This window comes from Brassica napus, chromosome C5 (genome assembly GCF_020379485.1).
Source record: "Brassica napus cultivar Da-Ae chromosome C5, Da-Ae, whole genome shotgun sequence".
In the NCBI taxonomy this organism is placed as follows: domain Eukaryota; kingdom Viridiplantae; phylum Streptophyta; class Magnoliopsida; order Brassicales; family Brassicaceae; genus Brassica; species Brassica napus.
In genome coordinates, this window is record NC_063448.1 from 25,743,964 (window position 1) to 25,888,142 (window position 144,179).

Genomic DNA, 144,179 nt, shown 5'->3' on the forward strand with positions numbered 1-144,179 from the left:
ACACGACTGAGTAGTGTAAACATAGCATAAATCAAACACAAAATACATGGGTGAGTTATGTTTTTTACATAGAATAGAAAACCAAAAATAGAGGTTTTCTGCACCATTCCGGTATTCGTCCATGTATCCAAGCTTCAATGAACTCCTCTGTGTCGTCTCTGCTGAATCTGTCACTTCTTTACATCTCCTTCATTTTCTTTTTGTTCAATTTTCTCTCACTCAGATCTGAAAAAAAATTAGATTATCCAAATATGGGTATGAAATCACAAACAAACTTAATTAAATACATCCCACAATTGTCGATCTGGGTGTTTTTTGGAATGTATTTGTCTTTTTTTCCTGAGAATGCACACTTCTTATAGCTAGGTTTTCGGAGATTGGCGGAAAGTAACTCAGCCACAACTGCATATATAAACGAAACTGCATATATAAACCAGCCGTAAAAGAAAAGTAACTCAGCCACAACATAAATTAAAATTCAGCCACAAACTCGAAAACGCAGCAGAGAAGATGATTTCGGGAGATTACAGCGAAAAATATTTCGTAAAAATGATCGGAGACGATGATTTCGGGGAAGACGATATTGGAGAAGACAAGACAGAGAGTTAGTTCGAGGAAGACAGAGTAAACACAATGTCGATGACGATTTCAGGGAAGAGGCGGTTAGGGTTCTTTTAGTTCTTCGACGAAGTTGTGCTGTGTTGTTGTGTTTTTTTTTTCAACGTTATGTAATTAAAGAGATGATTGATTGTTCTCTATTACTGATGTGGATACTTAATTAGTGATGTGGATTTAATGTTTAAAAATAATTTCAATTAAAAAAAACTAACCAAATACCTTTATTATCATTTACTAGGAGTATCCAAACATTATACTAATTTTTAAAAGATGTATAACACTCTAATAATAAATTAATTTTTCTTATACATTCTAGTAATTTTCTCTCAACATATTTTTGTCTGCTAACTGCGACTTGCTGCAAGAGGCGTAGGCGGCTTTTCGTTCCCAATAAAAATCATTAAAAAGAAACATAAAACTATAGAAAGAACAACAAGTCGTGTCTTAAACCAAGCTCGTCCATCAAACAAACTATATCCTCTTCCCCTCCCTCCATTCTCTGTTCCGTTCATTTCCTCCTTGGCTTCTAGCCTCTGGCGCACTAGAAACAACAGAGATTCAACGATATGGCCGGAGGAGGAGAAGAGCTCACGGTCGCTCTGTTGAATAAGACGGCTGAGAACGGTGGGGAAGATGATGAGTTGGGGTTGAAGGAGAAGGTTTGGATTGAATCAAAGAAGCTTTGGGTAGTAGCGGCGCCGGCTATCTTCACGAGGTTCTCTACGTTCGGAGTTTCGATGATAAGTCAAGCTTTCATCGGTCATCTTGGACCTATCGAGTTAGCCGCTTACTCAATCACCTTCACCGTTCTCCTCCGTTTCAGTAATGGTATTTTGGTAAGACTTTGATTACCAATTAATACAATTAGTTAATATAGATTAATACATAGATTTTTTTCTAAAACACTCCGTTTGAAGACTCTCATTTAGTGATTAGTCTTAATACTAATCACTAAAGATTAAACGCATCATCCACGATTTTAAATCATTTATATATGTTTTAAGAATTCTGATATTGAATCACTTTCTCCACTAGTCTAGGCAATGTGGTACTATTTTTGTTTTTGGTTATTGTCGTCCCGTGGTACTATTTTATTAAATTGAGATTCATTAAGAAAAATCCATCCACAGAAAAAAAAAATATTTATTGCTATTGAGGATAAAATGTTTTTATTATATTTTATCGGATCTTACTTGAAAACCATATCCACAAGAGGTGAGCGTGATGTCACGGACTGATTTCTTCACAGCAATCAGGCCGTGCAGCCTTAGCAACTTTCACCCTTGTGGTTTGCTAAGTCAGCTTTTCGGACAAATCGATCAGCATTTAGAGAGAGAGTATGGACGTTTTTAGAGAGAGGTCAGAGCTTATGGAAGTGTTTTCTTATTGAAACTTGGTGAATGAATTTTACAATGAGGCTTTACCCCCTTATATACAAAATCACCTCCTCAACGGACGGCTCAGATTAAACCGATCTAACGGCTCAGATTGTTTCCATCCTATGAAGTAACTTCACGATGAAGTACTTCCACCTTAAGATACTTCCTTCCAAAGTATTCTACATACTTCTTATATTATTTTATGCCTAGATATTTTACAAAGACTTAAAGCTTAAGAAAATACTAAGTAAAGCGGGCTTGGGTCTTGTTTCGGCCCGGTCCGATTCATGGCTGTTTTCATGGACGTTTTTGGGTTTCCAAAACGGGCCGTGACATCCTCCCCCACCTAAGCCGGTGACGCCCTCGTCGCCGTGTATGCCTTCAGTGCTTCCCGGAATTGCCATAAGTCCTCTTCCGGTTCCCATGTTGCTTCTGCCTCCGGCAGTCCCTTCCACTTGATGAGAAAATGGGTCTGTCTCAGGACTCCCCGCTTCCTCACTTCCTTGGACGCCAGCACCTCTTCGATCTCTTTGTCATAAGACTTAGTCACCACAGGTGGTGCTCGAGTCGAAACTCTTCGGGTTTGGTCGTCCTCATCAGCATGGTACGGTTTCAACATGCTCACATGAAAGACCGGATGGATCTTAAGTGTATCCGGTAGGAAACCTTTCCCACCTTCCCAACTATCTCGAATGGTCCTTCGTACCTCCGGATCAAGCCTTTGTGTAGGCTCCGGAATGCCTTGAACTGTTGTGGAAGTAATTTCACAAGTACAAGGTCGCCCACTGAGTACTCCGAAGGCCGTCTCTTCTCAACTACCCATTTCTTCATCCGTTTTCGGGATTTTTCCAAACATGCTGGGGCAAGGTCAGCATGTTCTTCCCACTGCTTAGCCATTATGAACGCCCCGGGACTCTTCCCTTCAGTCCTTGGTGTGGCCAAGGTGTGCGGGTCAATGGCTGCTGTCCCGTTGCAAGCTCGAACGGACTCCGTCCCGTCGCTTCACTGCGTTGAAGGTTGTATGAGAACGAGTTACAAAGTGACGGAGATAACTTTCAAGCAAGGCATTCACCCTCTCGGTCTGTCCATCAGATTGCGGGTGAAAGCTTGTTGAGAAACTCAGTTCTGTCCCAAGGATTTTGAACAACTCTGTCCATAAACACCCAGTGAACCGGGGATCCCGGTCACTTACAATGTTCCGAGGCAGTCCCCAAAGCTTTACCACGTTCTTGAAGAACGCCCTTGATGCCTCTTCCGCAGTGCAGTCTCGATCACAAGCCACAAACGTCCCATATTTAGAGAATCGATCCACAATCACCAGGATGGATCTAAACCCTTCGGACTTAGGTAACACACTAATGAAGTCAAGCGAGACCGAGGCCCATGGTCGCTCCGGGATTGGTAGTGGCTGTAACAATCCCGCGGACTGCTTGTTTTCCGACTTGTCTTGTTGGCATACTAGACAAGTTTTCACATAAAGCTCCACGGTATCCCTCATCCGTGGCCAATAGTATCCAGCTTCGACAAGTGCCATCGTTCTTTTCTGTCCCGGATGACCCGCTCATCGCGTGTCGTGGCACTCCCGAATGATATCTCGTCGAAGACTTTTCCACTTAGGCACATAAAGTCTTCGACCTTTGGTGTAGAGTAACCCGTCTTCTACCCAAAATCGATGCACCTTCCCCTCGTTGGACAGCTTCACCAGCTCCTTAGCGACATGATCACGTTCCAGACCCTCTCGGATTCGAGCCATGATAGTCCCCTCGACTTGGCTCATCGCTGCCAGCTCCGCCTTCCGACTTAGTGCATCGGCCACCACATTCACCTTTCCTGGCTTGTACTCCAAAGTGTAATCGAACTCAGCCAGGAAGTCTTGCCATCTTGCATGTTTCGGTGACAGCTTCTTCTGGGTCTGGAAGTAACTCGTCGCCACGTTGTCCGTCTTGACCGAGAAATGCGCCCCAAGAAGATAGTGTCTCCAAACTCGCAAGCAATGGACTATTGCGGTCATCTCCTTCTCTTGAACCGTGTACCGCCGTTCAGTCTCATTGAGCTTGCGGCTCTCAAAGGCAATTGAATGTCCATTTTGCATCAGCACTCCCCCGATGGCAAAGTCGGAGGCATCCGTGTGTAACTCGTAAGGGAGACTGAAGTCAGGTAAGGCAAGGACGGGTTCCTGGCTTACCGCAGTCTTCAGTTCCTCGAAGGCTTCTTGGTAATGTCCGGACCAGTCCCATGTCTTCCCTTTCTTGAGAAGGTCCGTCAGTGGCGCTGCCTTCCTTAAATATCCCTCGATGAACCGACGATAGTAGTTGACCAGACCAAGGAAAGATCGCAACTCCGTTACCTTGGTCGGGGCCTCCCACTCCATAATTGCTTTAACCTTCGGTTCATCCATCTTCAGCTTTCCATGGCCGATAACATGGCCAAGGAACTGAACTTCCTCGGTGGCAAAAGTACACTTCTCTCGCTTCACAAACAACTCATTCTCGCGGAGAACCCGGAATACGGTCCGCAAGTGCTCCACATGCTCCTCCATCGAGTTGCTGTAGATAACGATATCGTCCAGGTATGCCACCACGAACCGATCCAAGTAGGGCTGTAGGATCTGGTTCATCAGGGTGCAAAACGTGGCTGGGGCGTTCGTAAGACCGAATGGCATTACCAGCCACTCGAACGACCCATACCGTGTTATGCACGCAGTCTTCGGCTCATCCCCTTCCGCTATCCTGACTTGATAGTAACCCTTTTGCAAGTCCATTTTCGTATAGACTTTCGCCCCACCAAGTCTATCGAATAGGTCAGCAATCAGCGGAATGGGATAACGGTTCTTGATCGTTACCTTGTTAAGGGCCCGATAGTCCACGCACATTCTCAATGAGCCATCATGCTTCTTTTGGAACAGAACCGGGGCCCCGTAAGGTGCCTTCGACGGCCTTAGCTTCCCCGTCGATACCAACTCATCGAGTTGTTTCCGTAACTCCTCCAGCTCGGATGGAGCCATTCTATAAGGCGCCATAGATGGTGGTTTGGCTCCTGGCTCCAACTCGATCTGGTGGTCCACCGTCCTCCTCGGTGGTAGCTTCTCGGGCAACTTTGCCGGCATAACGTCCTTGTTCTCCTCAAGGACCGTTTCGATGATTTGAGGGATGTACTCCACGTTATTGGGCTCATCCTCCACCTTCATCATGGACAAAAACGTGGGTTCACCCTTCTTCACCCCCTTGGTGAGCTGCATCACCGATAGTTGCCTCGTCCCATCGGTTTTCTCTTCCAAGGCCGGAATCATGCACGGTGATCCCTTCTCGAGAATGCATACCGAGCCCAACGCAGGCATGTGTATGGCTGAGACTTGTCTCATGAAGTCCATACCCAAGACTACCTTGAAATCGTCCATGGGAATAACTGAGAAGTTCACCGGACCGCTCCAGCTTCCCAGCTTCATCCCGACCCCTCGAGCTATACCATTGACGGGTTGAGCCCTTGCGTTCACCGTGTTCATCCAACCGTCCTTCTTGGACCACTTGACACCAAGTCTCACAGCTTCATCTAACGTCATGAAGTTGTGAGTAGCGCCCGTGTCCACCATCACTCAGGTCGGCTTATCGTTGATTCGAGCTTCCACATACATGAGCCCTTTGCTCGTCGGCTTCACTACCGGGTTAGGCTTCAGGGCGTTGAGAATTTGCAACGACCCCATCTTTCCTGGTTCCTCTTCTGGAGTCTCGGTGTCCCGACTCTCCATGATAGCCGATAAAGACCCCATCTTCGGGCAGTCCTTCATTGCATGTGGCCCCTTGCACACAAAGCATCCTCCCTTCGGAACGAAGGACTTTTTCCTTGCCTCGAAGTCTTCCCGACGAGCACCCTTCTCAAAACTCCTTGAGTTGGATGGTCGGGCAGTATCCCGTCTCGCTCCCCTACCTTTGGCCATGCCCTGCTCCTTCTTCTTCGAGGACTCGGACAGACCAGAGGTACGGAAGTCAGTCAGTGACTCGGCCACCGCGATGGCTTCGTCCACCGTCTTGACTCCCCGACGCTGCAACTCTTGCTTGGCCCAATATTGCAGTCCATCGGTGAAGTAGAACACAAGGTCCTCCGCAGTCATGTTCGAAATCTGAAGCATAAGCGTTGTGAATTCCTTCACATAGTCTCGGATCGAGCCACGCTGTCGAAGTTCCCTCAACTTCTTGCGGGCCTCATATACGACGTTCTCCGGGTAGAACTGCCGCTTCAACTCTTTCTTGAAATCATCCCAAGTATCGATTCGGCATGTTCCTTGCTCGATCTCGGAATGTTTCCTTCGCCACCATAGCATGGCTGTGTCCGACAGGTAGGACGTCGCGGCCTTCACCTTCGAATTCTCAGCCACCAAGTTGAGATTGTCGAAGTATATCTCCATCTGCCAACGAAAATTCTCGACCTCCTTGGCATCCCGCACACCGTTGAACCGGTTTGGTTTCGGAAATTCAACCTTACCAATACTGGTTCCGCCAACGGCTTCAGCGTTCGCGCTTGCTCTCTTGACCAGCTTGATGTCTTCTTCCATCGCAGTAAAGAGTGTCTTCATCCCCTCGATGTCATCACGCAAAGCCTGCATGGATCCCGTCACCAGCTCCTCGAGACGAATGAACCGAGAGTCCAAGTCGGCAGCATTTTGCTTGACCTCCTCAAGCCCACCGAACACAACACTCTCCAGCTCGGTGACGGTATGCTCGACCCTTTCGAGCTTCTCACCAATCTCGCCCACAGCCACACCCAAAGCCTCCCGAGAAACACTCTTTTCCCGCTGGGTGCCAGCACGTGTGGACGTGGACTCCCTTCCACGCTCCTCCACGCCGGACTGCGAGCTCACTTCCTTTTGTTTATCTCCCTTGGCCATTTTCTTCACTCGGACAGAGTCTCCCCTTTTCTGGATCGTAACTCCGCTCTGATACCAACTGTCACGGACTGATTTCTTCACAGCAATCAGGACGTGCGGCCTTAGCAACTTTCACCTTTGTGGTTTGCTAAGTCAGCCTTTCGGACAAATCGATCAGCACTTAGAGAGAGAGTATGGACGTTTTTAGAGAGAGGTCAGAGCTTATGGAAGTGTTTTCTTATTGAAACTTGGTGAATGAATTTTACAATGAGGCTTTACCTCCTTATATACAAAATCACCTCCTCAACGGACGGCTCAGATTAAACTGATCTAACGGCTCAGATTGTTTCCATCCTATGAAGTAACTTCACCATGAAGTACTTCCACCTTAAGCTACTTTCTTCCAAAGTATTCTACATACTTCTTATATTATTTTATGCTTAGATATTTTACAAAGACTTAAAGCTTAAGAAAATACTAAGTAAAGCGGGCTTGGGTTTTGTTTCGGTCCGGTCCAATTCATGACTGTTTTCATGGACGTTTTTGGGTTTCCAAAACGGGTCGTGACAGTGAGAAGTGATGTCGGCATTTTTGTCTTTCTTCCACGTAAATAGATTATGATAAGAAGTTGCGTATATTTTTACTTTTGGTGAACGTATATTGTAGTAGTAGTTTTTATAAACTAATTATTATGGATTAACATATGAGAAGACTATTAGAAATAAAAGTCTCTGACCACTGCAAATTATCACCTACTGGTGGTAATGACTACTAATAGTTTTCACTTATAAAGTAAAATTTTTTAATAATAATTTTCTTGTAAACCATGATAATTATTTTTTCACTGACGGGAAAACTTAGATAACTACAAATCTATGTTTGCGTCACAATCTCATTTTGTAGTACAATTTTTGAAAAGATTAAAAAATTTCTTACCAAATTATAGTATGTTATACTATTTTCGAAAAAAAAATTCACTAGTTTTTTAAGAATGGAAAATTCATCGAATTCAAAACAGATTTAAACAAAATATTTTTATATAGTAGACCTTAAGGTCAATTTAAAATTTAAAATATTTATGTAGAAAATAATATGAATTTTAGAAAAGATATTTATATGTTATTAATCATTACAAATCTTTTATAGGATCAAATATATTACAATGAAAAAAAAAGATAAAGAGAAATTAGGCTCTGTACACACACAAAAACCATAATTAGCTGAATGTCCCTTCACTGTTTATATTTTCTAAATTCCAAAATTGACCCTTTTTTCTAACTCTCTTTTCTTTCCTTTCCTAGCTCGTTCTTTTCTTTTTCTTCACCTTTTGGTGACTTCTCTTCGTATTCAATGAAACACTAATTATAATTCGGAAACCTTAATTTGTTCATCGTGAATTCTCAACTATCCTCTTCATTGATTGTCAAAAATCATCGTCAATTTCACCATCTCAAAAATAATGAGCTCCTAAATTGGCAATGTATATCTCTTCCACCATTATTTGATGCCTTTGTTTTCTTATGAGACTATTGTGGACGCAATCGAAGAATCAATTGTCTCTGTCACTCATTTAAATTAATACTCATTGATGAAAATGGAAGATTGTATGATGATGGGAAGAAGAAAGAGAATGGGTGGTGTGAGAAAAAGGAAAGAATGGTTTAGGTGACACATGGGTAATTTAGGAAGTGAAAGACAAAATCTACAGCAATCTACCATTAAGTTACGTCATGAGTAGTTGTCTAATATTACCACCATTCTTGTATATTTGGCAAATTGACTCTAAATCCTTAACAGCTGAAAGACATAAAATCAGGACCGACACAAGTTTAATAAAGGTATCGGCACTGCCTCGCCTTTTTTGTTTTTCTTAAATAATTACTCCAAAATTTTCTTTTATGTCCCTGCACTAAGTATATGTTATACTAAGTGGCACATACTAAATAAAGCTCTTGATTGGTCCCTGCATAAAATAAAAATAATGTTTCTGACAAAATATAAAAAATTAGTATTTTGTATTATACTATTATATATATGGGTCTTTGGTTTTAATTATACATTCATTTGACTTAAAACACGTATACTAGACTTGGATCCGTATATTCACGAATGTGTAGATTTTGTATCAATCTTGTAAAAATTTAAATTTAAATGAAAATAAATAGTTGTGTTTCTGAAAAAAAAATTAATATTCAGATTTGAGTAACATAGAACTAAAAATTATTTTAGAGCATTTTGTTGTTTTTTATATTTGCATAAAGTTTTATAAATATTTTAATGTTTGGTGATATATAGTTACTAATTGATATTAAATATAGATATTTAGATTTAATTTTAATGGAATAAACATAGACATAAGAAGTTAGTAAGACCAAACAAATTTTTAAAGATATTTATACTTCACTTTTATACATTTTAGTTTAATAAAGTTTTAAAAATTGTAGTAATAGAATATGCATATGATCAAATCTTGTATATACTTATAACAAATAAACTATCAAATCTAACCAATATATTTGAGAATCAAATTAAATAACAATTAATGAAACACTACAAGAAAACATATTTTTTCGAGGGCAATATTCGTTGTAAATTCGTCGTAAACCGGGTTTTACGACGAATTAACCTCGAAATACGTTTCGTTGTAAAACGTCCGTCGTAACGGAGATTTCGTCGTAAACGACTTGTTACGTTTACGACGACATAAATTTCTCGTAAAGCGCAGGGCAAAGTTTCGTCGTAAACGAGACGTAAGTTTTCGTGGTAAACTCCACGTAACTGTTTCGATGTAAAGCAGACGTAAATACTTTCGTTGTAAAGAACACGTAAACATTTCGATGTAAAACCCTCGTAAATCTTTCGACGTTAATCACTCGTAAACATTTACGTGAAGTTTACATCGATTCTTATTATTAATATATATAATAAATTTGAATTTATTTAATATTCGGAATTTAAAATAATTTAAATTTTAAAACGAAATATGAAAATAGAAAACATATTTTTTAAAAAGCATTTAAAAGTCATACAATAATATTTAAATTCATAATACAAACATAAATATAAAAAAAACTACATATCCTCGAAGTAGTCGGTGGGGTTGCTCGGTTGTTGACGGGTTGGATCAGACTCTTGGGGATCTCGTACTGGCAACCCAAGAGCGGCTCGTCTCTCACTCAACATTCTCTGCATAACCGGGTTTCCCACGGCCATCACGTCTAGCAAATCCTCAAGAGAGTCTAAACGAACATGCTGGCTATCCATTCGAGCTTTCATCTGAGAAGTCTCTTCATCCCGTCTCGAAGTGTATGACGAAGTTGCAAGTTAACAGAGCCTATACTGACTATCTGTCCCTTCTTTTTAGGAGCCACCTATAAAATTAAAACATATATTAATATAGTTAATTATGTTAAAATATTAAAAATAATGTAAACAAAAATTTTAAGTTGTACCTCTTCGAAGATTCTGTCGGCGTCTTCGGTGGACAATGTGACGGGTAATCCATCGGGAGACTCCTGGGTTAGTTGCGTCTCCCGTTCTTCAATCCGAGCAGCCACTGCTTGAAAGAGTTTCTCAGATGCAGGATCCACAAAAACTCTGTCGGATGTGGCGTGAGTCATCTTGAATAGCTCAGACAGAGATGGTAAGACTCCCGTCTTCTCGAACTACAAAAAAAAATTAAATTAAATATTAAAAATTATATTAATTGAATATTTTAAAATATATATTTAAAACAAAACTTACAGGTTCTAGACGGATTCCTGCATGAGGTTTTTGTTCGGTTCTGTGAAGCATGGGCAAATGACCATCTTTATCCTTCGTCCTTCGAGAAGCCGAGCACGAATTGGCCTTTTTGATCGAAGAGGGGTGCTCCCAATAGGCGATGAGGTCATCCCACACATCCTTCGTGAGCTCAGTGGGCTTTCCCTCATACCCGTAGATCTCCTACTTGTCCTTCCAATCTGAGACTGTGTTGCAGAGGCGGATCTTTGCCTTTGCAACGAATTCCGCCTTCACCCTCTCGGTGATTCCCAAAGACCAATGCCACTTTTGCTAAAACACAAAAATTTTGAAAAAATTACAATTAATAATAAATATTAAAACATATATATATATATATATATATATATATATTTAAAAGTGAAAAGTTAATTAAATTTAAAAATCTTACTCCAAAAAATTTAAACCAAGTGATCTTAACGTGATTTGGTGTCTTGCTCCAGTTCGGATATGCCCCGTCGTAGTAACCCTTAATCGTCGCCGAAACGCTCCGGCTAACACGGTTGTTAGCCCCAAACCTGAAAAAGAACAATTTAACCGTTATAAAATAAAATAATTTAAATTTTAATGTAATAAAAATTAATAACTTACCAATAAGTTCCTCGGGGTCTAGAACGTCCAAACTCTCTCGTCCAGGCTGGGCAAGCAAATCCTCCACCGTATATCTCGCGAATGGAGAATATGAAAGCACACGCAAATCCGGATGAACTGCACCTTCTGAGACAGGCTGAGGTGTAGCCGCTGGAGGAGGAGGTGGAGGCATCTGTGGTGGAAGAGGAGGACTCGAAGAAACTCTCTGAGAAGTCTGAGAGTCTGGAACTGCATCAGAAGACGATGGACCGGAAGAAGATGTACCGGAACCATCTCTAAGAAGTCTGAGAGTCTGGAACTGCATCAGAAGACGATGGACCGGAAGAAGATGTACCGGAACCATCGCCAGACAACTGGGCATAAGTAGGTGCTGCTGGTTTCCTCCTAGGAGCCATCTAAAAAAAATTAAAATAAATTTAATCAATTACGACATAATTAAACAATTATTCTGTTACCTAACTAATCACCTAAACTATAGTATTCCGTCACCTAACTAATCACCTAAACTAATTACCTAACTAATCACCTAAACTAATTACCTAACTAATCACCTAAACTAATTACCTAACTAATTAATCACCTAAACTAACTTAAAAAAAAATAGAAGAGGAAAGGGAGTGTACCTTAGAGGGAGAGCAAGGAGTTTGGGAGGAATGAACGAGGCAGCCTCGCTCTCGGCGTCTCAATATATAGAAAACGTTTCGTCGTAAACGTGATGTAATATTACGACGAAGTTACCAGGCCCGCGTTTTTCCATTTATGACGAAGTTACCAGGCCCGCGTTTCTCTATTTACGACGAAATTACGTCGAATCGATTTACCAGGCCTGTCTTTTTCCATTTACGACGAAATTACGTCGAATCGATTTACCAGTCTTTTCCGTTTACGACGAAGTTACAAGGCCCGTCTTTTTCCCTTTACGACGAAATTACGTGGAATCGATTTAACCATTTACGACGAAGTTACCATGCCCGTATTATTTTTACAACGAATTTAGAACGCTTAACCCTAAACACCGAGAATGAAATCCCTAAACCCCAAAGTCACATATCATCTAACATCATATCTTCTTCTCTACTACTTCTTGCTCTTTCTCCAACTTAAACTCTAAAACCCTAAAACTCCAAATAAATTTTTAAAAACTAAAGAAATGCATATTATATAAAACAACATCACTATCGTTACAATCATCATCGTCGCTTCTCTCGAACTCGTCTTCACGTGCTTCATCTGTCGCATCTTCGGGAATATCTTCATATTGAAAGTTTTGCGGGTCGATCAAAAGGATTTCATCAGTTGGTTGTTCTGGTACCTCAACTTCATTGATAGCGTCTTCTTCTTGCAAGGACGGTTCTTCTCCAGCGACAATGCATCCACGAGGTGTAATTTTGATAGCAGCTAACCAGTTTATCCCTGAAGTTCGAAGCCGAGGATAAGGAATGAAGCTAACTTGCTCGGCTTGTGAAGCTAAAATGAAATGCTCAAATTTGTTGTATCTTCTCCCAAAATTGACATCCGCAACACCAAATTTGTTATACCGAATACCTCAGTTCACAACAGGATCAAACAATTCACATTTGAAGAGGACGCATTTTAGCTTCAATAACCCCGGAAATTCCACTTCAATAATCTCTTGCAAGATCTCGTAAAAGTTTTTTTCACCTTTCACACATATTCCGTAGTTACTCGTTGCCCGATGTCTCCCATACTCGTATGTGTGAAAGGTAAATCCTCGTGTGAAATACATAGGTGATGTGGTGACCTTTGCAACTGGACCTTGAACCAATTCGTGAAACTATACGGGATAATAAGGATTGTCATAATCAACCTGCAAAAAGCAGATATTCTTAATTAATATTGAAGTATCAAAACACTTACTTAATTAATCAATGTATGAGATATATTACATACCTGTGATTTTAATCACTTGACAAAGTGCTTATCTTTACGTGTGTCCACATCAGTTGCAGATATTCCTGGTATTGCTTCTTCAACTTGAGATACAAACATGCTGCAAATTAAACAAATAATCAAGTCATACATAATTAACTTCAATTCATATAATTAACATTCACAAAAGTATTTACCTTTCAAAGTAACGGGTCACTGCATCCTCGCAGTTGAGCAAAATATAAGTGTGGGCACTATGTTTATCCTCTTCACATGACCACAATACTTCTTTCGTTTTACCACCAAACCGTTCAATTTCGCAGAAAATGTCAGGAACACCATCAATTGGATATGATGTCGGTACTCCACCATCATCATATCTTCTAGGAACTCTTTTTCTCGTACGAACAGTTGGAGCAAAGTAGTATGATGTGAAGTTAGATGTTTCGGCTGTCAAACCCCCCGCAACTATTGAACCTTCCACCTTTGCAAGATTTCTTGCTTTCCCTTTCAAATGTTTCATCTGTCGCGCATACGGATACATCCATCCGTTGTGAACAGGTCCACGAAGCAATGCTTCATATGGTAGGTGGACAACTAGGTGCTCCATGACGTCAAAAAATGAAGGAGGAAATATCTTCTCCAGGTTGCACAATATGATCAGAATGTTCTGATGAAGTTGTTCGATGACTTCTTCCTTGAACGTACGTGTGATAAGATCTATGAAAAATGCTCTGATGGCTGTATATTGCAAAAGTAATCAAATTAATAACATTTCATAACATATGTATATATATTATAAAATTATAATTACCTGCAAGTGCTTCATGGACATTTGCTGGAAGGAGCTCGACAAAAGCAAATGGAAGTAGTCGTTGCATAAACACATGCCAATCATGACTCTTCATTCCGGAGAACTTTTGACCTCGTTCAACACATCTTGACAGATTTTAAACATAACCATCATGAAACTTAACTTCTGATGCAACCCAGTCAAACAAGGTTGTTTTGGCTTCTGATGACAACCGGAAGATGGAAACAGGAACGTTTCCATTGCTCTTGATATGTAACTCACTTCTTGAGCAAATATCAGGTAAGTCCATCCTTGACTTTTTGTTATCTTTTGTCTTCCCAGAGAAGTTAAGTAATGTATTCATGATGTTCTCAAAAAAGTTCTTCTCAATATGCATAACATCCAGATTGTGGCGTAAGAGAAGATCCTTCCAATAGGGTAGCTCCCAAAATATACTCTCCTTATGCCAATTGTGAGAGACACCATACCCATCAGGCATATTTTCAGGAACATGCCAATTTCCTCCAATCTTAATTGTTTCCTGAGCTCTGTAATAATTAATGTCTGCTTCGATCTGATGGCCGGTGAGATATAGAGGAGAACTGTCTCTGACAATTTTTTTGTGCCGAAACAATGTCTTATTTCTTCTGTACGGATGGACAAGTGGAAGAAAGCGACGATGACAATCAAACCAACAACTCTTCCTACCATTCTTCAGTTGAAAAGCATCTGTCGATCCAAGACAATATGGACAAGATAATCTTCTATGTGTTGTCCAGCCAGACAACATCCCATAAGCAGGGAAATCACTTATCGTCCACAGCAGAACTGCTCGCATCGTAAATTTTTTTTTCAAGGAACAATCGTACGTCCTCACCCCTTCTGACCACAATTGCTTTAGCTCTTCTATCAACGGTTGAAGAAAAACATCAAGAGACCGTTTTGGATGCTTCGGCCCAGGGATTAATATGGTCAAAAATAGAAATTCTTGTTCCATGCACATATCCGGCGGTAAATTGTACGGCGTAAGAATGACTGGCCACAAAGAATATTGTCTACCAGACATTCCAAATGGACTAAATCCATCGGTGCATAACCCAAGATAGACATTCTGAATATTTGTAGCAAAATCTGCGTGTACCTTGTTGAAATGTTTCCACGCTCTTGCGTCTGATGGATGTGCAACCTCACCATCGCTCTGGACATGTTCCGCATGCCACCTCATCGACGCAGCAGTCCTCTCAGATTGATATAATCTTTTCAATCTGTCTGTAATTGGTAGGTACCACATCTTTTGGTACGGTACCCTATTCCTCCCACGGCCTTGCGGTTTGAATCGTGGTTTTTTGCAGAATCGACACTCTTCTAACTTGTCATCTTCTTTCCAGTAGATCATGCAGTTGTCGATGCAAACATCAATCATCTCCGAAGGCAACCCAAGACTATAAACCAATTTCTGAATCTCATAATAAGATTCAACAGACACGTTGTCTTCTGGAAAATACTCTTTAAACAACTCCGCCCATGCATCCATGCAATTCTCAGGTAAATTATGATCCGTTTTAATATTCATCATCCTAGCTGCTAGAGACAATTTAGAGAGACCTTCTCTACAACCAGTGTAGATTGGTTGATTTGCAGCATCTAGCATTTCATAAAACTTTTTTGCATCCAAATTAGGTTCTTCTACATTTCCAGTTCCATCAACTATTGTTGTAGTTGTTTCTAAAAATGCATCACTAATCATATCTTGAACCCTATCATGATCTACCATCTGCTCCTCTTGATGATAATTATATTCATTATGCAAATGATTCGGTTCTTCACTATGATGATCATCCTCAAAATTATTATTATTACTACTAGCTTCATTTCCCCCATAACCCTCTCCATGTTGATACCAAATGTAGTACTGTGGTGTAAATCCTCGTTTACTAAATGCTTCCATACAGTTTCACTACGTGCAAATTTTGAATTCTTGCATTTCCGACGAGGGCAGAACATCTTACCGCTTTCCTGCGTGATCGGTGTACAGCCCGCCTGGTGCATGAATGTCTCTAGCCCGCTTAGAAATGCGTTCGTCACCCTCCCGTCGGAATCTTTGTGCAAATACATCCAACTCCGTAACTCGTAAATACTACCGCCACCGGCCATTTTTTTCTTAGATTTTTTTTTGAAATTTTTTTTTTCCGTTTGTGTGTTGTGAGGAAGAGAGTTGTGGGAAATGACATATATATAGAGAAATTTTCGAGTTGGGTAGTTGAAATATAACAACGATTTTACAAGGAATGTTTTACATGGATTTTACATGGTTTTAACATAATATTTACAACGACTTTACGACGAAATTAGGTAAGTTAAAGCACATTGAATACACGTTTTCACCTAAATATAACGGTAACATGTTTCGTTGTAATGTCGATGTAACGATTACGACGTATTTCTCATTCCACGTACTTTCGTCGTAAACTTACATGGACTTTACGACGAAAATATTTCCTCGTAAATTTACATGGAGTTTACGACGAAATTTGGTCTCCTCGTAACTGCGTTATAAACACCATATAAATTTACGAGGAAAAATTTTCGTCTTAAATCTTCGTTGTTATGGAAACGTTTTCCTGTAGTGAAATATTTCCATTAAATATGGTTAGTAGCGGAAGTTGTTATAGTTTAATTGCTTTAGATAAAGTTTGAACGATATTTTGAAGTGCATAATTATCTTCCACGCATTTGTTTATAGGAAGGATGTTAAGATTTAATTTGTTATATGCCTAATTAAATGGTAGACTAGATTTTGAATATGAAATTTGAATAATATAATTTTTTTAATGATATATACATGATTTGTTAAATATTATTGGTAATGATAAAATGTTGTAGATTAAATTTTATAAAATATTCTTAAGAGGATATTTAAGTTCTGTTGGTGATACTTATAAAAAAATAGTGACGATAACAGGTTGAAGTGTTAAAATGGGTAAACCCGTCCCATTTAAATACACCCTACTTAAATCTTGCTCCATTTAATATTCGAACCTGTTTATTCTTATTTAGTTTGAAAGTCTATTAGGATTTTTCATTTACATCCATAAATATAACATTGACTCATTTAAACCCATAAGAAATGAATTTTTTGAAAATAAATATTTTGGTTACCATAATATAAAAAGATAAAAAAGGGTAAATTATCATATATTTTGGTTACTCATATGAAAACTTAATCCTGTTATAATATAGACAAATTGTTAAATGATTACTTATGATCAAAGGTTAACATATCTTGGTTAAGGATAGTTTGTTCACAAATAATAGAATATCAATTTTTTAAAAATGTATAGCTATATCTAATCTATTAATTTATTGTCTTATTTTTTATATACCATTAACAAGTCACTCTCGAATCACTTAAAGAATTAGTTAATATGAGATATTTGATTATTTACACTAATAGTAAACAAACTATAAATTTGATTTTTTTTAATTATAACAAAATCTTTTGAGAAAGAATCTAACAAAATTTTGCTTAAAAAATGTAAATAAAATAACATATTAATTAATTCGTAATTAGTAATATAACATTGTAATAAATCAATTTTAACTAAAATTTTATTATAAAACAAGAAAATAAAAATTATATATTATTTTCAAAAAACATTCTATGAAAATATTCTGTATTCTATAAAAATAGAAGTGCTATATGAATTAAATATAACAATATTATATTAAATAACTAAATTAAATTTTTTTTTTAAATTGTTTCATTTAAATAAATTATCACTTATCATTAAAATAGGTTAAAATTCATATTATACAAAAATAAATTTATTAACATTCCTTAAACTTTTGTATCTACAAAAATATAATAGTATAAACCTTTAGTTCATATACTATTTAAAAATATGTTATTAGAAAACTATGAAATTTTAGTAATTCATTTAAAATACTAATGACAAATCAAATATTAATTCTTTTTTTTTAATTTTAGTTATAAGAAAATCTGTTGAGAAAAATTTAGAAAATATTACCAAAAATTCAAGTATATTTTATAAAATAATGTATTAATGTAGTAACAAGAACAAATTTAAAATTCATGTAATCTTCCAAACTGAAAAATAGTAGTGTAATTTTTCAAAATTTTCTTGACAAAATTACAATTTTGAAAATAAATATTCAAACTCAAAATGGTAATATTCCAAATTTTACAAAAGATAAAATCGTAGATAATAAAGAATAACTTTTTGTAATGCACCACAAAAAAACAAAGAGAAATTTGCCATTTAGATATTTATCCACGTATGGTTGATTAATCTTGACTTAGGTTTTAGAGTTGAGGGGTGGAGTAGAGTTTTTCGAATGTGAAATTTAGGATTCTAATTAATATATAAATAAATACTTCAAAATTTTTTAAAAAAATTTAAAAATAGTTTCAAATATAATTTTCGATTTTCAAAAAGAAATTTTGAAAAAACAAATTCAAAAAAAAATTATAAAAAGTTCGAATTTGAAAAAGTATAATTCGCAAACATTGAAATTTTTTTATTATTATTTATTTAAATAAATATTTATTATATATATAGAGAGAACAAGTGTATAAGAGTTTTTTTTTGCAAATTAATGAAGAATGTATTTTTGAAAATGTTCTTTTAGTGGTCGTAAAGACGAATAATGTTACTATGAAAGTGATAAAAATGAAATTTCTCCAAAAACAAACTATATATGTTGTAAAAATTAAAGCAATCTAATATTTTGATATCTTAATTAAAAATAAAAAGAAAACTTAATATCATAACATCCAAAAAAATATCATATATTAATAAAACTTACTAAAATAATATGATAGATGCTATTATGTAAAAAATTAACTAAAATAATAGGGAAATTGCCACAAATACCATATTCATATTACCACTTTTCATGTTTAAACTAACCACTTTCACCATCATTTTTAATGAAGGGTAAAAAATACGTATACCCCTAGGGTTGTTAACTAATCTAGACTTAGGGTTTAGAGTTGAGGGGTGGGGTAGAGTTTTTGGATGTGAAATTTAGGATTCTAATAAATATATAAATAAATACTTTAAAAAATATATTTTCTTAAAACAATAGTTTCAAACATAATTTTCGATTTTCAAAAAAAAAAATTCAAAAAAAAACTTTATAAAAAGTTCGAATTTGGAAAAGTATAATTCGAAAACATAATTTTTTATTTAAATAATTATTTATTATATATATAGAGAACAAATATATAATAGTTTTTTGCCACTTAATGAAGAAGATATTTTTGATAATTTCTCTTTATTGGTGGTAAAAATGAATAATGCTATTATGAAAGTGGTAAACATAAAATTCTTCCAAAATAATAGGGCTATATTATTTAAACAAAACAGTGTTTTTACTTATAAATTCCGTAAAATACTAGAATAATATATGTTAAAGTATATTTTTTTCAACACATGTAAATAAATTATCTTAAACATATTTATTTTCTATAAAATAAATAAATAAATTTTAAAACTGTATTATAGGAAAATGTATAAATTGAAGAAAAACATATTTTGAAGGACGATTATTTCATATTGCTATTCTATTGTATCTAACTCAAAAATATATTAGTAAGTAATAAAAATTAATAACAAAGTAAAATGTATTAAAAACACTATATATTAATAATGTCGAATAAGAAATATACAAAATAATATTATAGAAATACACAATATATAATACTAAAATAGAAATTATATAATTTAAACATTTGTAATAATATCAAATACAGGTTAAAATCCAGTTATATTTATAATATTGGTGGGTTGAATATTTTGAACCAAGTAAACTATCCTAACTTAACATTAGTTTTGTAAGCAAATTTTGATATAGTATGTTTGAACTACGAAATCTGTGTTATATTTTCGTATTATTTAGTTTCAAAGTATTATTTAAATATAGTGATATATAGCATATTAATAATATTGTAAACGCTATTATATTTCAAAAATAAATGCATACATGTCCGACTAATCTATAAAATTTTGGAGATATGCCTTGCTTCATATTACAGATGCCACACATATATTTCGTCTGAGTAATATCACTTAGTTTGTCCAATATTATGGTATTAAGTGTTTTTACTTTTATTGTATTTAATAACTCATTAAAAATCGCAAGGAACAAAAATCTGTTAATATATATTTTGTATTAGTTTGAATAGATATCTTTGTTGTTGCATTTTATGTGTTCCAATTATATCCTTAATGGAATGTGTAAAAATTAACTAAATTCTAATAGCACAAAGGTAATATTCTAAAGGAAAGATAGGGGGAAAATTAAAAAAAAAAGATTCTATTTTAATTGTATTGATTGTTTTTTTCTCTAAATTTTCATTGATAACCGGGAATTCAAGCGAAAATATACAAACTTAGAGATTGCAGTACACAGCAGCTGCAACTCAGTAAGCAACCGAGGTTACATCCAAAAAATTAGCAAAGGCACGATAAAACAACATCCATAACCAAGCCCAAAAAATAGGACAACAATCAGAGGTTGCGGCTTTCATTGATGAAGAATCAAATAGCTAAGGAGGGTGGCCATTCTGGACATAAGATCTCATCAAACCCTGTTTAGTCACACTTTAAGCAGTGAAAGTTGCCCCTCTGTTTGTTTCGCTCTCCACCATCAATAACTGATAGTCATCTATTCGGTCCTTTCCACGCTCGATCTCTTCAATTTAATGCAGGAAGGAGGGCCAAACTTGAGGCCTTTCCACAGCTTCAAACAATTCCGCAAACTCACCCGCCACCACAACGTTAGAGATCCTCTGACTTCCCATACTCTCAAGAGTCCAAAGTATCACCACAAACCTAGCATCATCAATAGAACATACATTGCTACAAGCTCTTCTACAGTGACATATGACTACTCCCCTTTCATTGCGTAACACCCATCCTCCACCTGCTAATCTGGTGGATTTGTTCCAAGTCACTCCCACTTTACACATCGTCCAACCTGTCAATGGAGGCGCTTCCATTTAGCTCTGCCCTTCTTTGGCTTAACCTGCATCTCAAGCTGAAGATTTTTCTCAACAATTTGGGCCTCAAACCATTCTTTTGTTTCGTGTTTCGGTCGTAGCAAGATGTTTGAGGGGTTCAGAAGAATGCTCTTGAACAATAAGTCATTCCTATCTTTCCAAATAATCCATAAGACCCAAGGCCAAGTTCTAAGTGACCTATTGTCCTCCATTCGATCTTGCTTCATACCTAATACGTAAATGATATTTTCAAAGATCTAGCTTTGATTAAACCCAACCCGGGGATTAGGGATACCAGAAATTGCTCATACTTGTCTTGCTGTCGTACACGCAAACAGAATGTGATTAATTGATTCTCCTTGCTCTCCACAAATTTGACATCTATTATCCATCTTCATACCTCTTGATTCCATCAAAGCCGTAACAGACAGATCCCCATTAAGAACTTTCCATAAGAAGACTCTGCTCTTTGGCAAGGTGGGGACTTTCCAAACCTTCTCCTTTAGTATGTTCACCGACGGCTGATTGAAAGCCTCAGGCTGAGCCAATTTAGTTTTCTCCGAGAAGGCAAGTTGATACGCAGATTTCACAGTAAATTGACCACTCCGAGTCAGATTCTATACCTTGAAATCCTCCTTAGATAATATTGGTTGATTCCTTAGCATATACTCAGTGTCAGAGGGGACAAACGCTTCATTAAGAGCCTCTTCATTCCATTTGCGAGTCGATGGATCTATTAGCGAGAAAGCCATCAAGTTGACATCAAAACTAACATTTTTAATCCACGGAGATCCCAAGCCTTCAACCGGATCAGCAATACATTTATCAATCCAGACTCTGGTATGAAGCCCATTGCCTACCTTATGTCTGAGACCTTTCAGCAAGAGCTCTCTCCCATACAACAAGCTTCGCCACGCATAAGAGGACATGGCCCCTAAGGAAGCAGATAAGAATTCACCATCTGGAAAGTACCTGCTCTTCAGGAAGTTAGCCAGTAGACAATCAGCACGAGAGATCACCTTCCACGCTTGTTTAGCAAGCATCGCCTGATTAAAGGCTTCAAGGTCTCTAAAGCCCAGTCCACCTTGATCTTTAGGTAAGCAAAGCCTTTCCCAGAGACCCAGTGAATTTTCCTATGGTGATCCTCAGCTCCCCACCAGAAGGCCACTAACATGCTAGATAACTTGGCAATGATCGTTTTGGGCAGCCTGAAACACGACATAGCAAAGGTCGAGAGAGACGATCTTGTTGATTTGATCAATACTTCCTTGCCTCCTTGTGACAGGTGCTGATAGTACCACACATCTAGTCTCCCTTGGGTATGGTCCTTGAGATAAGAGAAGAGATCCACTTTACTACCCGAGAAACACTAAGGCAAACCCAGATACTTGCTTGCACCTCCCTGATTCATGATTCCTAGGATATCTTGAATGGCTCCCTTTGAATCACTTTCTACATTATCACCAAAGGATATCGATGATTTTTCCAGGTTAATGTTTTGATCGGTAGCTTCGCCATAAAACTTCAGTATTCCCTGTAGGGCTGAGGCTTGCCTCTCAAAAGCGTGGCAGGGGAATAAGTTGTCATTAGCAAACAAGAGATGTGTGATCGCCGGCCCCACTTCTGAGAACCTCATTCCATTGATTAGATCATTTCTCTCCGCAACATTGAGTTAATGAGTCAGTCCCTCCGTGCATAAGACAAACAAGAAGGGCGATAGAGGATCACCCAGATGAATGCCTCTTTGTGGTTTAATCAATCCAAACGGTTGGTCGTTGATTAGAATTACGAAACTCACAGAGGTTACACACATCATTACCAGCTTGACCTACCTCAAACTGAATCCAAAAGCAATCATCAAATTCCTGAGATAGCTTCACTCAACTCGATCATACGCCTTTTAACAGCCATGAACTCCTCCGCGATTGATTGATGCGTGTTCAAGCCGTGTACTGATTCGTGAGCAATGACAATGCTATCAGAGATGAGCCTGTCTTTAACAAACACTGATTGATTGAACGAGACAATGTCATGCAGAAACGGTTGGAGCCTTCTAAACATAATCTTTGAGACTGCTTTGTACATAACAGAACAAAGACTGATAGGCCTCAATCCTTCATAAGCTCTGGATCAACGACTTTAGGCAGTAGACAGAGATAGGTGAAATTCAATTCAGACATGAGCAACCCTGTAACAAACACATCCTGAATCTCCTTGGTCACTTGGTCTCCAATAACATCCCAAAACCTTTGGAAGAAGAGCCCCGTCATGCCATACGGACCTGGTGCACTATCTGCTTTGATAGAGAAGATTGCATCTCTGACTTCCTCTTTAGAAACAACTCTTGTAAGTGACACATTCATCGCATAGTAAACCTTCGGTACCATACTTTCCGAGACCGAAGAGTAGGACCTAGGGTCGGATGATTTGAACAATTCATAGAAGTAGTCAATGGCAACCTCCGCTTTAGCACCTTCCGACCACTGCAACTTCCCCGAGGAGTCTTTCAACTTTGTGATCTGATTCCTAGCTCTGTTTGTTTTGACAGCAAAATGGAAAAATTTTGAACTGCGATCACCATGGATCAGCCATTGATCTCTGCATTTTTGTTGCCAAAACAGATCTTCCTCCTTGTACGCTTTTACCAGATCTTTCTTTATGATATTGATCATAAAAAAGCATGGGTAGTCTCTAGATTGCATCCATTCCAACCTCTCTTGGAGCAAGGAAATCTTCTCTTGAGCATTAAATACCGACTGTTTCTTCCATCTGCTCAGCGCATTCCTACAGGTTTGTATCCTCTGCGTGATAGATTGATTTTGTCCATTTATGTTCAGCGCCCAAGCAATGCTCACTTCTTACTTGACATTTGGTTGCATCAGGAATTTTTTTATCAAACCTGAACTGGCCTTTGAAGGTTTGGTGAGTAGCATAGAAATTCATCCAAACCGGCCTATGTTCCGAGCCACGCTTGTCCAAAAAAGTTTGGTTTGATGCAGGGAAAAGCTTGTGCCATTCTTTGTTTCCAAAACTTATGTCCAGGGCACATTGGATCCATTTTTTCCATATTTTTCCTCCCCAAGTTAGGTTGTTACCTCTGCTTGAGAGTTCAACCATACCACATCACTTCAACATGTTAGCAAAAGGTAAGAACAAGGCTTCCGACCTTCTTGGACCTCCTGTTTTTTTGGCGTTACTGAGAATCTCATTAAAGTCACCAATAAGACACCACGGTTCAGTTTTCTTTGCTCCAATCCGACTGAGCCTTTCCCACACTCTACTACGCCCATCATTTGCTGGTTCACCATATATACAAGATAAGAAGAAGGTATTCTCACCAAACTGAACCAAACAATCCAAAAGGTTTTTATCCGCAAATTTTATATCCATTTTTATGTTTTCTTACAAAAAAAGAGCAAGACCCCCACACAGTATATACACGATCATAACCCAGCCAGACCTGAATATCTACAAAAACATCGCGACAGTTTTTCATTTCCATCAAGAACAATATCTCCGGAAAGTGTTTTTTACGCATCTCTCGAAGATGTTGAATTGTCAGGTCTTGAGGCCGCCCCAAGCCCTGACAATTCCAGCTCATTATGCTCATTGGGGATGGGACAATCCTTCATGCGGGATCACCGTAAGGCATTGCGCCTTAGTGTTTAACTTGCCTTCATCGTCTGCCGTCACTTTCTTCCTCTTCTTACTGCCAGCTTCCTGCTTCCCGTCTCACCCTCTTGATCACGAACATCTAGTATCAAAGAAGAAGCCCTCCTAACAGCTTTTGAGGGGCGTCTGCGAACTTGAGGTTTTCTACTGATAGTCCCGGAAGTTCCGGGCTCCAAAGAACATATGGAAAACTGTTGGAATACCAGAGAAGGATCTTTGATCACTAGCCAAACTACTTTCATCGGACGTTTCTATGCCTACTACAGGTCCTCTCAGTGTCAATTGTGAGTTTGAACGCTTTGAAAACACCGCCATGAGCTTGGTTGGATTAACATTCAGGTCGAAATCCACTTTCTTTTGAACTTTTTCTCCATAGTCAAACACAAGGCCTTTCCCCTTGTTGACATCTTTGATCACAATAGGAGCAGGCTCCAACCTTAGAACAGAACGTTGAGCTCTGGGGTCTACTTCAGCTTTCTTGACCGTGCTTCTTAGTCTGTCTATCTTGACTGCTCTGTCTTCACCTGTATCAGCCAGCAAATACCTCCACATTTCATCAAGAACTTCCTTTGTAATTTTTGGTCTTCTTGAGATTGGATCCAAACCCACTTGTGACTCTTCCAACACATCAAAGAGGGGGTCACCCTTGCTAAGAACCAAGGGAGCAATCAGAACTTGCTCTTTAGCTCTTTCCCTCCTGCCTTGAGCTTTCTCATGTCGCTTCCTAACTTCAATCGGACAAATCATCTTCTCATGATTCAGACGCTTACAGGTGAAACATCTCTTTTGCACATTCTCATAGTTGAAATGAATGGTTGCAGTTTTTCCCCTTTGATGTTTAACACCTTACAGGTTCGTAGAGGGTTAGCAACATTGAACAGAACCTGAACCCTAATGTAGTCTTGGGTTACCGGTTTCATTGGATCGAAAGCTACAAAGGTAACTTTTCCAATCATATCTCCCAAGATAGTCAACGCCTCCGAAGTGTAGTAATCTACTGGGATGTTGATAATCCGGACCCAAAGAGGAGTAAACTGCAAATAGTCTTCAGGAGGGTTTTCAACCCATCTTTCGAGTACCATGGCCCATTCATTGTAAGTCTAAACCCTTTTTTCCAGCACTTCTAATAAATCGTGTTCGTTGTTGAAGATAAACTGAAATCTTTCTTGAGACAGAGCAATACCTCTGACTTTTTCTTCTTTGCCCCATTTGCGAGGCATGGTGACAATTAGCTCTGACATACGCTAACATTCTGGGTTTAAAGCTCTCCCCATAAGACTGAGGCGATTTTTGTCGTTTGAGGTGAAACCCGGTCGATCTGGCATAGTGAAGGGTTCATCATCTTCTTCAAGAGTTAAGGCCATGAGAACCCTATACACTGCTACAGACATTCTTAAAGACCGTTTGAGAGTAGATCTACGAGACTTGAATTTTTCAATTATCCAGAATTGAATGACTGATGAACAACGCTCGTAAATTCTCAAAATATCTTAATTTTAAGAAAAAGCACTTAAAATTAATATAAAAGGATAAGATTTTGCTAAAGTAAACGTGTTTCAACTAACTCCACTCACAAAAGTGTAATACTAACCTTTTCCAACGACGGAAACCACTAAGAGCATGTCTAATGGTTAGAGCCCATTAAGGGTTCTAATGATAAGTTTAATAATTAACTGTGTAATTTGTGAAGTTTAGAACCTCTAGTAATGTAATTTAATTTAGCATGGTCCAATGGGAGAACCTCTTTGAGGTTTTTAATTTTTTTTTTATAAGTTGAATGATTGGTTTTTATAAAATTTAAACAAATATGACATAATATGAAATCTTAGTGAAATAGGTGAAGAGAAACAATATGAAAAAGAAGGGAAGAGAAATGGTAGCATAAGCAGAAGCATTAACTAGGTGTTGAGGTGGAAGTGTTCCTTTCATTACAGGTTATCAAGCATAAGCAGAAGCATTAACATCGAACCTGACAAAGCACATCATTAACATCGAACCTGACAAAGCACTTCTACTCAACTAACAACTAGATGACACTAAATTCCATTTAGTTCCCAACCTAAACAATTTCTAACAAACATTAAAAGAAAAGTATACTAACCACTTGCCAATTGAAATGAAATAGAGATGCTTTGATGATGTTCTTCCTCTGTCCATGGAGTTCCTACAAAACCCAAAAGCTTAATAAAGTATACATACCACACAAAAGAGCTACAAAGTCTCCTTCTACAATGTGATAACACTATTATTCTCATATGTGGCAGATCACATACTGACATACCCAGTGGCGGACCCAGCCCAAAATTTAAGGGGTGTTAACAATTGGGCTTTGGCCCAGAATAAAAATCATTTGAAGAAAAAACCAGTAGAACATGGAATCGAACCCTAGTTAGGTGGGTCAGGAGAAAAGAGTGTTAACCAAATGACCTACAGAATCACATATTCATTTTAGCAAAACAGCTGAAACTTAAATTTAACCAGTGTCAGCTGGCCCACTATTACTCAACGTGGGTCCACCCCTGGACATACCTATGACACCTATGACCTGAGGTCTCCTACCAATTTATATGAATCTGACAGGAACTAGGCCTAGACTACCAGCCGTAAAACCATGGCTGGAAAACACAAGTAACAAATATTCATATCTTATAAATATTTAACACATAATTCGTTAGAGTTGAAAGAAACTCCACCACGCTTAGACATTGTAGGAAACAAATAAAAAACGATGAACTTTAGTACTGATTAATAGCAACTAACCCTTGAGATAGCTTCGGGTGAAGGAGTACCAAGCAAATCAGTCATATTATCCAATTGGTGCACCACATTCTTCCCAGGAAATAACGGCTTCCCCGTGAGCATTTCTGCAAATATACATCCTATGCTCCATATATCAATGGCGGGAGTATACTACAGGAGAGAAAGAACAGAATATACAATTTAATCCTCAGCTTGTAATGTCATAATAAACATGTAAATGTTACCCAAAGAAAATAAAGAATCGGATTTACTTTGGAGAAGAAAGAGCCACAAAGTTCTGGCGCACGGTCCAATCACCAAAACAGACACCGCGATCGCCGCAGCTCCGGCGACTATATACGGTCTCCGCCGACCGTACTTGCTCGCGCACCTTAGGATACTGATAAGAAACAATAAGAAACAATCAAATAGATCTCTTTTAAAACCAAACGCAGACACTGATAAACAAACAATGTATCAAATACTCATGCTATGATCTTATAAAGTTCAAAGAGTTAGCATGAGAGCAGAGATTATACCATTATTTTTCTATCAAGAAGCAATGATACCATTTCTTTTAAAACCAAAGATTGCTCTCTGCTCTCTCCATCTCTGCTCTCTGCAACCAAATCCCAATTTCAGTTCACGATTGAAACGCAAATGATGCCTTAGTTAATCTCTGCTCTCTGCTCTCGCCTCATCAATATGACGATCCTCTGTGGATTTGTGACCATCCTCGTCCTACGCGGCACGATCAGCATCGGGAACCTCGGGAGCTCGAGCGCCGACGCGGTTAACCAGAACATCATGTGTGAGTTTGCGTTGGTCTCCGCCAGCCGTACTTGCTCGCCACAGCTCCGGCGACTATAATCAGAACTCATCTTCTTCTTTTCAGTTTGAATCCAATCGTCTCTTCTCTCTCTCTCTCTCTCTCCAAAGGACGATTCGATTTGTCTTGCAAAACCCCTTCGGATACAAATCAGAACTCATCTTTTTCTTTTTCTTTTCACTTTGATCCAATCATCTCTTCTTTCTCTCCACAGACGATGATTCAAAAGAACTTTGGAAACATCGATGCAGAGAGACCAATTTTTTTTTCCTTTTCGCCTAAAAAGCATTACCCAATACGAAATAGACACGTCAGGGGTGTTTACCATTTCTTAAAGCCCTTTGTTTAGCAGCAGTTCTGTTCTTTTATGTATTTTTTGATTTATTTTTTTAATTTTTTTTTAAGAAACCCTTGTTATAGCCTCCCGCCGAAGGTGGTCTAACCCGCGTGGGGTTCCTAGAGAGCAACTTTCTCACTCTACTTTTATAAATTTGTTTTAATTGTAGTGATATCACGATATTTTATATTTTTATAAAGAAAATAAAAGGTGTTGTCGACAAGTTTCTTGACAGCATTCGGAGGCCACCGATAAGGTCGAAATCTAATGTCTTGTCACTGATAGGCCTAAAAATTTAACATGACTTTCCTACTTTTCAGTTTGCATTTTGGTCGATCTTGCTTTGCGCTATACCTTTTTTTGTTGGCATCCTTTTTTGTTTGGATTTTGTACTTGCTATCCTTGATGGTTTTTCCAATTCTATTTTGTGTAAAGAATACTTTTACTGATTTTCAAGTGAAATCCAACACCGAAGAAATTTGAACGTTACAATATAACTAACAAGAAACTAATGGTAAATCATGCACCAACTTCTTGAATAAAATTAAGTCCTGTTAATAGGTTTTGGAGTATTTTTCAGAATATATTATTTCGGGTAACACATATCATGTAACTATGCGGATGCCTCAACTTATCGTTTTAAGTGTTGTTTTATAACTCACCGTACAATTAATCATCGTGTAAACTACGAACTGTGATGCAGTTAGGCATGGCCAGTGCACTAGAAACACTATGTGGCCAAGCTTACGGAGCAAAAAAAAACCATATGCTCGGAATCTATCTCCAAAGGTCATGGATCGTCCTCACAGGTTGTACCATTTGCCTCACGCCCGTTTATATCTTCTCGGGCCCGATCCTCTTAGCCTTAGGTCAAGAGGAACGCATTGTCCGTGTGGCTCGGATCATATCCCTATGGGTCATAGGCATCAACTTCTCATTCATACCATCATTCACTTGCCAAATGTTTCTCCAAGCTCAGAGCAAGAACAAAATCATTGCTTATGTGGCTGCAGTCTCGTTAGCGGTCCATGTGTTCTTGTCGTGGCTCCTAATGGTTCATTTCGATTTTGGAATCACCGGTGCTATGACCTCGACGCTCGTTGCCTTCTGGTTGCCTAACATTGCGCAGCTCTGGTTCGTCACTTGCGGTGGGTGTAAGGACACGTGGAGAGGATTCTCTATGTTGGCTTTCAAAGATTTATGGCCCGTTTTTAAACTTTCCATGTCTTCCGGTGGAATGCTTTGGTAAGCTTTCATAATATTTATTAAGAATCTCTCATCAATTATTTGCATAAAAAGTCTTATTAGTGATACCACTTCGTATAAGTAGCGTTAGTTTTCCTATTTTGGTGGTTAAAACAATAGACAATTGGCTTCCACTTCCACTTGCATTTACTTTGTCAATGTATCAGTTTGGTGGCTGGAAGCTGGAACCATATGATTCTTAATTAGTCTAGCATTTAGTTTCAAAGATTTGGTCACAAAAAAAAGTTTATACTCTCTCCGTTTCATTATAAGTGTCACTTTGACATTTTTCACTGAGATTAAGAAAATTATATAATACACTAATATATCCATATTTAATGTATGATTAATTTAATGAAAACAATTTAAATAAAAATCTATTGGTTATTTAAAAGGGTAAAAAATAGATTTAATGTAAAACTTTACATTGAACGCCACTTATTTTGAAACAAATATAAAATATAAAATGATACTTATTATCAAACAGATGAAGTATAAAATAGTTTTATATATAAGTGAGAGAAAGGTTCCAAATATTAAAGAGTAAACTCAATTACTCAGGCTCTTTTACGAGGAATGACAATGTCAAAGATTAATTAGTTATAAATTTAAATCGATTCGTACATGTAGACCTACCTCTAATATTAGTTATTACTATGTGGTTATTTTGGACAGCTTGGAGTTATGGTATAACTCGATCTTGGTACTGCTCACTGGAAATTTGAAAAACGCAGAGGTCGCTCTAGATGCACTTGCTATCTGGTATGTTAACAAGAACTAAGCTTCATTCTCTCTTCTCTGGTCATATCCATAACTAATATATTTTCGTGCATCTGTACATTTCACCTACTTGATTATTAGATTAAACATGATCATGAGTAGTACAGTAATATATAAATATTTATAAATCGACTCTTCTTTACCAACTTTTGTAGCCTCAACATTAATGGAATGGAGATGATGATAGCACTTGGTTTTTTGGCACCAGCAAGGTGCGTATACATGATACCTGCAAACTTAACATCATCGTTGCTATATTAATATCGTCATTTTATTCTTTTTATTTGCAATTATGTATAAAAACAGTGTAAGAGTGTCGAATGAGCTCGGTAGGGGAAACTCAAAAGGAGCCAAGTTTGCAACGTTGACAGCGGTTTTCACGTCACTCTCTATAGGAATAGTTCTATTCTTCGTCTTCTTGTTTCTAAGAGGAAAAGTTTCCTACATTTTCACTACAAGTGAAGCTGTAGCAGCAGAAGTTGCCGATCTTTCTCCACTTTTAGCCTTTTCCATCCTCATGAACAGTGTTCAACCTGTTCTCTCAGGTATGTGTTTTTGCTATTTGACATGTGATGGTTAGTAACATGAAGCGGATCTTTGAACTTACATGTGTTTTAAACCGGAACAGGAGTTGCTGTGGGAGCAGGATGGCAAGGATATGTTACTTACGTTAATCTTGCTTGCTATTACCTTGTCGGAATTCCTACTGGTGTTATCCTTGGTTACGTTGTCGGTTTGCAAGTCAAAGTAAGTTTTGTTTTCTTTTGTTTTCTCATTTTTATTGATTCTCTTGGATATAACATATAATTTTTTTCTCTGAATTTTAGGGTGTCTGGATCGGAATGCTATTTGGAGTATTTGTTCAAACTTGTGTGCTTACCATCATGACTCTGAGAACAGATTGGGATCAACAGGTTAGAAATGGATTAGTATATAACTTTTTTAAGTTTTTTACACACAACATAACTATTTTCCTCAAGCTATAGCGAGTTCTGTTTTTGGAGCTTATATATAATGTTTGTTGCCAAAAAAAATTAGGTGTATACATCGCTGAGACGTTTAAACCGGTGGGTTGTACCAGAATCTAGTGCCGTAAGTAAAACTCCATCAGAGGAATAATTAATTTGGATTCTGCAAATTAACATAAGATGGCATATCATATTATACGATAAAAATCAATGCAACCTTTTAAGCCTGTAAAGATAAGAATATAACAATTATTATTCAATTTATGTCTCGTGGCAACTTGAAATGAGATCTTAACTTTTTTGATCAATATTAGTGTTACTGGTTTACATTAAAACATTTTGTAAAATTCTTTTTTTTTCTGATGCCCTGGTATCCTAGTTTTGTAAAGTTCTTGCCTACTATATCATTATGCATAGCCCTCCGTGCGTTGACTTTCTTTTCCTTTATATAATTTCCCTGTTGAAAAACGCGGGCGCCTAGCCGATTATTCGCCCGCCTAGGCGGTAGGCGCATGTGTTCCGTGGTGATTATGGCCAAAGCGGATCACTTAGTCAGGCCACCATTAATCGGCAGCGTAAACAAAAAAATCGGTACTATTCCTGACTTTTGCCCGACTTTTAACCGATTAATATGACAAATTTTATACTTTAGGCAAATTTTTGGGCCTTTAGAAAAAGCCCAATCCGCAAGCTGTAATGCTGAGAGAGTCTCTACATTTATAGAACACTCGAAGTATCATTTCTTTCGTCGTAGTCGATGTGAGCTGTTGGTTATATCAATTATGTTTGATTTCTTTCTCATTATTTATTATTTCTTTTTTTAAATTTAGAGCGACATGAGTCAGCTTTTACTGGTTTGTTACTGGCCAATTGAATTATTCAAAATTTGATATTGTATCTTTGTATTTGCCATCGCTATTGTAAACTTGATTGAAATATTTAAAATTATTTACAAGAAGAGCTAACTCTTAAAACACTTACTTGATCTTTGAAGATAAAAAGATGAAGACTTGCAATTCTCTTACTATTTTTTTTATGTCTCACGATGAAAACAATCTATTTTTGTTTATCCCATGAGTTGGAAGTTCTTTTGTGGTTTTTGAATCAGATATGTACTAAAAAACTGTTAAATGTTATATAAATATGTCTAAGAATTTTTATATTTTATGTTCATTTGTTAAACATATTATAAATACAATAAATTATACTAAAAACTAGGCTCCGCGTACTCCCCGAATACTCCCCGATTTTTTCATAACTCGTTACGCCTACACTCGCCGTCCGACTAGCGCCTAGCGTAGTTTCGAACAGGGATAATTATGTTGTATTGTTGCCGTGTTTTTACATGGTTTTTGATTTCCCAATATTTGTATTATAATGTGTTTGAGGTTGTTGTTTTGGTTTTGTGAATCATTTTCATTGTTATAGGAGAGGGGTATATCTGGTGGTGTTTATTTGATATTTGTTTGTTTGAAATAATGGTCATTCTTCCAAATTTTATAGTTATTTTTACTTCGTTAAATTTATGTTCCTAAATAAAATAATTTTTGTAAATTAAATTGGTGTGAATTTTGCAAACCCATACATGTTTTTATTAGCTTTAACGGGTAGACAAATAATAAAGATTTGGCTTGTAAAAATGTTGGGGCTGGTAGCCCAATGCATAAATAAACGATAGTGAAGGGTTCGTGGTCAACTTGCCGCTTTTGTGTAGCTCTCAATTGTTTATGATAATGATAGTTGACTGGAGGATCTAGCTTTTCGGTAAAATTCATAGTATAATATATATTATGGAACGTGTGGGTCTACCAGATTAGGTATCATAGTGATTAAAACGGGGAACGTTTGTGTATTCATTTTCAAATAAATGTGAGAGGGTTTTCATTTTCGTTAGTTATAAAATCATAAGGTCCCATATGATTCAGTCATCCATATTTGTTTACAAAATTTTAAAACGGTAGAGGATCCCAAATGAGTTTTCAAGTGAGAAATCTTGAATGTTCAAAACGCAGACAATAACAAAAAGATGCAAAGTTTTTCTTTACCATTTGATAAAGATTATGATATTTAGTTTAAGCACACACATTTACTTAGTGGCTGCATGTTTCCTTTGTCTCTTACTTTATAGATAAGTTTCTTATAATTAATAAATGATTATCTTTTTGGGAATGATCATGCGGCCAGAAGAGAAGAAACTGAACCAAAAGAGACTGATAGAAAGGAATATCAGAAGAGAGTGATATATCGTTTAAGCTCTGAGCCATTCAAAATTTTAAAACGGTAAAGGGTCCTAAATTAGTTTCCAAGTGAGAAATCTAGAATGATCAAAACGCAGATGATGATGCTGTGTTAACTTATCCTGTGCTTCTTTATTAACATGTTTTAAAGGATGGAGTAAACAACACGTTGAAATATATTATAATCTCGTCATTAACGCTTCAAGACAAAGACAAAATGATAAATAGTTGCAGAAAATTCAAAACAAAAACAAAGCTTCAAGGTAGCGAAACAAAGAGTCATTTTAAAAACGGTAGGAATGAAAGTGGAGTTGACGGGCTGATTGAGTTAACACGGCCATTTTACTAACGGCGGCTCTTGCACGTTTTCTCCACTTCCTCAATCCCTGGTGGGGTTGCTGTGTCACCACCCATGCCTAGCTTCAGCGCAACAACAGCCTCGCTGGATGATGCTCTTGACAATCCACCTTCCCCTTAACTGAGTGGAAGCAATTTGTTGGTGACTTTCAGCGATATAATTAGTCAATTACGCAGGTGTTAAATAAAATCAGGAATAAGTGAAGCTGATCATCACAAAGATTAACCCACCACAGCCTGATTGTCAATGATGAGATCTTCAGTGATAGTTGATCATACAGTGAAGGTATGGTGAAATTGAAAAGTGTGACACGAATTTGAAAAAAAAACTCCTTCCTAGCAAGCTCTCCAAGGCAGCTTGGTAGCTCCTCATCTCCACTGTTTGGTATCTGTAGTAGTTTAGTATTTTCAGTGTGTCGAGAGTAAACGTAGCCATTTAAAACATATTTTAAATGTATTCCTATAGACAAAAAACACCTCCTCAAGCGCAAGAACAAAAGCTTCTTGCTTGGTCAGCTTTGTCATCTCCTTATCGAAGACTACAAACATAGCCCTATCTTTTCCATCATCCATAGGAAGCTCAATCCAGAACCTTAAAAGAGAGTATTCCAAGGGTTATTGAGTATTAAAATGATGGTTTGGTTTTTAGTAAATTGTATAGGATAAACAACGCAAACCTGATAACACTGGTGACGTGGGGAGTTACACATTTGTTGCACAGGAGGGAAATCCAGATTTCTCCAACTTCCTGTTGCATCATGGAATTCTGCAGTGATGGACAGTAGTGACTGGCAAGACCGGCAAGGATGAAGCCGTGAATCATATCTTGTACATATTTGTGCATCTTGCAACTTCAAAATTTCTGCTGTCTGATGCAGGACATAACCATCAGTCTTCTAACCATACCCACACACTAAGGACAAGTGCCAGAGAGTGCATCAAGTAAAGCAAAGTTCTACACATCAAATAGCTGTTTTGAGAGAAGGAAAGAGAATACAATATCTCACGTCCCAACAACATTAGTGATTCTTTAGATTGCCCATTCTCGAATCTGTGAAGCTTCCAAGTACATATCAAGTTCTGTCTGAGTCCTGAAAAACAGTACACAAAAAGGCTGAGACTAATGCCATCAACTGGAAAAAATATTTTCAAGTTCAGTAACAGAAACAAAAACAATAAGAAAACAAAGTTACCAGTATAAAATCGAGTACGGTTCTCTCGGAAGAGCAGAGATATAGTCAAACCATCAAGAATCTTTCTGAAGACTCGCTTCACTTATAAGATAAGTAGCTATCAAAGGCCAATCCGGAACTTCATCACGTTTCATCATTTCACCAGCCTCACCATTGGTCCACACCTAAACCCATGAAAGGAATCTCAAGCGCATAACTTTATTGCAAGTTTAGATAAAAGTTCAACGCTTTTAAACTTACAGAATCGTCACTGATGAGGAGAGAAGCTCTCCTTTTCTTAGGTTCTGAGACGCGAGGAGTTCTCTCTCTCCGATGTCGACTCTGTGGATAGCCATTTTCTGCGAGGGAGGCCTGAATCGGAGAGCCATCTCTGAAGAGAAGTTGCGTTCTCGACTGAATATATCTCGCAGCCCCATGATATGTCCGGGACATCCTCCATGGATCGTTTTGTGGTCTAACTGGCCGAAACAGAACAGTGGATTCCGAGACGGCATCGGGACGCTGGAAGAGGTGGGAAAGAGAAGGTTGGAGGTTGGGTACGGAGACGGCGATGTCAACCTTTCCGTTTGCAAATCATTAGGTTTGCAGATTAAGATAAGCGTAGACGGCGAGCTTGAATGGGGAATAAAGATAAGAATGAAGTCCTAATTGATTCAAGCATAAAACGCAGGTTTCGACTTAATTATGGAACCAAATGTGGAGAACCCAAATCAGACCAAATGCCAAAACTTTACGACCAAGACAAACCGGACAGAACAATTGATTCAAGCATAGAACGCAGGTTTCGACTTAATTATGGAACCAAATGTGGAGAACCCAAATCAGACCAAATGCCAAAACTTTACGACCAAGACAAACCGGACAGAACAATTGATTCAAGCATAGAACGCAGGTTTCGACTTAATTATGGAACCAAATGTGGAGAACCCAAATCAGACCAAATGCCAAAATTTTACGACCAAGACAAACCGGACAGAACGTGGAGCCCACAAATAAAAAATAAGAAGCTGATGTTTCGCCTCAGAAAAAAGAGAACTGTCTCATTATATTATAGATTCTAATAAACATTGCGGTAGTTTCTAGTACATAATGCATAAGAGCACCATTAGTGTTTGGTATCTCCAGAAAGAGAACGTAACAATTAAAATATTAATATTTGAGTATAATTTAATTAATTACTAAATTTTAAATCAGAAAGATAAATCAAACCAGTAATTTAGTAACATGTGGAGGAAGCATAGTAACATGGGAAAGAATCGATTTTTTAGGAACGATCGTTTCTACTTCTTTCTCTCCCTTTTCCAATTATTTTTATTTTTTAAATCTGTAGAAACGGTACAACATACATGTGATGTGCATGCTCTAAGTTCCTTTGGTAAACACCTTAATATGATTAGTTTTAAAATCTCCTAAATTTACTTTATGGATGACTCATCAATCCCACCCTGACCAGGCACATTAACTCCTGGACGTTCCACTTGTTAGGCACTTGTTGTGAATGTGGGAATATTTTACTCTTTCATTTGAGATGATGAGATTTTTAATCTCGAATTGAATTTAACTTTATAATCGATAATATACCCAATTTAGGTCACTAAAATATGGACCTTCTTTATATCTCATCATGTTTCTTGGAAATTTAAGTAACCAGAAAAAGTTTCACAAGGATTCCAACCACGAGTGGAGACCAAGTAGTCTTGCTGAGAAAGCTCTCCAAGACCCATGTTTTGAGGCAAGGTGTTTGCTTGAGTCTAAAGGGTAAAACATGAAAGGGACTACCCTCGCTTTTTTCTAGTAAGGAAAGTTTCCACTGGTTCCTTCCCATTAACCTCTTGGAAACCCTATTATATGCCCCAAAAAGCATCTTCTAGCTAATTTAGTAACATGTGGAAGAAGCAGAGTAACATGGGAAAGAATTGATTTTTTTGGAACGATCGTTTCTGCTTCTCTCTCTCCCTTTTCCAATTATTATTATTATTATTTTTTTTTTTACAGCAAACAACATTCACAGACTCATATAGACTCTGTAAACCAAGATGGTAACTCTGAATCCATGTGTACGACGAAAGACGGTTGTTGCCGAGCACTACGTGCCAAACTATCCGCCCTAGTGTTCTCTGTCCTAGGTACATGAACAATATCTGAGTTGACGAAACTTCTTCTCAAAAGCTTAATATCTTCCAGGTAGCTTTCAAATGCTGGTCATTCCTCTGGTTCCGAAACCATCTTCACCAATTGAGAACAATCCGTTGCAAACGTAACCTGAAACTGTCTTAAATTTCTCATGCATTCCATTGCCCAAATCAATGCCTCCATCTCCGAATGGAGCGGTGAAAGACATGCTCTTACATTCCTTGCCCCTAGTAAACCATCACCCCCTGGTAATGTACTGATCCAACCTTACCCTGAAAATAGATCATTATCTTTCCATGAACCATCTGTGAAGCACCATCTTCCTGTGGTTCCTAAGTTAGGCCTGACTTGTACTTCCTGAGCACACCTGTTGTTACTAACCTGTGCCTCAGCCCAAAGTGTGGATTCTACTTCTGCTAGTCGAAGTGTTTACCTGGGATCAATATCAAGATTACTGAATATTTTATTATTCCGACCCTTCCAAATGTACCATAATATCCATGCAAACTGATGATCCTCCATCTTTGGATTAACTCTCCAAAATAGATGGTCCATATTAGCAAAAAGAGAGCCAGTAGGGAAAAAGTTCGGGTTTGATGGGATTTTAGACAGTGCCCAGACTTGACGAGCTGGGGGACATTCAAAAAACACATGGTTTATTGATTCCTCTGTATCGCCACACCGTGCACAACAAGTATATCCTTGTATTCTTCTTGCCCTTAGATTTTTCGTTACCGCTATACAACCTGATATCAATTGCCATAAAAAATGCTTTAATTTTGGAGGACACTTCACTTTCCAACAAAAAGTTTTGAGTATATCAACATTGGGCCCATAGAATTCTGGTGGTTGTTCCTTGTCAGGATAAATCCTTTCCACTTGATACCCTGATTGTACCGTGTATTTCCCCATTCTTGGTGAAATGCCATCACGTCCTATCCTCCATCCGATTTCTACTCAATGGTATACTTTCAATTATTTTTGCATCGTGTGATCCACCAAGTTCCTAATTGCCTGTAAATTCCATGTTCGGGATTCCGGATTAATGAGAGAATCCACTGTGAGTTCCGGGTAACTATTATGAAGATTTTTGTTAGCTGGTCTCGGGCGAGTGGATGGGAGCCAGAGATCATTCCATACTGAAATAGATGATCTTGTTCCAACCCTTTTAATTAGTCCTTTACAAACCAGAGATCTAGCAGAAGTAATACTCCTCCAGCCATATGACGGGGAATATGAGTGAATCGGATCCAGGGGTGAAGCATTCCTGTAATACCGTTCTTTAAAAACTCGAGAAAAAAGAGAATTTGGCTTCTCGATCAGCCGCCACAATTGCTTCCCAAGCATTGCCGTATTAAAATCAGTCAAATCCTTTAAACCTAACCCACCATTATCCTTATGGACACACAGTTTATCCCATGATTTCCAATGCACACCTCTTGTACTGCCTCTAGGACTCCACCAAAACTGCGCAACAACACCCGTTAGCTTCTTCACAGTCGTTTTCGGTAACCGATACATAGACATCACATGGTTTGGCAGAGCCGTAACCACCGATTTAATAATCACCTCCTTGCCACCCTTAGTAAAAAATCTAAAAGTCCATCCATTAACCCTATTATTTAACCGATCTTGTACGAAGCCAAACACTTGTACCTTAGAACCTCTTAGGCTTTCTGTAAGATATCATTCCACCTAAATTCTGAATTCCCAAAAGATCCCTCAATTCTTGACGACTATCTTCATCGATCTTGTGTTCAAATAGAATTGAGGATTTCTGGAAATTAATTTGTTGTCCAGAGACGGTCTCATATTCCTTTAGAATCCTAAGTTTAGTTTGACACGCTTCCTTGTTTTCCTTACAGAAGAACAAGCTATCATCTGCGAATAGCAAATGAGAGATTGCAGGGCAAGCTCTTGCCACTTTCATACCAGTTAATTGTTTCATCTGCTCTGCCTTTTTGATATTTGAAATTAACGCCTCCGTACACATGATAAATAAATAAGGGGACAAAGGATCCCCTTGACGTAATCCCCGCTGGGGAATAATAAGACCTCGTGGCTGCCGATTGAGAAGCACTCTATATTGAACCGAAGAGACACACTCTCGCATTAGTTTGATCCTATGAGGATCAAAACCCATTTTGTGAAGGAGAGCCTCGATAAAATTCCACTCTATCCGATCATATGCCTTACTCGTATATGTTTTTATTGCCATAAACTTATTTTGACAAAACTTATTAGCTCTCAAACCATCAAACATTTCCTGCGCGATAAGAATATTATCTGAAATTAACCTTCCTGCCACAAAAGCCGATTGTGTCTCTGAAATTAGTCTGGGAAGACAACCTTTCAGCCTTTGACACAAAACCTTCGAAATTATTTTATAGCCCACATTACAAAGACTTATTGGTCTCAGTTCCGTCATCCTTGTCGGTCTCTCTACTTTTGGTATCATAAAAATATTAGTTATATTCAGCCTTGGATCCAATTCGCCTGTTACCAAAAAATTATTCACCAGCTCAACCACATCCTTTTTAATGACATGCCAGGAATGCTGAAAAAAGAGAGCTGTCATTCCGTCCGGTCCTGGCGCTTTCTCTGGATGCATCATAAATAATGCTTGTCTCACCTCTTCCTCCGTAGCTACCCTCAATAGCCTTTGATTCATCTGAGGAGAAATTGATGATCCTATCTCCTCCAGGAAACTATCAAATTCCGTAGGATTAGTAGAATTAAACGAACCATCAAAATAATCTACCGCCACCTTCTCAACACCGTTTTCATCTGTGATCCAATTACCCGCTTCATCATGGAGGCGCACTATTTAATTTCTAATCCGCCTTTGCTTTGTCAGAGCATGATAAAACTTGGTATTCAGATTCCCGAATGAGTACCACATATTTCGGCTCTTCTGATGCCAATACTCCTCCTCATCCTTATAGGCCTCCTGTAATTTCCTGGAAATCTCAAGAATATCCTCTTGGGTTCTATTGTTATCTGTTTGTACATCTTCCAAAGCTTGTTGAAGATTATGTATATTTTCCTTCCCATAAGGTTGATTGTCTTTCCGCCATGAAGATATTTCATGTCGACAATTATTAATTTTGGTAATGAAATCCCTTGATTGGCCCTCCTGATTTTCTGTCCACCCTGACACAATTGATTCCATAAGCCCCTCCTGACCTATCCATCGCTTATCAAACCTGAACTGTCCTCTTTTTTTCCTCAATAATTTATCTTCCAGAAAAGCAATCACCGGTCGATGATCCGATCCCAGCATCCTCAAATACTATGTATAAGAAAATGGGAAGAGTGTATGTCATTCTTCATTAGCCAAGGCTCTATCCAGTCTACATCTGACCGTTAAAGCTCCTTTCCCTTTACCTCTACGTCCTTGCCAGGACATTTTATTACCACAAGCCGGAAATTCAAATAGTCCACTATTCCTTATCATATTGTTGAAAGGAATAAAGGAAGTCGCACATCTTAGAGATCCCCCATCCTTTTCATGATTCCCAGTAATCTCATTTAGATCTCCTATAACAAACCAGGCCTCCGATCTAGCTAAACCATATCGGGTTAACCCTTCCCATGCATGGTCTCTTAAGCTTTGATCTGGCTCTCCATATACAAAAGTAAGGAATACTTGTTTCCCATTGGCCACCGCCTCGACATCTATCATTCTATTGCTAGAATATAAAATTTTAACTTGGTACTCATTATTATAAAAAAGGTCTAAACCACCACTTCTCCCAATTGAATCCACCGTAACCAGACTATCGTAACCAAAATGTGATTGAAACCCTTGTACAAATCCAAAATCATGTTTCGTTTCTGATAAAAACAAAAATTCTGGTTTATGTTTATGCCATGTTTCCCGAAGATAACTTATTGTCCAATGACTTCCAAGACCTCTGCAATTCCAACTTAATATTTTTATATATAAATCTGCTTGTATTGCTCTTCCGAGCCGGAAGATTGGGGTTTAATGATACCCGGCAATCTTAGAGTCTCAAGGTTCCGAAAACCAGTAAAATCACAACCAATCTTGTGAAATACACGATCCATCCCATTAGGAGCATCATTACACCAATGATATCCATTATACCTTATTTCAATCGTCAGAATACGTACATATAAAAAGCCTATTAAACTATAATACGTACAATTTTTAACCCCAAGCTTGCGGTACACATATAGCTCCTTTGCAGACCCATTATCTTGAGAATATGATTCATTAAGCCCATTTAATCCAGAACCAAAAACTTGCCAATTGTTTCCCTATCACCATATCGAATAATCAAAAGGATAAAGTAAAATTATAAAACACTTGTGCTTTAGAAAAATTTGTGCCACCAATAAGCATAACTCACCATTCGTATCAAATGCTATATAGTATTCTTTATATTGATCTGATAAACCATATGTAATCCCCAAAGCAAAGAGACCAAATGCATTTACTATATTCCGGACTATACCTTTCAATTCCCATCTCCTTAATCGCATAGGCCATACATGCATCATCTTTCCACACTAATGCAGAGTCAGTACAGGGAAGAAAACGCCAGTAATAGGCCACCACACACAACCATGATTCCAAACCAAAAAAGCCAAGCCCTCTCCGCAATGTAAAACGGTTACATATACACCAAGAGACCACCATAAACTCAAGAAACCAGTATTATTCCAAGTCTTATTAAGAACCAAAAGAAACATAACAACTCCAACTTCCCTCACTCTCTTAAAACCAACTAAGTCACCAATAGTAAAGAAAAGTATTAAAAGAAATAAAAGACCACCCCCGTAAACCAATTCCGTCTCGCGTAGACTCTCTGTAAATAAACATTGATTCACATTCTTAGAACTTAAGATGCACCGGTTTTGGGTTTGAAGGACCCTTGCTCCGGTGGTTTGCCACTATCACCATGACGAGTTCCCACCTTGGCTGCTACTCTTTTGCGTGGGGAGACCAGCGCACTTGTCATACATGTGATGTGCATGCTCTAAGTTCCTTTGGTAAACACCTTAATATGATTAGTTTTAAAATCTCCTAAATTTACTTTATGGATGACTCATCAATCCCACCCTGACCAGGCACATTAAACTCATGGACGTTCCACTTGTTAGGCACTTGTTGTGAATGTGGGAATATTTTACTCTTTCATTTGGGATGATGAGATTTTTAATCTCGAATTGAATTTAACTTTATAATCGATAATATACCCAATTTAGGTCACTAAAATATGGACCTTCTTTATATCTCATCAGGTTTCTTGTAAATTTAAGTAACCAGAAAAAGTTCCACAAGGATTCCAACCACGAGTGGAGACCAAATAGTCTTGCTGAGAAAACTCTCCTAGACCCATGTTTTGAGGCAAGGTGTTTGCTTGAGTCTAAAGGGTAAAACATGAAAGGGACTACCCTCGCTTTTTCCTAGTAAGGAAAGTATCCACTGGTTCCTTCCCATTAACCTCTTGGAAACCCTATTATATGCCCCAAAAAGCATCCTCTAGCTGCCTCTTCAACATAGTTTGAATTTCAAATCTCAAATCTGACGCTGTTTCACTTTCTAGCAACATGAATCCGCAACAACACCCTCTTTGTTGATCGACATTTGTTCACCAGGCTTCCCTCTCGCAAGATTGCAAGCCACATCTTCGTTTTTCTTTGCTTTCCACTTCGTTTCAGTGACATCAGCAAGCAAATCTGCAAGGAGTCGACTAGTAACTCCTCCAGCAAGGTTTTTTCTTGCCACTACTTGCAGACCGGTTGGAAACGTACTTCATTTTTGGTTTCAATGGCTCCTAGGCTCACAAAAACAGAAAAAGGAAAAGGCAAATGAGTGAAGGCCACGACAATAACTTTGTGAGAATCAAGGCACCAGCTCTGAATAACTCAACATTCATAAGAGACAACGCACTTACCCTTATAGGAAGGCTCACTAACCCACATGAACAGAAGATGTGAGCTCTCATTCCACCTCTTCCGTGCAAATGGAATTTTTAAGGTAGAGCTGTCGGTTCAGATCTGGAAAACATTTATTTCCAGTTTAGATTTGACAAAGAAATCTGAGAAAAGTGTTAGATAATAGACCGTACCATTTCTCCTACTGGATGGTCATCCTCCAGTGGTGGGAACCGATCATCTCCCCCTCTTTTCCCTCCATGAATCCTTTCTGGATCAAAATCAAAGTTTTACCCCTCCTCTATTGGCACGAAGACATGATTTGCAGAGTAGGCCAAGAGTTGGGTACCTTGGACAACCATGAGCTGACAACATCAAGGATTAGAGTACTAGTGAATGGCTTAAAGTCTCTAGTGAAAGAATCGACTGTGGAGTTTGACTCGGGTGAAGAAAGTGTTATTACCCTGGAGTAAGAGAGACTTGAATTACACTGCTCATTTTGTTTCTCACTTCTTTATCTGAGGAAAAACTGTCCGAAAAAAAAAGATGAGGAAACATCCAAAACACTGTTGGTAAGGTCAAGAGAAGAGGAAGAGCTCAACAAACCTTTACCTCCAAAATCTCCCCATGAGATTAGCATAAGACCCCCAACAACTACATTTCAAACTCCCTAAGATCTTCTTCGGAGGATTACCAACTTCGTAAAGTTTTGGTGGTGTAAACTCTGCCAACATCTCGTTCCAGAAAATATTTGATAGACACGGAAACTCTTTCGGGGAAAGAGTAAGCACCAAGCAAACTCGTAATCCACCACCAGAGAAATCTGCAAACCAAGGAGAAACCTCAAAACCGATATGAAAAAGCAAATCAGTCTCAAAAAGAACTCAGACTTACGCTTCACATCTCTACTCTAAGAAGAGAGAGGGTATCAGCAGACCATCACAGAGAGGTATATACCTCTTTCCTCAATGGAGCTCAGGCCAATGGAGGCCAAAACAGGTCTCGGAAACGGAGGACATCCCTGTCAAACCGTCGATCCAAAAGAATCCTGCAATAGAGGAAACAAATCAGATGGATCCTTTGCGGGAGAGAACTAGTGTACCTCAAGTGCTCTCAAAAGAGGCAGTTATGGAAAAACTACACGAAGTTACGAGGCAGTACCCAAGTTTCCCTGACCCTGTTAGAGCAGCAGTTCGGAGGCAGAGAGTTCTACGGAGATGCAAATATTTTAATGGAAGAAACAACAACTTCAATAATGGGTGCAGCAGCAAAGCAGCCGACTTTGCCATTGCAACTAAGAGCTTCTGATAGTAAACCTATCACTCCTCCTCCAATCAATGAATATCCTCTACATGCCTGGCTTTTCCTTGTCCCCTTGGTCATTTACAGCCCTCTAGCTAGGAGAGAAGAGGATTATGGATTGGAATCAAAGTTTAGTGACGATCCTCCTTATGTGGACCAAGCGACCCTTAATGAAGAAAGAGAAAGATCAAAGTTACAATCGGTCATTGTGGGAACCGAAATTCGCACTGTCGATTTACGTTTAAATTAGGAAACTAGGAAAACCCTAATTTCCCAGAGGTCCCGGATCTCTGCGAGAGCCAACGGCAAGTGACCAAATATATGCGGAAATCATGAAAAGATAATAAACGAGTTTAGAGAAAACAGTAGATCTTATTTCGAGTCCGCGTGAGAGCGTTGCGATCATTACAAGAGATCATAAAAGCTTTGGCCATAAAGGCTGTCAGCGAGTTACCTAGTTCTAGCGGCCTAAAAGCTCAAAACTAGTTGACTCGCAGCTCGATAACAAAAGACGAAGAAAATACATAAAAGGTTTTTGATTGAATTCGGACTGAACCTTATGAAAGGTTGCCTACGTACCCCTTTCGAGGATCAAGCCAAACGTAGTTCAAGAGTGAACCAAGAGATTGAACTGCTTGTGCACGTTCGTCTGGTAATCGGGTGCCAGTCATGGAAACAGAGCATGTCGAGAATAATGCCTCGGAGTTTCTAAGTGCCGAGAGTTCTGAGTCTAAAACGTTGCCTCCCGTGCCTCTCGCCTAGGACTCCTTATATACTCGCTCCTAGGTCGGTTTACGCTTTTTCCTCTTCTGCCCTTAAGCCATCATAACTTAAAAGTGGAGATATTCCATTTTTCCCGATCTTTCTAATTATCTTCGAATACTTCGTATTTATTCGCGGAAACTTGACATTTATCTTTCGTTGCGGACCAAGCATATGGTTTATGGGCTTTTGGTTAAGAAATCGTAAGTGGGTTTCGAGTCACGTCTTAGGTCTCTTTGGGTCGTTGTTTGACTCGAAATGTTTATTACGGCTTCTTTCGATAAAAATGAAATATCCGCGGTTTTTATCGTAAAGTTCGATTGATGACTTCAAATTACGAGAAACATGAAATGGGTCGGCTACGGTCTTCGGGAGATAGCATTAAAGAGTAGACGAGAATGCATGGATTCGTGTCGTATCGATTTTTAAGAAAGCTCGGTCGCTACGTAGCGACCGAGTCGTGTGCGTGCCCGGTCGCTACGTAGCGACCGAGCTTCGGGGAGAGCTCGGTCGCTACGTAGCGACCGAACCGTGTACGTGCTCGGTTGCCATGTAGCGACCGAGCTTCGGTGTGCTCGGTCGCTGCGTAGCGACCGAGCTTTGGTGAGCGATTGGTCACTACGTAGCGACCAGCTTTTGCGCTCGTTGCTACGCAAGAACCTTGTTCGCGTCTTTCTCCGATTTTTCGTGAATGTGTTTTCTCCCCAAGATTCTTCGTAAAAATAAATCTTTTTCTAAGATTTATTTTGCGTAAAAACGTTCATGCCGATTTTTACCGAATTTCAGACATTGATTCCATCGTGACCGATTTTGACCCCAACAGTTAGCCCCCCAGCTCGTTAGAACCATGAGCTTCTAGCGTGAGGTTTTAGCGAGTGGCTTGGCAAGTTAGGTGAGTTAGGCGGAATTAATGGTCGAAAAGGTCCATGGTAAGTGGTCTTCTCGCTCTTCTAAAAGTAGAACGCGATAAGATTGGGGTGTAGAAGGAAGACTACGAGTTGTCATCTCGTAATCTAACTCTGTGTGAACTGCTATATCCGTGATCTGTTTCGAGAGTTTTCCGCAGTGTGTACACTTGCGAGATTTCTGAAGACGCTCGAATATTGGCAAAGAGACAAATTTTGGGATCTCGTATCAAGGTTTTTGATACTATGCCTAGAGATGTTAGAGACCAGTGCGCTGGGTTTAGGGCAAGACCTAGGTTTACTCCTGGTTTTAGAGGGTGCGATGACTAATTCGACTTACGTATCCCATTTCAGTTTCATCCTGATTCCATACCCATTTAACGTCCGCAATAGGTTCTCGGCTTATACGACTTGTATGGTTAGAACCGAGCATCTCTCCGAGGACAATTTTTAAGCCTCCTGGGTTTCTTTTATAGCGCTATTATCCTTGTGTCGGATGTACGAGAGTCATCTCTACGAGATGGCTAAGTCTGTTTAGGACGTTAAGAGTTTGTTGTGATCAGCAACAAAGTTAATGGTTAAAATTACCGTTTCGAGTCTTTGCGAAGGATATGTTTTGAGAAGATGTTAGTGCGTATGACTGTCTGGTCTTCCAAGAAAGTGTTTTTATCGAGGAAGGAAATTTTGTCGAAGAACGAATCTTCAGGCGTCTGCGACGTCTCGTGATGCTGAAGATTTGTTATTCTTTCGTATGCTGCGTTTCGTGCTTGAAATGTTTGCGGGCTTGAAGATGTTTCGCGATGTTGCAAGGGATTAGTCTTAGCCCTGTGTTTGGAAAACATTCAGGTTTGACTACGGATGTTCGCAGCCAGAATTGTTGTTCCTGTTTGGATTTGATTTGCGATCGAGGAGTTAGGACCAAGGGGTCGCGTAAATTTGTCCCCGGAAAGAGGCATCCTCCTATACCGTGCTTTGTGTGGTGTTGGCCTTCCGAGATTTCTTTCGTGTCTATTTGAGGATGTTCTGTATAGCTATAGGAGCTCTCTTACGAGTTTTCCTTACATGCCGCATTTTACGAGTAAAACACAGCGGGCTTAAAGTGAATCGTAGTATATGGAACTTGGTCGATTTTTCACAAGTGGAACCTTTCATTAACTGTTTGGTTGTTAGGACTGAATTTTGTTATGATGAATTTACCGTATGATTCCCATTTTTGGGTGATACGATAATTGTTTGTGTAATCGTTACTTGGCGTTTATCGAGATTGATAGGCCGAGTATGCCCATGGTGGTAGAAAACGTTTTTCCACTTTAGGGTTAATTTATACGATGAAAGTTTCGTATAATGTTTCCTTTATTCGTATGGAAGTTGTTTCCTTTGTTTCCGAGGGAGATAAAGCCTAAGAAGCTCGATACAGAGCCCGTGCAGAGTCAGTTACGGGGTGATTTCCTGCTCGGACGTGACCAAGTGGAATGAGAGCAGATGCTAGTGAGTCGCGGGGCTAAAGAATGAGACCTTTCAGATCGTGGTGCGAGGAAGTAAAGTTTATATTGGTCGTCCAATGTCGGATCATACATCTGGGTTTTTTGCTATAAGGAAAGTACTTTTTCGTAAAACATATTACATTTACTTTCGAAAGTTACTTCGTATGACATGATCTGATTATACGAAGGATTTTTTTGCGTAAGTAACGGGCGACCGGTTTTTACAAATTTATTAAATTGACGCGACATGTGGAGATGTCAAAATAACGATGTTTCCGTAGATTTTTGAGAAACGTTTTCGCTTTTGTTTTTATTCTTTGGTGAAAGTTTCTCTGAGTCACTCATGGAGTTTTACCAAAGGTTATTTCACCGAGATCTAGTCGCGAAACGTTTTTGCAGGTTTCTTGAATGAATCAGTTAAACAGCGATAGACTTAGTCGACGAGCAGGGAGGACGTGTTCTCTTTGTCGTATATTCTGTTACGTTTGCTCTTGATTTTGCTTTGTCGCAAATGTTTTTGATGTTTTCCGTGAGTCGGTTGGTTCAACGGAACCGACTCACGGAAAATGAGAGTGATGCTTTGATGCCTGAAGATTTCTCGTATAATGATTCTTATACGAAACACGTTTTATCAAATCGGAAAAGATCTTTATGACTTCAGCAAATCATCGAATTTCGTTCTGAAGTTTGGCAGAGGTTTTCTAAATGAATGATTGCGATGATAGATGCTGTATAGTCTTTGAGAATTTTTCCAACATGGTTTGGATCAGTTCCCAGCGTTTGGACGAATCTCAGATTGTCGTTTGCTTTTAGGATGATCTTGACGAGACATCGCATTGTATGAATATTTCTCCGCATATTTCTACGAGAGTTTGCTTTGTCGAAAGTGTTTTCTTGTCGAAAGCGTTTTCTTGATCTTGACGAGACATCGCATTGTTTGAATATGTTTTTGAAGTATGGGAGTATACGAGTATAGTATAAGCACCAACTCCGTCCTTTTTTTTCTCGAGGAATAGAATGATCGACAGTCCGAGTCGGTTTGAAGACGACACTTGGAATATGTCGGTTCCGAGATAATTGCCAGAAACGAATCGGTTTTAAGACGACGTTCATGTCTCTAGTTTTTTCTCTTCTTAGGAAGCGAGCTTGATATGCGTGGCGATCGTTTCTCGATTTTTGGAGAGTTTAGATCGGTTTGTAAGATCTGGACGAACAATTATGGGACAATATATCGAGACAGGAAAAATCACCTAAGACTTAGTTCACTAGACTATCCACCTAGGTTTTACGTTCCCTAAAGTTTTTTTGGCAGTCTCAAAGGCGTTTTTATTTCTTAGTAATTTCCTACGAAAACTCCAAGTCTGATTTCAAAAATTTCAAGTCGCAAATACCTTAGTTCTCTCGAAGATGCAGTTTTGTCTCTTCTCAGTTTTGCTTGCTCATTTCCCCTTCCTCTTCTTGTGTATGTTCGCCTTTTTTGATATTGGTGTTTATCCTTTGAAACTTGACATTTATCTTCCGAACTCGATTGTTTTTCGTCTTAAAATCTCAACGGAAACTCCGATTGAGACGAAATGAAAAGCGTTTTGATCGGGATTCAAAAGAAAACACAAAGGAGGAGCTTTTTGAGGCCTGGCAGGTCGCAATGTAGCGAGCTGGAGGTCTGACAGTCGCTATGTAGCGAGTAGAAGAAAGCCAAGAAGAGTTCTACTTGTTTTCGACGTAAAATCTCAACGGAAACTCCGATTGAGACGAAATGAAAAGCGTTTCGATGAGGATTCAAAAGAGAACGCAAAGGAGGACTTTTCTGAGGCCTGACAGGTCGTTATGTAGCGAGTGGAGGTCTGACAGGTCACTACGTAGCGAGTGGAGGTCTGACAGGTAGCTACGTAGCGAGTGGAAGCAAGCCAAGAAGAGTCCTACTTGTTTTCGTCGTAAAATCTCAACGGAAACTCCGATTGAGTCGAAACAAAAAGCGTTACGATGAGGATTCAAAAGAAAACGCAAAGGAGGACCTTTTTTAGGCCTGACAGGTCGCTACGTAGCGAGTGGAGAGTTGGCTTGAGCTCGGTCGCTACGTAGCGATCAAGCTGTGTGCGTGCTCGGTCGCTACGTAGCAACCGAGCTGTGTGCGTGCTCGGTCGCTACGTAGCGACCGAGCTGCGTGCGTGTTCGGTCGCTACGTAGCGACCGAGCTGTGTGCGTGCTCGGTCGCTACGTAGCGACCGAGCTGTGTGCGTGCTCGGTCGCTACGTAGCGACCGAGCTTGGCTGGAGCTCGATCGCTACGTCACGACCGAGCTGTGTGCGTGCTTGGTCGCTACGTAGCGACCGAGCTTTGCTTGAGCTTGGTCGCTACGTAGCGACCGAGCTTGGCTTGAGCTTGGTCGCTACGTAGCAACCGAGCCGTGTGCTTGCTCGGTCGCTACACAGCGATCGAGCTGTGTAATCGATTTGTTGCGCTTCCTTTTTCCGCGATTAACCTAGAGTTTTCTGCGGTTTTTGGGAGAACAAGTTTTACCCTTCCGAAATGTTTTCGGAAACGTGTTTTGGTAAAACCCTTAAGCATTGAGATTTCTTTTGTTCGGTAATGAGCCAAACTTATGGGGTTTGATTAGATTTATCATTTCCCTTTATGTTTAAAAAGAGAAATCGCGAGCTCGTTTCATTGCACTTCCTGTGGCGAAAAGTCGCAGCAAGGTTTTCGAATTTCTCAAGAACTGTGGTGTTTGCATAGGCGTTGGCCATAGGCGCAGTGGCGGCTGGAGTTTTCTTACCAGCGTTGTTGCGAACTGCAATTTTCTCTTTCGTATTTCGAGACATTGTTTTGATCAAGCGTTTTGCGTCTATGTGTTAGAGTAATCCGTACCCCCCCCCCTCCTTCTAGCGCCAAACTGTGGGAACCGAAATTCGCACTGTCGATTTACGTTTAAATTAGGAAACTAGGAAAACCCTAATTTCCCAGAGGTCCCGGATCTCTGCGAGAGCCAACGGCAAGTGACCAAATATATGCGAAAATCATGAAAAGATAATAAACGAGTTTAGAGAAAACAGTAGATCTTATTTCGAGTCCGCGTGAGAGCGTGGCGATCATTACAAGAGATCATAAAAGCTTTGGCCGCAAAGGCTGTCAGCAAGTTACCTAGTTCTAGCGGCCTAAAAGCTCAAAACTAGTTGACTCGCAGCTCGATAACAAAAGACGAAGAAAATACATAAAAGATTTTTGATTGAATTCGGACTGAACCTTATGAAAGGCTGCCTACATACCCCATTCGAGGATCAAGCCGAACGTATTTCAAGAGTGAACCAAGAGATTGAACTGCTTGTGCACGTTCGTCTGGTAATCGGGTGCCAGTCATGGAAACAGAGCATGTCGAGAATAATGCCTCAGAGTTTCTAAGTGCCGAGAGTTCTGAGTCTAAAACGTTGTGTCCCGTGCCTCTCGCCTAGGACTCCTTATATACTCGCTCCTAGGTCGGTTTACGCTTTTTCCTCTTCTGCCCTTATGCCGTCATAACTTAAAAATAGAGATATTCCGTTTTTCCCGATCTTTCTAATTATCTTCGAATACTTCGTATTTATCCGCGGAAACTTGACATTTATCTTTCCTTGCGGACCAAGCATACGGTTTATGGGATTTTTGTTAAGAAATCGTAAGTGGATTTTGAGTCACGTCTTAGGTCTCTTTGGGCAGTTGTTTGACACGAAACGTTTATTACGGCTTCTTTCGATAAAAACAAACTTTCCGCGGTTTTTATCGTAAAGTTCGATTGATGACTTCAAATGACGAGCAACATGAAATGGGTCGGCTACGGTCTTCGGGAGATAGCATTAAAGAGTAGACGAGAATGCATGGATTCGTGTCGTATCGATTTTTAAGAAAGCACGGCCGCTACGTAGGACAGAGTCGTGTGCGTGCTCGGTCGCTACGTAGCGACTGAGCCATGTACGTGCTCGGTCGCTACGTAGCGACCGAGCTTCGATGAGAGCTCGGTCGCTACGTAGCGACCGAGCTTTGGTGAGAGCTCGGTCGCTACGTAGCGAACGAGCCGTGTACGTGCTTGGTCGCTACATAGCGACCGAGCTTCGGTGAGAGCTCGGTCGCTACGTAGCGACCGAGCCGTGTACGTGCTCGGTCGCTATGTAGCGACCAGATTTTGCGCTGGTTGCTACACGGCAACCTTGTTCGCGTCTTTCTCCGATTTTTCGTGAATGTGTTTTCTCCGCAAGATTCTTCGTAAAAATAAATCTTTTTCTAAGATTTATTTTTCGTAAAAATGTTCATGCCGAGTTTTACGAACTTTCAGACATTGATTCCATCGTGACCGATTTTGACCCTAACAGTCATTATCAGCCCTAAGACGGAATGGGAAGAAGCGTTGGAAACACTGCAAGCCCCATTAGCAGTACCTGAGGAAGATGAAACATTGATGGCTTTTCAGAACAAAGCTAGGAGAAGAATTAGGATTCCTGCAAAATTGAGATCACCAAGATTTAGTCCTAACATTCTTCGTGGGATAAGCTCAAAGAAAAAAAAAATCTCGTAGATTCATAACTCACAAGGAATAGGTGTAGATCCATTAGAGAGAGAATCATATAGAAAGAAGGAAATGGTGAAAAAGACTCCAAATGATGTAGCAGAAAACTTCTCAATCAGGGAGGAACCCGCCGATCCATGTAATACCAGCTATAACAATGAAGAAGTCGGATTTTCGGCTTCTTTACCCCAGACTACTTAGTGATTTTTAGCTGGAACTTCTATGGGCTGGGGAACCCCGTAACAGTCCAGCGACTCAAAGGGATCCAGAGGAAGAATGATCATGACATTGTTTTCCTCATGGAGACCAAAAACCCCACGGGGATGTTGCTAAAGGAACTTCATTGGCTTCAGTCAAATAATTATTTTGCAGTTCCACCGCACACGCCAGGAGGTGGAGGTCTTTTTCTTTCCTGGAAAAAAGATATGGATCTCCAAATTAATTCATCTTCAAGCAATTTTATCGATGCTACAGTCTCCTATAAAGATAAATCGTTTCATGCAACGTTTGTCTACGGTAAACCAGATTAGCCAAAAAGGCTATAAGTTTGGAATTCACTATCAGCTCTACAATCAGACTCAGGGGGTCCATGGTTCCTAACAGGAGACTTCAACGAAATAGTGGACAACATTGAAAAAAGCGAAGGACCAGAAAGAGTCGAAGGAACTTTCTGTGCCTTCAGGTCTTTCCTGTCTTAGAATGAGCTCTTTGATCTAAAATTTTCTGGAAAATACTTATCTTGGAGAGGGAAGAGACACTCATCTGGTGCTTTGCAGACTGGAAAGATCTGTAAGTAAAACCGAATGAACGGAGCTGTTCCCATCTTGCACAAACCAGTACCTCAAGTTTGAGGGCTCAGATCACAGACCTCTGCTTACTTTCCTAGATACTTCAAGAAAAAAGGGGCAAAAAATTTCAGATACGATAAACGCCTCAAAGATAATCTGGAAATAAAAAATATCATTAAGGATATTTGGGAAAACTCCCTGCAGCTTAATGTGGAAGAGATGCTCTCTCATGCAGAAAGGCCATTTGTGCCTGGAGTAAGAAGTTTCATGAAAACAGCCAAAAGTCGTTGGAGGATACAAAACATAAACTGGAGGCCGCAATGTCCAATTCAAAATCCGATGAAGCCCTGATTCACGAACTTAATCTGAGATTGTTGCACTTGTAAAAAAGCTGAAAAATAATTCTGGAAACAACGCAGCAGACAATTATAGTTAGCCCTTGGGGACTCCAACACTGAATTTTCGATGCAATAGCAAAAGGTCGATCATCAAAAAATAGACTATTAGTGATTGCAGACAAGAATGGCGTACCAGTCTATGAAGAAGAAGAGATTTCCAGAGTCATCTCAGGATACTACTCGGACCTCTTTGAATCGGGTTGTGTTGATGGACAACCAAAAATCGTGGAAGCTCTCCAACCATGCATTTCAGATGCACAAAATGAAAGACTCATAGTGATGCCGCATGCAAATGAGATAAAGGAAGCTGCCTTTGCGATCAATGCAGATAAGGCGCTAGGCCCCGACGGGGTTTCAGCCATTTTCTTTCAGTCCAACTGGAGGTCATCGGGCCAGCGGTGGTGAAGAAGATCCAGCTGTTCTTCTCAACGGGTATCCTCACACCAACACCAACGGTCAACAAAAATATGTGAGGTTAATTCCAAAAATCACAGGAGTGCAAAAAGTGAAAGACTATAGACCTATTTCCCTTTGCAATATTTTTTACAAGATAATTTCAAAGCTGATGTCCCTAAGATTAAAAACATTTTTGGGATCTATAATCTACGAGTATCAATAAGCATTCATTCCGAGAAGGGCTATAACAGACAACGTTTTGATCACTTATGAGGTGCTACACTTCCTAAAGAGATCAAAGGTAGAAAAGAACTGTAATATGGCTGTAAAGACAGATATGTCGAAAGCGTAAGACATAATTGAGTGGAATTTTGTCTCATATGTTCTACAAAGACTAGGCTTTCATGCAACATGGATAAACTGGATAATGCAATGCATCACTACAGTTTCTTACTCCTATCTACTCAATGATTCAGTCTATGGAGAAGTAAAGCCTTACCAAGGTATTAGGCAGGGAGATCCCCTATCTCCTTATATCTTAAATACTCTGTAGTGAAGTCCTATTTGGTTTGTGCAAGAGTGCAGAAAGGAAATTTTAATTTGCTTCAGGGAGTCAGAGTAGCACGTGGAAGCCAGAGGGTCAGTCATCTGCTCTTTGCAGATGACACCTTGTTCTTTTGCCTTGCATCCGCTTCAAATTGCAAAACTCTGCTGAGGATCCTAAAAGATTATGAGTGAGCTTCCGGTCAAATGATTAACAAAGCCAAGTCATCCATCACATTCTCAAGTAAGTCTCCACCTGAAGTCAAAGAAAAAACGAAGTTATTGCTGGGAATTACACAAGAAGGACGTTTAGGCAAGTATCTAGGACTTCTTGAACACTTTGGCAGAAGAAAAAGAGATTTATTTACCTCGATGGTAGATAGAATTCGACAGAAGGCTATCAGCTCGTCCCCAAAGAGACTCTCTTGAGCTGGGAAGCTCACAATGCTCAAATCAGTACTCAATGCCATCCCAACCTACACCATGTCATGTTTCCAACTCCTGATCAGCCTGTGTAAAAGAACACTATCTGTGTTAACAAGATTCTGGTGGGATGGAGTAGATGAAAAAATATATTTGCTGGGTGGCTTGGGATAAATTATCTAAACCTAAATCTTTGGGAGGTTTGGGTCTAAGGGATATCAAGAAATTCAATCAGGCCCTTCTAGCAAAACTGGCATGGCGTCTAATCACGGTCTCGAGAAGCTTACTAGCATGGGTTCTATTGGGGAAATATTGCCATGGAAAGCACTTCCTTGATGTGGAGCCACCTTAGACATGCTCTCATGGCTGGAGAGGGATCCTCTACGGCAGAGATCTTCTAACTAAGAACCTGGGGAAAGCTGTGGGGAATGAACAAACGATACGACTTTGGAAGGACTCTTGGATTTCACTCGATAAGATTCAAAAGCCTATAGGTCCTATTCGAGAATATGAACTTGACCTCACAGTGTCAGACCTCCTAACGGATGACCTAAAGTGGAATAAAAGCATGATTCAAAAAATTTTACCTGAGTATTTCTCTCAGATTCTGTGCCTACAACCAAGCCTGAAAGGAGCATAAGATTCTTATATCTGACACTCTACATCTTCGGGTATTTATTCCACAAAAATCAGGATATCACGCGGCTTCTATCTCCTGCACAGAGTCGTCATTGTTGCATCAAGCTGAGGATTTCCAGTGGATAAAGGACATTTGGTCAGGAAAGTTCTCACCCAAAATGAAAGCTTTCCTCTGGTCAGTAGTGAAGAATGCCCTTCCTCTAAGAGTCAACCTACAAAAGAGGGGTTTAATATCAGCAACTCCTTGCCTGAGATGTCAAAACCTTGAATCAGACATATATATGTTCTTTACCTGCCCCTTTGCGGTAAAGGTATGGAAATGTGACCCTTTACGCCAAGAAGTTCACATAGCTGCAGATTCATCTTTCAAAGAGGCCATCATCAAGTTCCGAACAGCCGTTTGCCTTCCCCCTTCAGGATTTGCGCTCAATACACTTCCATGGATTTGCTGGGCAATCTGGACAGCACGAAACTCATTGATTTTTGAAGGTAAAACCTTCAGTCCTGAGGAAATAGCATTAAAAGGTCTGAGATTAGCAAAAGAATGGCCAGAAGCACAAGGAAAAACATCAGAAATTAAATTGTTACCTTCTGCTCTACGCTCTTCCTCAAATCGATCATCCAGATCCACAGATACCTCGAGATTGATCACTTGTAAAACAGACGCGGCTTAGGTTGGATATTCTCGGGACCATCTCTGGCAGTTTCATCCCAGGGATCGTCGATCCAGACTTTCGTGAACTCCCCATGAATTGCAGAGACCCTTGCGGTGTGATCGGCTCTTTGCATGGCGCTAACTTTGGAATTCTCAAATCTCAAAGTTCTCTCTGACAACTCAACGCTCTTCAGAGCTATAACCGGCAAAATTCAGTCTAAAGAAATCATCGGAATCGTGGAAGATATTCAAGTGATCTCCTCTGGGTTTGTGACTATCTCTTTCTCTCATCTCCCTCGATCAGAAAACTCGTTAGCGGATGGGGTAGCCAAAAAGGCTCTTCACTCCTATCTGCTTGTGTAATGAACCTCTCGGAATGGGCCACGTTTTAGGTCCATTTGTTTTTCTTAAGTTTAATGAAATCATTCAGTAACAAAACAAAGTCACTAACATATGGTGCGAGACTCCTAATACCATCTCTCAAAATGAAGTTTCTTCTTATTCATTAAATTGGAACAATTTTCACTTTTTGATTGACTATACTTTAGACGTGGTTGGAGAAATTAAAACATCATAATTAGTGATATACATCATCAATATGTATCAGTCTTTTTAGCTTTTAAAAAGTTTTATACAATCTGATAGTGTACTCACACTTGATTTATTTTATCTTCAGAAGATATGATTAAATATCATTTGTTCATTGCCATCTTTATTGTTTCACTTCCGGTACAAGTCTTAAAGAAAATGCTCTGTTTCGATTTTGATATTATACATACATATCCATGATCATAACGTTTTTAACCACTTTTGTAGCAGTTTTTCCGACCATTGCTATTGGTGTGATCATTTTCTTTCTAGTATATAATGTCGTATACGCTTCAGGATATGAATCATAACCAACAAGACGCGATTTATGAATTTAATTTATACCTCAGTGTTTTGCTTAGTTTATAGAAGATAATATATGATTTGCAAAATTTCTTAAATCTCTTTATATAGTATTGTATCGTAAGACAACCTTGTTTACATGACAAATATGTATTTTCCAATATTTCTGCTTTAATCATATTCTTTTTACATAATTATAAGTTAAAAGTTATTCAACATAGCTGATATTTGTATACAAACTTCAAATCTTATAATCATTAAATACAAAGCTTCAAAAAAGCTTTATATAATTATATTCTATTGACTATATCTTTATTTAGATTGTTCTAAAGTTGAAGTGAGAGAACAGAGAGAAGAGTGAGAGAAGGTCAATTAGAATTTACAAGTGACAAAAAAAAAATTTCTAAAAATATTTGTGAATCTTTTACGGTAAAGTATTTGATCTTAATAATGACTAGCTAGATTTTGATCTGATTTTGATCTGCGCTTTCAAAGCGCTGAATTATTTTCCAAAAAAAAACTAAATATATATGATATAAATTTGTATTTTTGATTGTATATCTACATTTAAATGTTACACATAAAGTGTTATATTCAGTGTTCTGAAACCCGACCCAGATCCGCGGTTAAACCGATAGAACCGGTGACCCTATATGTAATCCGGTTTCGTTTTAAAAAAACTCTATATTTAAAAATTCTATAAAGTCCGCAAAAAACCGTTAAAACCTAGGACTCGGCTACCGGTTGAACCGATGGGTGACCCATTATGTAATACAATTTGACTTAAATTCTCATATTTAAACTATTATAATTCATGAATGTTTACATGAATGGTGGATATATTATGAATGTGATGCTCTAACTTTACAAAAGTTAGCCATAAAATTTTTAGTCAAACTAATTTATCATTTTGTTATAAGCGTAATGTATCAATATTTAAGAGGATACATACTATAAAGAATGAAATATCAATAGTAATTATTTTATAAAGAAAAATACAATTGATGAGATCAAAGATACGTGACATGGAGACTGTGTTGGACCGTTCATATTTCTCAACTGGTTAATTTTTTTTTGTTTGTAAATTATTGTCTTTTGTAAAGAAAACATAATTCTTAATATTATAAAAATTGCTCATAAAACATACTTTCACATAATTAAGCCCTTTAGATTATAAAATTATAATATTGAGTATTTAGCTTACTTTAATATAGCTAATAGCGTTTAGATATATAATTATATTTTTGGGTACCTATTTCAATTACTGATTTGATTTAGACATCATTTTTTCTTCTAAAAAGAGTATGTTTAAGCAGGGGCGGATTCACGTGCAATGCAATGGTGTCAGTTTACACCACAATAATATTATAAACCGAATTTGCAAGCAACAATTAGTAATGAACTCTGGTTTATTTGGTTAAGGAGTTGGACATTGAACCCATAGAACCAGGATACAATTCTATTTAATGTCATCTTTACTTAAAATTTTTGGTATTTATCTTCATTATGACCTCACATAAAATAAATTTTGGGTTCGCCCCTTGTGTTTAAGTATATTTATTGTAACTTTCTTAGTATAATGATTTAACTAAATGTTCATTAAAACTTTTACAATAGGAAGTCTGAATTTTGAATCCTAGAAAAGAAAACTAATTATGCATATTGATGAAAAAAAAAATTACATAATAACTTTAAAATGGTGTAAACAATACTTTCAAGCATGGATCTTATAAGACAGTTTAGAATGGTACAATTACATATAATTTTTTTTTTATAATTCTCAGCGGTAGAATCAGAGCCGGGCCTGAAAAAATTCGGCCCACAAACAAAAAAATTCTTTTGACCCTTTATATTAAAAAACTCAGAGAAAGTGGTTACAGTTGCAGTTTAAAAAATCAAACTCAGCACCTCGATTACGCATCCTGAAGACCTTACCAAAAGAGCTATATAAAGTTTTTCTCCTAATTGGCCACCTAAATATATAAATCTTGTTTGCCCCCAAATCACATGCTTTATCTGCCTCCATTCAGGCTGCACGTTCTTCGACAGAGCTATTGACATTCTAAAGAATATTCGAACAAAACACTATTTATATAGATTTAAGGGGTAAGGGGTGTCAATGACACCCTATCTTCCTATATAGATCCGCCTCTGTGCTCATTGCCTTTGGCATGTGCTTTGCACAAGTTCTGTAATTGTTGCTATGACCCCCACACAAGCTCTGCTGTTGCAATCATTTTGAGCGTACAATATAACAATCATTTTCAGATTATAAGTTTATCTTTTTCCTGTTCCATGCTTCTCTGTATCGTGATTCTCAAATCGTTTAGTTTTACTTGCTGCAGAATTAGCTTATCTCAGATGAGTTCCATCAACACTTTCTTCTTGACTTCAGGGACTTGTCGCTAGTTGTTTATCAGTTTCGGCTATTACCGCTTTTTCAGCTGTGCCTTGATCGACTAGGTAGACTAATTATGCATGTTGCACTCTCTCATGATGTTCTATTTTTTTCTGACGGCTCTCATGATAATATATAGACTACTTGTTGCTTAAAGATCGCACATATCGAGACAGCTGTTCTCTGTTCTCCTAGAAACCGGCTTAATCATGCCTTATATTACTATGTACAACTTTTTTTTTTTTCTATAAAAGATTTTCTATTACTATGTACAACTTAATCACGACAACCTGTTAGCCTGCAATCAACTTTTACGGCTAAATGACAAACTTGCATTTTGTTGTAGGTTGAGTTGGTCCTGTTGTTCACGCATCTAACCATATCACAACTCAGGTGATCTTTCATGATCTTCTGGATATCAACTAGTCAACTACCATATATTATTTCAACATTTTAATAGATTTTCCCCTACCATTATTATTATATGATTTGAGTATTAATAACAGGATGGGTCCAAAGGACAAGCTCACCTATTCATCTTAAAATCTTATTAGAGCAACCTCATCCGTCATGTATCTCAACTCAGTTTCTATACAAAACAAAATAATTATTTGATAATATTTTACTTATTTATTTAAATCAAAATGATTTTTTAAACTTTGAACCATTTATAAAATGCCATGTGTAATAGATGGTATTTCAGAGTATCTGAAGGGCTTTTTGCAAAATTGACCTACAACTTAAAGTCAAACACAAAACTAACCTCTTTTTTTTTTTTAAATTGGTTTTGCCCTATTCACCCCACAAGTTCATATAATTTACGAAAATGCCATCAATTTTTTTTTCTTTTTTTTTTCGAAAATGACATCTTTACTCTCTCACCCTCATCATCTTCAAGTAATTACAAGATTGCCATTGTCATTAATACCACAACCACCATGAACAACCAATTTGAAGCTCTTAAAGCTCCCAAAATCGATTTACCCTTCTTCTTTTTCCATTCTTGTGAACTAAACACAACATATCTCTCACTTTCTCTCCACAATGAGCTAAAAAACCCAAGATTTTGATTCTAAAATTTTTATGGTTCATAGAGTCATATAAGCTAACGATTCTGGGTGGGTGACTTTCGTTTGTGATTCTGTGTGCTTGGAGAAGCCTTATGTATGCTAAGGAACTTATCTCACCAATTTAAGGTATGACATCGAGTTTTTTTTCCAGATTTGTTCGTCAGACGACTTACTTGGGAAGTCGTCTGGCTGTAGACGACTTAACTGGAAGTCGTCTGGCTGTAGACGACTTACCTGGAAGTCGTCTGGTCAACGCAAAGGTTACTTTTGCAATTGACTTTGAAATCTGTAACCTGAGACGACTGAAAGTTAAGTCGTCTACTATTGTTTGGTTTCAAAAAAAATTTCCAAAGAACCTAGACGACTTACATTTCAGTCGTCATAGGTTAGTTTTTCATTTGACTGGATAATTACAGAAGTTTGACTTCCCCAGACGACTTACATTTCAGTCGTCTGTCGAAAATTAAAATAATAATATTTTTTTAAAAGTAAACGACTTACAACTAAGTAGTCATAGGTTAGTTTTGCAATTGAAAAAAAAAACTTCAAGATTTAATTATACACAGACGACTTATAATTTAGTCATCCACCAGACGACTTACTTGTAAGTCGTCGAGGATTTTTTTCCGAGATTCTGGTCAAACCTCGTAAATCCTGGACGACTTACATTTCAGTCGTCTCGTGGACGACTGAATTATAAGTCGTCTGTATATAATTAAATCTTGAAGTTTTTTTTTTCAATTGCAAAACTAACCTATGACGACTTAACTGTAAGTCGTCTACTTTAAAAAAAATATTATTATTTTAATTTTCACTAGACGACTGAAATGTAAGTCGTCCAGAAAAGTCAAACTTCTGAAATAATCCAGTCAAATGCAAAACTAACCTATGACGACTGAAATGTAAGTAGTCTAGCTTTTTTGGAGTTTTTTTTTAACCAAACAATAGTAGACGACTTATTTTTCAGTCGTCCGAAATAACAGATTTCAAAGTCAATTGCAAAAATAACATCTGCGTTGACCAGACGACGTATAGTTTAGTCGTCTGGACAACTTAGATTGAAGTCGTCCGCGTCTTCTCCGCTAGTTTTTAAGTCTTCTACGTTAGTTTTTGAATAACTTGTATTTTTAAGAGTGATAATTAACTTCAAGATATGTAAAACTCATATTTACAAAATATGTTCTCTCCCTTAGTTTTACTAAATTTGACTAAGTTTTTCAACGTAAACTTATAAAAAAATATGATATGCTTTGACTAGTTACTATTATTTGTTTCTATCTCTTAACTATTATTGTTATAGACAATAATGATGACTATTGTTATGAGTTGGAAGAAGGGTTAAATGCTTCTCAAAATGTTGTATCAATATGAAGCTACCAACATTCTTGTTTATTAAGATGAAAAAAGGCCATTGGAGTTTATTATTGCATATGAGAGATCCAAAGATAAGAAAAAGGCTACTGAAGTCTATTATTTCATTGATTTGTAAATGTGTAAACACATTGTTAGCACATTTAATACATCTTGGAAAACATTATTACTGATTTTACAAAAAATTCATAACTAAAAGAGTAGACATGCAATTCACAAAACATACCACAAACAAAACTATTATAGATCATTCCTCTACAAAGACAAGCTTGGATTCCACTTGAGTAGACAAGACCAGACGACTTTTAAGAAGTCCAGACGACTTCTAAGAAGTCCAGACGACTTCCAGGAAGTTCAGACGACTTTGTCAGAAGACTTTTAGGAAGTTCAGACGACTTCCAGACGACTTTACAGGAAGTCCAGACGACTTTTAGGAAGTCCATACGACTTTCAGACGACTTCCGGACGACTTCCAGACGACTTCCAGACGACTTCCAGACGACTAACAAGTAAGTCGTCCCAGAAGTCTTCCAGATCAGAAAAACCTGCATATTAAATCCAGATCTGAAAAACCTGCATATTCAAAAACGTTCAAATGGCTTAAAAACAGAAAAATGAGTGGAAGATTAGATAAATCTACCTTTACAGAACACACAAAAATACATATCTAAAAATAATATATCTACCTTTAAATTAGTGGAAGATGAGTACCATCTAATTAAAAACCTGCAAAAAAGATAGATTAGTAAGAAAGACATGAGACAAAACTGAAAAATTCATATAAAGTTTGGTGTTTTCAAGTCAAAGAGATTAGAGTGGGTTTGGAGAGTTTTAGTTTGGGAAAAAAGTAAGAACTTTATACAACAAGAAGTTACCAAATGAAGAAAAATCAGACATAAGAACTTACCAAAACGCTCAGAAAAATCCAGACGACTTCCTGGAAGTCCAGACGACTTTGTCAGAAGACTTCCAAGAAGTCCAGCCGACTTCCAGACGACTTCCAGACGACTAACAAGTAAGTCGTCTCAAAAGTCTTCCAGATCTGAAAAACCTACATATCAAATCCAGATCTGAAAAACCTGCATATCCAAAAACGTTCAAATGACTTAAAAATAGAGAAAATGAGTGGAAAATTAGATAAATCTACATTTATAGAACACACAAAAATACATATCTAAAATTAATAGATCTACCTTTAAATTAGTGGAAGATGAGTACCATTTGATTAAAAACCTGCAAAAGAGATAGATTAGTAAGAAATACATGAGACAAAACTGAAAAATTCATATAAAGTTTGGTGTTTTCAATTCAAAGAGATTAGAGAGAGGTTGGAGAGTTTTAGAATGATGAACATTACATTTTTGTTGCAGCCATTTGAGGGAGGAGAGAGAATGTGTAAATTTTTCTTTATATAGGGAGACAAAAAATCCAATTAGGTTAAATATTTTTGACTCATACGACTTCCTAGACGACTTACATTTCAGTCGTCTGTTGAAGAAATTAAAACAGACGACTTACATGTAAGTCGTCTAGAAGAGTTTAATATTTTTAGTGGGAAATTAAATATTTTTAGCGGGAAACTAAAATAGAAGATTTTCCAGACGACTTACAAGTAAGTCGTCTGGTTTAAATTATTTCAGCGGGAAAATAATTTTTAAAAAAAATTTTAGGCGGGAATATTTGGACGACTTACATGTAAGTCGTCTGTTTTAATTTCTTCACCAGACGACTGAAATGTAAGTCGTCCGAGTAAAATGATTCGGTTAGGTTAAAACGTACATTGGTAAAATTAAAGGTTCGGTACGATGTGGACGACTGAAATATACGTCGTCCGGGTAAATTATTCAATAGACGACTGAAATATAAGTCGTCCACACCCTAAACATAACCCCTAAACTTATTTATCTAATTAAGCACTTCATAAAACCAAATCAAACTTGAAAAATGTTTACTATACACTGAAATAAACACAAATAGGTGAAAACTAATTTTTGAAAAAAACATTTTAGTTTTCCAAAATCTAACCCTAACAATACATACAATACTACAACATATGTTTGCCAAACTCCTAAACCAAAGTATTTCATGATTCACTACTTCCACTCATCTATCTTCAAAACAAATCAATTTTATCATATCTTAATTTATATCACTTAAAACCCATGTTCTAAAACTCGGCCGCCTAGCCGCCTAGGCGTTACGCGTCACTTTTCCGCCCCGATTTATGCCAAACCGGTTTAAAAAATCGGATATCCGATTTTTTTCCGCCTAGACCGCCTAAATGACCGCCTAGTCGCCTAGCCGCCTAGGCGGCCGCCTAATCTATTTTTTTATTTATTTATTTATTTTTTTTTTTTAATAATATTTTTATTTATTTATTTGATCTAAAATTTTATAAATATCATTTATATTCATAATTTTGATGAAAATTACACTATATTAAGTTTATATATTCTATTTGTGTGTTTTATACAATCTTAAACATGAAAATGTATTAATGTTATACACAATTAAAGATTAACATGTTTATAACATAGTAAACCATCTAAAAATTCCGCCCCGCATAATTTCCGATTAATCCCCGATTTTCTCTTTAGGCGCTAGGCCCAACCCGACCGCCCGACTAGCGCCTAGCGCGTTCCCGAACAGGGCTTAAAACTGTTTATAATTACTTGATTTTTATTTTTCACGCATCAAAATATTTTTTTACAAGATTTATAAATTATTTTTAAAATAAACTGGTACCAGACGACTTACACTTCAGTCGTCCAGACGACTTCCAACATCTCAGACGACTCAGACGATTTACTGGGGCTATATTCGTAAAAATGACTTCTGTTTTTTTGTTTGGTCACAAGGGGTTGAGCTGTAATTTCACTAGGCTTTTAGGTTAGTTTTGCATTTGATTCAAGTTTGGGTATAGGTTTGGGATTAAAATCAAGTTGTGGGTTAGTTTTGGCAAAAACCCCGTATCTGAAATGATATATTCTCCTGTGTTTCTATCATATTTTATTTTTTGAAAAAAATTGCTGAAATACCCTATGGATATTAGCAATGACCAATGGGCATGCTCTTAGATACCCGATAAAATGTTTTTGAAAAACTCAAAGATTGCATTTAAAATATACTATATGTATCTATTTGATATTTATGAAGATTTACTAAAGATATGTCAATCTTGCTAATTTTTAAGGATTAGTCTGATCGATTAGCTGATAAATCCTCTTTACAAGTTACTGTTTTAAGTTAGGGATGAGTTCAATTATTCAGTTTAGTCTTAATTATTTGGGTTTTTTAATCTTCAAAAATATAGGTCATTATCTTTTCGATTTAAATAATTCGGTTCTTTGGTTATATATAAAATTACTGTAAACATATAAAGACAATTAAAATATTCAATTTTAAAATTATTTTAATAAAAAATATTTAATCTAAAATAGTTATTAGTTTAATTAATTTGTTTATTAAATTATTTTTGGTTTCATAAAACCTGAGTTTGGAGAATATTATTAAAAAAATTAATTAATTATAATTATTTAAAGTCAAGATGAAAAAATTAGTTAGAATTATTTAGTTAGGTTGATGATTTTTTTTCTCACATTATTTATTGGTAACTTTGAATATTTATGGGTAAAGTAACCTCTAAATATCATTAAAGAAACTGAATGAATAATTAATTGCCAGGAGCCGTTATCCTCACTTGTAAAGTCCCGAGGTAGAATGTTTTTTTTCAAAAAAAGAAAAAAAAATCCTGAGGTATAAATGGAATTATGGATTTTGATACCTTTAAATTAATTTAGAAAACCCTAGTTTACATTTATTCTTATTTTTTTATGTAGAAGTGCTGTAGCCTACTTGCACTCCAAATATGTGATTTTTTAGATGAATAATATATATAGTCGATGAGAAATATACTTATCAGCAAAAATTGAGAAAATAACCGGCGGTGGTAGTCCAGTGATGCTTGAGGGAATAAACCCAATACGACAAACCTTGGTTCGAAACCCGCTGGCCATACGGATAAGAGCTATTGCTTTTGGTTCATTTGATTGCCCAGGAGAGGGTCTATCTGTGGGTTGTACCTCCACCAGGAGTTTAGGTCTGTGTTTTTAATAGAGCCGGATTTAACCCTTTTTCTTTTCAAAAAAAAAAAAATATTGGGAAAAAAAATTCTTTAGGTGGTGATGATTTAGTTGATTTTAACCAAAAAAAAAAAAAAAACTGGAAACTAATAAATTTGATGTCTATAATTTAGGATTGATCAAGGATGATACTCTTATTTAGGGAAGTAAGGATAACAGTTTTCTACGTTTGTCAAAAAAAAAAGAGGAACACATTGTGTCACCACAAAATTTCAAAACACTTAAATAATTATTGATTTAAATCTGAATGAATACTTTAATAGCAATGACGAAATATTGATATATTGGACTAAATGATGAGTCAAAATTTGAATATTTTGATAACATTTTTCCATGTTTGGTGGAGGTCGATCTAACATATAAAAATTAATTAAAAAAAGTTTAAGATAAAATTTAAAAAACGTTGCACTTTCATATTAGTTGTCTCCTAAATGATAGATTCACTAGATTAACCATGTCTGATTATCTAATCTACTAATTTAAGGTCCTACTTTTTATCTACTTAAAGAGTTGTCATTTAAGTTTTAGACCTATTCATTTTTCATTAGAAATAAATATAACATTCCTTATAATTTTTTTATACAATACAATATATAACATGTTTAAGTATTATTCTTTTCTAATACACTAACCATAATTAACCTATACGATATACTCATCAATTATCTAAACAATTTGCATGACTAAATACTCATCAATTACTCCTCCTTACAAAATATGCGACCATATAGTTTCGTTATTGTTTAAAAACTAATACCCGATCTTACTCAGTTCTAACCTTGGTGACTATGACAAGAAACTCTTCACTTCTTACAAAATATATAACCATATGACAACAAACTCTTCACGTCTAACCTTAAGGGACCTATGCACTTTCAAATATTCTCTTCCGTTATTATTTTGTTCTTTAATTCATTCCTCTTTAGTGGTCCAATAAATTCATTTTATAAAATGTTAATAATATAGCAAAAATTTTTTATATATGCTCTTTCATTTTACCAATGCTAAATAATATATACATTTCATTTGCAATGTTAGTAAGACTGGGTGTTTGTTTTAGTCAAAAAAAAAAGATTGGGTGTTTGTATACATGATAGGATGTCACAAGGCAATCACGTGGCTTCTCCAGTTCTTTGGTTTTACTTATTCAAATAATAGAACTATTCTTTAGGGAATAGTTCCCCACTTTATTTCACGTTATCTTTTGTTGGGAGTTGTGACTCCATGTTTCCATTATTCGTGTTTTGTAGGAGTTAATGACTCCGATATCTTTTCTATTTAAATCAATGAAAACCCTAAAAAGATGTAGTCTTAACTATCCAAAGAAAAGTGTGTTCTTAGTTTGTTTTTGGCAAATTCTCTTTGATTTGAAGAGGGACCTTAATTGGTATCAAATCACATGTTTCTAGATCAACAATAGATAATCCTATAACTGAGACCTATCAATTGGTATAAGAGCATGTTATGTTTTTGATCCGGACCACTTTGTGGTATCAAATTTTTTATATTTTTTCATCTTCTTTGTTATCGGTATTCTTCGTGAATCAACTGTTATCAAGAATCCTTGACGAGCGGTCATTCTTCGGAATCAACGATCATCGAGATCTATCCAGCGATTTTTCTTTTCACCATTTTCTTCTTTTCGGGTTTGTTGATCAAGTTCAGCATCCTTTCTTTTGTATGAATTAAAATCTGTAATCTTCCATTGTTTTTCAATTTTCAAAAAAAAAAAAAAATCTCATATTTCTTTGTTATTCAAAAAAAAAAAAAAATTGTCTCCAGTAATGAACCATGGAATCAGTTGGTAGGTCGTGGAGATTATAGTTCGTGAACAAAAGCTACGACTAGAGGAATCAACATGGGAGGAAGAGAAGAAATTAAAGTCAAGTTCTCCCCTATTCGCCTTCACCACGAACCTTGAGGACAAGGTTCTTTCGACGGTCGGAGTATTGATAGGATGTCACAAGGCAATAACGTGGCTTCTCCGGTTCTTTGGTTTTACTTATTCAAATAATAGAACTATTCTTTAGGAAATAGTTCTCCACTTTGTTTCACGTTATCTTTTGTTAGGAGTTGTGACTCCATGTTTCCATTATTCCTGTTTTGTAAGAGTTAATGACTCCAATATCTTTTCTATTTAAATCAATGAAAACCCTAAAAAGAGGTAGTCTTAACTACCAAAAGAAAAGTGTGTTCTTAGTTTGTTTTTGGTAAATTCTCTTTAATTTGAAGAAGGACCTTAATTGGTATCAAATCACATGTTTCTAGATCAACAATAGATAATCCTATAATTGAGACCTATCGATACATCTCGCATGGCTGCTTGTGTTCGGGTCAAAGTGACAATGTCAGCGAAAATTTATATAATCTTATATTATAATTAAAAGAAATATAAAAATGGATATTTCCATGTTTGTTTGAACTTCCTATATTACTGCAATGTTTGAGTAAAAACTGCAACAACAAATGCCAAATATTTGAAAATTTGTTATGTTAAAATTTTTGTAAAGAAACCATTACGATTTGTAAATAAAATGTTTAGATTCTTCCTATTTAAAGTATATTCCAATATCTTTTAATTATAGTCTATTGTTTCTTTTTAATAAAAATAATCAAACTAATATAATATTATAATATACGAAGAAGACTTGAGGATTTAACTAATACAAATATGAATAAGAGTACGATAGACAGGAGATGGCTCGCATTTTGGTTATGCTATGTCGTGTTCGCCGCCATCCCCCTCGCCACAGACCTCACATGAGCGAAGTTATAATTTACTTCATCCTTTCTCTTCTCTTAGGAGTCCGCCATTAATTTTTTTTTTTCACGTTGCAAAATATATATAGTCTTAAGTATATATGTTAATAATTTTTTGTGAGAAAAACAAGCAGATTCTGCATGCTTTAGAAGGAAACGTTTCACTATCAGAACTTCACTAATGGATGAGACCGGGTCAAAGCAATGTATACATCTCATATGGAGGAAGCATTGACTTAGACTCGAGCCAATACAATGATGAAATCAAGAAGTTTAGGAAAATGGCACTTGGAACTCAAGAGTACAACCTGTGAGTATGGACTGTACCCGTCGAGTTCTAGCAACGAGGTCCAAACCACAAGTCAAATAGAGATGGGGAATTTTAAAACCAGTTAAGGTTATAGTTAACCGTCTCTTTAAATCAAGGAGTTTGCAGGTTTTTTGGATTCTTATTTTTTAATTAACTGTAAAGATTTGAGAAAATTGTCTAACTCTAACTGAAACCACTGCTGTACAAGCATGATGTGTTTTAAATTGTTTTTCTTTTGTTTCTTTCTTTAGAAGTTGTGTGATATTATTTTGAGTGTTATTTTTTCATTTATTCTATTAAACAGTATCATGACTTATTGATAAATATTATGTCCAACTATGTATTTCATTTATTTAAAGAATTATTTTATAAAATTAAATTAATATTAAACACAAATATGATTACAAAAATTTTAATATGAAAATAAATTTTTCAAAAAAAGTATAAACAAAAGATTTACCCGCCCTTTGGAAGGGCAGATCATAATCTAGTACTTATTTTATTTTTGTGTCAATAATATATGTTCGTTAGAACGTGATTAATGACTATGACAATATTAACAAAAACTACTAAATAATTTTTTTTTTTGATAAGCCTTATCGGCTGATTCGGTCGGCTCCGGAAGAAGCACACTTAATGCTACAGAGCGAAATAGCCCGAAAGCGTACCACACTGCTTGATCCGAGTTTGAAATGCTTATACTAAATAGTTAAGTTTGTATAAGGATTGTATATTGATGAATTAGATTCATAATTTTTAAGATAGATTAACACATGCTAATTTACTATTTCTATTTATTGATGCTTGATAAAGAAATTTTGGCCATATAGAGAATTTACTTATTAGATGTAATAACTTTTTGTTTAATGACTATATATACAAAAATGGTCAAAAAAGAATTTTATATAAAGGAAAAAATAAAAAGATTTTGAACACGAATCCTTTTATATGTATGTCTTCCTAACAGTCCTCTTATCTTATAATTGTATTTTGGGGTTTTCTTACATGTTCATTTATTTTTTTTACATATTATATATTTTTGTTTATTTATTTCTGTCTTCACCATCTTTAAACGGCTGTTTCTCTTCGCCCCTTGCCTCTTGATAAGGATTAAGTCTAGATTTTCTTATAGTCTAATTGCAAGTTCAATAGTTGTTGTAATATAAGAGAGGTGTCGATCCAACCAAAGATGAATCTAATCACTAAGAATGAAAAACCATCACTTGATCGAAGCAAATAAGAGTCATTGTGATTAATTTACTAATCAATAACTCAAACAAGATCCAATTCAAATGAAATCAGCTCGGACTACTCAAGAATAAGCAAGTTTTCAATCAAGTATAAGTATGAACCTATGGGTATAAGGAAATTGATATAAAGCAATAATATTCCAAGTCAGAGTGTAAAGCAAACAATCAATAAGCTTCCATAGATCTAGAACACTTAGATTGATTCATTTACATGATAGAAACTTCTATTTAATGAAGTATTAAACATTAAATCACACTTTGGTTTAATACAATCAAACATGCTATACCCAGATTATTATTATTGGGAACTTTCAAACCTTTTGGCTTTTTGTGTAAAGTAACTAGAAAAGGAAACGGAATAAATAATTAATTGAATTGGGCCTTTTGGGCTAGGAAAGGGAAAGGAATAACTTTAAAAAGAAACACGTGGCAAAGAGAAAGAGAATCTTTCGCGAGAGAAGTCTTTTGATTCCTCTCTCTCTCTTATAGAATCATCATCACAAACAAACTACTCATCAGTTCTCTGTTTTGTCTTCCGTCTCCAGATTTCTCTCAGATTTCGACCCAAAGTCAACTCGTCGCTGCTTTTGTCTTTGGTGTTTGTAGGAATGATAACGCGGATCCTCTCCGATCTCATGGATATGCCAACGGCGGTTGCTGCCGGTGAATCGGTACTGGGTACAATCAAGATCGCTGTGATGCCAATAGCTAAAGTGTTCACCATGTGCTTCTTGGGTCTTCTCATGGCCTCCAAATACGTCAACATCTTGCCTCCCTCCGGAAGAAAACTCTTGAACGGGGTAAACCTTTCTTTCTTTGATTTCATCTCCAGTGTTTGCTTCTCTGTCTCAACAAGTGTGTGTCATGTTCCGTAATATTACAGTTGGTCTTCACGCTTCTGCTTCCATGCTTGATCTTTTCCCAGCTCGGGCAAGCCGTCACTCTCCACAAGATGCTTCAATGGTTTTGTTGCTTTTCCTCAAGTCTCTTTCTATAGGGTCCATTAAAGGCATATTCTTATGATTTTTATTCTTTTGATTTGTTTCAGGTGGTTCATTCCGGTTAACGTTGTTCTTGGTACAATCTCAGGATCGTTAATAGGCTTCCTTGTTGCTACCATTATTCGGCCTCCTTACCCTTATTTCAAGTTTACAATCATACAAATCGGAGTTGGTTAGAACCCTTTTCTTGTCTGTGTCTGCTCTGTCCTCTGTGGCTTGTAATCTCAGTTTTATCTGTCTTTTGTTTTCAGGTAACATTGGCAATGTCCCTCTTGTGTTACTAGCGGCTCTATGTAGGGACAAATCCAACCCTTTTGGTGACTCTGAAAAATGTAGCATTGATGGCACTGCCTATATCTCTTTTGGTCAATGGGTACGCTTTTCAACATGTAGCATTCATGTCACTTTCCATGATCATTCAGAGACTTTTTAATAAACTATTAATTTTAGGTTGGTGCCATCATCCTCTACACATATGTGTACCAGATGTTCACTCCTCCCCCCGAAGGTTTCGATGGTGAAGAAGAAAATCTACCTTTGAAAAACGTACAAGCAGATGCTGCTTCTCCAGAGCAAGTCCCCTTGCTTACTCAAAACCATCCCAAGGACACTCCACCCGCTCAAGCTCGCCTCCCTGTAGGAAGAGTGGATTCAAAGATTACACAGATCTTTGTTTACCTCTATGAGAAGTTGAAACTAAAGCAAATCATCCAACCTGCAATAATTTCTTCTGTAAGTATCTCTCGCCTGTACTATTCTGACAATCTGATGAAACAAGAGACCTTGCAATTACATTTACTAACTAAAAAAGACAAGTTTTATTTGTTTTCTTCCAGATTCTTGCCATGATACTTGGTGCAATACCTTTCACAAAGAAGTTGATATTCACAAACAATTCACCTCTTTTCTTCTTCACAGACAGTTGCATGATTCTTGGGTAAGTACAGTACTCTTTATTTGTCTTCTTCGAATCAATACGTTAATATAACATTTAAAAACTTTAGGGACGCCATGATACCGTGCATCTTGCTGGCACTTGGTGGGAATCTCATCAACGGTAAGGATGGCTCCTCTCTCATTTCCATATAGATCTTTTTTTAGCCCATCTTACTGGAACTTCCTTGTACAAAACATTTTACAGGACCAGGAAGTTCTAAACTTGGTTTCAAGACAACAGCGGCGATTATAGTTGGACGGTTGGTGTTGGTGCCACCAGCAGGGCTAGGGATAGTGACATTAGCAGACAAACTTGGGTTCCTTCCAACTGATGACAAGATGTTTAGGTTTGTATTACTTCTACAACACACAATGCCTACCTCTGTGCTCTCAGGTGCTGTTGCCAACCTTAGAGGATGTGGAAGGGAGTCAGCTGCTGTGCTCTTCTGGGTTCACATCTTTGCCATCTTCTCAATGGCTGGATGGATGGTATTGTATATCAACATACTCTTCTAGATTCTTCCCTTTTTTTTTTTTTTAATTTCTTGTGTAATGCCACATGAGCTGAGCGACCTTCCTCTTGTTTGCTCTTAATAAATCAAAGTATATTATAGTTTCTGACTTGTGCTTTAAAAAGGTTTAAACCTCAATTAAACTAACTTGTGCAAACAACACAAAGTCAATATCCATGTAGCATCATCAGCGGTCAGAAAAAAAAGGCATCCATCTTCTGGTCCTCTTCTCCCTTTGGCTGTGAGAGATTACTATATCCCTCCTCTGCGGGTTGCTTAGCCACATTGCCAGCACAACACCCACTAGACTCGCAACTTGTGCAGCAGCCGGAAATAGCCATCTTCTTCTCCTAACTCTGCTCACATCATCAGCCTCACTCTCACCTCTCTACATCATGATCCTCTTCCCCAAACCTCTGTGCGAACATCATCATCAGAGGAGGATCTATCCTCGCTCACATCCACCACATTCTGCTTATGCTCCTCGTAGTCTTTATCATCTGTTGGTAGCTCGAACCGGCAGAGAGGGCAGGAGTTACGGGCACTTAGCCAAGGTACAATACACTGACCATGGTATAGATGGAGACGTGGAAGCTGTGTGGTTTCATTGCCGAGGGCGAAAAGCTCCTTGCAGACTTAGCACAGACGAGGCTGTTGTTGGGAAAATTGGCGGATAATATTTTCTTCAAAAGTTAAGATGTAAAGTGGACGGTTAGTGTTTAAGATAGCCTTCGTAGTTGGAATGGGGATTTTTCACTAAAGCTTTGTGTTTGGAGATTTCTTGGAGAGTCTTAGAACTCTTTCTAAAATGTTTTCTTTCTATTGTTTTGCTTGATTCTTGGATGATTACAAGTGAACTAGACATCCCTATTTATACTAGTGAGTGGAGACTACAAGTTAATTCTAGAACACTCCATCTTCTACACATTTCATCTTCTACACTATTCTTCCTCTTCCTCTAGATATTTCTTCTTATTGGGCTTTTTGATTATAGCTTGATTAAAGATTAAACTTGGGCTAATGAGGGAAAACCCAACAAATCTCCCCCTTCCCGATTTAGCCCGAAACCGCCGCTATACCCGTGCCTTTGCAGCAATCTTCTTGATCGGCAATACCTTGGTCATAAAGTCAGACCAGTTTTTATCAGTATGTACCCTGTCAAGACGTATGAGCTTCTCTTCAAGAACTTCCCGGATCCAATGATGTCGGATATCGATGTGCTTTGAGTGAGAGTGAAACGTTGGATTCTTTGCTAAGTGAATAACACTTTAGTTGTCACATAGCATGTTGTACTTGTCTTGCTTTACTCCCAACTGAAGCAAGAAGTTCTTCATCCATAGCATCTCCTTGCACGCTTCCGTTGCTGCGATATACTCCGCTTCCACGGTGGATAAGGCAACACACTTTTGTAGCTTTGACTGCCATGAAACAGCTCCCCCTGCAAAGGTAGTCACAAATCCTGATGTCGATTTCCTTGAATCTTTATCACCAGCCCAATCTGCATCGGTGTAACCGTTCAAATCCAATTTTCCGTTGCCAAAACATAGACACTTCTTCATTGTGCCTCGTAGATAGCGTATGATCCACTTAACTGCTTTCCAATGCTCCTTTCCTGGATTCGCTAGAAAGCGACTCACAACTCCTACAACATAGGCAATGTCGGGTATGGTGCACACCATAACATACATGAGACTACCCACTGCTGATGCATATGGGGTAGTCTTCATTTCCCCTTTTTCCTTCTCACTTGTTGGACTTTGCTTCAAACTTAGCTTGAAATGTCCACTAAGTGGAGTGCTCACCGGCGTTGCTTTGTGCATGTTGAATCTCTCCAGCACCCTTTCAACATATCGTTCTTGGGACAACCATAAAATCTTCTTTGGTCTATCCCGAGTGATCTTCATTCCGAGAATCTTTCTCGCTTGCTCCAGATCTTTCATCGCAAAACACCATCCCAAATCCTTCTTCAATGCGGCTATCTTGTTGCGATCTTGGCCCACAATTAACATATCGTCAACATAGAGCAAAAATATGAGAAAGTCGCCGCTTTCGTACCTCTTTATGAAAACGCAATGATCATTCTTGGTTTTCTTGAAGTTATGATCCACCATGAAGGAGTCAAACTTATTGTACCATTGTCTCGGGGCTTGCTTGAGGCCATAAAGACTCTTCTTTAATCGGCCCACCAAGTCTTCTTTTCCTGGAACCTTGAATCCTTCAGGTTGTTCCATATAGATCTCCTCCTCGAGTTCACCATGTAGAAAAGCCTTGACATCGAGTTGTTCAATCTCTAAGTCTAGAACCGCTGCTAGACCAAGAACAACTCGGATATAGGACATTTTTACTACTGGAAAGAATATTTCTTCAAAATCTATGTCTTTCTTCTGGTTGAATCCCTTCACAACCATTCGAGCTTTGTATCTTGGATTTGAGCTTCTCTCCTCATACTTCAACCTGTACACCCACTTGTTCTTCAAGGCTCTCTTTCCTTTTGGTAGCTTCGTCAGCTCATAAGTGTGATTATCATGCAAGGATTGCATTTCATCTTGCATAGCTTCAACCTTTCATCTCTATGAGTGTCTCCTATGGCCTCTTCATAGCTTTGAGGCTCCCCCTCATCTGTAAGATTAACATACTCATCTCGATAATATCTTACATATGGTCTTGTCTCTCTTCCAGACCTTCTTGGCTCATGTTCTTCCTCTGGCTCCACTTGATCTTCTTCTTCACTTTCATCACCATTTGGATCCATGATGGGATCCCCTTCGCCATCATCTCCAATCACTTGTTCATGATCTTGAGGTTTATGAGAATCTTCATTCCATACAACCCTTAGCTTTGGTTTCTTTGATTTGTTGATGTCTTCGAATGTTTGATCTTCGAAGAAAACAACATTTCTGCTCCGGATAACTTTTTTGTTAACCAGATCCTAAATCCGATAACCGAAATCATCTCTTGGTGACCCAAGATAGATGCACTCTTTAGTCTTGGAGTCTAGATTGGCTCGTTTATCCTTAGGTATATGTACAAACGCTCTGCAACCGAACACCTTCAAATGGTTGTAAGAGACCTTCTTACCCGACCAAACTTCCTTCGGGACATCGCCTTCCAAAGGAACTGATGGTGTAAGATTTATGACATTCACTGCAGTCTTTATGGCTTCTCCCCAAAATGGTTTGGGTAGTTTAACGTGAGAGAGCATGCACCGAACCTCTTTCTGTGATAGTTTGATTCATTCTTTCAGGTAGCCCGTTCAGTTGTGGCGTCTTTGGTGTTGTCTTCTCCATTCTGATTCCATGAGCTTTGCAAAACGCTTCAAAGGGACCCCGATACTCTCCGCCTTGTCAGATCAAACACACTTGAGTTTTTGACCCGTACTTCGTTCTGCTTGGGCTACAAACTCCTTGAAATCATCAAGAACTTGATCTTTTGACTTCAAAAGGTATACCCATATCTTCCTTGAATGGTCATCAATAAAGGTGACGAAATATGATGCCCCTCCTTTGGATTTCTCGGACATGGAGCATAAGCCAGTATGCACAAGATCAAGAATATGCTTTCTTCTCATCGGCGTAGACGATCTTCGGAAAGCGACTCTATGTTTTTTTTCGGCTAAGCAATCTTGACATGGTGAGAAAGAGAGACCTTTCATATCAGAAAGAAGTTTCTTGCGAGAAAGTATGTTTAAACCTTTCTCACTCATATGCCCGAGTCTTCGGTGCCATATATCCATGTCATCACTTGCAACATTTACTTCGTTCTTGCAAAGCTTGGCTTGTGTTACATATAAAGAGTCTTCTTTTCTTCCTCGAGCCATGATTAAACTCCCCTTGGTTAGCTTCCATTTGCAACTTCCAAAGTGGCTATCAAAACCGGCATCATCAAGCTTCCCAGTTGATATGAGATTGAGTCGAATGTTGGGAACATGCCTCACATCTTTGAGAACTATCTTACATCATGTGTTTGATGTAAGAATAACATCCCCCTTTCCAACGATCTTGCTTCTTCCTTGATTTCCTATTTGAACATTACCAAAGTCACCACTTTGGTAGGTTGCGAAGAAGCTTCTATGAGGGGTGACGTGAAAAGAAGCACCAGAATCGACAATCCATGAGCTATCATCAGAGCTAGGATTACATTCTCCAACGAGATATAATTCTTCGCTCTGGTCTTCCACAATGGTGGTAGTCTTGTCTTCATGCTTCTTTGTAGGATTGAACCGGTCTGGTTTGATATTACCGGCTTGTTTGTCTTTCTTGAAAAACCGACATTCCAATTTCATGTGACCCAGCTTACCACAATAATAGCAGGTAATTCTTGGACGTGACTTGGATCTTCCTCGAAATTGATCTCGTCATCTGCTTCTGCTGTGACCACGAGTCTCTTCTCTACCCCGTCTATCAACAATGTTAGCTTCTGAATAAGAACTCGAACCTCGCTCCTTCCTACGAACTTCTTCATTTAGGTGGCTATCAGTGACGGTGTCCATGGTAAGCTTTCCCTCCGGTGCTGAATTGCTTAGAGTGACAACTAGTGTGTCCCAACTCTCCGGTAGTAAACTAAGTAGTAAAAGGGCTTGCATTTCGTCTTCAACCTTCATATCAACTTTGTTAAGCTGATTTACAATCCCCTTGAAATTGTTCAAGTGCTCCATCATGTTCTGGCCATCCTTGTACTCCAACTTTACCAACCGTCGAACAAGAAGAGCTTTGTTTCAAGGTGTTTTCTTTTGAATCATAGATTCAAGTTTTGTCCATAATTCAAAAGCATTTGTGTAGGTAGAGACATGTTCAAAGAGAGATAGGTCAACATACTTGCATATTACGGCAACTGCTTTTCTATTAAGAATCCCTCATGCTTTATCATCCTTTCCTTCCAGCTTATCCTTCATGATGAAGGGCTCATGCAATTCCTTGCAATAAAGGTGATCTTCCATCATCGGTTTCCAAAAAGAGAAGTTGTCCGTCGTGAGCTTGAACATGTCACCTTCAAAGGTAACAGTGGCCTCCATCTTCACTTCTTCAAAGATAACGGTAACCTAACTCTGATACCAGCTGTTGGGAAAAATTAGCGGATAATATTTTCTTGAAGAGGTTAAGATGGAAAGTGGACGGTTAGTGATTAAGATAGCCTTCGTATTTGGAAAGGGGATTTTGTACTAAAGCTTTGTGTTTGGAGATTTTTTGGAGAGTCTTAGAACTATTTCTAAAATAAAATTCTTTCTATTGCTTTGCTTGATTCTTGGATGATTACAAGTGAATTAGACATCTCTATTTATACTAGTGAGTGGAGACTACAAGTTAATTCTAGAACACTCCATCTTCTACACACTTCATCTTCTACACTATTCTTCTTCCTCTAGATATTTCTTCTTATTGGACTTCTTGGTTATACCTTGATTAAAGATTAAACTTGGGCTAATGAGGAAAAACCCAACAGCTCTTCTTCACTTCACATGCTTCTCTCCAATGATAACACTTGGAAGATTCCCGACACATGACAGAGATGCAGGTCATCTCTTCTTCAATTGTCAGACTCAGCTAGTTGCTCAAGCAGTTCTTCAAAGCCTCTCTACTAGAGAATCTACAGAGTATGGAGAGAACTCAAGATCTTCCAAACTAGTGAAGATGTTGCCAGACAACCCCCGCCTCATCTCCATGATTCTTTGAGGAAACCTTCTCACAAACTCAGGAGATTCAAACCCTAAGCCAAATCTGAGATATTGGAGACTTCAACCATTTCTTAAGAAAGTTAGTGAAAAAACCTTGTTTACATAATTTGGGAACTTATATAAGAAATTTATAATAAAAAATTTAATACAAAAACCAATATTTCATTGGACTGTGCCCATAAGATCCCATCTTGTTCAAACCGAGTCACGAAGCTGTAGCTCTCACTTGGACCCGCTAAATAGTTTCTACTATAGTGTTGCCACAACCACAGTTGGACCCGCACCTTCCTCCTCTCCCATACATCTCTTCGTATAGTTGTAGAGATTTAAAATATCATTATACATATTCTTTTAATTTATTTATTTTTAATATTTTATTTAAAATATAAATATTATTTATAAGAATATGTGTTTTAATTTTTGATAACCTTATATAAGGCTTGGGAATAATATATGTATTCGAAAAATTGATCTGCAACTTATCTAAAAATTACGATACCAAACCCCTTTGGACCCGACATAAATATTCGAACGGGCCATTCTTAAAATTTATGTATATTATATATTTAAATATATGTATATGATTTATTTTTTGTAAACTAAATTTTGGCGGAGTTCAGTTTCGTGCAATAATCGTGTTATTATAAACTACGATATTGATTTTAATTAAAAAATCCACTTTAAATTTTATTTCTATTATGTTGATTAATTACTGACCTATGTTACATTGTTTAAAATGTTTTAAAACTAAAATGAATTCAACTTTATTTTTAACCCGTCTTCTATAGATTAACTTAATTTTAATAACTTTTTAACAGTAGTGAAAACTTTTTCTAAAATGAAAAACACTGCTTGAGTTAGGTAAAATTATAAATTCTACAAGATATTAAAAGTTTAATAGGGACAAATACATATTTGTGCCCCAAATTTTTCATTATGCAATTTGATATCAGGGGAATTTGAAAAATATGACTCAAAATTTGATTTTAACCTCCAAAAGTATCTCAAACTTGAATCAAATGCAAAAGTAACTCAAAAGGCTAGTGAAATTACAACAAGCCTCTTATGACCAAACAAAAAACAATATTTCATTTTTACGAATATAACCCCGTAAAGTCTTCTGAGATTTTGTAAGTCCTCTAAGGTTTTGTCTTCTCATATAGTAGATATTAAAAATAATTTTTTAATTTTCTTAAAAAATATTTTGATAGGGAAAAAATTGATATCATGTAATTATAAATAGTTGTAAGTGATATAAATTAAAATATAATAAAATTGAATTATTTTCAACATAGATGAGTGAAAGTAGTGAGTCATAATATTCGTTGGTTTAGGGTTTGCCAACATATGTGATAGTATTGTATGTATTCTTAGGGTTAGATTTTGGAAGCGTAACATTTTTTGAGAAATTAAAATTTGACATATACACACACACATATATATATATATGTTTAGTTTTGTGTATATTAAACACTTTTTAAGTTTAATGAAGTGTTTGTTTCTATTTAATCAGTTATTTGAGTTTATGATTTATATTTAGGGTCTAGACGACTTCCAGGAAGTCTTCTGGTGATTAGTATTTTATCAGTTAGAAGATTTCCCTGAAAGTCTTCTAACTCCCGTTAAATATTTTAGTTTTCTGCTAAAAATATTTTAGTTTCTAGAAGACTTTCAATAAGGTTAAATTTTTTCGATTGAGAAGACTTTCAAGATTAGAAGACTTACTTGAAAGTCTTCTGAATCAAAAAAAAATTAGCCTTATTGAAATTTTTGTCTCCATTTATAAAGAAAATTTACACATTCTCTCTATTTCTCTCAAATGGCTGCAACATAAATGTAATATTTCTCATTCTAAAACTCTCCAACCTCTCTCTAATCTCTTTGAACTTAAAAACACTAAACTTTATACCAATTTATAGTTATTTCATGTCTTCTCACTGATTTATTTTGTTTTTGCAGGTTTTTCATTACATGGTTCTCATATTCCACTCTTTTAAAAGTAGATCTATAAATCATATTTTCTTATTTGGTAACCTATTGTTGCTTAAAGCTCTTACCTATTGAAAACTATTTTGGTTGTTTTAAGCTCGTATCTTATTTTTGAAGTTTTTCTTTGTTTTAAAGCCATTTGAATATTTTTGGGTATGCAGGTTTTTCAGATCTGAGACAGACATGGAGGGAAGTCTTCTAACATTTAATGCACTATAAGACTTCCTGGAAGACTTCTGGCGGAGTCTTCTCCCATATCTCCTATTCCATTTCAGATTTGAATGTTTTGGTAAGTTTATATGTCTGATTTTTCTTCATTTGGTAACCTCTAGATGCTTAAAGCTCTTATCTTTTTCACAATTTATCATTTTTTGTAAACACCAAACTTTATATCAATTTATCATTTTTTGTCTCATGTCATTCTCATTAATTCATCTTGTTTGTAGGTTTTTTATTACATGGTTCTCATCTTCCACTCTTTTAAAGCTAGATCTATAAATCATATTTTCTTATTTGGTAACCTCTTGTTGCTTAAAGCTCATAATTTTTGAAAATTCTTTCGATTGTTTTAAGCTCTTACCTTATTTTTGAAATTTTTCTATGTTTTGAAGTCATTTGAATGATTTTGGATATGCATGGTTTTCAAATTTGAGAAAGACTTGGAAGACTTCTAGGAAAGTCTTTTGGAAGTCTTCTGACAAAGTCCTCTCTCATGTCAAGTGGAGTCTAAGCTTGTCTTTGTGGAGGAATGGGCTATAATAGTTTTGTTTATAGTCTGTTTTGTAATTTGTATGTATACTCTTTTAGTTGTAAATTTTTTTGTAATTTTGAAAAGATATTAATAATTTTTTTTGTTAGATATGTTCATGTCTACAATATAATCTTGCCAAAAGTACTTGACAATATTGAAGTTATTATTACAACTTGAATAGCAAAACACAATAATACAAAAAAATTAGTCAAATTTACTAGAACTAATAGAGAAAACTTCTCAAGAAAACTTAGTCAAATTCACAAAAGGTCAAACATTACTTTAGTTCGAACCTAGGAGAACGGCCATTTCATACCCAACATATCGCGATATGTTCAATTCATACCCGACTTATATGGTCGTGCCAAAACATACCTAAACTTATATGGTCTTGCCAAAACATACCCGACTTATAATATTTTGGCAAAATCATACACCAGTTGCCACATCATCCACTTTTGTTCGCGTGGATGCTACGTCAGCTAATTTTGCTGACGAGGATGTCATGTGTACGAATCTTTTTTTGAAAACACTAAATAGTTTTTTTATAAAAATAAATTTATAGAAAATGAAAAATTTTATAAATTTTTATTATTTAGTAAAATTAACAAAAATTAATTAATTAATTAAAATTTAATCATATATAAGAGAGATGTTTGTAAATATTTTGATCATATCACATACCGTCCTTATAAGAGTTATATATTTGTTGTAGTTATTCAAATTAAATACTAGTGTTGGAGTTGTGTTACTCTTGATTAATCATGGTTGTGTTTACATTTAGAAAAAAATATGATAACATACCCATGATTAATAAAGACTAACAAGACTGCAACACTAGCATTGAATTTGAATCATTACAACACATATATAACTCTTATAAGGACGGTTTGTGATAGGATCTATCTCTTATATAATATTAAAATTTAATTAATTAATTAATTTTTGATAATTTTACTAAATAATAAAAAATTATAAAATTTTACATTTTCTATAAATTGTTTTTTATAAAAACACTATTTAGTGTTTTCAAAAAAAAATTTGTACACATGACATCCTCGTCAGCAAAATTAGCTGACGTAGCATCCACACGAACAAAAGTGGATGATGTGGCAGCTGATGTGGTGACTGGTATATGATTTCGCCAAAAAATTATAAGTCAGGTATGTTTTGGCACGACCATATAAGTTCAGGTATGTTTTGGCATTGCTATATAAGTCGGGTATGAATTGAATATATCGTAATATGTTGGGTATGAAATGACTGGTTTCCCGTTCAAACCTATAACAGTTTCATTAGGAGTTTTCTGGGAAGTCTTCCGGAAGACTTCTTCTCATAAGACTTTTTGGAAGACTTAAATTTCAAACGGGAAATTTAAATATAAAGGGGAAATTTAAGCGGGAAATTAAAATTTAAGCGGGCAACTTAAGTAAAGATTAAAATTTCAAATTTCATGAAAATTAAAAAGTATACCTTATGATCTAAGAAGAAACATTAAACCGTAAGACTTGATATTCTTGAAGTTACTTAACACTTTTAAAGTTAAAAAATATATATCTTAAAGTTGAAAATAAAAGTTTTACAAGAACTAACGTAGAAAATTTCTAGGGAAGTCTTCTCTCATTAGCTAGAAACATTAATAAGCATGAATGTTGTTAACCTCATAATTATCACCAATTAAGTTATGAATTTCATTCAGGAGCCCCAATATTGACTAACATACATAAATTAACAAGAAAACGTTAAAAAGTCTTTATAGTTTTAGAGAAAATAAAATTTTATTAAACGTTGACGTAGACGACTTCCACAGACGTCGTCCAGAAGACTTGCACGAAAGTCTTCTGGTCGATGCATAGGTTAGTTTTTCAACTGACTTTATATGTCAGAATTTTGACTTTTCCTAGACGACTTACATGGAAGTCGTATAGGATAAACATGTTAGTTTTGCATTTGACCGGATTGTGTCAGAAATTTGATTTTTCCTTGACGACCTACACAGAAATCGTCCAACAGAAAAATAAAATTTAAATATTTTTTTTTTCTAAATGACTTCCATGTAAGTCGTTTCAGGTTACTTTTTCAATTGAAAAATAAAACTAAAATATTTTATTTTATCCGACTTACAAAAAAGTCTTTTGTAATAACCAAAGTTTGACCAGAATCCCGGAATAAAATCCTGGAAGACTTCCGTGTAAGTCATCTACCAGAATACTTACATGGAAATCGTTCGTATAAAATTAAATATTTGAGTTTTATTTTTCAGTTGCGAAAGTAACCTGAAACGACTTACTTGGAAGTCGTATAGTAAAAATTAAATAATTAATTTTAATTTTTTTGTTGTCGAATTCCGTGTAAGTCATCTAGAAAAAGTCAAATTTTTGACACAATCCGATCAAATGCAAAACTAACATGTTTATCCTAGACGACTTACCGGGAAGTCTTCTTTAATTTTTTTGAAAACAAAGAAAACCGGAAGACTTCCAGAGAAGTCGTCTCTAAAAGACACACATAAAGTCAACTGCGAAACTAACCTATGCATTGACTAGAAGACTTTTGTGTAAAAAAATTGATTTCATAGCTTTAACCAGTGAGATAACTTGTTTAACTTCTCCAACCACACAATATTTCACCACCAAAGCAACCTACTTGTTAATGACCACGAATCATGAGCTTGAATGGTTCTATGAACCTTAAAAAATTTAGAATTAAAATCTTTGTTTTTTGGATGAATATAGAGAGAAAGTGAAAGAGATGTTGTTTTTAGTTAATGAGATAGAAAGAGTCAAAATCGATATTTAGGTCCATTAAGAGGTTTAAATTGGTTATTCATGGTGGTTGGTGTATTGATGTCAATGCCAATATTGTAAATATTTGAAGAATACGAGGATGCGAGAGTAAAAAACTTATTTTCAAAAAATATAATAATGGTGGCATTTTCGTAAATAATCTAAACTTTTGGAATGAATAGAGCAAATGAAAATTTCACAAAAATCATGAGTTGATTTTGTGTATTTTTTTTTTTTTTTTTGACATCGAATAGAAACTTTTAAAGACTACCTAGCAGCCCCTTGGCCAGCTTGAACTAGCCAATTCGGTGCAAAGTAGTTGACAAAAGGAGATCCAAATACGCGTGATCTTCCACCTTTAGCGAGGGTGTCGGCACGGACATTCATTGATCTTGGAATATGAGATATAGAGAATTCTGTAAAATCTGATGATAGGGCTTTTATTTCATCTAACTCCGGTGCCATTGCAGGCCAGTCCTCTTCCTCCTTTAGCAGCTTGATCAGTTGTTCGCAGTCAGACTCGAACCTCACCTCTCTGTTTCCTGTTTTCAGCAGTTCCTGCATAGCTCACATCAATCCTTCAGCTTCTGCATGAAGAGGAGAAGCTATGTCACGAATACCGGTAGCACCAAACAGAACCGGAGCTTCCTCATCGATCAGCACGAAGCCAAGCCCGGCTCTATCGTGGGCATTAGTCCAAGACGCATCTATTTGGCATTTCCATCGAGCTGTGTGTGTCGATTGTACTGATCCATTTACAGATCTTTGTTGCTCTTCCGTGTTCCTGGTGGTTTCCTCTGTTATCCTCTGTGCTAACGTCCAACTTTCCGCTTCCTTTACAGCGAGTTGCAGCGAATCCAATGGCGAAATATCCTTCTCTTTCAAAATCTTCTCATTACGGGCCTTCCAAATATACCAAGCGATCCATGGGAATGAAGCCAGCACTTTTGGGTTCACTCCTCCTTTTTTTGGCGCGAAATAGCAAGAAATCCAAATTTGAATATAAAGAATTACTCGGGAAAATCCCCGGAGGAGTTGGAATGGTAGAGAGAGCCCAGCATTGTAGAGCAGGTGGGCATTCAAACAGTGTGTGATTAATCGTTTCACTTTCAGCACCACACCGACCGCATATACTTTCTCTAGAGCAGTGCCTCTCTTTTAGTTGTGTCGCTGTTGCGAGATAACCCGGTGTGGCCTGCCAGAGGAAGTGTTTGAGCTTACGTGGAGCTTTAATTTTCCAGATTGCTTTCTTAAGTCCTGGTGTGCTAGGTTCTGTTACTGAAGTGTGAGAGGCCTCTGGGCGCAATTCGTGGGCTACTGTGTAGCCGGACTTCACTGTGTATAACCCTGACTTTGTAAAGTCCCAGCAATAGCTATCATGGCGACCTGTTCGGCTCAGACGGAGCGACGTAACCCTCGGTATATCAAGCTCATTTAATAGTTCCATGTTCCAGGATTGATTCTGCTGGTCTATAAGATGATGAACTCGTAACTCCTCGTCCCGGAAGTTTCCAACATTAAGCGGGGGTCGCGCTGGCGTTGAGGGAAGCCACGGCTCATCCCAGACTTTTGTATCATGGCCATTCCCTATCTTCTTCCTGAGACCTTTCCGGAGAACTTCTTTGGATGCAAGGATGCTTTGCCATCCGTAAGATGGGTTGCTAGCTCTTTCCACCTTTATTGGATTAGAATGCCTATAGTATCTTCCTTTAAGAACTCGAGCTAGGAGGGAATGTGGGTATTTAAGTATTCTCCATAGTTGTTTAGCTAGTAAGGCTAGATTGAACTCCTGAAAATCACGGAAGCCAAGTCCTCCTTCCTCCATCGGTACACAAATTGTATCCCAAGCTACCCAATATAGACCTCTGTTATTTATCTTGGTGCTCCACCAAAAGCGTGAGACTGCGCTCGTCAAGTTTTTTGTTATTCCCTTAGGCAGTAGATAGCAAGACATAGTGTAGGATGGGACTGATTGAGCAACAGCTTTGATCTGAACTTCTTTACCACCTTTAGATAAGAGCTTCGTCGACCATGAATTGGTGCGAACGTTTAAGCGTTCTTGTACGAAGCTAAACACCTGCTTCTTAGATCCACAAATCTTTTCTGGTAGTCTGAGGTATATCCCCATTCCACCTTCTTGATTAATGGCCAGCGACCTTTTCAGGTCAGTTTTTGAGGACGCTACTACCTTAGAACCGAACATAACTGAAGACTTTGACTTATTCAGTTGTTGTCCTGAGGCGTTACTGTAGACATCGATGATTTTCATATGTTCCCGGCACTCTTCTGGGTCAGCCCTGCAAAAGAATAAGCTGTCGTGCGCGAAGAGCAAGTGCGAGACTGGTGGGCTTGCTCTCGCGATTCTTAGACCAGTGAGCTTCTTCTCCTGTTCCGCATGCTTAATCTGGGATATAAGCATTTCAGTGCATAGTATAAAGAGAAATGGTGACAGCGGGTCACCCTGTCGCAATCCACGAGATGGTATGATGTTCCCTTTTGCGTCCCCATTAATGAGGACCTGATATGATACTGATGAGATGCAGCGCATGATCCTATTAATCAACCTCCCATCGAAACCCATTTTACTCATAACATCCTCCAGAAAGCTCCACTCTACACGATCGTATGCTTTGCTCATGTCTGTCTTTATAGCCACATACTTGCTCTGGCAACTTGGGTTTGTTCGTAAGGCGTGGAACATTTCTTGTGCAATCAAAATATTATCTGTGATGAGCCTACTAGCCACAAAGGCCGATTGTGTCTCCGAAATTAATTTTGGGAGCACTCTTTTTAGTCGAGTTGAGAGAACCTTAGAGATGATCTTGTAGCTTACGTTGCATAAGCTAATTGGCCGAAATTCTGTCATGGCTCTTTGTCTCTCCGTCTTTGGTATAAGACATATATTAGTCTGGTTTATTCGCTCGTCTAGTTCTCCCGAAGAGAAGAATTTCTGAACTGTATGGACTATATCTTTTCCAATAAAGTTCCAGAAGCATTGATAGAACAAGCTCGTCATGCCATCCGGTCCAGGGGCCTTGTCTGGGTTGATCGCAAAAACCGCTTCTTTTATCTCCTCCTCCGTTGGGTCTTTCATTTGTGCATTGTTCATTTCCGGAGTGACTGATGCGGTAGTAAACCGTAGAGCTTCTTCTCGATCACTCAGTTCGGAGGCTGTGAACAGTTCTGTAAAATATTCTGTAGCCAGAGTTTCTATGCCATCCTCTGTTTCTACCCAGTTACCCAATGAATCCAGAAGTTTCGTGATACGGTTGCGTGCTCTGCGTTGCTTTGTTCTGGCGTGGAAAAACTTTGTGTTGCGATCGCCTTCTCTTAGCCAAATAGCTCGGCTCTTTTTCTTCCAGAAGAGCTCTTCCTCCCTGTATGCCTCACACAACTTCCATTTCAGCTCGAGCTCCTCCTCCGTAGACATGCTGTCGTTATTTTGTGCTCTATCTACTTCTTGTTTAAGCTTCTCGATCAGTCTTTGATTGTGGAACGGGTTCCTCTTCTTCCATCGCGATATAGCTTTTCTACACCATCCAATCTTGTCATGTATACTCCTTTGTTCTGTAAAAAACTCATCTCTCCAGCCTTGTTCCACAGTTTCAGAGAAACCTTCCTTCCCAAGCCACCTCTTATCGAACCTGAACCCTTTACGTCCCTTTGTAGCTTTCAATTTTATTTTTACAAGGACAGGCCGGTGATCCGAACCCCATCGAAGTAAGTACTCCACATCAGTGTGGGAAAAAACTTGGTGCCAGTCTTCATTTCCAAGTGCTCGGTCTAGTCGACATTGAACTCTTCCTGATCTTCTTCGACCAGCCCAAGAGAAAAAATTACCCGAATGTGGAAATTCAATCATACCACATGCTGATATCATATTCTTGAAAGGCAAGAAAGATGATTCCGGACGTTTCCTACCACCTTTTTTCTCTAGGTTACTGGTGATTTCGTTAAAATCTCCCACCATCAGCCATGCTCCCGATCTTTGAAGGCTCATTCTCATAAGTCTCTCCCATACTGCTTCACGGTGTTCAACCACCGGATCTCCATACACAAAGGTAATAAACACTTTGTGTCCTTCTATCTTGGCTTCAATATCTATCATTCTTTCATTTGAGAATCCAACCTTCACATCAGCATCATTCATATAAAACAAAGCAAGTCCACCGCTTTAACCCCAATTAGGGCTGGGCAAATAAACCGAACCCGAAAACCGGAACCGAATCCGATCCGATAAAAATGAATCCGAACCGATCCGAACCCGACGTAAATACCGAATGGATCTTGTTTTGTGGTATTTCGGGTTATGGGTATTATCCGAACCAAACCCGAATCTAAATGGATATCCGATAGAACCCGAAACATTCAAAACTTCGAAAAGATCGTGTACCAAACATGATCTCAATTCCTAATATGTATCTAAAATACACTAAGAAATATTGAACATCTAAAATACTTATCTATTACATGAAGGTTGGTAGTTCTATTACACGAAGGTTGGTGGTTCTATTACATGAAGGTTGATGGTTGAAGATGGCCGATGAATCTTGAAGTATTTAGATTTAGATTTTGTTTTCGTTAAACAATGTTTCTCATTTCATTTGGTTTTCTTGTTATCAGTAAATATGTTTACTTTTCGTTTGATTTTGAATGATCACTGTTGATGTTATTTATTTTTGAATCGATTTTACTTAAGTTTTGGTTACAAAATAGGTACAAATCAGGTATTTTAAAACTGAAGAACCAATTTTACTCATGTTTTGGTTATAAAATAAGTAAAAATCAGGTACTTTTAAACCGAAAACCCGATTGGGACCCGAACCCGAAAGTATATTGGGTTGTACCGGTTCTTTGAAGATTTACTAACCCCGACCCGAACCGATAGAACCCGAACCGGTCCCGAACCGAACTTTCATATAATCCGAATGGGGCTGATTTTGATAAACCCGAAAAACTGAAACCCGATTGGATAAAACCGAAACCCGATTGGGACCCCGAATGCCCAGGCGTAACCCCAATGGCTCCACGGTGAACAAATTATCATAACCAAACTCAAAATTAAGGTCTTGCAAATAATGGAAATTGTTTTTTGTTTCAGAAAGAAAAAGAAAACGAGGATGAAAACAGCGGTGCAACTCTCGAAGATGTTGCTTAGTCAGGTATGCGCCAGCCCCCTGACAGTTCCAAGCGATTGCATTCATATCCGAGTACTGGATGGTTTCTGGGACACCATCGAACCTAGAGTTGACACTGGTTTTCTGCTTTTTATCGCAGATGGGTACACCTCATGGCGAGGGACTTTACGAGACTCGTCTGGCGCTTCTCGGATAGACTTCATTAACTTTGATTTTGGTGATAGCCTTCCTCGTCCTGCTAGCTTTCTTGACGCTGAAGCTCCTTTAAGGTCCGGGCTGCGAGCTCCCCTCTTTCGCCCTAAGGATGCATTCTGTTGAGATCTTTGTTTGTTCTTTTTTTCCATTGTGTTTCCTGGGCGTCCACCTTTCTCCACTCCTTGAATATTGAGCATGCCAGTCTTAACCTTCGACACAGAGGTTTTGTTCGTAGGGCGCTCCGGAGATAGTTGCGAGATAGCCTCTATCCGGCCATCCTCCATTTCCTTCTCCTTCGTTTGCTTCTCCATTTCTGCAATGTCGTCCAGAAGATCATCCTCATCAGTCATCTCGTCTGTCATGCCTAGAGCAGCATACTCCTCGATATCCTTATCCGTCTCTTTCTCTTCTCGCGCTTCTCTTTATCTGTTTCCCGGACTTCTTCATCGCCTTGTTCAACCCTCAAGCCCTGGTTTAGGTCATTTGTCTGAGGCAGTCTTTCTTTGGACCTGGCCGCTTCTTCCTCATGGCCTCTTTCATTTGAATCAATATCCATACAATGCGTTGTCTGATTGTCCTGTAAGCGTCCTTGAGTTTCAGTATTGCTCCTATTATTTGCAGATTCCTCAGGAACCTCTCCTCCCGAGGATCCTTTGGGATTTCCTACCAAGCTGTCGTTCTTCAGCAGGCCCCGTGGCATCTCAGATTCTCAGGCTCTGTTAACTGGTCTCCATTCCAATGTCCCTGATGGTGGGGATCGTGATTTCCATCTCCTAGCAGGTGCCCTGTAATCTTGTCGTCGGGGGTTTTCTGAGATAGTTCTCTGCGAGTCGATTGACATCCTACTCCTGGAATTTGTATATCCCTGATCCCAATGTTTCTTCGATTGATTCTCATACTGAGTCCCCTGTATTCTTTTTGGGTGCCATTCAGACGATGAACCAGTATCTCTGGTTCTCTCCCTTTGCAGTACTCCAGAGCTGTATTGATACGGATGGTATCTCGCCCGATTACGGGGAAGTTCAGAATAATTATTATTTTCAAGTCTGTTCCATACATTTTTTGAGTGAACCTCTCGTTTTTCCTTTAATTGCTTGCGTAGATCATGCTGCCTCTCATCTTCTCTTTGACTCCCTATGTGTGCTCCTGGAGACTCTGGGTACATGGGTCTCTTCTCTCTTCCCCTGTTTTCCAGATCATACCTATCATTGTAGGCACCCGGGCTCCTTCGTTGTGGCTGTGAGAACGCCTCTCTTGTTGCTCTTTCCTCTTTATCTTTTTGTTCGATTCTTGCGAGACGGTTTCTCTCTCTTTGGTTCTCGTTAAGCTCAGGGCAAGTCCCCTCCTCTTGAGATATCCGCTTACATGAGAAGCAGTGTCTATAGAGGTCCTCGTATTGAATTGTCACCTTTACTACATCTCGATTCTCGAAGCCAATCTTACAATCAAATTTCAGTGGCAAATCTCCATTAACAAAGACTCGCACTCTGCCTCCTTCCACATCCACCTTGTCATAAACTCCCAATGCTTTCCCCACACTTTCATAGGTTTCGAGCTTCTTGTAATGAATCGGCACACCCGACACCACCGCCCAAAAGGGCAGAGAGTTAGGGAAATCTTCCTTGATTGTAGGGGTCCATCTCTCTAAGGAGAAGCTCCACCTATTAAAGTGGCAAGGCCTTTTTTTCCAGCACCTTAATCAGATCCTCCTCCTTATCGAAATCAAAGTGGAACCTGTTATTCCCTAGGTTCGTTCCTCGTACTCTTCCCTCTACATCCCAGATCCGACGTTTTGGCATATGCTTCAACAGGGCTTCCACACTTCTTCCGCCAGAGTGAAACATCCTTCCAATTAGGGTTTGTTTAAACTTCGCAATCAGATCCGAGTTATCAAACGCAGGAACCCTAATGATCTCCTCTTCGTCATTCTCTTGGGTGCGACGTCTCACTATCTCGCTAGCCCCCCTTGCACGAGATCCTACTTGTCGGTTCATGGCTATACAGTCTAGCTTGATACCCACGCAAAACACACCACGGGGGTGGAACGTGATTATCCAAAAGAATAAAAACTCTGTATGCAATACAGGGCACCGTGTAGAGGAGAGGAGTGTCGGTAGTCTCCCTCTCGTCTTCCTCCTGCACTTTTCTCCTTCACAGAACCAAGATCGCCGTAGTCGTATTTGCAAAAAGCCCTCGATATTATGGAGATTCCCATTGTTCAGATTGATATTCAACATTGATGGAATTATCTCTTTAACTACTTTTATCTTACAATTTATCAGCAACTTATGAAATCTATCAATTTCAATTTCATGATTTATTTTCAATTAGATATGTTTCTTTTCTGTTATGGTTAATTTGGGTTCACGTACCTGTAGATTTATAACGAACTTCTCTTTTAAATAACGATGATACAATCCTCACATATATACTATCTCAGATATAATTCTTCATTCACCACTTTCGATTCAACATGAAAAAGATCAAAATATTTATGATTTATTGCTTTTCTTTTTGGGAAATATTCCCTTATTTTGACCGGTGTATATCTCCAAAGGATTTGTTTTAAATACCGCAAGATAAGTGGTTCCTTTTTACAAAGATATTAAGGGGGTGGGTAAAAAGAATACTTGGTGGTATAAAAAAGCTTTTTCTCTCCCAGACACACTAACCAAGAACGGTCCATAGCAAGTTGACCTTTGTAGCAATCTCGGTTTATCTAGCGGTTTCTTTCCGGGTTTAGCATCTTTTTCCTGCAAACCATAAATCTTTTTTCAAATTCTTTCTGCTTTTGGAAATATCCAGTGGATATTACAACTCTCCCTTTGAGCGTGCAGACCTTTCCGCCGGGTTCACTCCCCCGACATGGTCGGAGGGACCGCCTCCGTCCACCTCTCCGGCTACCCATGCCTGCTAGAAGGGCTTAACTGATGAAGAAGGAAAGACCCTAATCCTCAAGCTGTCTGCAGATTAGGAAAGCTCTCCCCAGTTACTATCTCCCTTACTGGTGGCTACTAGTTCTGATAGTAATACTCCCAGTATCCTACAAACCTGAAACCATGGCTCATAGACGCTTACCAGCTGTAGATAAGGGTAAGGGTTTACAATTGGAACCCTACCAGGCCCCGCGAACAGCCAGAGTTAAGATTTCGGCGTCGGATAACTCTGCCTTACTCAAGAAGCATACTCTTACCATCATAGGCAAAGTCACCAATCCCTCAGTCCAGAAAGTCTGGTCTCTCATCCCTTTTTTCACTGAACATTAGAAGACAGAGGTGAAACCAGTGGGCTCGGACCTTGGCCAAGGTCTTTTCCAATTTCAGTTCGCTCTGGAGTCAGATCTCTTAGCGGTTCTGGAGCAGCGACCTTTCCACTATGCTAAATGGATGATTATCCTTGAGAGATGGCAGCCAACTACATCACCAGACTTCCCATCTTTAATACCATTCTGGATTAAGGTCCAAGGAATCCCTGTCCATTTGTGGACAGAGGCGACGATACGTACCATTGGAGAAAACATTGGAATCTATGATACAGCGGAGATTACGTCCCTTGTATTCCGAATGAAAGTCCACATCAATGGTCGGCTCCCACTCATCAAACAAACCGTAGTGGAATTCTCGGAGGAAGAAGAGGTCACGGCCACTCTAGTTTATGAAAAACTAGAGAAACATTGCACTGTCTGCGGTCGTCTGGATCACGAACTCAGAGACTGTCTGGAACTCAAAGCTCAGAAGAGAGCGGAAGCAGCACGCCAACTTGCGGAAAAAGATCCACCACCAATTCAATCCTCAGTGAACCACCACACGGGGAGCGATAGGGAAACCTCTAACAACAGGGTCTCCTCTAGATCTCAAAATATCCCGCCATACTACGAGAGAAGAAGAGATGTCACCCATGACAATACTTCTCATCAGACGTACAAAAGATCTCGGGATTTCCTGAAAGATAGACTAAGTGGTGGTTACCACAGAGAACCTCCAGCCTACAAAAGATCCCGCTATGAAGCACCTAGGGACAGAGGAGAGACTCTCCTCTCTAGAGGTAAAGCAAATAAAAGGCAGATGGAGTATAGAGAAGTAATCAGGGGCAACTCCCCAAAATCCCCCCCCCCCCATTAAAGGAAATTTATACTCTAAGGAGCAGAGGGAGGCCAGTCCAAGAACAGAGAGGAAACAACAAACTATGGGAGAAACTCAAAGATGGGAAAGATCAAGCTCTTCAAGGAGTGTAAATGAGACTCCTGCTAGGGGGGTTCCCCTTCAGGAGGGATCACCTCAGTTACTGCAACAAATCCCTCACGAAGCCCTTGAGGGAGCTATGTAAGAAGTTAGAGATGTCATGACAAAGTACACCAATTGTGTTGATCCTACCGAAAGAGCGGCGCGTCAAGAGAGATTTAGACTAGCAGAAGAAGAAGGGGAGGTTGAGGAAGCAGCTACAAATATGCTCCTGGCGGAGTTAGCTAGCCATGAGATGACCCCTTTAGAGGAACCAACAACTGTAAGCCCCCGGGTTCCGGCTCTCCAACGGCTCTGGCCCTCGATAGAGACTGCTCCACCTGAGATGGCAGAACCGATCTTAAAACGCAAACCTGGTCGACCACCAGGGCCAAGAAGAATTCAGAGTAGTCCAAAAACGCTCCAGGGCTCCTGCTCAAAGAAGAGGAAGACCCAACAGACCAAACCGCCTTTGGCTAGAAGAAAGCTGAGTACAGCTCGTGGCAGCAGTGGTACTGGGGCAGTGGGTAAAGCTTCTCGCAGGGATGAACCGCAAAGATCAGGAACGCGAAGCTCAGATAACCAACCCCTCTGCAATCTCATTCCACCAGCCCGCAAGAGGAAGACGGATTTTCACAATCCGTCAACTCTCGGTCCTTAAAAATTGTAAGTTGGAACGTTCGAGGGTTAGGGAATCCCTCGACGGTCCAACATCTGAAGTATATCAAGCGTGATATTGATCCGGATATCCTCTTTCTCTCTGAAACAAAAAATCCCAACGAGTTTGTAATGAAGAAACTTGAGCAGCTAGGCTTTGTTTTTTTTGAGATCGTTTCCCCAATGGGGCATGGTGCGGGAGGTTTAGCTTTACTCTGGAAGGAAAGAGTTAAAGTGGAAGTCATTGAAGCAAATGCTAACCTGATCGATACGGTAGTGGAATATGAGGGCAAGAGCTTCTTCTCCTCGTTTGTGTATGCTGACACAGACTATATTAAGCGCCGCGAGTTGTGGACTTATTTGATATCAGTATCAGATGCTAGAGATGCCCCCTGGTTCATTACAGGAGATTTCAATGACATTTTAAATGAAACTGAGAAAGAGGGGGGACTACAAAGACCTGAAAGCTCCTACAATGATCTTCGAACCTTTTACTCAGAAGGAGACCTATATGATCTTCAGTACTCGGGGGATCCTCTCTCTTGGCGAGGGCAGCGAGGTGATTATTTGGTCCGATGTAGGCTTGATAGAGCTGCTGCCAACTCCAATTGGGCAGAGCGCTTCCCTACAGCCAGAAGCGTGTATCTTACATACGAAGGAAGTGATCATAAACCTATTGCCTCCATTTTCGAACCTGAGAAGAAACGGAGAAGGGGCGTCTTTCGTTTTGATCGACGACTGCGAGATAACCCTGAAGTTCAGGAACTGATCAAAACCACGTGGAGGGAAGCTCGTAATAAGTCAGTCACCCAGCGTATAGCCCTTACCCGAAGCGCAATCTCCTACTGGAGTAAGAAGCAACAACGTAACAGTAGACTTGCTATCGATAAGATGAAGGAGGCTCTGGAAGCAGCCGAAACGGACATGGCAAATGATACAAACCTCATCCAGAAAATTAACTCTGAACTGCAAGAAGCCTACAGGAAAGAAGAAGAGTATTGGAAACAGAGAAGTCGCTTACTGTGGCTCCGATTGGGAGATAGAAACTCAGGCTTCTTTCATGCTATTACCAGAAATCGTAAGCGGATCAATGCCTTCTCTGTTCTCGAGGATGCATCAGGAGAGTTGGTTTACACGGAGGACAAAATCAGCAAAGCTATAGTGAATTATTTCCAGACATTATTCACTACTGGCCACGGAGACATCAGAGAGATAGTCGAGGAAGCACTCCAGCCAATTATCTCTGATCCTGAGAATGAGCAACTGATTAGCCCCCCCCCCCCCCCCCCCCCCCCCCACGTCGCAAGAGATTAAGGATGCAGTCTTCTCGATTCACTCCGACAAAGCGCCCGGACCCGATGGGTTCTCAGCTAGTTTTTTCCATTCCAATTGGGATTCCATTGGAAAGGAAATTGTGGAGGAGATACAAGCTTTCTTTGCTACTGGTTCTCTCCCGAACAGAGTAAATGAGACCTTTATCCGATTGATACCGAAGATACAGTCTCCGAAATCAGTGGCTGACTATCGACCGATAGCCCTGTGCAATGTATACTACAAAATTGTCTCTAAGTTGCTATCCAAGAGACTGCAGCCTCTGCTTCCATCTATTGTCTCAGAAAACCAGTCCGCTTTTGTTGCCGGTAGAGCCATCTCAGATAATGTCTTAATCACGCATGAGGTTTTGCACTATCTGAAGACTTCTGACGCTGAGAAGAGATGCTCAATGGCGGTCAAGACCGACATGAGCAAAGCCTATGACAGATTAGAGTGGAACTTTATTGAGCATGTTCTGCTGAGATTGGGGTTTCATCGCCGATGGGTTACTTTGATCATGGCTTGCGTGACTTCAGTTACATACGCCTTCCTCATCAACGGCTCGCCTAGAGGAAGAGTTAAACCGAGTAGGGGAATCCGGCAAGGAGACCCACTCTCACCATACATCTTCATATTGTGTAGTGAAGTTCTCTCGGGACTATGTAACAAAGCCCAAGAAAATGGTCGTCTAAAAGGAATCCGGGTTGCGCGAGGGTGTCCTCAAGTAAACCATCTACTTTTTGCGGACGATACTATGTTTTTCGTTCGAGCAACTGAGACCAGCAGTTTAGCCCTCAAGGAGATTTGGCAAAAATATGAAGCAGCTTCCGGTCAGTCCATAAATGTAGCAAAATCTTCGGTAACCTACTCCAAGCTAACTCCGGATGCGCTGAAAGAAAGGGTTGCAGACATATTGCAAATTCATGGTGAGGGAGGAGTTGGCAAGTATCTCGGCCTCCCCGAGCACTTTGGGCGCAAAAAGAAAGATCTCTTCAACTCAATAGTTAGTAGAATTGTACAAAAGGCAAAGAGCTGGGCTAATCGGAAACTCTCTACCGCTGGAAAGTTAACGATGCTACAGAGTGTCCTCTCACCCATTCCTTCATACTCCATGACATGCTTTGAGCTTCCTGCATCACTGATTAGAAGAATCCAATCGGCCCTCACCCGCTTTTGGTGGGATGGACCGGATGGGAATAAGAAGATGGCATGGGTGTCGTGGGACAAAATGAAACAACCTAAATCTCTGGGTGGACTGGGGGTGAGAGACTTTGAATGTTTTAATGATGCTTTCCTGGCCAAGCTTAGCTGGCGGCTCATCAATAACCCCTCTTGCCTGCTCAGTAGAGTTTTGTTTGGAAAATATTGTCATGAGGAAAGCTTCCTTACAGTGCAACAAGCTTCATCGGTCTCCCACGGGTGGCATGGGATCCTGGTAGGGAGAAATTTGGCGCTTAAGCATGCGGGTTGGGTGATTGGTGACGGTGCTTCAGTTGGAGTTTGGGACGATGCATGGCTGAGTCTCACCCAACAGGAGCGACCAATGGGACCAGCAAATGAAGACAGCTTATCCCTTACAGTGTCAGACCTTTTCCTGCCAAACACGCGGGAATGGGACAGCGAAGCTATTCAACGATGGATCCCCTTTGAAGAGGAGAGAATCAAGCTCATTAAACCGAGTACTACCGGGGCTCCGGATAAGCTGGTTTGGCTGAAGACAAAATCTGGCGCTTTCACTACTAAGTCAGGTTACTACGCCGCCCTGGAAGAATGTGATGATGGCCAGTTTGCTAACTCAACTCTGAGTAACTGGCATAGAGATGTGTGGAGGCTACCAGTGGCGCCAAAGGTTAAGCTCTTCCTATGGAAGATCTTTCAAGGAGCTCTAGCAGTAGGAGAGAGACTGGTGGCACGCCATATAAACGTTGATCAACACTGCAAAAGATGCAATGAGATTGAATCTACGAATCATCTTCTTCTTCATTGCAGGTTTGCTAAGAAGGTTTGGGAGTTGGCTCCGCTTAGCACAGGCTTTGACCTTAGAGGATTGGTAGATTTGGCAGAGTTGTGGTCCGACCTTTGTAGAGTAGTCTCACTTCCCCCAGTCGGCCTACAAGCTGGGTCTTTGGTCCCATGGATTTTATGGGCGATCTGGATAGCCAGGAACAACCTGATTTTCAATAACAAGACATCAACCCCGGAAGAAACTATTACCAAGGCGGTGGTTATGGCCCGAGAATGGTTCCTGGCCCAGGAAAAGGTGACACCACATAAGAAGGAAATACCCCTTCCTCTGAGGCTACCGGAAGGAACTACAGTAGTTGCGGTCGATGCGGCGTGGAGGGGTGACTCGAATACAGCAGGATTCGGCTGGGTTATGAAGCATACAGGTAGTAAGGTTCAGTTTGAAACTGCATCGAGATCAGTCAGATCTCCGCTTAGTGCTGAGGGCTTGGCCCTTCGAGCTGCGATTATGAAGTGTAAAGAGTTGGGAATCCAGCAGGTTATCTTCGAGTCTGACTCTACTCAACTGGTAGCAGCGCTCAAGCCGCAGTCGGCACCTCCGGAACTGTATGGAATAGTTGCGGATATCCTACATTGTGCTGTTTCTTTCAAATTCTGTTCTTTTATTTGGATTCCTCGTAGCAAGAACAGTGAGGCCGATGTGTTGGCAAAACATGCTCTGTTTTCTGAAAACTCTGTTTTGTACCCTTTGGGGTTTTAAGTTCTAGCTAATGAAGTTTGTGTTACAAAAAAAAAAAGTGGTTCCTTTTTACTGTCAATATCAATTAATAATGTAATTTATAAATATGGCAATGCCGTGACATCTTATATATTAAAACAGAAGTCACAACTTTGATTCATGTGTGATTTTTTAAAAAATTGACCTAATGGACTTATTCATAGAAAGTCATGTTACATTTAATATATAATCTTATCATTTAAATTTTGGATCTACTAGAAATTTTTATTGGGCTATCAATAATTGAATTTAAACAATAGATGATCCATTAGATTTATAGATAGTATAAATTAAATAGATACTCCCTCCGTTTCTGAATAAGTGTCGTTGTAGAGAATTTTTTTCGTTACAAAATAAGTGTTGTTTTCGATTTTCAATGCAAAATTTATTAGTTTTATTCTGTAATTTATTTTTCTATTGGTTGAAATATGGTTAGGTATATTGATAATTATGTTTTTATATAGGAAATGTAAAAAATTAATTGTTTTCTTAATCCGTGTGCACAAACCCAAAACGACACTTAATATGAAACAGAGGGAGTATAATGTAATGTTGTAATACTATACATCTATATGCTAAATATTTAAAATTTGTCTATGTTAACTTTTAAAATTATAAAGATGTTTTTTTAAATAACAAAAATCATATTATCTAACAATGATTAATCTTTACTACCTTAAACCAATGAAAACAAAGTTTAAACTATATAGTTTATTTTAAAAATTAAACAAAAACTAAATGTTTAATTATTTACTTGAGAATATAAATCTATGAAGCGAAAAGTAAAATTTTTTAAAAACTTTCTAAATTTGTGAAATGTTACAATATCTTTGAATGTGACAATAAAACAATATTTTACTAATCTTATATATAGTTACCATTTTAATAATGAAATAATAATCCAAAAATATATATGTAGAGAAGATACAAATACATGTGAAAGTTTGAAACAATCTATTCAATGAAAAATATACAGTATACTTATTATGTATTAAAAATTAATAGACACATATATAATACAATATATACCAATTTAGAATTGAAAACAAAATATTTTTTATAAAAATAAATGAAAACAAAAACATGCGCGGTTGCGCGGGTCGAGATCTAGTTGTAATTATTTTAGAAAATTAAGGACATAATCCTAATAGGGATTTTGCTATAATAGTATATACTAGATTTTGATCTTTGCTTTCAAAACGCGGAATTATCTCTTTTTGAATTATTTTATCTTACAACATATTATAGTTTATAAATGTACTTTTTTAAATTATATAATGTGTTTTTTTGTATATGTGTAGTTGTTGTGTTATATGTTTAAGATGAAAAGTATTCAGATATAAATATAATCTATTATTATAAAGTTGGGTTTACTCTCTCCTGGTGATTCCACGTCATAAAGTAAGTCAAGGAGAGAGTGACACGTGTGCACATAACAAAAACTCTGATTTCATCTTGGTTTCTAATGGGCTTTTAAACGGGTTGAAATTTGGTTGGTTTGAATATAATTATTTGGGCTAAAAGTGTAAAATAAAGTTAACCCCATTTTACCTTTGTCTTCTCACCATTGCTTTCTTCAAGAATGATGACTCCAAATTTTTAGGGTTTTCATATTTTCTGGAGAGACGATTAATAACGGCCAATCTCCGATGGAATTCGGCTGGAGTTCTTCTCATCGGTAATGAGAAACCAGAACCATTACGGACTACATTCAATCGTAGTCATTAACATTCTTCTTCATTCATTCTCCCCATTAATTCTACCGTTTCTCATTCAATGAATCTCTTCTTCTTCAAGTCGGTGAATCTACGACTATAAATAGTTAAGTTCGTATCCGTGTAATTCATCATTTCATGCTTCACATACCGTTGTTTCTCGCCTTCTTTGATTTGGATTTGAGCTATCCGGCTTTGGAAACGAATCCATGGACCTGCTAAGCAGGTTGGAGTGAAAGCTCATGGGACAGCGAAGAGGATGGTTTTCTTCCCGGCAATTAGGGAGGAGACAGTGACTGTTTTGACACCACCGTAGTAGGATCGAGGTAGGAGAGAGTACGGTGGGATGGAAACGGCGGATGAGATAGTAGTTGATAAGGTTCTGGTGGTTGTGTTGGAGCTGCGGCGGCTGCTGAATTGAGTGAGAGATTGAGAGAGAGCGTGTGAAGAAGAGAGAGGCCATGAAGGTGGAGGTTGGGAAGAGGAATGGTTTGGTGACTTATATGGAGGTGGATGAGGATGAGCAGATGAGTCTGAGTTCTCGAGATTCTGGACCGTTCATAGGCCTGGGCATTCGGGGGTCCCAATCGGGTTTCGGTTTAGTCCAATCGGGTTTTGGTTTTTCGGGTTTATCAAAATCAGTCTCATTCGGGTTATATGAAAATTCGGTTCGGGACCGGTTCGGGTTTTATCGGGTTCGGGTCGGGTTAGTAAATTCTTCAAAGAACCGGTACAACCCGATGTACTTTCGGGTTTGGGTCCCAATCGGTTCTTCGGTTTAAATGTACCTGATTTATATCTACTTTGTAACCAAAAAGTAACTAAAATCGGTTCTTCGGTTTTAAAATACTTGATTTGTACCTATTTTGTAACCAAAACATAAATAAAATCGGTTCAAAAAAAAAGAAAGGAACATCAAATGTGATCATTCAAAATCAAGTGAAAGGTAAACATAGTTATTGATCGAAAGAAAACCAAATAAATGAAAGCATAAAACGAAAACCAAGTTCTCATGAAATGAAAAACATTATTCAATGAAAACAAAACTAAAATCTAAAAACTTCAACCTTCAACCATCAATCTTCGTATAATAGATAATTATTTTAGATGTTCAATATATTTTGAATACATATTAAGAATTGAGATCATGTTTGGTATAAGTTCTTTTTGGAAATTTTGAATGTTTTGGGTTATATCGGGTATCCATTTAGGTTCAGGTTCGGTTCGGATAATACTCATTACCCGAAATATCATAAAACAAGATCCATTCGGTATTTATGCCGGGTTCGAATCGGTTCGGATTCATTTTTATCGGATCGGGTTCGGTTTGGGTTTTCGAGTTCGGTTTATATGCCCATCCCTAACCGTTCAAATTCACTTCGGCGGAAGAGATGGTACTTCTCGATAGGCTTTTTCATTAGTTGGATGTTTCATTTCAAAGCCAAGACTTGATCTCACTTGGGCTCCTAGGTGAATGATTCTAATCATACTAATTGGGCTTTTTTTTTAATTTGGGTTTATTAGGTTAGTACTTGATATGGATGTCAATTAAGGGTTTAAATTAACCATGGGTTGGTCTTTGTAAGCTCTCTCGAGTGTATGCACTATGCACTGCACAGATTTCATATTTTTGATAAAAACAGACAAATTTATATTAGATTTTATAACTATGGGAACATGCTGATTAGCATGAAAATAAGAAAGGGATAAATATACTACATTCAAGTGTAAATTCCCGCAAGTAGATATTATATTATTTTTACCGAAGAAATAAAGTATATTATATTGTTAGTGGATGATATGTAAATGTGTTTTACCTTAATAAATTAAAATAACACTTTAGTGTAACTTTTCTGCAAAATAATTCAATTTTTTGTTTCCTGAGAAACTGTAAAATAGTTGTTGATTTCCAAACAAAAAAAATTAAGTAAAATAATCCAAAGAAAGAAAGAAAAACTATATATAAATAAAGTATGTTTTTCTCTCTAAATTTCACATTTATCATACCTTTCTGAAAATTAATAAATTGTCTGAGAGTTTTGATATTGTTTACTACTTAGATCAAATCTATTTAAAACATTTATGCATCCATTTTCTCTAATTAGTATTTCAATTTCAATCCAAAAAAAAATTAATATATATTTTTTCAACAAGTGATAATACATTGAAAATACATAATTTCTGCAATATAATTCAATATTTTTTCCTAACAATTAAAAATATAGTTTGTCAATGATGGGAAAGTAGAAAGTGTTAATTGTTGTTGATTTCTAAAATTTAAAGTGTTTTAAACATTTTTTTTTTAAACTATTTATATATATGTTTAATATTTTCTTACTTTTTATAAGAAAGGGGAAATTAAATGTTTATCATTTTCATGTTACCACTTTTCATTTTTACCATCACTAAAGGGATATTTTCAAAAATAATTTTTTTACTGAGTGGCAAAAAACTCTTATGTCTATGTTCTTTATATATATAATAAATAAATATTTAAATAAATAAATATTTAAAAAAAATAAAATATAATTTTTTTAATTTTTTCTGAATTATACTATTTCGAAATTCAAACCCTAGACCTTAAAACTCAACTATAAACCCGAAACCATCAATCCTAAACTCTATTTTCTTTGAAATACGAACCCTAAACCATCAATCATAAATCCTATTTTTTTTTAAATAAACCTTAAACCCTGAAACATCAACTCTAAACCCTAAACCCCGAAACATCAACTCTAAACCCTAAACCCTAATCCTTCAACTCTAAACCCTAAAACATCAACTCTAAACCATAGACCCTAAACTTCAACTATAAACCCTAAACCATCAACACTAAACCCTAAACTATCAACACTAAATCCTAACCCCTAAAAAGTAAACTTTAAATCCTAAATCCAAAAAAAATTAACCATAAACCCTAAAACATCAACTCTAAACCCTAAACCCTAAATCTTCAACTCTAAATCCTAAACCCTAAACCCTAAACCCCTAGAGTTGATGTTTTAGGGTTTAGATATTTAGGGTTTGGGGTTTACGTTAGGGTTTAGAGTTGATGTTTTAGGGTTTAGATTTGAAGGTTTAGGATTTTAGGGTTTAGGGTTCGAATTTCAGAAAAATATAAGGTTTAGGGTTTAGGGTTTACTTTTAGGGTTTAGAGTTGATGTTTTAGGGTTTTGATTTGAAGGTTTAGGGTGTAGAGTTGATGTTTCGGAGTTTAGAGTTTAGAGTTGATGTTTCATGGTTTAGGGTTTAGAGTTGATGATTTAGGGTTTAAAGTTGATGTTTTATGTTTAGATTTAGGGTTTAGGGTTCACGTTTAGGGTTTAGAGTTGATGTTTTAGGATCTAGATTTGAAATTGTAGGGTTTATGGTTTAGAGTTGATGTTTCGAGGTTTAGGGTTTAGAGTTGATGTTTCATGGTTTAGAGTTGATGATTTAGGGTTTAGAGTTGATGTTTTAAGTTTAGATTAGTTAACCATATGTTTTTTTGTCAAAGGTAATCAAAAGGTTATAAATGTCTTTTACCCTTCATTAAAGATGAGGATAAAAATGGTTAGTGTAAACATGAAAAATAATATTTTGAAAATAATATTTTTGGCAATTTCCCTATAAGAAATGCAACTTCAATTTGTTAACTATGAAGATTATGATAGAGTATATCCTAGATCACGAATAAAGTATATTCCGCCCGTAAGGCGGACCGACCCTAGTAATATAATATATGATTGTATGCTAATGTTAGAAAATTATTAATACTGTTTGACTATAATTGAGAAAAAAACTTGATTTATGATTAGTTTTAAATCTGGTAGGCAAATTAATTATAGAAAAAGCAGTGGCATTTTCTTATAAATAACTCTAAAACTAATGGGTGAATCCTATTAGGAATTCTCCTTTATTCAATTATATTTTAAAATAATAAATAAAAATATTGTGAAAACATATATAATTATAAGTATTAGCAAAATCTATGTAATTAATTAATGTTGATAATTTATTATGTACAAATTTGTTTCTACATTAAATTAAAATTTATACGATTAAATTCATTGATATTTCATATGCAGTTTTTAGATTTAATTTAATAGCGATAATATACTTTTATTATATCTGATATAAAATAATAATTATTATTACGATGATTAATGTTTTAAACATTTATGACATTTTTCTCTCCGTTTAATTCTAGGGGAAATTATATGTTTACCACTTTCATGCTACCACTTTTTATTTTTACCACCACTAAAGGGACATTTTCAAAAATACATTCTTCGTTAAGTGGCAAAAGACTCTTACGCCCTTGTTTTTTATATATATAACAAATAAATATTTAAATAAATAAAAAATAATTTTTTTTTGTTTTTTTCGAATTATACTATTTTGAAATTCAAACCCTAAACCCTAAAACTCAACTCAAAACCCTAAACCACCAATCTTAAACCCTTGTTTTTTTTGAAATACGAACACTAGACCATCAATCCTAAACCCTATTTTTTTTTAAATACGAACCCTAAACCCTGAAACTTCAACTCTAAACCCTAAACTCCGAAACATCAATTCTAAACCATAAATCCTAAACCTTCAACTCTAAACCCTAAAACATCAACTCTAAACTCTAAACCCTAAACTTCAACTCTAAACCCTAAACCATTAACACTAAACCCTAAACTATTAACACTAAACCCTAAACCATAAAAGGTAAACTCTAAACCCTAAACCCTAATAAATTAACCCTAAACCCTAAAACATCAACTCTAAACCCTAAACCCTAAACCTTCAACTCTAAACCCTAAACTCGAAACGCTAAATCCTAAATCCTAAACCCTAAAACCCTAGAGTTGATGTTTTAGGGTTTAAATTTGAAGGTTTAGGGTTTAGGGTTTACGTTTAGGGTTTTGAGTTGATGTTTTAGGGTTTAGATTTGAAGATTTAGGGTTTAGGGTTCAAATTTCAGAAAAAATAGGGTTTAGGGTTTACCTGTAGGGTTTAGAATTGATGTTTTAGGGTTTAGATTTGAAGGTTTAGGGTTTAAGGTTTAGAGTTGATGTTTCATGGTTTAGGGTTTAGAGTTGATGATTTAGGGTTTAAAGTTCATGTTTTAAGTTTAGATTTAGAGTTTAGAGTTTACATTTAGGGTTTAGAGTTGATGATTTAGGGTTTAGAATTAATGTTTTAAGTTTAGATTAGTTAATCATAAGTTTTTTTTTGGTCAAAGTTAATCAAAGGGTTATAAATGTCTTTTAACCTTCATTAAAGATGAAGGTAAAAGTGGTTAGTGCAAAAAATAGTATTTTGAAAATTGTATTTTTGGCAATTTCCCTTGGTTCTTTATTCCTGCTAATTTGTTTTTCATCATTATTTCGCTTATTTTTACAAGGAAAATTTAAGCTTCTTGACGTTCACTTCAGAAAAATAGCAAATCGGACAGCGAAACAAAGCTTGGGTAACGATCCGTGAAACGTGTCTGTTACGGCGATGCTTTGAAACGGACTGTTACCGTTACCATTATCGGTGGCGAAGGTACATAGGCAAAAGGTGGGGTAGTTGCCCACCATAGTTTTACAATTTTCTGTGCATTTTAAAAAAAAAATTTAACAAATGCACCTATTGATATTGTTGATAAATTATGTATATGCCCCGGATGAAAATTAACTTCTAGATCCTCCACTGACCATTATACCAAGAATTAGTTGAACCGGCTGAAGACCAAACCACAAAAAAAAACTCTTCGAGCCTTTGAGTCAAATACATTATATGAATTTTGAAATTTATAAATAACTACAATGATATATTTGCGGTATACTTTTAGTGGGTGTGGTTAGGTACCGTATGTATTTGGTCGCCATTGACGGATGAAGAGTGTGGAGATTCGAAACGTTGTGAGATACCAAGGAGCGCGTAAGAAAAAGTGAAATTTGAATTAATGGCGTATTGGGCTTTAATGGAGCCCATCTATAATGTTGGACCGTTGAGGGCGAAGTTTAATCTTGCGCTTTTACCCCGAGTCGTGGAAAATGCAGGACCGTCAGTATCCAACGGATCTCAAATCGGTTTGGTTTGGAAAATGTATCCGTTAAATAATCATTACTAACAAAGACGCAATGTATCCGTTAGAAAATTATACCAAAGACTCAACGTTACATACATAAAAGCAGAAAAAAAAACATAAGTAAAAGCAGACAAAATCTCTCTCTATCTCTCTGTTCTTGACGAAGCTTCGTTTGTTCGGCGGTTTGTGCATTCGGGAACTCGTGAGAATCTTGGATTAGTAAGTTTTTTTTTTCGGTCTCTCTAATCTCTAGATCGTGAATTTGTTTCTGTTTCGGTCTTATCTTGTTTGGGGTTTTCTTGAAATTGATGCGATCGGTTGGATTTCGTCCTTCTCTTCATGATTTTGCTTTAGGGTTTCAAGTATCTTAATCGTTCTTTGGTTTAATTTGGGTAGTGATGTTGAATCAACAAGGGAAGAAGGGAAGCGCTTGACTCTGCGTGAAACCGTCGTTGAGGTACTTCTCTGTCTTATGCTAGAGTTTGATTTATTGTAAAGTTTGATCGTGTTTTATATTTGGGGTATTATAATTATGGATAATTATCAATATCAGCACTTAAGATCGATTATAAAAAGTTAATAGAGTAGATACTTATATACATACATTTGAAATCTACTTGATTTATTTCTGTGCTAGCGTTTATTAGCACTATTGCTGATTGATATATATATATATATATATATATATTACTTTTGAAGGATTACATAACGATTTATTTCTTTTGCTAGCGTTTATTAGCACTATTGCTGATTGATCTATATATATATATTACTTTGGAAGGATTACATATTGAACGATAACTTTTAATTAAAAGGTTGATGCGAATAGACATAGGGAACTAATATTGAAATAGAGATTTGTTGTGAGTTCCAAGTTTGTTCTGTCATCTGTTTTGAAGATGCAGTCTGCTGAGATTTTCTGTTTCAGTTCGTGAAGTACTACAGAAGGTAGTACAGGCGTGCGTCATGAAGATGGAGCTGAATGGGAGTTTGGGTTTTGTGATTGCGTGAACTTGCTGAACTTGGAAAAGAAAAGAGGATATATGTTTGAAGACATATGGACGTTTTCCATAAAGCAAAAGAGAGTTACTTGAAGATGAAGTTTTCCATTAAAGAAAATGGAAAGTTGTCTTAAATGTATTTGGAAGACTTGGAGAGCAAGTTCTGGTAGCTATATAAGGAGTTTGGGTTTTGTGATTGCGTGAACTTGCTGAGCTTGGAAAAGGAAAGAGGATATATGTTTGAAGACATATGGACGTTTTCCATAAAGCAAAAGAGAGTTACTTGAAGATGAAGTTTTCCATTAAAGAAAATGGAAAGTTGTCTTAAGTGTATTTGGAAGACTTGGAGAGCAAGTTCTGGTAGCTATATAAGGAGGGGCGTGCCTTATGAGACAGCTAGACCTCATAGAAGAGAGAGAGAGGTTTCCTTGGTGTGTGGTACTGCTTGGTGTCGAAGGACATTCTGAAGCATTGTCTGATGGAGTCCGATGTGGACTTAGTTTGGTGGCGTTTGAGTTGGCGCTTTGTGCGGTGGAGTTAGCCATCCTGTGTAGCTCGTGTGAGCTTTGTGTGTGCTTGGGTGATCAAGCGTTTTAGTGTTACTGGTGTGCGTTGGATGCTGGCGTACTTGGTGAAGTACTTCCGAGAAGTGGAAGATTGAAAGCCTAGACTCAGGGGGAGTTTAGCAATGGCGGTTTCATTGAAGAAATCTGTGAAGATTGCAGCTGTAGAAGACAGTGTGCTCCGGTGAGCCGGATGGTGATCTATGCATGCATGCTTGATTTCTAATCTTTGTAGATTGCTACTTAGAAAAGAGTGGTAAACACTAGTGTGTGTGTTGTATCATATAGCAATTGTAGGTTGCTCCTTGTTCTAAGTCAATGAAATCTGGACGAGGTCCCGAGGATGTAGGAAACGAACCCCGTTAACAAATTTTGTGTGTTTTACTTTCTGCACTTATTTTTCGTTGCCTCATCTGCACTAACAATTGGTATCAGAGCAGGTCACCTAAGTTACTAGTGAGATCGTGGATGATGAGGACGAAACTTGTTCAGGAAGTAAGACAAAGTTTGATTGAAGATTGATGAAGATGGCGTGATGGGATTTCTTCCTAGGTTTGGAAGTTGATGATCTTCGAGTTGGTTTTTGACCATGATGTGACTCATAAGGGGAGATTGAAGACATGGTTTTCAAGCCAGTTATGATGAGTGCACATGCATAGTCAAAAAGGGGGAGATTGAAGATGCAGTCTGCTGAGATGTTCTGTTTCAGTTCGTGAAGTACTACAGAAGGTAGTACAAGCGTGCGTCATGAAGATGGAGCTGAATGGGAGTTTGGGTTTTGTGATTGCGTGAACTTGCTGAGCTTGGAAAAGGAAAGAGGATATATGTTTGAAGACATATGGATGTTTTCCATAAAGCAAAAGAGAGTTACTTGAAGATGAAGTTTTCCATTAAAGAAAATGGAAAGTTGTCTTAAGCGTATTTGAAAGACTTGGAGAGCAAGTTGAAGACGTGGAGAGCAAGTTCTGGTAGCTATATAAGGAGGGGTGTGCCTTATGAGACAGCTAGACCTCATAGAAGAGAGAGAGAGAGGTTTCCTTGGTGTGTGGTACTGCTTGGTGTCAAAGGACATTCTGAAGCATTGTCTGATGGAGTCCAATGTGGACTTAGTTTGGTGGCGTTTGAGTTGGCGCTTTGTGTGGTGGAGTTAGTCATCCTGTGTAGAGAAAGTTGAAGACGTGGAGAGCAAGTTCTGGTAGCTATATAAGGAGGGGTGTGCCTTATGAGACAGCTAGACCTCATAGAAGAGAGAGAGAGGTTTCCTTGGTGTGTGGTACTGCTTGGTGTCAAAGGACATTCTGAAGCATTGTCTGATGGAGTCCGATGTGGACTTAGTTTGGTGGCGTTTGAGTTGGCGCTTTGTGTGGTGGAGTTAGCCATCCTGTGTAGCTCGTGTGAGCTTTGTGTGTGCTTGGGTGATCAAGCGTTTTGGTGTTACTGGTGTGCGTTGGATGTTGACGTTGGTGAAGTACTTCCGAGAAGTGGAAGATTGAAGCCTAGACTCAGGGGGAGTTTAGCAATGGCGGTTTCATTGAAGAAATCTGTGAAGATTGCAGCTGTAGAAGACAGTGTGCTCCGGTGAGCCGGATGGTGATCTATGCATGCATGCTTGATTCCTAATCTTTGTAGATTGCTACTTAGAAAAGAGTGGTAAACACTAGTGTGTGTGTGGTATCATATAGTAATTGTAGGTTGCTCCTTGTTCTAAGTCAATGAAATCTGGACGAGGTCCCGAAGATGTAGGAAATGAACCCCGTTAACAAATTTTGTGTATTTTACTTTCTGCACTTGTTTTTCGTCGCCTCATCTGCACTAACAGTTTTCACCCATACAAATGATAATGTCTCTCTCTTTTTGTTATTTTTTTTATACAGAATGTTTTTTTGTGGAGAAGCCAACACTGACAGATACAGTGCATCATCTCTGAATAGGATCTCTGAGACAAATGAAGATACGTTTGAATCAGCAAAACAGATAAGCTCTTTTTCTCTGTTTTATTGATTTGTTTCCAAGTTTATTTTTGGCTTTGGTTTTATCAAATCCCAATAAGATCATAAGCAGACACTAATCTAATAGTGTTCTGCCAGATTCTTATTTGGAGACATTGTCCTATTGCGTGAAGTCTAGAACCTGAGAAAATTTAAACCATAACCCCAATAACGATTGGTTGGTGGTAGTGCATGTCTAAGCAAAGGATGGATCAAAACAACAACCCACGGCTTACTAAAAAGTCTTTAGACATAGACTAAGAAACATTGGATGGATCAAACGACCCAAAGAAACATTGGATGGATCAAACGACCCACAGTTCACTAAAAGAAAGCCTTTAGACAGAGACTATGAAATGAAATGTTAGATGGATCAAATGACCCACGGCTTACAAAAAAGGTTTTTAGACAGAGACTAAGAAACGTTGGATGAATCATAACGACCCATGGCTTACCAAAACGGTGTCTAGAGAGTCAAAGACAAAGAATGTGTATATTGGATGGATAAAATGACAAATTGTACACTGTAAAGTCTTTAGACAATGGCGTTGAGTTACCCACGGCTTACAAAATCTTTAAGACAAAGAATGTGAGTTACCCACGGCTTATAAAGGTCTTTAGACAAAAAAGACTTTGAGTTATTCACGGCTTATAGAGTCTTTAAATAATGATTGTGAGTTACCCACGGCTTATAAAGTCTTTAAACCATAGCCCAACAAGGTGATAGATTCCTGCATATTGTGGTGGTAGTTTCCTTAAATTTCGAGTGTTTCTGTTTTGTGTTATACTCCTAGCCTTCAATGATCATTCTAAACAGCGTATACATTATAAGGTCTTTTGTTTTTTTTTTTTTTTTTTTTTTTTTTTTTGAATGAATGTTAAATTTTATTCACCAAAAAAACCTTTTTACATCCTGTGTAATCCTCTTTAAAAACTAAGATCAAACTTTAAAATATTTCTAACATTCTATTTAAAGTCTTGTTTGAAACCAAAATTGAAGAGCAGTCTCTAAACCTCTCCTCTTCCTTATACTCATCAAACTCAACTTGTTTCTAATCCCCTTCTTAGTAAACTTTTGTAGCATGGCAATAGGTAAAGGTTTCTCCCCATGCCTGATACGATTTCTCTCCCTCCAAATAGCATAGATAGCAGCCTGGAAAGCATATCTAATGCAGAACATTCCCTTTTTATCCAAACTTCCACTTGTAACTATCCTCACCAATGAAGACCAGTTGATGGAATAGATACCCAGCAATATACCCTTTGCGAGATACTCCCATAGCTGTGAAGCATAAGAGCATTCGAAAAACAGATGATTGCGAGTCTCTATAGCAGCCTTACATAGCACACATGCAGTATCAACTCCTTGGCTCCATTTCATAATCCTATCCATTGTGGATAGTCTATCCTTCATAGCCAGCCAGGTTGTAAATGCAAATTTGGGAGTTGCTTTTGCAAACCAAACACCCCGAGACCAGTCACACTGCACGTTAGTCTCCCTTATCATCATCCAGGTTTCATTAGTTGAGAAAGCCCTTCCGAATCCCGACCTCCGTTTCCAATTACTGACATCATCTCTCTCACCCTGAATATTACTTCTCACCGAATCAAGTATCCTTTCAACTTCTTGAAGAATATCTGATCTGTGGCGCCTTCTTCTACGCAAATTCATGATCGCTTCCTCGAGAGTAGCCTCCTTTCTTATACCCAAATCTATGATGCCTCGAGAGTAGCCTCCTTTCTTTTGTTTTATGAGATGAATGTATCTTAGAGTATCTTGTAGATCAACATATGTGAAAGACTGCAGATTGTAGTATTAATTAATTTCTTTGAATATTGATTTTTCTGTTTTGGAGTTTCCCTCTTAACCCTCGATGATCACTGTATACTATACATTGACTCGCATGGTCATAGGAGAGCTATGCCTAAATCTAAACCAATAGTTCAGAGAAACAGAAAAACTAAAGTTAAAGAACAAAACTGGCCTGAACACCGAGTCTTCAACCTCAACGGATTCTTTAGGAAAGATCAGCAGGCATCTCGCAGATTCGAGTACCGTAGTACCGCCCCATGTCCCAAAGAGTCTTCATGTCACAACTTTCACAAAGTTAATCGCAACACCTTCCCGCCCAAACTGACCAGCTCGTCCAATGCGATGAATGTAAAGCCCAGGTATTCGGTATATCATAAATGACCACATGAGAAACCTATTATAATAAAGATTTCAACCTTCACCATAAAGTTTGTCTCTTTCTAAGGATCAAGAAAAGAGAGAAGGTGATCATACTGTCTGAACATCGATCCCTTGTGCCCACACACCTGAAGCAATCAAAACACGGCTTTTAAAAGACCGGAACTGGTTCATGATTTCGGCTATCTCCTTTTGACGTTTGTCTCCATGCATTGATGACACTATGAAGTTACTAGTCCTCATCTTCTCAGTAAGCCAATCCACCTTTTAAAATCCAGTCCAAAGCTTTAACACTCTGACATATAAGATATAGGGAGACCCAAAGAGCTTAAGAACACGAGTACCTTTTGTCTTGTGTTGCAGAAGATAATAGCTTGATTGATAACAAGCCTCCCATAAAGATCGTAAAGTGTATCAAACTTCCACTCTTCTTCCCCAACATTAACACAATATTGTTTGATTCTCTGAATGCACTAATTTTCACGGCGATATTCTAATCTGCGTAGACATCACCGTGCAGACCTAACTAATGTTGTTGTAACCATTTCCAAATATTAAGAAAGTACAATTAATAAATTCACATGCTATAAACATAAACTAGAAGGTGTATTAAATTAAAGAAATTTCAAAATAATAGTTACTAGATCCAGACCCGCGCTGTGCGCGGAATTTTTTCTCAAGTCTTCGTTAGAGTTTTTAAATTAGGTTATACTATAATTGAATATATGGTTTGTGAACCATATTTATTTGGATATAATATATTTTCTGTATATGTATAGTATTGATGTGTGCGTTTAAATATAGCATATAGATTATACATGTGTTCATTTTAAACGTATAGACAATCATACAATGTAATTGGTTTATTTTGGTTACTGGATTGTAACATCTAATCCTATAAGTGCATATAGTTAAGGAGTTAATTTTTGTTTAAAGTAAATTTTTAATTTACTTTATAAAAAATATTTGATTTAAATTTTTATATTTTATAACAACAACTTTCGCAATATCATATTTTTATCTATTAATTATGTGGTAATACAAATTATGGTTTTATTTATGTAATATTTAAAACCTCATGAGGCCCACAAAACATTAATTGATTAATTGGTAAGATCCATTAGTTTATAAATTAAATGTGTTTATGGACCAGGTCCAATATAATCTAAATTGATTTGTCCAAAAGGCCAGATAATTGAGTCCAATAACACAACTGATTTTTTTCCGGGAAGTAACAAAAAAACGTATCTAAAGTCAACAACTTTTGGTCATTCTTTTGTCGGTGAAAAGATAAGACACCAAGATATCTTCGTCTCCCTCTGCTCTTGTTCCATGGAATCAATCCGCACGATTTTACTAATCTGACGACTCAATTCGTTGAGATTAATTGCCACAGATCATTTCCATCCTCGTCCATGAGATTTCCTAAGTCGATATCTGTAAGATTTAAGGTAATGATCTTTAACCCTAAGTCGTATAATTCATCTTATCTTCTTCTACTTCAAAAATTATAAGTCATATATAGGTTTCTTTTATCAATTTTCATATAAGATATACATGTTTTGTAAGTCTGTATCTTAAATGAAACTTCGTTGATTTGTAGCTGAGTCATGACAAACGAAAAGGCTATTTCAAAAGAAGCAAAACCTAAATCAATAACAGAAGCAAAATTCATCAAAGACAATTGCGAAACAGGTTATGTTTTTCAGCTTTTAATATCGTGATTTATATCTAAGATTAACTTGATTGGAGTTTTTGGACAGGTAACAATCAAGTATTCTTAAAAGGACTTAAGAAGAGTTGTAGACAAACCTGCCTTAGCTTATACAAAAGATAAGTGGACAACAAATATTTATATACTCACGTTTTATCTGTTTGACTTTGAAAAGACTTGTATTTCTTATACATTAGCTAATTGACCTCTTTTATATATGTTTCAGCCAGCTTCTTACAAATCTCTTTCACAGAGAGTTCTGTCATATGATGTATTGAAGAAACAGAGAAAAAAAAGAAGAGAATTTCAGATAACAAAGGTTAGTACTATCTCGAATTATAGTTAGTGAGCAACCATAATATAAAAATGTTGAATCATTATATGGCTAGACGGTTTAGGATTGTACTAATACTTTACTCTAAGATTGTAATAGACTGGTTTGAAATTGGACTGATTTTGTTACTCTAATTTATTCCTCTATGATTCGTTTACACTTATGGATTGTTAGTATTACTTTGACTGCATTGGTACTGTTCTGATAAAAGTATAACGAAATAGTTTTAGTTAGATGACAAACTGCCATTTATTTAGGATCAAAATAGGATGATCAAGTACATGTTTGGTGAATGATTTATACTCTATGGATTTAGTTATTTGATTGATTGTAATTTTCTTTTGGATCAAAATGTGATGATCAATATACACGTTTGGTTTGACTCCAAACCTCTATTAGGTAGATAGAATTAAGTATACTTAACAGTGTATGCTAAATATATAACTAACTGATTGTAATACTTAACTTGAAAGTTCGAAATAAGAAACCAAAACATCAAATAAATATTGTCTTTAAAAAAAATTCAAAACACCAATTCCAAACTCCAAACTAATAAAACGAAACAAACTCCATATAAAACAATTTCATTCTTCTCGTCTAAAGATTATTAAAAATCTCTTTGAAGACAACATTCATAGTCTTCCTTTGTGGCTTCCCCTCTTTATCAACAATCAATATTTTCAATCCTTTCTTCGACTTGACCCTTGATATGGCAACATAGAGCTGTCCGTGAGAGAATACTGGCCTAGGAAGAAATATTCCAACCTCAGATAGTGATTGTCCTTGACTTTTGTTGATGGTTATTGCAAAAGCCACTGATAATGGCAGCTGTCTTCTACGCATCTTGAAAGGAAGTCTTTTATCTGTTGGATTAATCAACAATCTTGGAATATAGACGACCTTACCAACCTTCTCTCCAGTTATGATTCTAGCTTCCACCATAAAATCCATAAGTTGGGTAATTTGCAATCTAGTTCCATTCATTAAACCTTCATTAGCATTAATATTCCTTAGAAACATAACAGGACATCCAATCTTCAATCTTAGTCTATGATTTGGTAGGCCAGAAACTTTAATGTTGTTAAGGAAGTCGGTACTGAGGGCGTCATTGTTGACTGAAGCTGTATCAGATGGATCAATACTGTCAGATGAGATGTAAATCATTTCTTCACCTGATGGAAATAACAGAAATATAAAAAAGAAGTTAGTGTCTTAACAGTATAATGCCAATCTAAAATTTGTAAAAGAAAATGAACGCCTTACCATCAAGTTTAGAAAACATATGATCATTAATCATATTAACATCTTCGTTAGTTGGACATAAAATCGCTCTTTGTTGGAAAAACTTTGGATCCTTCATTCCTCTTAATGAATCAGCATCTCCGTAGATGACATGACTTATAGTTTTTATAGGTTCCTTTGGGTCCATAATTAGGAACTCTTCTGGAATATCGATTAATGCTTCCTCATCATTAGGTTCTGCTATTCTCCCATCACCAACAGCCAAAATCCACTCAGAAAATTCTTTTAGATCTTTGGCCTCATGGTCGGTAAGATCATTTGAACACAATCTCATATTCTTAGTTAATTTCAGAACCTTGCAATATTCCCAGAGTCATCGCAAACAACACAATCTCAGCCCTACTAGCTCCAGTAATAACAGGAAGTACTTGTCGAAAATCACCTCCAAACACAATAACCTTTCCCCCAAATGGTTTTTGATCTTGATTTCCCATAAGATCATTTAAACTCCTGTCTAAAGATTCAAAACAATGTTTGCTCATCATCGGTGCTTCATCCCAAATAATAAGTGAAGCTTCCTTTAACAAATATGCTTTATCTGATCCTTGAGGCAATGTACATGTAGTAAAATCATCAGGATTGATAGGTATGCCAAAACGGGAATGAGCAGTCCTACCACCTTGTAACAACAAAGAAGCAATTCCGCTAGATGCTGTACAAAGAACTATATCTCCCCTACACCTAACCGCAGCTGAGAGAAGTTTTCAAAGAAATGTTTTTCCAGTGCCACCAAACCCATCAACAAAGAACATACCGCCTCTCTGTTCCACAACGGCACCAATGATCTCATCATATATCTTTCTTTGTTCATCAGTCATCAAAAGAATATCTCTATCATGAGTGGCTTGCATTGCTTCAAGATCATAGCTTAGTTCATCCAAGATCAAAACATTCTCGATCGTTTTGGCATTTTCAGGAAGCTGTGGCATAGATTCATATAAGGAGAGTGAGCTCCCATTCCTTTTCATAAGCTTCTCAATCTCCATGAGAGCATATAATTTCTTCTCTTTGTCACTTAGTATAAGTCCTGCAAAATAATATTAAAACATTATAAATATAGTGAACCTGTGCGATCTCATTAAAAAAAATTGTAATAAAATTCACAATAAACTTAAAAAAATGTTTGTAATTCCTTATAAAAGTAAAAACAACGTGGTATTGTACATGGCCTATTGAAATGCACTCTGCGGTTATACTCGATATCTTCAGATAACAGTTCCCAAGTTTTTTCCCAAACCACCTCTGGCTGACACAGACTATCTGACAGAAGCATCATAACAAAAAGATCACGAACAACTACTGCAGTACTATCGTAACTACGCCTGACTAAGTCATCGATATACTCCTGGTCATCATCCAATATTCCTCGAGCATAGCATGCGTCTTTGTACCGCTCATAAACCACATCATCATAGGTTTTAATATCCTGATAACTGGTCGGACCTTTGACATAGTTCAACAGCACTCTCAAATAATAAGAACTTTCTTGTTTACGCGGGGCATAATTAATTCTTCCAATGCTGAATCCTTGCTTCCTTCTACTGAACTTCTTCTGGGTCTTCGAATAGGTGTAATAGTTGGGAATCTGAACATACGTCAGGGTCCGAGCAAAAGCATCAACCTTACACAGCTCAAACCAAGTCAAAAACATTGTGTTTTCAATGAGCTTACGACCAACCACTTCCTTTAGTTTGTCCCTCCCTTTGAAGATAATGTTTTGTTTCCCTGGTAGATGAAATGATAGCTTCTCAACCGCTGTGGATCTATAATGTATAGGGAATTTAAAAATCCTCCAAGCTCCTTCACAAGTAGAAACATATCTACAAAAAAAAAAAAAAATTAAGTTAGAAATATCAGAATAAAAGCATAACATCGTATGACAATTGTGTAGATATCAGTATTCATTTAATAATGTACCTGCAATCAAAGAAATCCTTTATTTCATTCTTTTTAATCTCCACATTCTGTTTCAATACACCACCATCATTCCCTATCGATGAGGTCTCTGCTGCTAAGTTTGGTAAAGGTTGATTTGTAACTGCTGTTGGCTCCACTTGTGGACCTGGTGGTTCGACAACCACAGTTATACGGTCTGCTCCTTTATTAATGTATTTAAACAAATACTTAATAGAACCAGTCTGGTTGCACCACTCTACATTTATATGAGATCGGTAACGAAGAGAGAGTTTCTTGTTGTAAGGGATGACCCATCTGTTATCACATTTCAAACCGTTCTTCTCAACATAACGATCAGATTGCTCACGTCTTCTATAAACCGGAAATCCATCTTTTTTCACCATAGTATTCTCAGCGAAATGTTTAGGAAAACTCTTCTGGCACTTCCCATTTTCCATACATGGTGAATTCATATTAGCAGCTCCACATGGACCATGAATCATCATATCCTTAACAACATTGTAAAAAGCAGGATCAGATGTTTTGTCTGGGATCTCAGCTGATATGATTTTATCAATGTCTTCTGTTTTTGGAAATTTGGAGGAAAGATGCATAAAAAGCAGAATGTGAACATGTGGCAGACCTCTTTTTTGAAACTCAACTGTGTACATAGCTGAAAGATTGAAAATAACAACAAAATTATTGTAAGCCCACGCTGATAACACAAAAATCTAACAAAAAATCTCATATGCTTGAAAACGTTATTTGAATAAGTCAGAAATAGATTTAAAAAAACTTACATGAAGCGACTTTTCCCAAAATATGCTTCTTTGTTAGATCATTCATCAAGCTGTCGAGTTTCATCTTAAACATCCGACAAATAATTTCCGGCCTGTCATCTGATTGCAAGCCTCGTTTATGATTAAATCTTGTAAGTTCAGGCCATTTTGGATTGCATGTGAATGTGATGAAAAGGTCTGGAAAACCAAAATGTCTACAAATGGCCATAGCGTCTAAGTACATATTCTTCATGTATCTTGGACCGCCAGTAAATGTAGCTGGCAGAAGAAATTGCTGACCTTGCTCGTTCATAGTTGTCTGACCAGCATTATCAGACTCCTTGATAGAGTCGTAACTATCTGAACGCAAGCATGTCTGATTAAGCTTCAAATACCTCAGTCTGTTAGATTCAATTGTAGTATAGGCATCGACTATGAATTGTTGAAATAACCTTCTTGAGTAAAGCAGGGCATGAGACTCATTTTCTCGCTCTTGCAACCGGAAAGCAAAAAACTGCCTCGTACTAATAGAATTTTTTTTGAGTTTCTTTGAAGCCTCTGTGACACCCTTCTTAATTCCAACCCTGAAACCATCCTCACCATACACAAATAATAGAGGATATTGAAGTGCTAGATAAGAAATATGAATCTCATCAATCCTTGTTAGTCGTCCACACTTATGCTGCAGAACAATATCCCTCTTATCCATTCCCAAATTAAAATCACCAGGTATCAAAGCAGCAACCTCGGATGCTGTTGGCATATTATATGTCCTTCGCATGTGAAAAGTCTTTTCAGGATTCATTCGAAATCTCTCTTTTGCTGATCGAAACTGGGCAACATATGGGTTCACATCATTCAACATCTTGATAATCTGCTCAATAATTTCCTTCTTCAAGCTATCTTGCTTGCGTTTTGATGAGTTTTTTTTTGCCTTTGCTGAAAACAAAAACAAAATACGAATCATCTTTTCTATTAATACAAAACGATTTGGCAAAAAGTTAACCTCATAAGTTGTTCAAAATAATATTAGTTACCTGAGAGCATTAGATCTGTTTTCTACTTCATGCTCTGTGTCAACAATGTATAACTGCCCAAACTTGGCATAGTCTCCTTCATTAGGTGTTAGACTCCCTGTTAAATGATAGTTTTCACCATGAAGCTGAAACATTTGGGGTCCTGGTCCCTTTTTTACAGAGTTCTCAACTTTTCCACCAAGAGAAGTGAATGAGAAAACCATATTATACGCTCTAGTATTCCTTTGAAAATGCTTGCTAAGCTTATCATTTCCTGTAAGAAGCTTCATAAGAACATCAGGGGGTTTCTTTAAATATGGCAGCTGAACCTGACCTTGCATGCAACACAATGTAAATATAGGTTTTCGTCTATATTTGGTCTTATTAATGCGTTCGCCATACCACATGATAGCTCCACAATGAACACAAGTATGTGTTGGGTCACCCTCGTCAATATAATCTGGTTAAAAAGTAGCGATGTTGGTTAACAAAACATATTCCACATTTTAGAAATAACTTTTATGATCAAACTAACCATCTTCTTTGGGTGATACTGGTTTCACTTTTGCTTTTGGCTCAGAGAAGTTTTTTTTGAACAAAGCAGCCAGAAAACTAACTCTATCAGACTGATTGTCTTTTACTGGTTCCAGATCAATAGATGGTTGTTCATCATCTGAAGTATCAGTATCACATTGTTCCTGACTACTACATTCGAATTCCAGATCACTATGTTCATCCATAGTGGCTTGAAAAGCTGAAAATATATAAAAAAATTATAGTATCACAAATAAAATGTAAGAATCAAATAAGAACAACTATATTACCTTCATTTTCTTGATCATCGTTTGGAAGTTCATGCTCTGTAACAACAACTTTTGATGTTCCTGAATTCCTTGTTGTGTGACTTGGCTTGCATTGGATTGTGTTGCTCTACTTGAGATGGCTGCATAGTAAAAAGATTCAACACATGTTCTACCTTATGTCACTATTCTTTTTTTTTTTTCAAAACAGTACTTAAAAGGGATAAGTTCAAATAAGACATGCCTTTCTGTATTAGACTCCTCTGACTGTGATTAGGGTTGCAGTTATTGTATTTGTCAAAACAAACTACACCAAATAACAACACAGATGAGTGTTTAATGATAACAAAACTTAGTATATCAACATAAGACCAATATATAATATAAGAACCTCGTTTGTTTGTAGGATTTGACGCAGTTTGGGCTTGGAACCTTGATGCAAAGTTTGACCGAATATCATTCAGCAGTCTTGGAAAAACAGTACTCAAAGGTACATCTCTTGTTTTGTCAGCAACTGGTTTCTGTTTGTATTGTGTTTGTGAACGTTTCCGATGATCAGCTCTGGTGGGAGTCGGATGCTTTCTTTTCATTCTGTTCATATAAATGGTTAAGTATTAGAATATTGGTTGCATCAAAATTGCCCTCGTACGATCATGTTAACAACATATATTGCTTATCGTCATCTTTAGAGAAGTAGCAGAGTAACTTGTTCGATAGTTTTGAGATAGGTTTTTAATTTTATGGATGACTGCTCTACGTTTTGATGCTAAACTTTTCGTGTATTTGTGTAACCTTGTTCAAGTCTTAACACTTTGAAAGTTTTCAAGTCTAAGTAATGGCGGGCTGATAAAAAATTTAAATGAGAATAATATCAGTTAAGATTCCTTATATGTGCATGAGGTATAATATTTCAAAGATCATAAGAATATTGTGGGTTTAGATACAGTATAATAAGTTTAGAAACTATCTTAACCGATTTGCATAGAATATCCCGTTGTTTCACAAAACTGCAAGGGTTATATTTAAAAATTATTCTATATTATCTGATATTGTTTTGATTGTATATGCGTTTATCAAATTATATTTATTTGATATTTACGGGATTCTATATGATGTTAACATGAAGTAGGAAATGCGCAGTGATAACAGGAACTGTGAATTACCACGAATTTAAAGTAAGTCTAAATTCCCGTTTGTATTTTAAGAAAATTTATTTAATCACTTAACATTACTTTATTTGGTGCACTAAAATATTGAGTAATATACTGCACTATTTATAGTTTCCTAATAACATATTTTTCAAAGTCATATACTCAACTTTTGAAGTCGATGAAATCATAATTAATAGGTTAAAACAATTAGACAAACTAAAAGGATTCGTATGGATAACTTGAAGAAGAATTAAAAAAAAATATCTTTATTAGAAATCCCATAATTATTGAAAAAAACAAATAACAATAATAAATTGAAATTAAACAAATAACATCAAAGTAAAAAAAACAAATAAAGAAGAAAAATTGAACATAAAGTGTCCACCAAATTAAATTTCACGAAGCTTCAAACTACTCCCCATTATTCTTTTCCACCTTAATGATCTTGAAGCATTGTTTCTTTGAAGTAGAAGAAATGTCGTCGAGATCACTGTCTACTCTTCGTTTTGAGAGTGGAGTCGAAGACAAACATGTGTTGTTTTCACTTTCAATACTGATCAGCGACACCTAAAAATGTATAAAAATATAAGGAGACAAATCTATATATGATTAATACATAAATACTTCAAAAAAAAAAATTAACAAACCGGTCCAGATGAACGATCAGAAGAAACAGCATTAGTCAGAGTATCGTCATCCTCAGTTATTATTTCATCAGCACCCCAAGTTTTCCCGATAGCAAAAATATCAGCTCCATAGTCGACATTGTCTTTGTTCACGTAGACACCAAATTTGTAAGTTTTCCCAATAAGATCATTAATAACATCTGGTAAATCTTCAGGATCCTCAACCTAAATAGAAAATTATCAAACATTTCAAAACTGACGAAACCAAAAATTATAAAAAATTAGAGGCAATAAATGAAGGCTTATATACCTCATCTAGAGAACCACCTAGGAAAACAACAGCACTTGCTCCCAAAATTGGTTCAGCAACAGTATCAAGCAGCATCACTCTAGTTTCACCATAGTCATCCTTTATAAGAAGATGTAGTTTAAACCTAATTGGAAGTGAAATAAATTAGCAATTCATAATAGATTATCTATTCTTAAAAATAAAGTTTAAGATACATACTGTGGTGCAACATTCGTCACAGACTGGTGGCATCCATCACAACGCCACAGATGTTTCACAGGCACCACATCCCTCTTGGTAATGTCGGTCACTTTTTTGAAGTTGCACTTAACACAACCAAAATAATACCATGCCCAATCTGTGTCTATTGCATGAACTGTTGCCTTAACAATGCATTTCTCGAACTAAAAATTCAGAATCAGTATTTATTAAATCAATACTATTAACATTAAAAAGATAATAATGAATATTGTAAACATAACTTCAGTTGCCATTATGATATCTAATACTGATCTCTCTGGATAAAGAGACCATTTATCAATCTGGCGCTTCTTTCCTTTTGGTTTCACGACATCACGGGTAACAGTAGAGAGAGCAAGCTCATTAGTTGGCAGCCTTAGATAATCTTGCACATCGAAACCGTCAGGATTTATCACCACACTTGAAGTTTCAAAGGCATTTGTTATCTGGACTTGTCTTATAACATTTGAAAATATTATTGTAGCGTATAGAAACATATACTAAATATATAATTTAAGAACTTATCCTTGTAAACATTAATTTTAGCATATCTTACTAAACAGAGAATATTGTTCTCTTCAGCATTTTTGTAAGCAGCTAGAACTTGTTCAGCAAAACGACCCCATAGACAACAGGCTATGTTTTGATCACTGAAAATATATGTATAAGTTAAAAATTATAGAACACATGTTTGATTCAAAGAATTATAGAACATACGTTAGATATATATTAACTTACCATGTATCTGTCAAAGTAAGTTCCAGCTTCTTCTTTTCTTTACCAAGCACTTGAACAACTTCAATGTCTCCAACATCTATCGCTTGGCCAATAACATTCTACAACCATATAACAGGATAAATATTAGTTTATATAAAGCAAATCAAATAGAATAATAAGATAACAAATAATGCTTTACCAATCAAAAAAATTGAATCAAGACTCCCATTAATGATTGATTGGAAAGGTGTTAATGACAAAAAATTATCATCATTTTCCAGAGAGGACTCGCTGACAGTGGAATTGCCTACGATGGACATCTTGAATTATAATGTTTCAGTTTTAAAACGAAAGATATATATACATAGAGATTTTACACGTTATATTTATTTTTGTTTCTGTTTTACTTCTCTACTAGGATAAGACCTGCGCAAGGCGCATGATGAGTTTATTTGTATATATTATCGATAATTTCTTTTACATATTTGATCATTTTATTTATATATATACAATATTTTTTGTTATTATTATATAATTTCTTACCGATGGATCAGATCAATTTTTATTAAAAATGATGGAACAAAACTATAATTAATACATCATGGGTTGATCGGATTGGACATTAAACAAATTATGACATTAAAACCTTATTTTTTCCATCGAACACATTCTTGAAAAAAGTGAACAGTATTGTTTTCACAGTTGAATTATTTTGACTTTTATTTTCCATATGATTTTAAAAGCTTTCAAATCAACCATCGAATTGATACATGTCATTTTAATATTTTTAGTCGTATATTTAAAGAAAACTTACATTTTTGTAATTTAAAGTCGTTTTAAAAAATTCAAAATATAACATATAAGAAAAAATCTAACATATAAGAAAAATATAACATATAAGGTGTCCTCATTTTTGTATTTTAAAGTCATTTAAAAAAATATAACATATAAGGTTTCTTCATTTTTGTAATTTAAAGTCATTTTAAAAAATTCAAAATATAACATATAAGAAAAAATCTAATTTTTTTATTATATGGTTAATGTGATTGTTTATTTTTTTTTAATAATATAAAATTAAACAAAATGAAGAATTATGCAAAAATTGTTATCAAATCTTTATTATTCATAATCATTAATTGTCATATATATGTAAATCATATTAAGTAATTTTGTAGCTTTTATTTAAGGAAAGAATACACACTTCTTATATTTTAGGTTAATATAATGTTCTCTAGTGGACATTAAACAAATTATGACATAAAAACCTTAGTTTTTCCATCGAACACATTCTTGAAAAAAATGAACAGTATTGTTTCCACAGTTAAATTATTTTGACTTTTATCTTCCATATGGTTTTGAAAGCTTTCAAATCAACCATCGAATTGATACATGTCATTTTAATATTTTTAGTCGTATACTTAAGGAAAACTTACATTTTTGTAATTTAAAGTCGTTTTAAAAAAATTAAAAATATAACATATAAGAAAATACTAACATATAAGAAAATTCTAACATATAAGAAAAATATAACATATAAGGTGTCCTCATTTTTCTATTTTAAAAGTCGTTTTAAAAAAAATATATAACATATAAGGTTTCCTCATTTTTGTAATTTAAAGTCATTTTAAAAAGTTCAAAATATAACATATAAGAAAAAATCTAATTTTTTTATTATATGGTTAATGTGATTGTTTAATTTTTTTAATAATATAAATTTAAACAAAAATGAAGAACAATGCAAAAATTGTTATCAAATCTTTATTATTCATAATCATTAATTGCCATATATATGTAAATTATATTAGGTAATTCCATAGCTTTTATTTAAGGAAAGAATACACACTTCTTATATTTTAGGTTAATATAATGTTCTCTAGTGTTATATAATTATAGAATAGTGTGACACCATTAGATTAAACTATACTTTATATTAGATGATTTAGAATTCTTTGAAATGAAATTTAGAAGGCATTTAGAGTGCCACCTAGGATTTGGTTTTTTTTTAATTAATACAAAATTAACGTTTTAATTTTTCAAATGTTTCTCAATTAATATATTGGGGATTTAGTTAACAGTTATTCATATTGTTATTTACTTTTTAAAACTTATTGTGCTTGGATAAAAAATCATATTTATTTACCTTTAGTACTTTTTGTCTACTTTATGTGAACTAAATTTTAACAAATATTTTTTTTTCTAACATCATCATCTTTATTAATAAAGTCGAGCTTGTACATAATCTTCATGCAGAGAATTTTTTATCATTGCAGGTACATAGTAATGAAAACAATAGATAGACATAGAAGGGTTTCATAATCTAGCTAAAGCATCTATCACCTTGTTATCTTCCCAATTTATCCATTGAAAAGAGATATCTTGAATCTTATCAGCCCACCACCGTATTTCTCTTTTCCAATTGTAAGAAGCAAAAGGTAGCACCTTATCATTTAATATGCCGATGGCTTTTTTACAGTCAGATTCTATGATAATCTTTTTGTATCCTCTTCTCCAACAGTATTGTATTGCCATAAGAATAGCCTGTAATTCACTCTCCAAAGGTGAACAGACTTTATAACCTTGCGCTTGTACTGCACCTTGATAACCTCCATTTGCATCACGAACAACCCACCCTGCTGTAGCCGGTTCCTGCGTATTGATAAAAGATGCATCTACATTGCATTTCAACTAATGTTCTGGTGGTACTCTCCATATTTCTTTTTGTCTTACTCTAGAAGATACACTATTGCATTGGAATGTGTCGGTTTCTTGACGTTCAGCATTCTTCCATTCTTCAGCATCACTATGGCATTAATCAAAACATTCTTCCAGTTAAGATGTCGATGCTGATATAATAACATGTTTCTGCACTTCCAAATTCTCCAAAGGACCCAAATAGAGAGATCTTGATAATGATTCAGTGTCGTTTACATTAGAGACTTGTAAACATGCCTCTAACTTATCTTCATAACTTGTTGTTAAACTATCAATGATAGTATTAGCTATCCTTGAAGTCCTCCAAATCTTCTTAGCGTATGGAGAATTAAAAAAGAGATGTTCCTCTGTTTCTTCTTCCAACCAGCATCTTTTACATATAACATCCATCGTTACATGCCGTCGTCTCAAATTATTTCCAGTAACAATACTTCGTGATTCTATTCTCAACAGAAAATGTTTCAGTTTTGCTGGTACATGTGCCTTCCATATTTTTTCTTTCAGAGCGACAGTTCCATAAGTTGGTGGGGATGAAGTTGTTATCAGGGGATAAATTGCCAACCAGTAGCCTGATTTCACCGAATAGAGACCATTTTCATTGTAGTGCCAACCCAATAGATCATGTTCCACCTTAGAACTAATTTTAGTGCCAATATCTTCTCTATATCTTCATCCACAACATCATCTTCTCTGAGTTTACCTAGTTCCATCCCGTTTTGTTAGCATTGAAATACTCACTAACCTTCATATTGAGATTGACTTCTCTCTTTGGCAGTGTAGGTCTTGGAGGGTGTACACTTAACCATGAATCCGCCCACATCTTTGTTGTCATCCAATTTCCAATTATGTATCTCATTCCTTTGACTATCACCTCCTTACCATGAAGAATTGATTTCCGAGCATATGAAGATTCCTCTTAAGTGTGGCATTTAAAATATCTCCATCGGAAAGTAACGTGCTCTTAGAACTCTAGCCATCAAGCAATTTGGATTCTGCATTATTCTCCATACTTGTTTCCCTAAAAGTGCTTGGTTGAAAGTTTCTAAGTCCATAAAGCCTAGACTCCCTTCTTTCTTAGGAATATATAATATTTTCCAAGCATACCAATGTAGTCCTTTAATGAACCCCACCAAAATCTGGCTAAAATTGCAATGATCTCATCACAAATTTTCTTTGGTAGTCGGAAAATGTTCATAGAAAATATAGGCATTGCCAACGCAATAGATTTAAGAAGCACCTCTTTCCGTCCATGTGTAAGATGTTTCTGCTTCCAACCTTGCTCCACTTTCTTAACCTTATCAACAATGTATGCAAACATCTTGCTCTTTTTTTATCCAAACTGCTCTGGCAATCCTAAATACTTTCCTATACTACCTTCATTATGGATGCCAAAGACATTTCTCATTCTTGTTTTAACTTCAGCGCGAACCTTGCTCCCAAAAGTAATTGTAGACTTACAGAGGTTGATTGTCTGACCGGAGACTGATTCATGTTTGAAAAAATATCCTTTAACTTCTTGGCCACTTTTAGATTGGCTAGAGAGAAAAACAGAGAAACATCTGTGAAAGCAAATGGTTAACTGCAGGTGCCTGAATTGCTATTTTAACTCCAAGGAGGAAACAGTCATTCATTGCTGTAGTAGACAGATGAGACAGAACTTCAGCACAGAGAATAAAAATATAAGGAGATAGATGATCTCCTTGTCTTAATCCTCTATTTGGTGTAATAAAACCTTCTAGAGCTCCACTTATTAACACTGAATATGTGACTGTAGAAATACATGACATGATCCACCATATCCATTTCTCTCAAAATCCCATATACTGCATCGTTTCTTGTAGAAATTTCCATTCAAGCCGGTCGTAGGCTTTTGTAATATATGTTTTAACCGCCATGTAAGAGTTAGCTTGCCTCTTTCGAGCCTTAAAACTGTGAAATATTTTGTGAGCCACCACTATACTGTCTGAAATCAATCTGCCTCGTATGAAAGCATTATGATTCTCCGCGACAATGTTAGGTAGATGGACCTTCAACCGGTTAACTAAGATTTTTGAAATAATCTTATATGAAACATTGCATAAAGCAATGGGACAAAAATCCTTCATACCCGTTGGAGGATAGATTTTTGGTATGAAACAGAGGTTTGTATGATTATGTTGTTGATCCAATTCACCTAAGTTGAAAAATTTCTCTTTTTCTTCCGTTATATCAGCTTTGCATTCTACCCAAAACTTCTGATAGAAGACCGCTGAGAATTCATCAGGACAAGAAGCACGATGGGGTCCCATATCAAACAGAGCATCTTGAATTTCTTCTTCAGTGACTCGGTCTTACTAAGTCATCATTCATATCCTGAGCGACCCGCTGTGTAAAACCCGAGAAAACCTCTTCATATAGATCCAAATTAGTTTCTTCAGAAGCATATAAATTCTGAAAGTATGTTGTAGCAACATCTGAAATTTCTTTATGACCTTTACATATGACTCCTTGATCATTTTGGATGAAACTAATTGTGTTCCTAACTCGTCTGGCTTTGGTAACTGCATGAAATTAACATTTATTTCTATCCCATGCCCGTAGCTACATAATTATGCTCTTCTGCTTCCAATAAATCTCCTCCTCTAAGTATGCTTGGTGAAGATCATCTTTAATAACATTCTTTTCCTCTGTAGAAAAGGCACTAGAAATGAAAGCTTTATCCAACTTACTCCTTAAAATCCCAATCCTTTCCTCGGTGTTGTTTCTGTTAAGTTTTTTCCATTTGTAGATAAGTTTTCTGCATCGACTGATCATTTGTGCTAGTGGTACACGAACTAGTACCGAACTAGTTGTGCTTGGCCCATACCACTCAATCCTATACGCACTGAATCCTGAAAGCCATCTTTATTAAACATACGGTTATCATATCTGAAAAATCTTCTAGGTATTTCTCTTTTTGCCGACATAAATGTAACCATTGGACGATGATCTGATTCACCTATCTTAAGATACTCCATATGAGAGACTGGGTAAAGATCAAACCAACTACCATTCGCCATCGTATGATCCAGATAACATCTAACAAGATGTTTTCCTCTTTGACCAGCCCACGAGAAACGATATCCCACAGACTGAAGATCAGTGAATTCACACACTCGCATCATCGTTCTGAATTCATGAAATGAAGCTTCAGGATGTATTATACCCCTATCTTTTCTTGATTACTGATTATCTCATTGAAATCACCAAGTGCAAACCAAAGTTCACTCCTTCTGTTTATACCAAGTCTCATCAGTTTTTTTCAAGTATGATGTCTTTACACTTGATTAGGATGACCATAGACAAACGACAAGTTCACTGCAGGAAACTTTACAATCAATGAGATTTGCAGAGCTAATAACAGAAAGCTGAACATGATGCTTAAAAAAGATAACCAAACCACCACCTATTCCAAATAGGGAAACTAAAACAGAATACACATTGCCAAGCTGAGCACCAACATCCTAACGTAATCATCTTGTTGCTTAAATTCTTATAGGCATATGATGTCCGGGAAATATTTCCTATCTATCTCCTTAAGCCATCGAACTGTCGATTCACTGCCTAGACCTCGACAGTTCCAACTGAGTGTCCTCATGGTGGCAGTGGTGGTTCTGGGCCCACCGCGCCTCTCTGCTCTGCGTGATCTGCTTCCTGTCCCTCTGCAACCTCTTCCTCGCCAGATCATCTCTTTCGCTTCACTTTATTACTCCTACTAGTTTCCAAGTCTCCAGATTAGTAAACTTTGACGCATTGCATTAGCATCTTGCATCCATGCTTTCCTCTTATGACTCATATTGCCACCATTGCGAACCTCATTGAACATCTCCACATGGTTGTAATCCTCTGAGAACATCATCTCTCTGTATGCTCCACTCCATAACTCTTTATCATCATTCTCTGTCTCCAAAGCCACAACATTGCACTCATACTCTGCTTGCACATGATCTCCCTCTTGTTCTACTTCTTCTGCTCTTGCCTCATCCTCATGTACTTCCTCTATTATGACCCCTTGATTAGGAACCATCTCCTCCTCATCATTATCGTCCCCAGTATCATCATTGCCATCATCTGGTCCAGGCCCTCTATTGTTGATAACGAAAGCTCCAGTGTCATGAGTGAGCAACCCAAAAGCTTCTCAAAAACCACGTAGACACTCATATTGGAAGTTGAGAAACGTGTTCACACCAGGGGTGAATTGAAAGTTTATCTGAAACTTCAGAGGATGAGCCACATTCCAATTCAACCTTACACGAACAAACTCCAATGTTCCACCAAGTTCTTCATTGTACTCCATCTGAATGTACTGACCCATTACTCTTGCGATATGACGATCACTTCACGATTCATGAATTGGTAAGGAATGCCTCGAATTTGTATCCAAAACGGAATGAAGTTAAGCAACTCCAAATCCATCAACGACATCCACCTCTGCAAGACAAACATTCGTTCAGCGTATGCCCATGGACCTCTCCGAATAACCGTCTCCATAGCCTCCTCATACGGAAACACGAATTGGAACCATCTCCTTTCAATGATACGACCACAAACAACACCCTCCAAACCCTAGGTTCGAGGCATAGATGCTACAATTTCCCGTAGGATCTGACGTCTTGGCATGACTGGTCTTCCAATGATGATGAAGTGATTCTCCTCCTCCGCTTGTCAGACCACCCCAAATTGATATCTTGAATTGATCTTCGTAAACCCTCGGACATTGTTCTCAGAAAGATGATAAAATTCCAGAAGTAAATCAAGAGATTTGCTAACGAATTGAAGGAAATTGTGGTAGAAACTTTCCCTAAAATTAGGATTTTATACACACAAATTCTTCCTAACGGTTGTGTAGTTACTTCATCACGAAAGAAAATGGTTTCCTTCGTGGGGGAGGAAACACATCATGGGTAGTTTCCGACAAGGACGCCCCAATCTGTCATCAAAATCACATTCAACCACGAAGATCGTGGCGAGAAAATTCAGGAACCCTAGCCGTTCTAAAATTGCTTTTACAGTCGCCATTGTACTTTACAAATTTTTTTATTGATTGTAAATATTACATCTAATGTTTTGAAATAATTTCTTTACTTGTTCTTCAAAATATTTTACAATAGAAACTATAATATATCACTAGAACTTGATACGCGCCCCCGCGCGGATGTTTGATTTAATTTGTGTTCAACTAAACTCATAAACCGCTGATTTTATAAAAAAATCTCATGTATATTTTTTATGTTTTGTAATTTACACATAGTAGAATATATTATTTTATAATATAGATGTTTGATAATAATTTTTTATAGGTAGGACAAGGAGATGTTGGTATTGCCTCTCTCAAGTTTGAGTACGAGAATGAAACTAGTGAGATGATTGTGGTCAAAGAACATGGAAAGAAAACGTTGCTTGGTTACCAGGAGGTGATTCACTTTCTCTCATATATGCATTTGCATTCTTTTTATTTTAAACTTAAAAATAGCCTAACAATGTTCTTTTACTATACAGTTTGAGGTGGATTATCCGAGTGAATACGTTACATCTATAGAAGGTTGTTACGATAACGTAGTTGGAGCTGGAAGTGGAGTTATAACAATGCTTAGGTTCAAGACTAACAAACGCACCTCTCCACCATTCGGACTCGAATCTGCTTCCAGCTTTGCCGTCCAGAAGGAAGGTTACAAGATCGTCGGATTCCACGGAAAATCCAGTGCCCTGATTAATCAGATTGGGGTCCATGTCGTTCCCATCACCGAGTGACCAATCATTTGAAACTATCCAACGAATCGTCCTCTCTTGTATCTGTCTTAGGACATCTTCATCTCTACTCCATAATTTACTCCAAAAATGGAGTATGAACAAAAAATAAAAAATTACTCCATTTATGGAGTAAACTTTTATTTTGTTGGTCATACTCAATTTTCCAGTCCATTTTTAGAGAAAATTATGGAGTAGGGATGGAGATGGTCTTACACCGTTATTTATGTTGCAATATGATTTGCTATCATGTTGTTGTTTGGCTTGTTTTCCATTTATGCAATCGCATGTAATAAGACAATGTTTCTGTTTCTTATGTCTACCTTTCTTGAAAGTTGACTTCAGCTCATATTTAGCAGACCCATCCTTAGAGTTCAACTCTTCACTGATGAAAACAGTCATGTTATTGGCGTTCAATTTAGTAGATAGCTTTAACTGCAAACCAAACAGTTAAGATAAAAAAAATCCGCAAGGAAAGTATGCTAGCATCTCTATGAAAATAGTTATTACCAGTTTCTCCTTTTCACCAGCTTTGTAAAGCAAGATCGTCCATAATCATCAACCTGACATCAGCAAATCAGTATTAGGTCATGTTAACAGTCATTGTTGCAACTTGCAGGTACGATTTGATAAATTTATGATGGTGTTTGATGATTTTACATTTTCTGAATGGTTAGAGAAATGCTTGCTTATAAATAATTTATTATCACAAGTAAAAAGATGTACAGCTAGGGGTGGAAAAAAAAAAAAAAAAAAACCGAACCAAACCAAACCGACCCGAACCAAACCAAACCGACCCGAACAGATCCAAACCAAACCAAAATATATGCCTAAACCTAGGCATAAAATTCGGAACCCGAAATCCGAACCGAAAAACCCGGCCCGTTATCCGACCCGAAACGTAAAAATACCCGAACGGGTCTTGTAGGGTGGTACAAAAAATATCCGAACCCGAAGTGTTATTAACCGAACCCAAACGGGTAACCCAAAAAATTCGAAATTAATAGTCAATATAAATATTTTGAAATATATATAAGTATTCCAATTATTAAATTCAATATTTGTGGTAATATTATATTTAATAATAAATATTAAAATTCTAATAAATGCTTTAAGTACACAATTAGTTATAAATAAGTATTTTCTAATTTGATCATTGAAATAAAAAGTCTACTCTCTATAAGGCAATACATATTGTTTACAAATGATATTTGTTTTCATGTTTGATTTAACATTTTATTGTTATTTTATCAATTTTATATGTGATTGATTAATTTTTATTTAATTTAGATATTTTTCTTTTTGTTTTACTTCAAAAATTTTGTTTTTTACTTTGGTTATATCCGAACCGAACCGATATAACCCGAATCCGTACGATATATGATTACTTTATGGGTTTTATGATGCAATACAATTTTGAACCGAACCCGAAGTGTTATTATCCGAACCCGACTCGTACTAATAAAATTTTAGTATGGGACCTAGAAGCGTAAACCCGAAAATCCGAAAACCTGAAAAACTCGACCAGAATGTCAATGGGTACCCGAACGCCCAGGCCTACTAAACCAATTGGTTCAAGATTTATCAACCCAAATGGCTCAGTTTGGTTTGGTTTTAAACCAAACCAAACCCAAAAAAACCAAAGTCTTTTTAATTAGATTATTTAAATATAGTAATAATATTAAGATTTAATATTGAACCATTTAGCCTACACAATTAAACATTTTATACATTTTACTTCTAAATTAATGGAATAAACACAGCTAAAAATAAAATAAAATCTCATACATTAACATCAAAATGAGAAAGTTATTAATGATATTTATATTAAGCTTGAAGATAATAATATAAAATTTTATTGGATTACATTTTGTACATATTTATTGTGATTTTTATGTTTAAATATTAAGAAAATAATGATTTTGTGTTAAATGATGATTTTTTATGTTTTTATAAATTATATTTTTGTAGTTGAAATGGAACAAAATTAAAAATCAACTCGATTGAACTGAAAAATAAAAACAAAACCAAATTAAACCGAACCAAACACAAACTAAACCAAACTAAAACCGTACTGGACAAAAACCGAACCAAACCGAACATAAACCAAACCAAACTAATTTTGGTTGACTTTGGTTAAAGTTTTCTTAGACATAAATAACCCAAACCGAACCCGTAATTAAAACCAAAATGCCCACCCCTATGTACAACCACTAAATATACACTTATGCTACATTTCGAGATGATATTTCATGCAGGGTCAGTTCTTAATTTATGTATTACGAACCTCAATAATTCAATATCAATATAGTCAAACTTAGAGCAGGACAAAATATTCGATTCACTTCAATCTGATGTAAATAAAATATTTTTGAGGTTCTTAGAGCTGGATCGAAATTTGGATAATTAGTTTTGATCAAGGCATTCAAATTACAGTACATACACGTACTTTTAGATATTGTTTTCTTACAACATATATCTATCTTATTAAAATAAAAGTAAACTTATATATTAACCATTAAAAGTTTAATTTATTTACGCTTCAATGCCACTGAAGTAATAACTAATCTTATCTTTAAATATTAACTATATTTTCCTGATTTATATACAATTACCTAAAATATATTCACAACAAATTCATGATAAATCTTAAATTTAATTAATACACCACAATTCGAAATCTATATATTTAGGATCTTCGTAATTGACAAGTCTTAAATTATAAATATACATGACTTAATAAATTCTAACAGATTTATAATCAACACTTTCCCAATTTACTTTGTTTTAACTTTTCTTAAAAATAAATTTTACTGAGTAATAAATATATAGATACGAATTATTATAAACTATTATAAAATATATTTTGATGCTATAGTAAAATAATGGAAATATGATAATATTTATGTATATATATTTAACAACCATAATGACATTATTACACCAAGTAATAGCAATGGTTAAATAAATTAATATGAAAATTTCAAATTAGTTTTAAATTAATTTAAGTAAACGTACATAAAAACTAAAAAAATCGTTTCATTTACAATATAATTTTGTCAAAGTTTACAATATACTTAACTAAAATAACTATAATTGTAAATAAATATATTTTTAGATTGATATTCAAAATTAATTTTCATATTTTCACATGATGAATATGTCTGATATTTTTATTTAGTTATGTGTGTCATTAGTTTTAGTAAAATAGAATTATATAAAACTCAACATGCATTTATATAAAACTAGGGCCGACCCGCCCTACGAACGGGATGATAATTTAAAAATAATGTAAATAGTTAGAGTAAATATTTAATATAAATCTTTATATTTAAAAATATACATATTAGTTAAATTATGTACATATTATTGTATTTGAAGACTAAATATACCATGTTGTCTTGATAAGTAGTTTTGATTTATTTATTTTTCATGGTGCCATCACATCATTTTTGGTAATTTTCTGGAGTTGGATGAATCTAAAGAATCTCGTGAGGAAAGAAACTAACTTGTAATTATAGATTACGTAAATATATGAGTTAAATTTATTATTAGGTCTGTTAATTATTATTCATGTAAACCGAAAATAATAATACTAAAGTATCGTATCTCGATATGTTGAGCCCCCTTTTAATTTGTTTTATTAATATATATATATATATTGCTTTTCATCGGAATATACGAATGACTATTTCTACTTAACAATATTATGGATGTACAATCTATGTTTTTGTTTTTATAATATTACTTTTAAATTTTTCGTTTATAAGTATGTTTGATTAGTTTATATTGTATGGATTATATTTTATGAGGTTATGTCATGCACCAGTTGTGTTGATTTATTTGAAATATATTTATTTTATTTGCTGTATAAATAAGGTAGTACGATATATTCCATGGCTATATTGAACCACTGGAACACATTAAATACATATTAGGGACTCTGTATTTGAAACCAATTATTAGAATAATGTGTCAGTTTTAATAGGATGTTTTCCATAAGAACATGAAACGTAGAATTGTAAGATAAGTCAGAGTCTTCTGTTGACGGAAATTTAAAATAAAAACAGAGTCAAGAGTCTAAAACTATTAGTATATGTATTTCTGAAAACGATGTCTTTGTATAATTTCAAAAGGGTTGGATATTAGATTGGCTGCTGTTCTTGCAATGTAAGTGATTTAGTAAATATTTTTTTTAAATACCAAAAAAAAACAACAGTTGTTAATAATAGCAATTACTAACATTGTCCAAAACAACTATAATAACTTCGACAAAGAGTTCCTCTAAATTAAAACCTCTTTCTCCACTATTTTATAAACGCTGACAAAAAAAGATACAATGGTATTTGAAAACTCAAGGTCATTCTCTTTTGAACAATTTCGATTGATTTATGTATTTATATATTATAATACGTAAAACACTACAAAATCTTACAACTCTAAACTAAAACAGCAAAATACTAAGAATCAGTCATTTTTATTATATAATTAGAATTTGGTGTAGACAACATAATCATATTCATGTTAACTTGAAGAAAAGAAATGGAGTCAAAAGAGAAGTATGGAGGAGTTTGGTTGAGTGTGCAAACTTAGAGCGAGGCCGTACGGATTTGGTACGGACGTGTACGGACCGTACGGACCAGGTCGACCCAATAATGCATAACTTGAACATTTAAGAAGATATGAAGTTGGTGCAAGAATAGGGCGCAAGGCACAAGTCCGGGCATGGTCAGAATGAGTCATGAAGGCTTTGTGCAAGGTTAGGGACTTAGAATCATGGTCTGGTCCGTATGGAATCAAAGAAGAATCAAGAAGATGCTGTGTGGATAAGAAAGGGAGCTGGCGCCAAAGACAGGCTGGAACAGGCTGGCTTTTGGCTGTGAAAAGAAGTAAAGGGAGACCATGTATCTGGCCTGATAAATGGGAAGATTCAAGGGAGCCTCACAGCAGCCAATCAGGCGCCAGTCTCCACCTTGACCAGATTCAAATAAGCCAATCATACAGCAGCAAGAACACAGCCAATGAGAGACAACGACCAGCTCCACTCTCCATCTGATCCATCCATTCTTCAAGTCTATTATAAGCCATTAGATTTAGGTTATGAGATTAGAAATGTAAAGGCTCATATATAAGCTTGTATTGGGCGATTTGTAAACCCTAAGGGAGTAAGGGGGATTTCCCCTCTCCACTTCATGAATGATAAACTTGTTCATGAATCTAAAACCCTAATCTTTAATCTCTTATTCTCTTAATCTCTCAATCTCTTAATCTCTGTTCCTAAGTCTCTTATTCTCTCATAAACACTCTTATCAATCTCTCTTTCTAAATCACCTAGAGAAAGCTCTCATCTTTCTCCATTGGAGTTTATACACACACACATACAACCAGAGAAGAGAACTCTACAAATCTCATATGGTATCAGAGCCAGGTTCATTAGAACCTGAGCTGAAGCTTCCGCAAGTCCACAGCTCACGCTTCTCCTCAAAACCAAACCATTGAGGCTTTCCCATCCGGTTCAGTCCCTTGTGAAAAGGAAGGCTGAAGCTTGGCGATTTCCCTTGGTTCCTCATCCTGTTCTCTACCTGCTCAGATGGAGATTATCCTTGGAGGCAAAGGTGTATGGAGAGGCCTACCTAACCTGACTCCAAAGCTCCTTGTCCAAGAGAACTTTCACATCCGGCTACAAGAGTATGGTGTCAAGAGTTTGGCGCCTAGATGTTCTGAAGAAAGGAGGGGTCTTTTGAGTTAATGGTACAAGATGGTGGCCATGAACTGAAGGAGAAGAAGGTGGGTGATGATCCAGACTCTCAGATCCAACAAAAGTCATGGCCGGTTTCACAAAATGCAAAAGGAATCAACCTGGTTCCTTGTTGTAAGCGATTCTATAAACCATCTTGATAATGAGCTTGTGTAGTTGACTGGTTGAGATGTTGTGATGTGATTGAAAACCTGAGGATTGTTTAAAAGATTGCTAAATGAAATAAAATGAATTTAGAATCTGTCCCAGGATACTTAAAGAGCTTGGCTTCCTAGTAATCCGAAAATCTTACTAGTTATACTAGGCTTACTAGCAGCAGTAAGCGCATTTAAAAATGTCTAGTAACTTATAAGTATTACTAGGATTACTAGATATGTTAATATGCTTAGCTCCGGTTCATAATGATGCTTGTTGTGATTGATTGAATCTGCTTGCATAAATGGATTGAAACCGAATTGAAAGCTGTTGCATATAGTCTTGTGGTTGTCTTACATTGAAGCATTAGATTCATGTCTAAATGCTGAGTAAAGAAGCTTTAAAAATGCCTAAGTAGCTTGCATAAATCTGGAAAAGAAAGTGCTTGTGCTTAGAGAGGTTGCTTGCAAAGATAGAACTTGAAAATAACTTGTTTAACCTGTTGCAATGCTTGTGAGATTGGGAATCAAACTTGATGATTAATCAAGGATTGATCCCAATACTCTTATCTTTGCTGGAGTTTGAGTGGTGTTTCAGGTTCACAAGAAGTGCTCTTGGCTCACCACCTATCCAAGACAAGAGGAAGACTTGATCCATTGTGTGGAGCAATGGGAAGATACTTCTGTGTAGAAGCCGGTTTAAGAAGCGCAGGCCACGAGGTTGTTGAGCTCCTGGTTCAAGACATACAAGCGGAAGACTTGACCATTGTGTGGAGCAATGGGAAGGTTCTTGTGTGTAGAAGCCGGTTTAAGAAGCGCAGGCCACGAGGTTGTTGAGCTCCTGGTTCAAGACACACAAGAAGAAGAAGGTCACCACCTAAGCCATGAGGAAGGCCGGTGATCTGAGGGTACATGAAGCTGAAGGCAAAAGGGTGGATCAGTGATTTAAGCGCAGCTGTTAGGGTGATGTGCTCCTGGTCTTGAAGTTCATTGAGGCTCAGTTCAAGCTTGGATCTCCCCTATACTCGGTCTCAAGCTTGCGGTGGGGATTCAAATGAGCAACCTGAAGAGCCAAAGTTCAAGACATGTTTCCTCCTTATCATTACAAGGGAATGATAAGATGAAGCATGTTGCCAACATTCTGTGGGAAGTCCACAGCCTGCTCCAAAGAGGGTAGAGAGGATGTTGTGACAATGGAGAAATGAAGCCTATTGCCAACATTCTGTGGGAAGTCCACAGCCTGCTCCAAAGAGGGTAGAGAGGATGTTGTGACAATGGTGATTAAGTGGGGCTAGAACAGTTACCTTCTGGTTGGGAAGCTATGGATCAGCTACTATATAGAGTTAGAGTAGTTACCTTCAGTTGGAACAAGACCTTCTAGTTGGGAAGCTATGGATCAGCTACTATATGGAGTTAGAACATATACCTTCAGTTGGGAAGCTTTGAATCAGCCCATAGCTACTCAAGACCATTGCAAGCTGATCATGGAGTGATCCAGCCGAAGTAGAGGGAAGAAGAAAGCTACTCAATAAGCTTCTGGTGTGAGATGCTTGGAGAGTGAGCTAAGGTATCTCCTCAGTGCAATGCGTGGAGAGTGAGCTGAGCTATCTCCTCAGTGCAATGGTGGTTAAGTGGGGCTGTAAGCATCAAGTCTGAAGAAGATGGAGGTGTTCCCACAAGAGTGATCATGGAGCTTAGTATGCGCTCACCTTCAAGCTTGGATCTTCCCTATACTCGGTCTCAAGCTTGAGGGGGAGTGTTGGTGAGCTTGCATGATAAGAGAAGGAGCTGATAAGCTCAGCAAGTGAGGGGTTCAAGTGGTGTTCCTCACCAAAGCAAAAGGAGCTAGGCATGTCTTACCTGATGGAGATGGCAAGAAGCCATGAGAAAAGGGAAGACTCAGGCCGGTCCAGTCACTCCTCACCAAAGAAAAAGGGAAGTTTCCCTTAACTCAATTCAATTCATCATTGTCAACATATCTAGTAATCTATCAGGAATACTAGTTTTACTAAAGAAGAGTTGTTAAGCATCATTTGAATCCGTTAGGAATACTAGTTTTACTAGACGGCAACATATCTAGTAATATATAAGGAATACTAGTCTTACTAAGACGGTCAATAAGCATGAATTGATTGAGTTATGTTCTTTGATAAGTACTGATACACTTGTGGAATAATGTATCAGGTACCTTACTTGGAGACTCAACAGAGAGGATCAGGTCGCTCCTAGCCTTTCAAGATGGCATGAAGTCCGGTGAAAGGGGGAGACACTAAACCGGTTCTATAGAAGAGTCCAAGAAGGTGTGGTGAAGTGTGCGCAAGCCTTGAAGTGTTGCTACACTTGTTTAGGCCGTGATCCAGAGCTTCCTGTGTCCAACCACACTGGTTCTAAGGCACGAGAGCTCACTGGCCAATCCCTAGGCCTTGGAGGCTTTACTCTTTTTTCCTCATCAAGGTTTTGTCCCAAAGGGTTTTCCTTGGTGAGGTTTTTAATGAGGAAGTTCTTCAAGGTTCTAAGCTTGACTTAGGATCACCTAAAGTCAAGTTTGAGGGGGAGTGTTAACTTGAAGAAAAGAAATGGAGTCAAAAGAGAAGTATGGAGGAGTTTGGTCAAGTGTGCAAACTTAGAGCGAGGCCGTACGGATTTGGTATGGACGTGTACGGACCGTACAGATCCGTACGGACCAGGTCGACCCAAGAATGCATAACTTGAATATTTAAGAAGATATGAAGTTGGTGCAAGAATAGGGCGCAAGGCACAAGTCCGGGCATGGTCAGAATGAGTCATGAAGGCTTTGTGCAAGGTTAGGGACTTAGAATCATGGTCTGGTCCGTATGGAATCAAAGAAGAATCAAGAAGATGCTGTGTGGATAAGAAAGGGAGCTGGCGCCAAAGACAGGCTTGAACAGGCTGGCTTTTGACTGTGAAAAGAAGTAAAGGGAGACCATGTATCTGGCCTGATAAATGGGAAGATTCAAGGGAGCCTCACAGCAGCCAATCAGGCGCCAGTCTCCACCTTGACCAGATTCAAATAAGCCAATCATACAGCAGCAAGAACACAGCCAATGAGAGACAACGACCAGCTCCACTCTCCATCTGATCCATCCATTCTTCAAGTCTATTATAAGCCATTAGATTTAGGTTATGAGATTAGAAATGTAAAGGCTCATATATAAGCTTGTATTGGGCGATTTGTAAACCCTAAGGGAGTAAGGGGGATTTCCCCTCTCCACTTCATGAATGATAAACTTGTTCTTGAATCTAAAACCCTAATCTTTAATCTCTTATTCTCCTAATCTCTCAGTCTCTTAATCTCTGTTCCTAAGTCTCTTATTCTCTCATAAACACTCTTATCAATCTCTCTTTCTAAATCACCTAGAGCAAGCTCTCATCTTTCTCCATTGGAGTTTATACACACACACATACAACCAGAGAAGAGAACTCTACAAATCTCATAATTCACACTCAACTTAACATAAAAAAAAATTTACACAAATTATATCTTTTATAAAAACTGATACATCAAAATTTATTTATGCTTATATATATTCTATTTTGTTATATATACTATTTATGTCAAATGTTTTTTGTTTATTAATTTGCTTATTGTTATTTAATGTTTATAATATATTTTATTGCAATTGTAATAGGTAAAGCTAATATAAATACTCATTATTTTAAGTAAAGCTAAATTATATATCTTATTCATATAACAAATTTCATAAAAAAGTAAATAAAACAACTTTTCAAAATGTTGTATGAGTTAAATACACTAAAACTTCTATGCAAATATTACTATTTACTATATCATTTTTAAAAATATAAACATAAAACAATATACTGCAATCTAACAACAGTTTTAATTTTATATTTTTATATTCTTAAGAATATGATTATATATTATGTGTAAACGGTTATCATTTCTTCGTTTTTACATCCTTTTGGTTGAAATTATTTGACATTATCAAATTGAGCCCCGAATTTTATTGCAAAAACCAAATTTAATAATAGGATTGTTAAGATGCTTTTATAAGGTCCATCTTAGTGGTGTAAGTCTTTTTATATGTTTATTTTATTTTGTTTTATTATTTTTGCCAAATTACATTATATTGTGTATCTTGTTCATAATATGTAATTTTTTTTCATATTAGTTTTTGATTTTCGTTTGAGGACTGTCGAATTCCTGACATATTTTTTTTTTTAATTTTAGACATTTTTTTTTATTTTTTGGTTTAATGTTATAGATATATACTTTTCCATTGAAAAACAAATATACACATTATTTCAAAAAAAAAAAAATTTACATTTTCAATACATTGTTTATTGGTAAAATGTAAACTTTAAAAAAAGAAATTGTCTTTTCGAGATGCTATTGGTTAAAAAATTTGGGATATAGTTTATTACAAAATTAATGTATCAATATTCATTTTTTGAGATAAAGAGAAAAATATCTTTTTGTTTCAAATATTTTTGTAAAAAAAAATATTTGATGTGAAAAATTATTTGGTCACGACTTACCCCGCTTGGACTACATAATAGCGAAAATAGTTTTTGGTGCGAAAATATTTCACGCATAAATTAAATAACAGAACATTAGAAAACAATAACGAAGAGTGATTTGTTAATGGCTCCATCAATTTCTTTCTCATACTATAAAACAAAATTTTTATACCTACTATAACATTAAAACTTGCCCACGTATCTTTCCAATTTCACAATATATAACACATTTTTAATCTGCAAAAATTCTCCAGCTAAAGAATTATTTGTTACAGATAGAAAGAGTTTTAGCATTTGAGATTACTGTTTACAACTAAAAAGAGTTTCCAAGTAGAGAATCAATAACAGACACTACTTCTACGCTTCTCTCTCTGTTCACCTGCAACACATTCTTCTTCTTCACCTGCAACACATTCTTCTTCCTCCTATGTCACCTCTCATACAAACCATCTGTTATATCAGAGTTTCAATACGACCATGAAAATGTATTTTCTTTATTGTGTGTTATGAGATATAAGGAGAGTGTGTTTACCATTTTGCAGATGTTTCGTCCACTCAGTGTCTTTGAAGCTTCTTCAGCGTAAGCTTGAGCTGCTTATGCTTCGGCTTCTGCTGACTCTGCTTCTTTGCAGTGGTGTTGATGCTTCAATTTTTCTCCATCACCAATGATGATAGACAGGAGCAGATATACGAATTCTTGGACATGGCTATATACCTGCAACCAATTTAGGATTAACATTAACATTAGTAGCCACAATATCTGTAACTCTACACCAGTCATAAACTTAGAGTTAAACATAAGAATCATCAACCTGGACAGCTGATTTCTCCCCATCAACCCCCATGACCTGAGCACTTTTCGTAGACCATCTCCTAAGCAAATATTAACAAACTCCTGGTATGTTGGACCTTGGTACATTATAAATAATCACCATCCATTAGTCAACCAACATTTTAGAGAAACTGTGATACATGATCGTTATATACAGATCAACATCAAATCAACGGCGTAACAGTTCTTGTTAGCATTCAATCAACCTAATTAACCATCTCATGAACAATGGTACAACTAATGAGCTCCACGAGCTGACCGTCAACTCTTTGATACATATCAAATTTGCTTGAGCTCTGTGTTTAAAATGGCGCTCGCCTTTTGCGCCATGGTGCGAGGCGCACTCAGGCGACGGCTCCATCGCCATGTATCTCCTAGGCGAGGGTGGGTTCCGTAAGGCGCGCGCCATGGAGCGCCTTGGCCAGAAGGCGAGCATATCCAAGGCGGGCGTAAGGCGTGCCATGGAGACTATATGTAAACCGGACTAAACCAGGTATGAAACCAAACCTTAATTAATAATTAAACCTTAGACGTCTAAAATACTTAAGCTTCGGGAAACTTAAATGTCTAAATAACTATGAAAGCCCTAGATTTATAAAAGACAAGTTACGTAACTAAACATAAACATAGATCTCAAGCTTTTTTGCTTAAGGTTAGAACTCTCTAGTCTCTACTCTTTCCAATCTCGTTTGTGCTTATTCTTCTAATAGATTCCTGTGTTACTTTGTCACAGATTAATAGCCACCTTATTGCGCCATGGCGTAAGGCGCAAGGCTAGGACCGTCTCGCCTTGGTGCGCCATGCGCCATTTTAAACACAACTTGAGCTGTAGAATTGTATATGCAAGGCAAGATCTCGTCTAGAGCCGTGTTGCTTGCGGCTTTCTCTACTAATACACTCCGTGCTACACATGTGTCTGTAGTTGCACTAATGCTCAAAGAAGCAAATTAAAGTTTTTCAATGAAAGAAGAAGCTAATGAACTGTCATGAGACATAATTTTGTAGCAGAAGGAGTGTTCCGCTCAAGATGAATGTAACAGTCACCAAAATCCATCCAAAAATCACATGGCTGCTGAAGAGGAAAAGATTCAGATAGTTCTTACTTATGAAAGCGCATAAAGAACGTTTCAAAGTTTATACTAACGTGTAAACAATGATCTGCATCCCATAAACTGAAGAAACTGGAAGAGAATATGATTAGGAAAGATCATTAGAGTTAATACAGTAGTTGACAGTTGAGAAACATTTGGTGGAAGATGATGAGCTTGTAGGAGTTATACAAAAAAACTTGAAAACATTACAAAAAAACAGATTGGTGACTTACCGAGACCAAGACATGTCAAGGTAAGTATAGTGATTGAATCTATGATATGCGCCACCCTCTTGCAGTAAAGATGATGACCTGTTACACATGTTTTCAAGATATTAACATAAGGCTTCTGTAACAGATAGTTTAGGAGTTTTTCTTACACGGAGAAAGTTTCTTATGTCACTGGAACTAAGAGATCAATCTGCTTCGGTTTCACTCGTTTCACACATCTGAGCAGCCACACAAACAACTGCCAGCCTTCAAATCGGAGAAAAACACTATAAGTATACTAAGAGAGATATAGAAGATGGTTTTGAGAGGAGGAAAATATACCTTTTTATATCCGCCTCTCAGAAGATAACCCACACATTGAAGTAGAGATGGCTAAAGGAGTCAAGAACATGTTTAGAGGTTAAACATTAAAATCTCTCTGTCATAGATACAAAGCAGTTACGCTGGTTGTTGGTCCCGAACAATCTAAGATCTGAACTTTCTATGTTATAACAGAAACAATAGTTAGAATATAA

General features: G+C 37.0%; 4 protein-coding genes and 3 long non-coding RNA genes across 23 annotated transcripts in view; 5 read left to right on the top strand and 2 right to left on the bottom strand.

Moving 5' to 3' along the window:
- Window positions 1–991: 991 nt before the first annotated feature.
- LOC106398894 (protein DETOXIFICATION 21-like) lies at window positions 992–31,814 on the top strand. Its single transcript, XM_022703568.2, has 8 exons — window positions 992–1,454; window positions 29,217–29,758; window positions 30,434–30,520; window positions 30,694–30,750; window positions 30,845–31,083; window positions 31,167–31,285; window positions 31,366–31,452; window positions 31,577–31,814. Exons 1-8 carry the CDS (start codon window positions 1,185–1,187, stop codon window positions 31,655–31,657), a joined length of 1,482 nt encoding a protein of 493 aa, XP_022559289.2. The 5' UTR covers window positions 992–1,184; the 3' UTR covers window positions 31,658–31,814.
- Window positions 31,815–33,901: 2,087 nt separating this feature from the next.
- LOC106401503 (LINE-1 retrotransposable element ORF2 protein) lies at window positions 33,902–60,283 on the bottom strand. Of its 11 annotated transcripts, XM_048757094.1 has the most exons (17): window positions 55,459–60,283; window positions 54,817–54,958; window positions 53,643–54,704; window positions 52,346–53,515; window positions 52,196–52,255; window positions 44,228–44,381; window positions 43,940–44,156; window positions 43,797–43,862; window positions 43,528–43,698; window positions 43,354–43,456; window positions 35,534–43,233; window positions 35,294–35,457; window positions 35,108–35,191; window positions 34,778–35,013; window positions 34,578–34,692; window positions 34,332–34,489; window positions 33,902–34,221 (listed from the first exon to the last, which is right to left on the bottom strand). In XM_048757094.1, exon 11 carries the CDS (start codon window positions 40,095–40,097, stop codon window positions 39,084–39,086), a length of 1,014 nt encoding a protein of 337 aa, XP_048613051.1. In that variant the 5' UTR covers window positions 40,098–43,233; window positions 43,354–43,456; window positions 43,528–43,698; window positions 43,797–43,862; window positions 43,940–44,156; window positions 44,228–44,381; window positions 52,196–52,255; window positions 52,346–53,515; window positions 53,643–54,704; window positions 54,817–54,958; window positions 55,459–60,283; the 3' UTR covers window positions 33,902–34,221; window positions 34,332–34,489; window positions 34,578–34,692; window positions 34,778–35,013; window positions 35,108–35,191; window positions 35,294–35,457; window positions 35,534–39,083. The 11 variants fall into 11 exon arrangements, with proteins under 11 accessions (XP_048613051.1, XP_048613060.1, XP_048613059.1 ...); XM_048757103.1 differs by having other exon boundaries at window positions 33,902–34,489; window positions 34,778–35,191; window positions 43,528–43,604; window positions 43,683–43,698; window positions 43,946–44,156; XM_048757102.1 differs by having other exon boundaries at window positions 33,902–34,489; window positions 34,778–35,191; window positions 43,528–43,604; window positions 43,683–43,698.
- A 10,521-nt stretch (window positions 60,284–70,804) lies between these two features.
- Window positions 70,805–72,912, top strand: BNAC05G25100D (protein PIN-LIKES 6). The gene is made up of 8 exons (XM_013838126.3): window positions 70,805–71,157; window positions 71,241–71,320; window positions 71,406–71,530; window positions 71,610–71,731; window positions 71,809–72,090; window positions 72,195–72,295; window positions 72,363–72,415; window positions 72,500–72,912. The coding sequence occupies exons 1-8, from the start codon at window positions 70,966–70,968 to the stop codon at window positions 72,808–72,810; spliced, it is 1,266 nt and encodes a 421-aa protein (XP_013693580.1). The 5' UTR covers window positions 70,805–70,965; the 3' UTR covers window positions 72,811–72,912.
- A 21,484-nt stretch (window positions 72,913–94,396) lies between these two features.
- On the top strand, window positions 94,397–98,252 carry LOC125587171. Its single transcript, XM_048757348.1, has 2 exons — window positions 94,397–95,374; window positions 95,622–98,252. Exons 1-2 carry the CDS (start codon window positions 94,397–94,399, stop codon window positions 98,250–98,252), a joined length of 3,609 nt encoding a protein of 1,202 aa, XP_048613305.1.
- Window positions 98,253–105,209: 6,957 nt separating this feature from the next.
- On the top strand, window positions 105,210–125,175 carry LOC106397537. 2 transcript variants are annotated; one of them, XR_007323603.1, is made up of 8 exons: window positions 105,210–106,253; window positions 106,431–106,491; window positions 113,068–113,228; window positions 113,381–113,472; window positions 113,541–113,810; window positions 120,025–120,108; window positions 120,748–120,793; window positions 122,923–123,098. It is a non-coding gene; the product is annotated as an uncharacterized LOC106397537 (long non-coding RNA). The 2 variants fall into 2 exon arrangements; XR_007323602.1 differs by lacking the exon at window positions 122,923–123,098 and adding an exon at window positions 124,912–125,175 and having other exon boundaries at window positions 105,211–106,253.
- Window positions 125,176–126,841: 1,666 nt separating this feature from the next.
- LOC106398899 lies at window positions 126,842–131,494 on the top strand. Its single transcript, XR_007323604.1, has 2 exons — window positions 126,842–130,785; window positions 130,871–131,494. It is a non-coding gene; the product is annotated as an uncharacterized LOC106398899 (long non-coding RNA).
- A 10,165-nt stretch (window positions 131,495–141,659) lies between these two features.
- The window catches only part of LOC106401705, a 3,266-nt gene continuing 746 nt past the window's right edge, over window positions 141,660–144,179 (bottom strand). For 2 of the 6 annotated variants that reach the window (XR_001280522.3, XR_001280517.3), the window contains exons 3-7: window positions 143,986–144,145; window positions 143,814–143,910; window positions 142,324–143,745; window positions 142,044–142,226; window positions 141,660–141,961 (exon numbers count right to left, since the gene is read on the bottom strand). This is a non-coding gene — a long non-coding RNA (uncharacterized LOC106401705). Of the gene's footprint in view, window positions 141,962–142,043; window positions 142,227–142,323; window positions 143,746–143,813; window positions 143,911–143,985 lie in introns of all 6 variants that reach the window. The other 4 variants (XR_007323605.1, XR_002658704.2, XR_001280518.3 and 1 more) reach the window with 4 other exon arrangements.

Coding starts and splice junctions, on each gene's coding strand:
- LOC106398894 (XM_022703568.2), top strand. CDS start 1,185: ATGGCCGGAGGAGGAGAAGAGCTCACGGTCGCTCTGTTGAATAAGACG. Junction 30,751..30,844: donor GGTTTTTTGGCACCAGCAAG/GTGCGTATACAT, acceptor GTATAAAAACAG/TGTAAGAGTGTCGAATGAGC. Junction 31,286..31,365: donor TTGTCGGTTTGCAAGTCAAA/GTAAGTTTTGTT, acceptor TCTGAATTTTAG/GGTGTCTGGATCGGAATGCT.
- LOC125587171 (XM_048757348.1), top strand. CDS start 94,397: ATGGGGCATGGTGCGGGAGGTTTAGCTTTACTCTGGAAGGAAAGAGTT. Junction 95,375..95,621: donor ACAAAATCAGCAAAGCTATA/GTGAATTATTTC, acceptor TCCATTGGAAAG/GAAATTGTGGAGGAGATACA.
- LOC106401503 (XM_048757103.1), bottom strand. CDS start 40,097: ATGAATCAAAGGCTATTGAGGGTAGCTACGGAGGAAGAGGTGAGACAA.
- BNAC05G25100D (XM_013838126.3), top strand. CDS start 70,966: ATGATAACGCGGATCCTCTCCGATCTCATGGATATGCCAACGGCGGTT. Junction 71,158..71,240: donor GAAGAAAACTCTTGAACGGG/GTAAACCTTTCT, acceptor GTAATATTACAG/TTGGTCTTCACGCTTCTGCT. Junction 71,531..71,609: donor AATCATACAAATCGGAGTTG/GTTAGAACCCTT, acceptor TTTTGTTTTCAG/GTAACATTGGCAATGTCCCT.